This window comes from Arvicola amphibius, chromosome 9, assembly GCF_903992535.2.
Source record: "Arvicola amphibius chromosome 9, mArvAmp1.2, whole genome shotgun sequence".
Classification (NCBI taxonomy): domain Eukaryota; kingdom Metazoa; phylum Chordata; class Mammalia; order Rodentia; family Cricetidae; genus Arvicola; species Arvicola amphibius.
Window position 1 is genome coordinate 37,924,916 of NC_052055.2, and position 121,896 is coordinate 38,046,811.

Sequence of the window (121,896 nt, forward strand, 5' to 3'; positions counted from 1 at the left end):
AGCTTGCCTCTGGACTCCAAGGGCACCTGCACTCAGTCACGTGCACATATACATGCACATACATGTACCTTATCTTTAAAAAACTTGATGAGGGTAGAGAATCATCCATGAGGATAGTGTCATAGCTGGGTGAATCTTCACCCTCCTACTCCCCAGCCAGCATGAACTGTAGGCCCACAGGGCACTTAGCTGGGAACACAGGCCTGCTGGTTTGGAACTAGGGTTTTGACTGGTAGGCACGTGGTGAGAGTGGAGGGCTGGGGGGCTAGCACCCACAGAAAGAAAGGGGCCCCTGGGGCTGTCATGTCACTCTATGAGCCTGAGGGAACACACGGCTGCTTGGGCTGCTGGTCCCCACATTTTGGCACCATGTGATCCGAGAGTGGGGTCTTCGGCATTTCTCAGTGCCCTGAGCAGGCAGCAACCTCGGACAGACTTCAGCACTGTCCTTGGTAAGCATGACCCTCCTGTGGGCTCCATCCGGCAGCACGTTCCATGAACATCTGTTGGTCAGGTGTGGGTACAGTGTCCCTCCCTTTCCTCCCACCCCAACCCAGTGTCCCATCTCCATGTCCAGTCTCTCCCATGCCTCCCCAACAGAGCGGTCCATGCTGCCTGCCTTGGCCACGGGCTGCAGGTCTCTATTCTTGCCTGCATCCCCAAGGGGTCTGAAAAACCTCTCTTCAAACTGCCACGGAGCTCAGTACCCTCTCCCTACCTCTTGTTACCCATTGACCAAGTGCCTAGCCATTCCACTTGACCCCCAGGCTCTGTCTTTGCTGATCCTGGCATTGACCTGGGGTCTCTCCTGTCCCCTCCGGGGATGCTTGTCTTCTCCCATCTGCTGGCAGCTCTGAGAGCTCACATGGTGCCCTGCAGACCCACCTCATCAAACTCTGGAACTAACAGGACGGTATGTTCTGGAACAGCTGAGAGGCAGACCTGGGCTGGCTGTGTCTCCCCTTTTGGCACTGCCAGTAACCTTGACTTTGGGGCCAGCAAGACCAACAGGACTGGCCCAGACTGGCCATGGAGGTGAGGGCTGTGCAAAGCAGGGTGATCAACAGGAGTGTTGGCAGGAAGTGAGGGAGAGGAGTCCAGCCATGCAGGTGGTGCTGGGCCTTCATGGCATTTGCTGTGTGTCACTGACACCTGGCCACCGTCTTGAGAACCGGCCTCACTGTTCCACTTCTGGTAAGCTCTCGGCAGTGGAGTTTTTGTTTTTTTTGAAATAGTGTCATGCGACCAGGTAGTCTCAGACCCACTAGGTAGCTGAGGTTAGCTTTGAACTCCTGATGCTCCTGCTTCTGCCTCCCAAAGTGCTGGAATTGCAGGCATGCACCACTGTGCCTAGCAGTGGAACTCTGCATAGAGCATGCTGGCCTTTAAATCAGAGACCCACCTGCTTCTGTTCTCCCGCATGATGGGATTAAGGCGTGTTGCCACACTGCACCTTTAATTTCAGTACTTAGGCTCTTTTGTAACTCTTATGAATTGCCTTAGCCTGAATCCCTTATAAGCGCCCAGACCTGGGGAGTTGTATGCAGGGGCACATGAACGGGGCGCCAGGTCAGTCCATTTGCCATAAAAAATTCCTCACCTCTCTAGACCCGGTCCCGTTTCACCGAGTCCTTACAAACTGTCCTTGGATAGAGGCCATAAAACCGCCCTTTTGTGGGCAGGGCAATAGTTAATAGCTTCCTTGTTCTTCAACACGCGCCTTGCCCCTGACTCAGTGGCTGTGGTTGTTTTATTGTTGGGGGCTCTTAATGAGTGACTCCCTCATCTCTTGGGGAGGAAGTCTGGTAGATCCCGGCACCATGAGCTGAGAGCAAGCCTACTCTAGGGCCCGATTTCCTGCCTTCTGTGCAGCAGGTGAGCAGTGTCCCAGCTGGTCCCCATTCTTGTTCCTAAAGTTTAGGGCCGCATCCCCAGGGTAAGTGAGGTCAGCAAGTAGGTGAACTCAGATTTGGGCTCAGATTTGGTGGGAGTGGCATGGGCTGAGAGTGACCGTTGTTTGCAAGCCTAATTTGTTGATTTTGAGAAGCTTGCAACATGGATGGTTTTTCCAGTCTTTGTTGACACGTGTGAAGCAGGTGGTAGAGAAACTACATAGAAATGTCATGGTCCCACGGAGCTGTGGTGGTGCACGCCTTTAATCCCAGCACTCAGGAGGCAGAGGCAGGCGGATCTCTGAATTAAAGGTCAGCCTAGTCTACAGAGTGAGTTCTAGGACAGCCAGGGTACACAGAGCAACCCTGCTTTAAAAAAAAAAAAAGTTATCCCTTCTCCCAGTCCAGGTGAGGACCCTATGAGGCAATTCTTCATCACAGATGCTGGCTTATGAGAAGACAACTCCAGAAGGTCCTTAGGCCTGCGGAGGGAGGCAGGGCCCACAGGCACATGCTTTTCAATTGTGTGCCATAGAGGAATAAGTGACAGGAGAAAGGCTGAGTCCCCTGGCCTCAAGAGCTCCCAGAAGAGTCCTGGTGTGTGTGAACCAGTAATGTAAGATGAGATGTGAATGACCTTTGTGTGAAGGTGATGAGGCCTGGTGTTGTGTGGGGTGGGTGGTGTGGGTGTGGTGTGTGTGTTTGTGGTGTGTGTGTGTGTGGTGTGTGGTGTGTGTGTGTGGTGGTGTGTGTGTGGTGTGTTGTGTGGTGTGTGGGTGTGGTGTGGTGTGTGTGGTTTGTGTGTGTGGTGTGTGGTGTGGTGTGTGTGGTGTGGGTGTGGTGTGTGTGTGTGGTGGTGTGTGTGTGTGTGTGTGGTGTGTGTTGTGGTGTGTGTGTGGTGTGTGTGGTGTGTGTTGTGTGTGTGTGGTGTGTGGTGTGTGTGTGTGTGTGTTGTGGTTGTGTGGGTGTGTGGTGTGTGGTGGTGTGGTGTGTGTGTGTGTGTGTGTGTTTGTGTTTTTTGTGGGGTGTGTGTGTGTGTGTGTGGTGTTTTGTGGTGTTGTGTGTGTGTGTGTGTGTGTGGTGTGTGTGTGTGGTGTGTGTTGGGTGTGTGTGTGGTGTGTGTGGTGTGTGGTGTGTGTGTGTGTGTGTGTGTGTGACCACAGTCACTCTAAGGTGGGAGATATGAGGCCTGGACACCTAAGGCAACAGGACAAGAGGTAGCTAGAGCCCAGGATGTTTGGAATGTGTGGGATTTGGTGGTATCTTTTGGCTCTCTAGAAGGAACCTATAGAAAACACCACTAGGTACATGAGGTATCGGTGACAAGGTAGGTGTTGGTGCTGCTCCAGGCAGAGAACCCGACCTACAGAAACCACTAGGTGCATGTGGTGTAGGCGAAGAGGTAGGTGGTTGGCCATGCTCACAGGTGAAGAACCCAGTGAGAGGGGCCTGGGGAGATGACCTCGGTGGGTAAAGCACTTGTGGCACAAGCAAAGGACCTGAGTTTCAAATTCCAGCACCCAGGTAGAAAGCCAGGTGTAGTGCTGTTGCAACTGTGCTCCCAGGACAAGGGAGATGGAGCGAGTAGATCCACGGGGCTGCCGGGCCGTCTGTCTAGGCCAATTGGTGAATCCGCTGGGCTTGCTGGGCGTCTGTGTAGGCCAATCTATGAGCTCGAGATTCGGTGAGACCCTGTCTCAAACACCTAAGGTGGACAGTGATAGCCTCTACGAGGGAGTGTTTAGAGGAGATGGTCTAGTATTGATCGTTTGGAACACCTTGAGAGGGAATTAGGCAGAGGGGCGCAGGGGGAGATTTATGAATGGATTTGAAGCTAAGCCAGTGGCTGATGGCCCAAGCGCTGCGGGAGAACCTTGAAGCCTGGGAGAACCTCCTCAGCTCCGAGATGATATCAGCCATCTTGTGAAGACCACCGGGGATTTAGGCGATTTAGTTCTAGTAGGCTATGGGGAAACTACTATCAAGGGTAGTGTCAGCCCCTTGTCCTCCTTGTCCCGTTCCCAAGCTTACGCCTTCCAGCATTGTGACAGTCGGGTGAAGTGAGGTGCCTCAGACAAGGGGTATTGAAGGTCGCCCGAAATTTGGCCAGAGTGTGGAGCCCTGGTCTGGGGCATGATACGAAGACCCCTCTGCAATCATACAAAATAGTCAGAGACACTAGGTAAAGAGTCACAGGCACCTTTTAATACCCCAGGGTTTCTAAGAAAGTTTTTTTAAGGTTTATTTATTAATTAGCTATACAGTGTTCTGCTCCATGTATGCCCCATGCCAGAAGAAGCACCCTATCTCATTACAGATGGCTGTGAGCCACCATGTGGTTTGCTGAGAATTGAACTCAGGACCTCTGGAAGAGCAGTCAGTGCTCTTAACCTGTGAGCCATCTCTCCAGCCTCTAGAAAAGTTTTTAAGAAAATCCCTGGAGATCAAAACAAAGAGAAAATAAAGCATGCAAGCAGCAGGCAGACGCGCCCTGTGGGCACTCTGTGGGGGTGGCCAGTTGTAGAGACAAGAATTAAGGCAACGATGTTGGCCTCTGAGGGACCTTGGCAGTTAAGAACTTGAACTGTGCCTCTTGTAGGGATGGGGCCAGGAGAGATTCGAACCAGGACGCCTGAGCAGAACTGGCCCAAGTCGAGGGATCCACAATGCTGGTGGCAGAGAGAGGGCAGTACCTGGGGACTCAGCTCATTTCTGGCTGTGGCCAGAACACACAAAAAGAACCATCTCTGGAGAAATGGTAACTCCAAACCTTTCCTGAGCACGAAGTTAAAGTGCGATTTGTATTTCTCACTCAGTCCCAGAACTCTCAAATTGAGAAAATTAAGTTAAAAAAAACCAAAACAAAAACAACCCGGTATGGTGACGGCCATAGAACAAGTGGAATAGCAGACAAAGTCTCTCTGGAATGCTGTGCCCACTGCACAGGCCACATGGGATTCTCTCTGAAGAAAGCCCCCATAGCTATGAGGTCACAAGCCTAAATGACAATACATGGTAAAGGGCACAAAGACAGACACAAAGGGACAGTGGGGTAAAGGGCTTGGGACCTAGTACTTCTGTGTGCAGGGCAGGGCAGGGGGCTCCTGAGAGTCTGGGAAGTGCTCCGTTACTGAGCTACAGCCCTGGCCCAGTTTTGACACAGGGTCTCACAAGATGCCCAGACCAGCCTTGAACTCACTCTGTAATGCTGGTGGGCGTTGACGATGGTACCCTCCCACCTCCTTACCTGAATTTGAGACTATAGAGTCTACACTGCCATGCCTGGCTCCCAACATATTTTTAAGTATTCATGAGTATTTCAAAAATGAGTATGTCTATACCAAACAGAACATAAAGCAAATGCTGTGGGATGATCCTTCTGTACACTGTGAATATGTATTGCTCTCCTTGGTTAATAAAGAAGCTGCTTGGCCCATAGTAAGACAGAATAAGGCCAGGCAGTAAAATCAAACAAACCTGAAAATACAGAGAGGAGAAGGGTGGAGTGAGAGAGAGATGCAATCCAGCCACCAGAGGAACAAGATGTGCTAGAGAACAGGTAAAGCCACGAAGCCATGTGGCAAAATACAGATTAATAGAAACAGGTTAATTTAAGTTGTAAGAGCTAGTTAATAATAAGGCCTGTGGCTATAGGCCAAACATTCTGTAATTGATATAAGCTTTGTTTGGGACTGGGGCGGTTGGAAAAGAAAAGCCTCCACCTTCGTTTAAAAAGCAAAACTTCATAAAATTTTAAGAATTGGCATCACAGATAATATTATTGGATTAAAAGTCAATAGAAATCAGAACCCAGGGCACTGTGGGATAAAGGAGAGCACAGACATAAGTGTTCATTTATAAGGTCAATTACTTGTTTACACGTGTTTTATTTATTGTGTGCCATGGGTGCATGTTTTGCTCAGAGGACAACCTTTGGAAGCCAGTTTCTCTCCTCTGCCATGTGAGCCCTGGGGAACAAACAGGTCTTCAGGCTTGCAAGACAACACCTTTACTTTCTGAGCCACCGGTGAATCCTAGTCAAATGATTTCTTACGAAGGTGCCAAAACAGTCAATGGCAAAAGAGCATTGTTTTCTCCTTCGAGACAGTGCTGGCCTCAAACTTGCTGTAGAGCCAAAGATGACTGTGACCTCCTGCACCCACCCCATCTGGTTTATGTGGTTCTGGGGGATTGGAACCCAAGGCTTCCCACAAGGCAAGTGCTCTGTCAGCTGAGCCACACCCCCAACCTTTTTTTTTTTTTTTTTTTTTTTTTGGTTTTTCGAGACAGAAGGGTTTCTCTGCGGCTTGGACCTGTCCTGGATCTAGCTCTTGTAGACCAGGCTGGTCTCGAACTCACAGAGATCAGCCTGCCTCTGCCTCCCGAGTGCTGGGATTAAACCGCCCGGCCCCAACCTTTTCAATGAATGAAAACCGTGTGTTTGCAAAAGGGATGAAACTGGATTTTTAAGAGTAGTACACATGGTGCAGCAGGAAAGATTTCAGAGGCTCCAGTGGTACAGTCAGCTAGTGCACATGTGTTTAGATGAAATATTTAAAATCCCAGGAGCTATAGAAATGGCTCAGCTTTTAAGTGTACTGGCTGATTTTGAAGAGGACCTAGGTTGGTTCTTAGTACCCCACATGGTGGATCACAACCATCCAGAACTCTAGTTCCAGAGATATGACACCCTCTTCTGGCCGTCCTCTCAGAGCACTGCACACACATGGTTCACAGGCACACTGAAAGTAAAGCACTCTGACACGTGGGCCTAAAAACTTTTTAAGTACTGTTGACAGTAAAATATCAACCCACATATGGGCAATAAAAAGGGGGGGCAAACCAAGTATCTGATAAAAAAATATACCATACCCCAGAACACACAGAAAGTTTCCTTTTTAAAAATAATTCTTTTATTTTTTATTTTATGTGCGTTGGTGTTTTGCCCTCATGGATGTCTGGTGTGAGGGGTGTTGGATCCCCTGGAAACTGGAGTTTCAGATAATTGTGAGCTGCCATGTGAGGATGCTGGGAACTGAACTCAGGACCTCTGGCAAAAGCAGATAGTGCTCTTACTTCTGAGCCATCCCTCCAGCCCCCCAAAACAAAATAATAATAAAATCTTAAATCAAAACTGGTCAAAAGTCAAAGGTATGGTAGGACACCTGTAATCTCACTATTCCAGAGACTGAGGCAGAAGACCTGAGAGTTGCAGGCCAGCCTGTGCTGTTTAGATATATTGGTCTCCCAAAAACAACACAGATGAACAACAAAGTGGGCAAAGGACTTGAGCAGACAGTTCTCCAAAGAGTAAGACTATGCAGAGGTCCATGACTCCCAGGATGGTCTGCATCGGGAGCCATTAGGGGAGACGCCAGTCACACCTGCAGCGGGGGTTGTGCCTGAGGGCTGGGCCCGTGGCTCAGTGGTAGAGTGCTTTTCCCGTATGAACGGCCTGACATTGATCCCAGCACTCGTGGATGGAGGCAGGAGGACCAGACGTTTCAGATCTTTCTAGGTTACCTACCAAGTTCCAGGCCAAGCCTGGGCTACAGAACACTCTGTCGAAAAAGAGAGTATTGTGTTGTGCAGGGGAACCTCACTGAGACAAGTCCCAGAAAACCCACACTTAGGCACTGTGGGGCAGGAATATTCATAGCGCAGTCACTTCGGAAAATGGTATGAAGGATGCTTAAAAAGTTAAACTAGCCCGGTGGTGGTGGCACAGGCTTTAATCTCCAGCACTGAGAGGCAGAGGCAGGCAGCTTCGGGAGTGGAGCCAGCCTGGTCTACAGATGTGAGTTCCAGGACAGCAAGGGCTAACACAGTGAAACCCTTCTCAAAAAAACAAACAAACAAAACTTAAACTAGAATTACCATAGGATCTGCAATCCCACTTCTGATTAACCTAGAGGGTAAGTAGTGTTTCCTCATACCGAGAGTGGCACAAATAGCATAAGGAAAAATGTAGAAGAACCCAGGGGCCATCAGTGGGTGGATGGAAATGTAAAATGTGATGTTATCTGCTACAGTAGACCTGTTCAGCCTTGATAAGGAAGACAATTCTGACAGGAGCTACAAGGATGAACCTTGAGGACCGGTTGCTATGGGATGCAAGCTGGTTTACAGGGCGAAGTCTGTGTGGTTTTTGCTTCTAATGAGATAACTTTTGTAGTGTGGGGCCTGGCAGGCTTCAGGTCAGGGAATGGAGTCAGCATGAGAGGCTCTGACGGTGGTGGTGATATGGCGTTATAAAAGCAGCCGAGTATGGTGGCACACGGCTAGAATCCCAGTAACTGTGGGAGGTAGCGGCAGGAGGATCAGAGTTCAAGGTCAGCCTAGGTCTTCTTAGAGAGTTTCTAGGACACCCTGAGCTACAAGGCCTCTAAGGCCTTGTCCTTAAAGAAACACAAAACAAACCAAACCGGGGCCTGAGGAGTGGCTTAGGCAGAAAGTGGTTGCATTTGAGCTTGAGAATCTGTTTCCACCTTCAGCACCCAGGGTCAGAGCAAATGCAGTGACGGGCACTTGCAACCTCAGCTCTGGGGAGTTGGAGACGGAGGGATCCCCGGAGCTCACCGAAGCCAGTTAGCTAAATCAGTGAGCTTCCGGCTCAGTGGGAGACCTGTCTCAAAAGATATCAGGGAGAGAACAGAGCTGAGAGATACTCAAAAACCGTCCTTCCTGCTCTTCCAGAGGCCCTGAGCTTGGTGTCCAGCCCCCATATCAGGTGGCTTCACACCACTGTGACTCCAACACCGCTTCTGGTCTCCACAGGCACCCATACACCTGTGACACACACTCGCACACTGTTGACAGAGGCTGCTTGTTTGTTTCCCAGCCCACCCAGACATCAAAATAATCACACAGAAACTGTATTAATTAAATCACCACTTGGCCAACAGTGTCTTTCATAGCTAGCTCTTATATCTTAAATTAACCCATTTCTGTTATCTTGTATTTTACCACGAGGCTCATGGTTTACTGGTACTGGTGCACAGGCATCTTTCTCCTCCAGTGGATACGTGGTGTCTCTTTGACTCCACCTACTCTCTCTATGTATCTTTTTCAGCCTGGCTATATTCTGTTACTACACATTGGCCAAAGCAGCTTCTTATTAACCAATGGCAATAAAACATATTTACAGTATACAGAGGGGAACCCCACATCACACACGTAAATAAAACAAAATCTTTTCTAAAGGTTAAATAAGGTGAAGCGCCAGTGAACTGGAGCAGAAGGGAGGCGCTTGCTGGGCAGACCTGACCTCTTCTGAACCGTGTGAAGGGGAAGGAGAGAAAGCCGTCCCTCAGAGTTGCTTCTGACCATGCCGTGGTGCTCAATGGCCCATCATGCATATATCATACACACATACACAAAAGGGGTGAGATATAGTATTTTAAAAATAAAGGTATCTGACCGGGCAATGATGGGGCACAACCTTTGGCTCCAGCCCTCATAAGGCAGAGGCAGGCAGATCCCTGTGAGTTCGAGGCCAGCCTGGTAAAGGCCAGAGCTTGTTACACAGAAAAAACCCTGTCTTGAAAAACAACAACAACAAAAGGTAACAAATCATGAAGAAGATGCCTGGTGTCAACCTCTGGCCTCCACACATGCACACTCTCTAACATGTGTACACATACATAGGACACACAAATGAAAACCCTCACAAAAGTGCTTATGCTGCTGAATGACATTAGCATAATCAACATGGTCAATTTTTTGTTGTGTGTTTCCTACATTGGACCATTGGAAACAAAATCAATTCAAAAAGAGGATTGACAAGCACAGCTTCATCTATGCAGCCAGCCTGTCCCGCTGTCACTCACAGACCTTGCTGCCTCCCCAGGTGTCTGCAAATCTCGGTGGGGCAGTGAGATCTAAGGAGAGCCGTGACAAAAGCCTGCCAGAAGGCAGTCACCCAGGAGGCCCACATCTGATTGAGAGCTGAAGCTGGATGGGACCTGGTCCCCTCCTGTCCCTCAGCTGGAATGGAGCCTTCATTAGAGACGCTTGGGACCAAAGTCTTTTCTGCCCTTTCTAAAGGCTTTCGTGAGCTCAGAGAATGATAAAGGCCCGTGAGGGTCAGCAGTGGCCTTTATGAGTAAGTGGGCCTGGGGTGCCATCTACAAAGCAGGAGGATCGATGGAAGCAGGGAACAGGCTGGGTGGCAGGGGTTCTGTGTTCTGGGAAATAATGACATCCCCTGCCATGTCCTTTGGTCATCCCTTGCTTTAGTGGTCTAAGATGGAGCCATGAGCAACAGCCTTTGGGGCGGACTTGGTGTCCCAGGGCATTCTCTGGTACAGCAGAGGCTCCCGACTGTTTCTCAGGGAGCCAAGGTACACTCTGGAAAAGGCAAGCGAGCCTCTGTCCCTGATGGAGAGTCATATGTTCCCTTGGAGACCTCTGCCACACTGCCTCCTAGACAGTGGTCCCGCCCCAGCAGGCGGCCTGCTGCAGTGAGTGCCTCTCGCTCATCACCACCTGCTTTTTAAGCTCGGGGGCCATGAGAGCCTTGTCCAAAACTCACGTGGCCTGCTGGGAAGCTGCTTGTCACCTTGCACCAGGCCTCGGTGTTCCTTTACCTTGGAGGAAAAACAGGTCGCCCTGTTGTCTGGGAGTGTGTGGGAAGGAAGTAGTGGCTAAAGAGGAGATATCTTCCAGGTCTGTGGTCAGATGTGGCAGCTCCTGGCATCTGGCTCAGTGTCCCAGCTGCTTTGGGACCAGCTAACATGCCCAACACCACCACAAACATCTTGAAGACAGCAAAAAGACAGGCTGGAGTCCTCTGCCCTCAATCAGGCTAGTTACCCAGTCTGGGCTTCGTGCTTCAACCCAGAAAAACAGTGACAAGGCTCATTAAAGCTAGTGAGCATGTGCGGAGTGGGGTCTTTGAGGGGATGGCTCACTATGAACTGGCCGAGCACACAGCTCCTTTAATGCCCAGAGAAGTACCAGGCCCTGCCAGGCAGGTTTCTGAGAGACAGCCCCAAGCCTGGGCCCCAAGCAATCCTGCTAAATGTTCACACCATCTTGGTACAACAGCATCACTGGAGCCAGACTGCATAGCTGTATGGAACCCGTGGAACACTGTTGTGGGTTGTTGTTTTGTTTTGTTTTGTTTGTTTGTTTGTTTGCTAATTACTCTTTGGGAGGCACACCACCCAGCCCCCAAATAAACACACGAAGACTTATTATTACTTATAAATGCCTGGCCTTAGCTTGGCTTATCTCTTGCCCATTTTTCTTAAATTAGGTGATTCCATCTACCTTTTGTCTCTGGGTTTTTACCTTTCTCTATTTCTGTATGTCTTTTTCTTTCCTTCTTAACTGTGTCTTGATGTGTTGCTAGGTGCTGGTCCCCTTGCTTCCTCCTCTCCTTTTCTTGCCCCTCCTTGAGCCTGGATTTTCCTCCCATTCAGTCCTCTCTGCCTGCCAGCCCCACCTATCCCTCTCCTGCCTAATTATTGCCTGTTCAGCTCTTTATTAGACCAATCAGGTGTTTTCGGCAGGCAAAGTACACAACAGCTTCACAGAGTTAAACAAATGCAACATAAAGAATGCAACACATCTGTGCACCATTAAACAAATATTCCACAGCATAAAGGAATGTAATACATCTTATGATATAGATATGAATAATTTGCATTGGTATAGATTTTGCTTTATTGATAGAGACTTAAGGTCAATTTTGTTATATGTATATGTATTTTTGATACTGATTAAGGTATTGTGATTGTGTAGTTCATTTTAAAAAATGTAATGTATAATTAAGAAATATAGGTTGTTAATGGATAATCATCAACAATAGTAAAAACTTAGTCATGTTAGTTAGATTTTCTAGATATATAGAGATATATTTCAGTTAGATAGGCATTCCTAATATCTTTCAAAGACTACAGAATATTCCACTTAAATGTTTCAATAACTTAAGGCTTTTCATGACAATGAGACACGTCAGCTCCTGGCAGCACCAATCTACTTCAAGAGGAAGATGGGCACCGAAGAGGCTCCTTATGGAGTTTGACAGCCATTTGGGCAAGAAACTGCTTTTGCCTGGACTGTTGCATAAACTGAACACAAAGAACCAGCAGAGAGAGGACTGGTGAACTTGCCTAAAGGTGAGATGATTCTTTGGGATTCTTGATTCATGAAAGAGTCTGCAAGACATTCTGCAGGACACAGCAGATACTGACTGAACTGCCTTTGAAATTTCCTGCTTCATGGAAACATCTGCTGGAAACTATGGGCCTGTAGACTGAAGATGGATGCCCCAACAGTACAGAGGAACTTTGGGTGACTGTCCACGCAGCAAGATGTCTCTGTGATTTCTAGAGTTTTGCAAGTTGCTTACTTCTCATTTACTTAGGGCAAGATTTAGATAGGTGGAGCAGACAGAACAGGAAGAAGGAAGTGAGGTAGATGGCTCAGACAATTGCCCTGCCTCTACAACGAGATGCGATGAAGCCAGCCACCAGGTCAGACATGCTGAATCTTTCCCGGTAAGACACCATTCATGTGTTTCATAGATTATTAGATATGGGTTAGTCAAGATGTGAGTAAGAGCCTGAAAATAATGGGCCAGGCAGTATTTAAAAGAATACAATTTGTGTGTTGTTATTTGGGAGCTTATGCTAGCCGGTGGCCAGGAGCCAAGCGGGATGAAAAGCAGGCCTGCCCACAGATCCTCACTACAATCTTAAACTAATATTGCTTCTCCTTTGACTATGCAAACAGCCCATCTCTTGCCTGTCCAGTGCCTTGGTTTCCCTGTCTATATAAAATGGGGAAAGGGGGCTGCAGAGATGGCTCAGAGGTTAAGAGCACTGACTGCTCTTCCAGAGGTCCTGAGTTCAATTCCCAGCAACCACATGCATCCATAATGAAATCACAGGCATCTATAATGAAATCTGGTGCCCTCTTCTGGCATGCAAGCATACATAGAAGGAATGTTGTAGACATAATAAATAAATAAATCTTTAAAAAATGTTATTTATTAAAATGGGGAAAGGGTCTGGAGGGATAGCTCAGTCTATAAAGTGCCTGCCTTGAAAATATGTTGATCCCCACACTCACAAAAAAGCCAGTCATGGTGACACATGACTGTAACCCCAGGGTTGGGCTGGAGCAATGGCAGAGAGAGGCAGGCCCTTGCAGATTATTGGTCAGCCAGCCTAGATGATTTGGCAAGCTCCAGGGTCAGTGAGAGATCCTGTATCAAAAAATAAAAGTGGAGCAAGATTGTCTCAGTGGGTTAAGGCGTGTGCAGTGAACCCTGACTCCCTGAGTTTGATCCCCAGGGGTCTCCTGGCTTGTCCTTTGACTATGCAAACATGAACACGCACAAATAATAGAAGTAACCTAGAAACTGAGAAATAGAAGTGGAGAGTGATTGAGATGCCGACAGATGACATTTGGCCTCCGCATAATACACATACCTGACACGTGTACCACACACGCTAACATGTATACACCCATCCCCACATACAACCAAACAGGAAAGGATAGTGAGGGTCTGTTCTTCACAGGGTTGCTGGGAGACAGCCTCTGACTCTGCATTTGCGTCTTCCAGTAATCCCCAGGGTGCGGCCACTGAAGCCGAGAGAAAAGTGGAGCCACCTGCTCCGGCGACAACATTAGTAAGTTGTACAGCTGGGACTGAAGCCAAGAAACTTGACTTCAGGGTCCTTGCTCTCAAATTCCCCATTCTACCTCATTCACTCCTTAGGTCCCACATTCAAAACATAGCTCCCGACCACATGCAGCCTCCCGAGGCTTTCTGACTCAGCCCCTTTCCCTAGGAAACCCAAATGCTATTCCTGCCTCTGACTCATTCTTTGCCAGCCAGACAGCAGTGTCTGTGACCGAGTGGACCCCTGTACGGAAATGTCACTCTGATCTATCACTTCCTCCGCAACCTGCTGTCCCAGTACAGACCTCGTTGTACCCACTTCAAAGTGTGGACTTGCACAGGGTCAGGGCAAAATGTGTTTACTTCTTATCCCTTGACCTCACGTGGGCACAGAGCTAGGGAGTCGTGCATGAGGCAGGAGGCTAGAGGCCTGGAGTCTTCTTAGGGACAGTTGATGCCACTGTTTCCAAACCCTCCCACGTATCGTATCCTAGGAAGAACTGAGTGCATGGCAGGTGTCGCAGGTGTCAATGCGAATTTGGAAGTGAGAAAGTTGGGGCCAGAGCTCAGGATCTGTCCCAGGTCTGAATCATCTCATGAAGCAGGGATGGGAGCTCCTTTGGGCTCAACCTAGACTCCCAGTGTTTAGGGGTCGGTAAGGAACATGTTTTTCAGGCCCCAGGATGAACCTTGGAGAATGTGGCTGATTTGAGGGCTATTTTTTTTTTTAAGATTGGAGGCTGGAGAGATGACTGAATGGTTAAGAGATTTACTGCTCTTGCAGAGGACCTGGGTTCAGTTCCCAGCACCCTCAGTGTGACTCACAAAGGTCTATACCTCCCACTACGGAGGCTATGGTGCCCTCTTCTGGTCTCCAAGGACACTGCATGCTTGTACTTCATATACATTCACAAAGGCACACATGTATACATAAATAAAGACATTAAAAACTTTTAAATGCTTATTATAGCTGTGTGTATGTGTCATGTGTGGGTCACTGAAGGCTTGTGCATGCCATGGCATGCATGTGGAGGTCAGAGGCCAGCTTTGTGGCATCAGGTTCTCTCCTTCCACTGTGAGCTCTGGGAACCCAGTTCAGGCCATCAGGCTTGTGTGGCAGGCACGTCTACCTGCAGAGCCACCTCTCCGCCCAGTGACAAGAGCCATACTGAAGTATGATCTGAACTGGATGCTCTAGAGGATTGGGGGACCAGGAAAGGGACACATGTTCCCATTGAAGGAACTAAAATTAGATGGATCTGTGTGTATGCACACACACACACACACACACACACAGCCCCCTCTGGAGACCAGTTGTGATGGGAACTCACTGTAAGCAGGCTGCCAGCCAGAGGAAGCTTTGCCCAGCAGGGACTGCTGGCGGCATCCTCTCTGAAGACTCTATAGAAGCACCATAACGAGGAGCCAGCTTCTGGCACCTTCCAGAACATCTAAACTCTGGAGAACCAAGCCAGGTGGGACTCCCCATCTACCCTCCCCCAACCCAAACTCCTATGCTTGAGAATGCAGTGGCATCTGGTGAAGGCAGGGCAGATTGGGTTGTAGTCTTTTTTGCTTGTTTTGCTTTGCTTTGTTTTTCTTTCTTTTTTTTTGGTTTTTTTGAGACAGGGTTTCCCTGCAGTTTCTAGAGCCTGTCCTGGAACTAGCTCTTGTAGACCAGGCTGGCCTCGAACTCAGAGATCCACCTGCCTCTGCCTCCCAAGTGCTGGGATTAAAGGCTTTGCTTTGTTTTTCAAGACAAGGTTTCTCTGTGTACCCCTGGCTGTTCTGGAACTCTCAAAGTAGACCAGGCTGTAGAGCAGCCCTGAGCTCACACAAGACTCTCTCTCTCTCTCTCTCTCTCTCTCTCTCTCTCTGGATCTCTAAACCACACTGGCCTCAAACTCACTATGTAACCAAGGATGACCTAACCTGATACTCCTGCCTCAACCTCCCAAGTGCTTTACAGCCTGGCACCATGCCCGGCTTATTCTGCGCTGGAGACCAAACCCAGTCCTCATGCATGCTAGACGAGTGCTCTACCAAATGAGCTACGCGGCCTGTTTCAGCATCTGAAGATTCCGGTGAAGGAGGCTGGAGAGACATCAGTTGGCAGCATGCCTGCCACACAAGCCTGAAGGCCTGAGTTTGCATTATAAAAACCCAGGAGCGGTTGGGCAGAGACAGGCAGATCCCTGAAACTCATTGGCCAACAAGCCTAGCCAAATCTACGTGTTTCACAGTCAGTGAGAACCTGTCTCAAAAGAAGGTGGGAGGGGAGGGTCGGTCGAGGAAGACACTTTACAGTTGACCTCTGGCCTCTCTGTGGATACATGGACGTACACATGCACCCCCACACACGAGAGAGCCTAGTAAAACCCAGAGGTGACTGAATACTGAGATGACATCAGAGGAGGGAAATATGGGCGAATTGAGTGGCTTAAAGAAGCAGCCACTGGGCAAGAGTGAAGCCTTTGCTGCCTGAAGTGAGCCCCACACAGCTCTTCCTGAGTGTCCATGGACACTCTTGTTTCATCTTGTGTTTTAGAGAAAAGATCTCACTAATAGCTCTGGCTCTCCTGGAACTCACTATGTAGACCAGGCTGGCCTCGAACTCAAAGGGATCCACCTGCCTGTGTCTCCCAAGTGCTGGCATTGAAGGCTTGCACCACTATGCCAGGCTTCTATGGATATTTTTAACAGGCCCTTGAGCCATGTCGTCAGATCTGGCTCCAGGTACTCGACTCAGGAGGACCAGATAAGACACAACGTATCCCAGGAACTTGAGTTTCAGTGTGGGGATTTGAACGTAAACTCTTCAGATTAGCCATCGAGCAACCTGAAGCCCCTTGCTTAAGTTCTCTGTGCTTCGGTATCAATGTCTGCAACACAGGAGTGGCGGTGGCCACACTGGGTCCCCTTGGGACCTCAGAGCAGTGCCTGGTCTGGCAGTGCCATCTCACAAGGGCGTCCCTCCTCGTCACATGCCTCCTCCGGTTAGTCCTGCAGAAGTCCCTTCCCTCCATGATGCTTCCTGTTTTCAAGTTTGAAAAAATAGCATCTGGGTGCAGCTGGCTAGTAGTCACCTGACTCGCTAGCTCAGGGACAGAAGCAGGAAGGGCCTGGCTCACAGGGCTTCTCACCTGCCCTGCCCTCCTGTGCTGTCCCATTTTCCTGCCAGAGAGCTTCCCTAACCTGGCCCCCGCTTTCAGATTCGCCCTGGGTACAGGAGGAACCAGATGGCATTGGGAGCTGCTGCCAGGCACATATGAAGGGCCACGCAGGCCAAGTCCCGGGGCCCTCCCTTACTGTAGCCAAACCAGGACTGTCCAGACCCATTTCACAGACAAGACGGGACGTCCCCAAAGCCCTAGGCTCTAAAGGCAGCATCTGAAGAACCCCCCCCCCTCAAATTCCCTGTGAGTAGAAAGGAGATATACCTGGAGCTGCCCAGGGACAAAAGACCCACATGTGGGAAACCAGCTCCCGGACCTCAAAAGTACATGCAGGGCTCAGTGGTTAAAGATGCCTGCCATGAAGGGAGATGGTCTGGATTCAGTCCCTGAGACCCACTGGTGGGGTGAGAGCCGACTCCTGCATCTTGTTCTCCGCCCCCCACATGTGTGTACACTTCTGTCTCCCTCACCCTTAAATAATGTTAAAAAAAAAATTAAATGTCCACACAAAGCATAGATTAGTGCGAGAGACGCTGCTGTGGGCCGCTAGCAGGAAGGGAGGGGCTTGGGATGAAGGAAGAGCCCTTTCTCAGGACATCCACATAGGACAGGGGTGACAGGGAGTAGAGGGAGACACAGATGACAACTCCCGAACTCAAACACCAGCTTGGGCACCCACTGGCCATGGGACCCCAGGACAAACCCTGAGCCTGAGTTCAGCTTCCCCAGGTGTACCTGCAGCCTGGCCTTGGGTGAGACCCCACGAGGCAAGACTCGGGACGAGGAAGAGCCAGTGTCTGGGGGCTGCCGGGAACCCAGCCTGTCCCTCAGAGCAACAGACGGCAATCTTGCTGGCCTTGGTCCCACTGGCCTTTCTTCTCTGGGCCTGGCCTGGACTCTGCACAACTCAAATGGTCCTGCCAGCAGGATACACTCTTCCTCCTGCACTGGGGCTCCTCCAGAGCCTGCAAGAACAGATGTCCCCTTTCTGCCCAAGCCTGTGGCTGGGTTAGCTTTCTAGATGCTTCCAGGAAGCAGAGAGTCTGGGTGGAAATCTCTTGACTTCCTCAGGAGGCATGCTGTCACCCCACTGGCTTCCATCCGCCTCTCTATTGATTGGGTCTCCTCATCCCAGCACCCACTACAAATGTACAAACATTTTTTGGCCCCAGCAGGGTCTTGCTTCCCTCTGAAGAGGCTGGATTGTGTGGAGCCAAATTTATAAATGAGTTCTGGACTCAAGTCTTAAAGCGGGCAAGAGAGCACCAAGAAAGGAAAGTAACATTGAGCATCTAATCCATGCTTAGGATTAGGAACACACAAGGAAGCAGGGAACTTTTACCAGTCACCTTCTGAATGTCAGGCATTGTCTTGTGCCTTGGAAATTCAGGTAGTGTGGTAAGAAATGGAGCCTGGGAGCTGGAAGATTACTCAGTGGTTTGAGGAGTTTGCTACCAAGCCTGACCTGAGTTCAATATCCAGTAGCCACATGGTAGAGGAAAAAGAGAACCAACTCCTGAAAATTGTCCTCTGATCTCTGTACATGTATGTGTGCATGCATAAACACATGAGATAGATGATAGATAGATAGATAGATAGATAGATAGATAGATAGATAGATAGATAGAATAAAACAGTAAACAGTAAAGAGAAAAGAAATGGTGCCTGCATCTGACCCCCTGACCTCTGCGGGAGAACTCTGTGCAATGTCTTTTACTCCTCATTCATCCTGTCTGTAGGTATCACTGACTCCACAGCTCTGATGAGGGAGGTGAGAGCTCCTGGCAGAGACCAGACAATGCACAGTCCTTACAATGGAAAGGCGACCTCTTTCCCCATGTCCTGGGAGGAAGGGGCTGCTTTGTTCACACCCTCTGAGGGAACATTGGCTCCAGTCACTGGGAGTGTGAGCACCCTGTGTAGCCATGCTGGGATAGGCGATGGAGTTGTGAGAGCTGGTCCCAGCCTGCGTGCAGGAAGAAGGCGCCGTGACGGTGCTGCAAGGTAGGGCACCCAGGGCTGGAGGGAGGGCACCTGGGGCTGAAGGGAGGGCACCAAGATGGACCTTGATGGACCACTTCCTGCCAACATGGAGGGAGTATGGCAGAATGGCTTGGCTTTGGGGACCGAGGGGGTGCCATATTCATGGTTTGTCCAGGGCTGAGAGATTCCCGGGGTTGCAGGACATTCACCGCTAAAACTGGGGAAAAGCTCAGGCCATCTGGTGAGAGTCAGGAGTCCTAAGCCTCACATTCAAATTCTGCCTCTGCTCCGTGCCTGCTGTGGAGACTACTAGTGACCTATCTAGCAACTGTCCGTGTTTAAAATTTATTTATGGAGGGAGCGCTTGTGTGGAGGTCAGAGACAACTTCCCAGAGTCCGTGCTCTCCCTTTATCACATGGGTCCCAGGGATTGAACCCAGACTGCCTGGCTTGGCAGCAAGCACCTGTACCTGCTAGGCCAGCCCTGTATCCTGTGTTTTCAAATCCATGGAATTACATCTCTTGTACCCATTCCATTCTTTCCATGCCCACTCCTTTTAAATTAACCATAGTGTGATTTAAAAAAAACTAATTGAGCAGAACTTTTACTTGTCTATTTATTTACTTTATTGTATTTGCGGCATATGTGTGTACATGTTCATGCATGTGCAGGTGCCCATGTATGTGTATGTTCATATGTGTAGAGGCCAGACGTCAGCATTGGTTTCTTCTCATTTGCTCTCCATCTTTGAGATGGGATCTCTCACTGCTCCCCCCCATTTTGGCTAGGCTAGCAGTGAGCCCTTCGAGCTGCCCAGACCCCATGGCAGACAGGTTCCGCCACGCCTACATTTCTGTGGTTAGATGGGGGGGTCTCACTATGTAACTCTAGCTGACCTGAGACTCACTGCGTAGAGCAGGTTCTTGTGGCACTCACAGAGATTCCCCTGTCTCTGCTTCCCAAGTGCTAGAACTAAAGGTGTTCACTGCCACATCAAAAAAAATTCCTAAAAAAATGTTATTTTAAAAAATTACCAGCCTGGCTCTAAAGCTGCAGAGAAACCCTGTCTCGAAAAACAAAAACAAAAACAAACAAACAAAAAAATCCCTCATCCTAGGAATAGGATGAACATGAAGAAATAAAAGCCATGGCTTTCTGGGGTGTATTCCAGCATAGAGCTCTTGCCTAACATGCACAGGGCCTGCATTCTGTGTCCAGAACTTGAAGAAGAGAAAACGAAAAAGATGTAAGACTTGTGATGGAAAATGGGGTGCTATGACAGAAGGTTCCCCGAGACCCCTGACCATCCCTGCGGGAATTATTTGTTAGGAGAAAGGAAGTGTGTCCCCAGAGGAGACGGGTCCAGCCTCAGCTCCCTGCCCAGAGCAATGGCATTGCATTTAGAGGGGCTACGAAGGCAAGTATTCTTTAAGAAGCAACTGAGCATTGGGGAAGGGGGCTTATGCTGAGTGCCCCAGATAGAGAGGAATGGAGGCAGTGACATTGCAGGCTGGTCTTCCATGGACCAGTGCAGAGATGGTTGACATTGTGGTGCCTGGGGCATTTGCAGTTTGAGATTGTTGCAGGCAGCTGGCACAAGGATGGAAAGCCAAGTTATGTTCAGAGTAGCAAGTCTGTCTGCCTGGCGCTCTCTCTCTCTCTCTCTCTCTCTCTCTCTCTCTCTCTCTCTCTCTCTCTCTCTCTCTCTCTCTCAATAAGCTCTCATGAAGCTCATGATGACCTGGTACCACACCTTGGCTTTATGTGGTACTGGGGCTTCATGCCTACTTGCCAAGCCCTCTGCCAGCTGAACTACATCCCCAGCCCAGTCAGGAAGGTTTTTTTGTATACTCTCACAATTCCTCATTTTATAGAGGGGCGACACAGAGGATGTCAAGAACGGTGAAAGGCCTGAGCTTCACCTCACCTGCAAACTGCAAGTTAGGGCCAGGTGTAATGGTGCTCATCTCTGTGAGTTTGAGGCCAACGTGGTCTATGTAGAGAGTTCCAAGTTAGTAAGGGCTACCTAAAAGACCTTGTCTCAAAAACAAATGAGTGAAATAAATGAGCAAGCTAGCAGGTTTCACGGATGCTGGGGAAGAGTCACGCAGAGAGAGACTCATCACTTGCAGCAGGCAGCATTTGCTGCATGTAGGCAATAACCCCTGTACCTTCATGGAGCAACGTAGGCACCCTACATGGACACACACAGTATGGACACACACAGTAGGCCTACAGTTCAGCCAATACACTGCGAGCTAAGATAGCCTTGGTCTTCTTTTGATGGGCTACAAGCTGGCCCAACCCACTGTGGTCCTGGAGTTGTGAACTGTACTCTGATCAGCAAGCAAACCTGCCCTCTGGTCAGAAGGAAACACTCGCTCTGTTTTTCCCAGATCATTTACCATGTAGACATCCCTGGAAAGATAGTTTCGGACAAGACGTGGGATGCCACTGGTGGGTGTTTAAGCAGAGGGGTGACTCTTACCATTGCCTTAATAGTCATGCTAAGCCATCAATAGACCAGTTTAAACAAGATTCAACACCAGCCCCTGTACTCATCTGTTCGACTGTCTCCAAACTCTTGGGGTGGCTGATGACACCCAGTCACAGGTGACTGTGCCACTCTTCGTAGTGGCTTCCTCTAGGCCTCTCCTGGCTTTCCTTGCATCTGGAAGAACATTTCTTTTTGGTTTTTCGAGACAGGATTTCCCTGTAGTTTCTAGAGCCTGTCCTGGAACTAGTTCTTGTAGACCAGGATGGTCTCGAACCCACAGAGATCCGCCTGCCTCTGCCTCCCGAGTGCTGGGATTAAAGGCATGCGCCACCACCGCCCGGCTGGAAGAACGTTTTCCTCTGGAGAAATTGCCTAACTGTTTGTCTTCATGGACACATTAGATTTGCTGGGGTGTTGTCTTCTGCATCCTGTAAGGCTGCAGAGGGCCCAAACTGTTGCCTTCAGCGATCTGAGGCTAGCTTTCCAGTTGAAGGTGCTTCCTCTAAGCCATGCGACTTGGGCTGATTTTTAGGTTACTAACTTGTATGCACTCATACCCGGCTCTGGGTGTTCACGATGAGCAGGTTCAGCATTGGCTGGGTTCCCATGCTTCTTACCACTCAGGTCTGGACAACAATCCCTGACTCTAGGAGGTGGGTGAGCAGAAGGGACATAATCCACATTAGTGTGGAGGGGAGGGAGTTAGAACACACGCCCATGGACCACCCGTGGGGTGCCAGGAGTCAGGGAGGGACCCCCAGGTTCCTGGGGGCTAATGCCCCCTCAGGAATGTCCTGGTCCCCTCCCAGTCATGTCCACACTGGCAGTTGAGGGGCAGAGACTTTGAGATGGCTTGGTCAAGGCTTGGCTCAGGTCTTAGTGAGCAATTCCCACGAGCCCCAGGCTGCAGCAGAAACCGCCATGGCCTCCCAGAGTTCTTTCAGCACAGAAATCCGCTCCAGACAGAGCCAGCCTGCAGAAGGATGGGGATGGGACTGAACTGGAAAGGGTGTCAAGGATTTTAAAACATTTAATTGCAAAGTTAATTTTCAGCAGAGTGTATATATAGACATTTTAGACACGAGAAAGTAAAACCTACACGCACACACAGCCCACTCCTGCCTGGTCGTGGCGCCCACCAGCCTGCTTTCCACCTGCCACTCTGATGGAGACCGCAGTGAGCTAGGGGCTTCTTTTCTGGGAACCTTGAATCTTGCAGGCCCAACGACTCATAGATGGGGGTGCTTCTGATAGTTCCTGCCATCCCAAAGACGGAGAAAAGTGAACCCTCTTCTGCTAGGAAGTTTGGAGGTGGCAGGTGACACTCAGGTGACCACAGCAGAAACAAATCGCCTCGCCTCCTCACCCCGAGGGCTGTCTCTTTTCTCTCCAACTCCCACGCTACTAGTTTTGACCAGGCAGATGTGGCTGGCCTCAAATGCTGCTCCGAATGGCCCACTAGCTGTGTGACCTTGGGTTACCACCTGGGCTCCAGGGTCTCAGTTTCCTCTTTGTATCAGGAGCTTGTTCACTCTGTGGCTGAACTACAACGGAGCCTGCATCATGCTGAGCCCAGAGCCCTCAGTTTCCTCATTTGTACGGTGAGAATGTTCACGCTGAGTGTTAACTGCAACCGAGTCTGCAGCGTGCAGAGCCCAGAGCCCCGCAGGGGCTCAAATGTCCGCATTCTGGGGGACCCGGAGAAGACCAGAGCCCAGACAGCAGGGTCGCCCTGGAACCCAGCCGCCAGGCGCCGCGTAGCCACCCAGTCACCACCCTCCGCGTGAAATGAAGTCCTGGGCGTGGCGCACACACCCGGGCTCCCGGCACGGAACGGGTGCGGGGCTGGGCCTCGGCCGGCCCCGGGGGAGCGAGTGGGGCGGGGCCGCCGCGCCCGCCTTCTCCTCCTCCCGCCGCGCGGGCTCAGAGCGGCGGCAGCAGCGGCCGCGGCGACATCTCCGGCTCCCGCTCCGGCTCCCGTGCTCCCGGGCCCTGAGCCCCGACCCCGCCGCCGCTCCTGCCGGGGGCCTCGCGCGCCCCCTCCGCGCTTCACGCTGAAGTTCCTGGCCGTGCTGCTGGCCGCGGGCATGCTGGCGTTCCTCGGTGCCGTCATCTGCATCATCGCCAGCGTGCCCCTGGCGGCCAGCCCCGCTCGCGCGCTGCCCGGCGGCACCGACAACGCCTCGGCCGCCGGCGCCCCGGGCCCGCATCGTAGCCTGAGCGCCCTGCACGGCGCTGGCGGCTCGGCCGGGCCCTCGGCGTTGCCCGGGGAGCCTGCTGCCAGCGTCTTCCCGCCGCCGCCCGGGCCGCTGCTCAGCCGCTTCCTCTGCACGCCGTTAGCCGCTGCCTGCCCGTCGGGGGCCGAACAGGGAGACGCGGCGGGCGAGCGCGCGGAGCTGCTGCTACTGCAGAGCACGGCGGAGCAGCTGCGCCAGACGGCGCTGCAGCAGGAGGCGCGCATCCGCGCAGACCGGGACACCATCCGCGAGCTCACCGGCAAGCTGGGCCGCTGCGAGAGCGGCCTGCCGCGCGGCCTCCAGGACTCCGGGCCGCGCCGCGACACCATGGCCGACGGCACTTGGGACTCACCAGCACTGCTCCTGGAGCTGGAGGACGCGGTGCGCGCGCTGCGGGACCGCATCGAGCGCATCGAGGTAAGCGGCGCGCCGTCGGGGACACGGGGTGTGGGGGACGCTGCCCTGTCAGCGACGCGCGGGTCCCGGGTCCCCGGGGCGGTCACCAGGAGCACCACGCTCTTGTCTGGCACCATGGGAGCGTCCTGGTTCGGATCCCAGGTGGGAGCCTGGCACGGTGACCAAGGCACGCGAGTGGGAGAACGGTGTCCACTTGTAGTGGAAATTGATTGAGAGGCAGGTGTGGCATTTTTGGCACATAGGAGGCTCTCCTTAGATGTCCTTCTACCGGAACTCAGAGCAGCACCCGCCCTACACTCACTACCGTTAGAAAGTACGCCCCTCATGCCCAAGAGTGCCCTATTATCCTCCGGCCACGCCCAGCTTTACGTACCTGAAGCTCTGGCCTCCTGGGGAGTCAGCGGGTGACACTCCAATAGGGACCAACTTAGCTCCCTCCTCCTGCTTTTCCAGGTCAGATACAGGAAGTCTGGGCAGTAGGGACCCTACTCTTGAGTTCTGTGTGATGCTAAGCCTATTGATTGATTATACTAATGGTCCCCTTTCTCCCTGTTACAAATTCCCAGCCTGGGGATGTAGAGGTGAAACAAACAGATTGGGCAGTCCAAACAGCCAGGAAGTCTTGGCCATTCCCAGACATGGATGGACTAATTTCCAGACACAATAGGCAGTTAGATCGGGGGCAAATGCATATGGCACCATGCTCAGTCTGGGGGTGCAGGAGGAAAAACCTGTGGGAAAGTTGTAGGCCCTATCCTAAAAGACCACCAGGAAGTCAGCTGCTCACACCCCCACTTCAATGCGTCTGGACCACAGCCTCCCCCACACCACCCCCAAGGCTCCTATTCCCCTTGTGGAAGTGAGAAAATCCAGCTCAAACCTCTTGAGCTGAGTGGTAGAGGAGGAGGCCAACCAGGCCAGCACCTTCTTCCCTGCCCAGGGGTAAAGTTCCAAAAACCAAGAGTAGGAAAAAGACTAAGTAAAAAGCTCCAACTCGGCAGAGAAGGGCAGCCTCAGTCTCCTTACCTGTACAATGGGCATCGTGACATCTATATCCCACCAAAGACTCCAGTTCCAAAGACACAAACATAATTGGGAGCAAACTCTCCCCTTACGAAGATTGTCCTAATTTGAAAATCATTTGTTTGGTTTTTTCCCTTCTGCCCCAGCCCTGGCACCACAGATGGCACAGGTGGCTCCTCCCACGTCTGTGACTGGTAGAGCTGGGATGACCCTGGCCCTGCTCCCTGGCACCTGCCTCTTGGCAAGGTGGGCTTCCCTGTGGTGGGCCTGCTGAGGCAGAGGGATCCTGGCGCTTGGGATTTGGCAGAGGGTCAGCCTTCCAGGCTTGGGGAGCCCCGGCTTTCCCACATTCTCCTTCCCGTGTTTGCTGAGTGCAGCGGACATGGGTCTGGTTTCCGAGCCTGGCAGCAGCTAGAGTCAGTCTCCTGGGGTCCACGCTGCCACTCTCAGTGGGAAGTCATGCGTCCCTAGGCCACAGACATCTGGATTTACAGGGTCTGCCGTCACCAAGGATAGTCCTCCCGAATCCACTCTAGCTAATGTCCCTAGTGGTCATGACCTGAAGGGGCTTTCCAATCTCTGCCTACTGACTCCTTTTAGACGGATGACTCCTTCCCTTTCTGGCTCCTAAATGAATCTCCCTGCCCCCCCCCCCACTGGACCCCAGCATCTCTGTCTGCTTCAAGACTCTCCTTGGCTCTCCTCTCGTGTCCCCTGGGTGGTTGAGCCACACCCAGGGGCTTCCAGTGCTCACTCGGCAGGATCCACAGATCCTGCCTGCATCTATGTATCCACTCCCAGCAGCCTCTTGGCTGGTCCCTTGCATCCAGGCACATCTGGGAGTGTTCCTACCTTGGGGTTCCTTCGTGGGGGGCACACTTCTCAGCCTGAAGCTAGCCACCTGCTTGAATCTGATCTGGCTTCTCAGCCTTGTCTCTCAGGCCTCTCCCGCCTTCTCTTGGGTCAGTCTAACTCCCCCCCCACACACACACACACTACACACACAAGCACCTGCTCTAGACTCCGTCCTCCCAGAGGCCTTCCCTGGCCATACCATAACCATCTCCCTCCCCCATCGCCACCCACCTGTGCACCTCTGGGTCACCCCTGCACCTTCCAGCCAGACCTGACTCCAGTAGGTGGAGACATCAGCCTGACCTCCTCTTAGCCACCTCGGGTGGGGCCAGCCGGGCCTGAGGACTTTGGAAAAAACATGGGTTTGTTGGTTTGTTTTAGTTTTTAATGTTCACTGGAAAAAGTCAACAGGTTTGGGGAGAAATTTCTCAGTCTGACGATTCTCTCCCCTTTTGCAGCTCCCTGATACTAATCCACCAGTAGGCATCCTAACAGGCTGAGACCGAGTTACCGGTTTCTGTTTTCCCACCATCCCTAGCCTCTGTGCCTGGGGAGAAGTGCAAGTTGCCTCAGATTTCCTCCCTTCTGCAAGCTGTGGCAAAGTTGTTTGCTTCCTCTTTAGTTTGTTGAATGGAGCCTTTAGCTGAAGTCTCTGGGGTGCCATTCCCAGATCAGAGGATGTGGCCTTCTCCCGACTATGGCCAAGAACTACTTTTCAATGGAGCTGGTCCACTTAGGTGCCATCCGGCCATGCCGGCGTGTCCCAGAGTTCCATTTTTGTGCTAACGTATGTGTAGTGTGAAGGTTCGGGATTGGTTTAGGCAGAATTTCCTTGACATACGCCCCATCCTCCACTGCCCTGCCCCCATTCTGGAGCAGAGCCATGATGAAGAGCGTCCTGATGAGAGAGAGTCCCAGTGGATGCTGGGTTCAGGGAAGCCACGCTTTCTGATATTCTAACAGTGATCGTCCGTATTACTAAGCACTTACTATGCTTCCGGAACTTCATATCAACCCATTTAACCCTCCCTCCACCTCTATGGAGGAGACCTTATGCCTCTTTCCCAAACAAACCAGACTCAGAGAGGTTAAAACGCTGACCCTAGGTCGCCCAGCATCAGAGCCTGGATGTGCTCTCTCAGTATCTAGCTCCAGGGTCCTGTCTGGTTCTTCATGGAGGCTACGCTCAGGAATCAGACATTCCCCACCTATAAGACAGTGAGAATACAAGGGAGGGCAGTGCTCACCTTCGTCTTGGGTACCAGCAGTGAGATGGTGCTGGCCAAGTCTCAGAGGTTGGCCCTGCCAGTGTGGAGGTTCCCCTGGGCTGCCCCTTTTAGGAACAGCTGGCCCCTTTTAGGTATGTATTATACATCGACTTTCAGCCTCTGTCACGTGATGTAGGCCATGTACATTTCTGTCCTGGGGACAGGGGGCCTAAAGGCTCAGAGTCTGAGGGATGCAACCCGGCAGACCTCTGCCCCTTGCCCCTGTCAGGGTTCCCCTTTGCGAAGACTCTATAGGGAGGGCCTGGTGTGGTGTGCCATTGGTAGAACGCTTGCCAAGCACGCGCAGAGCCCTGGGTGCAATGCCTAGCACAAAATAAGTGGGGCATTACGGTACACACCTGAAATCCTAACTTTTAGAAACAAAAGGGTGAGACTTTGAAAGTCATCCTCAGCTACATGGAGAGTTCAAGGCCAGCCTGGGCTACATGCAACTCCATCTCAAAACACCTAACAAACCTACAGCAGACCAGATGTTTCCTAGCTACCCAACTAGCTCTAAATGGCCCCAGGTGGGCCAATTGCATGGGACTTACTGCTTGGAACGCTTTTTCCAGACCTCAGTTTTCATGTCTGTAAAATGGGTGAGCTGGGCTGTGACAAGTCCTTCACTGAGCCTGTAAGTGGTAGACCTTCATCCTAGCAAGAAACCTGGCTTTGTAAACCCTGGATCTGCTACCATCATGCCATGACCTCAGACCCTCCTGTGTCTGATCCTCAATGATTCCATCTGTTGAATGGGAAGGGACACCCTAAGCCCTTTGAAAAAGTCTCTTGTCCTCCCAGAAAGAGAGGCCCTTTTTTTTATTTCTGTGGTTTACCATACGTCCATGGTCTGTCAGGGTTCACGCCTCATTTATAAAGGGCCCAAATTCCGAGTGGACAGATCTGGTCAGTATATGTGGGCACTCCCAAGATAACAATTAGAGCCTTCTCGGGTCCTGAAGGCTCTCTTGGGACTCCCAAAGTCACTGGAGTCCCCCCATTCTGACTATGGTCACTATTAATGAGGTTTGTATGTGTGTGTGTGTTCTTGTTTTTTTTTTTGAGACAGGGTTTCTCTGTGTAGCCCTGGCTGTCCTAGAACTCGCTTTGTAGATCAGGCTGGCCTCAAACTCAGAGATCCACCTGCCGCTGCTTCTCCAGTGCTGGGATTAATGGTGTGTGCCACCATACCCGACCGGGTAATGAGTTTTGCTTGTATTTGAACCTTGAACGGCTTTGTGCCAGTACCACTAAGTCAGGTGCCTGTGGCGGTGGCCACTTGTCACTGTTTGGAAGCACCATCACACGCTAGCCTGTTCTGAGGCTGGACCTTCGAGTTCTGTTTAATTCTAGCTTGAAGCTGCTGTGAACACTGTATGGTCTCTTCGGGTGACCATCAGCCCTCCTTTCTGCTGGCCCTGTCCCCAGCAGTGGGCTGCCTGGGTGCCGGCAGGGACATATTTTTAGCATATGTAGGTACTGTGACACATTTTCCCAAAGTGGCTGTAAGCATCTCCACACCCACCCAGGAGCAAGCCTCGCCTCCAGGCTTGGTCAACTGCAAGCTTCCCTGAACTGGTGGGTGTAAAGAACTCAGGACTCTCATCGTTTAAATGTGTATGGTTCTGCTAATCCATGGCATCAGGCACTGTGCCACCCCAGAAATCTTTGCCCATGGTGGGATGAGGTCAATGGTTAGGCTGCTCACAAAGGAATGAACTTAACAGGGTGACCCCAGGATGGTTTGAGTGTCTTATCTTTGTTGACTCCGAGGACAACTGTGGAGTTTATGTGTCCTCCATAGCTCTACCTAAGGAGAATAGGATCAGAGAGGTCAAGGCACTTGTTCAAGGCCCACAGCGTGGTGGGGCTGAGCGAAGACTATTGCCGGGATTTCTGAGTAAAATGATGTGGGATGGGGAGTCCCTGTCTTTGCCGAGGACACCAGGGGAGGCTCGGCATCATCAGGACTGTGCACAGGTCCTCAGCTGGCATTTTGATCAAGTCATCCAGCTCCATTTTTCCCTCAGTAAAGATAATAGTAACAGAAACAACTGCCTGAGGGCCACATGGGGCACGCCACCTTAGGTCCCGCCTTATGGCTTGTACCCCGGATGTAGGAAGTATTAACATATGGCCTGACTTTCACAGATGACCACCACGAGGGTCAGAGTGGCCAAGCGTCTTGCTGGAGGTCACAGATCCCGTCCGTGAGGAATCCAACAGCTGTGCAGACCGCTCGGCTAAGAGTTGGTGACTGTCAGGCAGGCACCGCGTTGCCAGGGCACACCGTGGCTGGATGAACGAGTGAATGAGGGCTCAGAAGCCGTGACAGCGCTTGGAACCCCAGTCTCTTCTTAGAGCATCCTGGCTCGGGCTTGAGGGAAGCTGCCATCTGGGAGAGCAGGAGCTCTCTCGGGCGAGGGTGGGGAGGGCCGGGAAGAGTATTCCTGGCAGAAGGAACAGCATGTGCTGGAGTCTCAGGGTGAGATGGATTTAGGGTGTTGGGGCACGGGCACCTCATTCTGAATCAACCATCTCAGCCCTGCCTTCTGCCTAAGCCGCCTCCACCCCCAGGCACCTGACGTCTGGCCGTGCTGACTGCTGACCGCCCTGTGCCTAGCTTTCTCTCAATGTAATAATTTGGATATGGAAAATGTGGATCCTTTCAAGGCATTTATTTACTTATTTTTGAGATTGGTTCCCATGTAACCCAGGATGGCCTTGAACTCGATATATAGCCAAGGATAACCTTAAACTTCTGACCCTCCTGATTTCATCTCCTGAGGGCTGGGGTCACAGGGCGTTCACCACCTCACACGGTTTGTGCAGTGCTGGGGCCCTCTGCCAACTGAGCTGAGTCTCCAGCCCCTTTAAGACATAGTGAGGTAGTGTTGGTGGCAGTGACCGTAGCCAGCACTCCACCCAGCTCCCAGGCCTGCTCCCCTGTGGGCTCAGAGATAATACTGCTCTTGTACCAACAGGGAAACTGAGGCACAGCATCTTTTTTGTTTTTTGAGACAGGTCTTCTCTGTAGCTTTGGAGCCTCGAACTCACAGAGATCCACCTGCCTCTGCCTCCCGAGTGCTGGGATTAAAGGCGTGTGCCACCGCCACCACCTGGTGAGATGCAGCATATTTTGATAACCAGCCACTCAGCTGATGGAGTAGGGGAGTGAGCTGGCAGGACTCACAGGATATTGGCACAGCTGAGTGGAGGGGCCTGCACCACTGTCCCCAGAATCTGGCTGAGCAGGCAGGGGTGGGCTGCAAGGACCCTGAAGTCAGGCCTTTCCTCTACTCCTGTCACAAAGGAAGTAGCCTCTTGCATGAAGCCAAGGCTTCTTTCCCAGTTCTTTCAACACCTCAGGCGTGTCTCACTAGCAGGATTAATCTGTGGGGCCCTCTGTGAGCCTGACTTTCTCATGGCCACTGAGACCATGCCTTTCCTAGCAGCCAGGGCAATGTTACATACCCACTTTGCAGAAGAACAAATGGAGACTCAGAATGTGAGGGTTGGTACCAAGAGTGGGCATAGGAGTGCTGTGTGACATTAGGCAGGCAGCCCACCCTCTCTGAGCCTCAACACCCTGGTCTCTAACTTAATCCCCAGGAGGTAGGAGCAACTGAGAAGTGTTTGTCCCATGTCTGGTATCAGCAATGCTGCTGCCCTTGGCATTCCCTGTGGAGTACTAAGGAGCCTCCCACCCCACCCTCACCCCCATTAGCTCATAATGGCTGAGCTGGGCCTAGAACCCTGGGATTTGGCTCTAGGCCCAGATAGAATAAAGTTTACCACAGACTCTCAGCATCCCACCTGGACTCCAGCCCTCCCTTCGTGCCCTATCAGGCACTGAGTGGGGTATAGTGTGACATCATCTCCGCTTGTCCCCCTACCATCTCAGGCTGGGGCCCACTTGGCACGAGGCCTGGAGCCCACGCCGCACAGCCTGTGCCTGTGGCAGATGGAAGCGGGATGGGGGCGTCGTGTTTCTCTGATTCACATGCTGGGGTGGGAGAGATGCTGCCTCCGAGCCTCTGAGCCCCCTCCTCCCTGGCCTCTTGGTGCCACCAAACAGGAGCTTCAATAGAGGACAGTTTGTATGCTTACCCCAGCCACCTGTGTGTCCTCCTCTAAGGAAACAGCCAAACCTTCCCGGTCACTCAGGAGGGGAAGGAGGAGGGAGGGAGGACACCACCCAGCTAGAGACAGGACAGTGTCTTTCAGAATCCCTTGAGCACCTTCTGGGCACTGGCCCTGCTCCTGAGGACAACTTAGGGACCCTTTCAGCCTAGGTGACCCAGCCCTGGCCTTGGTGGTCATTTGCTTGGTGACATTGAACATGCCTCTTAGCCCTTCCTGTGATAGGGCACAGGCGTGTTCCCTGTGTGGATGTGCTCTGTGGCACAGGAGCTGCTGTTGTAACCAGTGGTGTGACCTCCAGGCTGAGGAGGTGCGGGGCCCCACCCTCACCACAGCTGCTGTCCCTCAGGAACAGAGTAGCAGGACTGTGGTGAACAGGGAGAGAAGCCCATAGCCTGGCTGGGGTGGGTGTCAGCCACAGGGTTTGGGGTGCATTGGGACACAAATCACACCCATCCTGTGGATCTGTCACAGCAGGGAAGCTCGGTGGGAGTCACAGGGAGCCTGCAGTCACCTACGTGGCCATAGTCACAGGGAGCCTGCAGTCACGTGGCCATAGTCACAGGGAGCACCTCAGGTTCAAACAATTGTCCATCCTGCTCCCACCACCTGCCACAGGCTCCTGTCAGCATCTGTCATGAATCCCCCTGGGGAGCCCTAGACCCTCTGTGTCCTGTCTGTCCCCAGCTCTGATGAGTGGATCCCACCTAGGGCATGAGGTTGCCTTGAAGGATTGGAGGTCTTCAGCGAGTTCAAACTTGGCCTTCACCTCTGCTCAGAGGTCATTGGCCAGTCCCGAATGAGGACCTGGTATGCCCCACAAGCACCCACTGTGTGCGTGAGCGCCTACTGTGCGCACCAGAGAGTGAATGCCCTTTTCAGTCCAAACCTGTGGCCTGGCCTGCCTGCTTCAATTCTGCCCACCAGGGTTTGAGACAGGACAAAGAGGGACCGTGAACATTGTCCTCATCCTGAGGCTGGATAGTGTCAGAGCCTGCCTTGGGATAGCCTGAGCGAGATGGACTTTGGTGCCAGCTTTGTTTATTGGCATTGGCCACATAGTCCTCCCCAGAACGGTTCCAAGATGACAGTCCAATTGTCTCATGAGGAAATAAGTCCAGAACAGGCTATAGGTTTTCCCTTCATCATACAGGCGGTTGGTTCCCAAGCTGGGGTTGAGTCCTTAACTGTCACTTGAGTCTGGGATCCTTAGTACAATTCCAAGATGATGATACCAGAGTACCATCCAGAGGGTCAAGCAGCAGGCATGTCCTGGGAAGTCACAAATGCCCTCCCTCTACTGTGTCCCAGCCCTTGGAGGGGGATTCGTGTCATGGGGCCCTACCACAGAGGGCTCTAGAAGCCTCTGATGTGGTCCTTTTCCACTACGAAACTGCACATATTTGAGTTCATTCCTGCTGCCTACCAGCTCTGTGCGAGGCTGCCTGCCTTTGCCTCGCTCTCCCGGCTTTGCCGACCGCAAGCCAGGCTCACCTGTGGTGGCCGGCAGAGCGGTGGCATCTCCGTGTGACATCACCATCCTTTCTTTTCCTCTGGAGCAGCAGGAGCTCCCAGCCCGTGGGAACCTCTCCTCGGCACCGGCCCCAGCCGTGCCCACCTCCCTGCACTCCAAGATGGACGAGCTAGAAGGGCAGCTGCTGGCAAAGGTGCTGGCGCTGGAGAAGGAACGTGCTGCCCTCAGTCACGGCAGCCACCAGCAGCGACAGGAGGTGGAGAAGGAGCTGGATGCCCTGCAGGGCCGCGTGGCAGAGCTGGAGCATGGTAGGTCTCAGAGTGCAGATAACTGAGCTGCGAGGCACTGGTCTCTGGCCGCGACTTCCAGAGGCTGTGGAGCATGAGAGGAAGGGCCCGCTTGGGGGATCGTTGTTGCTCTCAAAGCCACTGCTAACAGCTAATTGTCGTCTTCTGGTTCTGCTGGGCCCAGGAGCTGGCTGTGCAATGGCACGCTGTGCTGTAGTTCGCTACGAACTACAGGGTTTTTCACAGGTAATGACGGTGAGTTTGAGAGAGGTCAAGGGACTTGTCAAAGGTCACACAGCCAGGGAACAGGTGTCTAGACCCATGACTGGATCCTTCAGACTCTTGACCATGTGTTTAGCTGTCCACAATTCACACTTTTTGCTAATCTGCCAGCCTTCTGGCATTCATTTAACCCCCAGGCCTGGCTCTGCCAGGGGTCTGAGAATTATAACGGACAGTGTGTAGGTGCCAGTCACCAGGCCTGGATTCCAAGGCCATCACAGACTTGCTCTGTGACCTTTCAAGGTCATTTTCTTTCCTCGGGCCTCATGGTTTTCACTTGAGAGATGGAGAGTGGGATTAGGGACCTATGAGCCCCCATGAGCCCTTGTGAGGGCAAGTTGGGGAGACAGGGGAAGCTGGGGGTGGCACACATGTCTTCCTGGAAGAGGGGTCTTAAGCCAAGTGGACATGCTGGGTTCAGCTGTAGGGGAACAGTGGGCCGGGGGGGGGGGCGCTCCAGGGAGGCACCCAGTTGGGTACTTCAACTGTGACAGAGGCCTCTGTCCTTACTCAGTCGAGCCCCTGCCACCCCACACACCAGCACCTTGAAGACCAGGGGAAGTGCCTCCTCCCTTAAGTGCCTGCAGGAGAAAGGAGGAAAGTCCTGGTGGCTCCCCTCCCTGACCTCCCCACCCCCGCGGTATGGCTCCCCTCCCTGTCCTCCTCTGACCCACCCCACCCCCCAAACATCACCTCCCACACTGGGGCTCCATCCCTATTTCTCTCTATACTGAGTTGAGTCTTTGACTCTTTGTTCAAATCCTAGCTCTACCACTTTCTTTCTGTATGACCTTGAGAAAATGACCTCTGTGTGCCAAGCTATACCTGAAAAATGAGGACTGTAGCAGCGCCTGCCTAGAGAGCTTGTGAGGAAGTGACATGCAGAAGGTACTTAGACTCTGCCTGCCACAGAGCACCACAGAATGCTTAAGTTAGCAACAACTCTAAATAGCCATTATTATAGCTAGTATTTGATAAGCCTACCATGGGCCCACCAACCCTCACTGTGGAATGAAGAACGTGTCATTAGCCCATTTTACTGAAGAAATGGAGGCCTGAGGAGGTTGCATTTATCTCGTTGAGACTCATAGATCAGAAAGTAGTACAGGTGAGATTTGAACTCAGGACATCTGAAGTCCAGAGCCGCTAGGCCTAATTTAGTCACACCTAAATTTTGCCCAGAGGCAAAGTGGACGAGTTGAAATCCCTTGGCACTCCCACCCCGGTGCGCACACGTGCGCCGTAGTGGCCTGGAGCCATCATTCATTGTCATTGCGCAGTGTCGAGACCTTGCCCTGTCCCTTCCAGGGTCCTCGGCCTACAGTCCCCCAGATGCCTTCAAGGTCAGCATTCCCATCCGCAACAACTACATGTATGCCCGCATTCGCAAGGCGCTCCCGGAACTCTACGCCTTCACTGCCTGCATGTGGCTACGCTCCCGGTCGGGTGGCACCGGCCAGGGCACCCCTTTCTCCTACTCGGTGCCTGGGCAAGCCAATGAGATCGTGCTGCTAGAGGCCGGCTCTGAGCCAATGGAACTGCTGATCAACGACAAGGTGGGCGGAGTCTAGGACATGGGCGGGGCCTAGAGCTCAGGGGCTGGGGACGGTAGTGCCTCCCGCACTACCTCGGTGCTAAATGTGGATTGACACTTTCCTTCTCCTGTTCACCATACTCAGCACACATTAAATACCTACTGTGTGCCAAGTTCGGTTCTGGCAATATAGACAATCCAGCTGTGGGCGGGGCTGACTAACGAAGGGGAAACAGGCTGACTTCCAGGTCACGTGGCTAGAGCCCAGCCTACAGGCATCTGCACACCGAGCCCTGTGCATTCTCCTGAACGGAGAGAGGGGGAAAGAACTATTAAAGGGCTTGTCTGGCGGGAGGCTGCTGGTGATCCCCAAAGCATATACCACAGTCACACTCGCCTGGCACCAGCCCACAAGCTATACATCTGGAAGGTCCACTGGGCGTCCAGGAGACTGGAGATAGTGACCCAGGGGGTCACTGTGTTGCCTTGAGGTCCTGAGATCACAGGGGTGACCAGGCTCCACGTGAGAGGGCTGTCCTGACCCCTTCATCTTGGCCTGCCTCTGCCACTTGGTAGAGGGCAGCACTAGGCTCCCGAGATGGAGAATTCAGCACCGTGGACAGGGCACGGTGCAGTCAGCTTTGTTCTTGGCTGCGGCTCTTCCCCCTCCTGGCCTTTACTCTGCTGGAAGCACTAGATTTGCTGTCCCATAGCCGAGTCCATGTCCTTCCATGGGACTTTTGTCTTGGCCCACAGTTTGGGGTATAGTCCATCTTGGGAAGTCAGGACAGCAGGAGCACCGCTAGATGTGAGGGCTCCAGTGTGAGATGGCTGATCACATTGCATCCACAGTCGGGAAGCAGAGGAAGATGAATGGGGTTCTCTGCTTGCTTCTTCCCTTTTATTCAGTCTGGGAACTGCGGCCCAGCAGCCACATTTGGCCTTCCTCCTACCAGATCCCTCTAGAAACTCTTCCTTATGAGCAGTAATGCCCAGAGGCACGTCTCCTGCTTGATTCCAAATCCAGCCAAGCCGAGTGTGGAGGTGAACAGTCATGGGCAATGTTGTCCCTGAAGCCCAGCTGTCCCGTGCAGGCACGATTTGTTCAAGGCCATGCCCAGATCCACCCTCAGAGTCTGGAATGGGGCCTGGCACCCAGCAGGCACCAGAGAATGCTTTATGAAGTCGTGATCACGGAGCTTTTGTGAGACAAAGCCACAGATAAATGGCGTTCACCTCACAGACCAGCACCAAGCCATCAACAGAGGCTTCCAAAGTACCATGAGCAAGAGACCCAAGGCTGCGTCTAGGCTCATGATTGATGAACCATGTCTGCCTTGGGGGCAGGAAGAGGCAGTAACTGTGTATGCTGTCTTCCACTTTATAGATGAGGCCTTGGAAGAAAAGAACAGCCTCCTCAAGGTCACATAGAGGCTGGTGGCAGATCCAGGGCCAGACACTGGGACCCAGCCTCTGAGTCCAAGGCTCATTCTAGCATAATGAATGGGCCCCACTGTGTGCTAGGCACTGATTTAGGTGTATAAGGGAAATAGGTTTGTGAACACTGTCCCTACCATGTGTGACCCTGAAGCCCTGAAAACCACAAAGATAGTTAGTCCCTGTGACCTGAAGGAAACTGCTTGGCAGGGTCGTTGGAAGAGGGAGAGCCGGGACAAGAAAGACAATGGATAGAATGCAAGTCAAGCCTTGGGTTCTGTCCCTAGAGCAAAGCTGAGGCTAGCTGCAGAGCCATGCCACTTCTCCAGCCTTGGGCCTCTCACCTGGGTTTGCATCCTCTGTCCAGGTGGCCCAGCTGCCTCTGAGCCTGAAGGACAGCAATTGGCACCATATCTGCATTGCCTGGACTACCAGGGATGGCCTGTGGTCTGCATACCAGGATGGTGAACTGCGGGGCTCTGGTGAGAACCTGGCAGCCTGGCACCCCATCAAGCCACATGGCATCCTTATCCTGGGCCAAGAACAGGTAAGGCTCAGGTGGCGTGCACACCCAAGTCTCTACTGCCTCCACTCTGGGGCCCCTGCCAAGGAAACAAGAGGGACTGAAGCAGAAGCTAGCATCTTGTCTGACCCATCAGTTTGCAGATGGACAGCAGATAGCTAAAGAAACAGGCAGAGCTGAAACCTGGGAGGAGGCAGGAACCTTGGAGTGGTGCTAGGGGAGGGCATGAACCTTGGGAATGAGGCTGGAGCCTTGGGAGGTAGCATCCTTGGGTGGGGCTTGAACCTTGGGAACCTAGCTTTGGCAGGTACGGGCCTGGTTGGATTGCCTCTGCCCTTCTCTCATCCCATGTCTCTCTCCTTTCTTTGTTTCTCTCTTGGCCCAGGATACCCTGGGAGGCCGATTTGATGCCACCCAGGCCTTCGTTGGTGACATCACACAGTTCAACCTGTGGGACCATGCCCTGACACCTGTCCAGGTCCTAGGCATGGCCAACTGCACTGGACCACTGATGGGCAATGTCCTCCCCTGGGAGGATAAGCTGGTGGAGGCCTTTGGAGGTGCGAAGAAGGCCTCCTTTGATGTCTGCAAGGGGAGGGCCAAGGCATGAGGGGCCGCCTTGCTCAGGGTCCCTCCCTTGCCTGTTACTTTGGGGACCTCCTCAGCCTGTCCATGTGCTGGCCTTCCCTCCTACCACATTTCTGGCCATACCTCCCACTTCCCACTCCTTCCCACTCCTCCCAAATGCCCTGCCCTGGATGGACGACCCCTCAGCCACCTGGGTAGGGACCAGTATCTCAAGTCATTTGATCCAGCCCAGAGGAGTCGAGGCAGTGCTGCCTCCTGGCAATGTGTTGGCTCAGTCTCAGCTCATACCCTCAGCCTCCCACCAGTCACATCAGACCCCTACTAATTCCAACATTCCCTGGGGGGTTGTGGGTAGAGGTGGCCTTTGACCCTCTCAACTCACGCTTCAGGCCTACACCAGGCCATAGAAGAGATGCCAAGATGTATGAGATCAGACAGACCCTCCTCGTCTGTCTTCCTCAGTTGCCCATGGGGCTATGGGATCATCGCCTCCACAGCCCCTTCCCCCTCCCTCTTTGCACCTGTTCCTTTGTGTGTTGTGGTTTGAATGTTGGTTTCATGTCAGTTCAAACCCCACCTCAATTTCCAGGATGTTCCCTTCCCAGCTCCCACCTAACAGCCAGGGACCAAGACCTTGAAGGCCAAAGGGCTGTAATTACCCCCTGTACCTCCTGGCAACTTTGCCCACCAGCATGGTTGACCACCCCACCCCCATGCCTATGACAGGACCTGGGTCACTCTAGCCTAGCCTGAGAGCATCCAAAGCAGAGGCACTGTAGCCCAGGAGACATTTTCCTGCCAGAGCCCAGTGGCTTAGCCACCATATGAACTCCTTCTGCATGGCCCTGGAAAGACCGGAGGGTACTGAGAGGAGGGACCCTGCTCCTGACTTGCTGTGTGACCTTCTGTAAGAACCTACCCTTTCTGGACCTGGCTTTCCTCTTTGTGAGCTGAGGACATAATGTTGGTCGCATCTTAGAAGGCCGCATTTAGAACATGCGATGAGCCGTGATACCTGGTGGACAGAGCAGACAAGGGCAGCACTGAAGGCCCAGTGGCTTTAGCACAGAAGGTTCTGGCCCTGGGTAGCAGCAGATGGGATTGGACTAGGCAGGGGTTAGGGTCACAGCTGGCTCAGAGAGTCAGGATCAAGGATAAGGTTCAAGGCCGACCAGACACACATAAGCCTTAGCTCCCATTGACTCCTTCATTCTTGCTCTTCTGAGAGCGTCTCAGCTCGTGGCTTCCTGGTCTCTGTCTGTTAGCAATTCCTTCTCAGCTCCCCCAGGAGCACAGAAGAATGTCAGTTCTGAGAAAGGACGCCCAACGTGAGCGCCTGCTTGTGGAAGATGCGGAAGAGCAGAGAGGGCAATGAACTTGTCCATGATCGTACGGCCCAGGACTTCTGAATCCCTCCTCAGTGTTCCTTCCTGTGTACCATACTGCCTGTCCTTAAGGGTCTTTGAGCCCAGCTTATCCCTGTGCAGGGAGGCATTTGAGAGGACACAATGCTTTTCAGAAGGGCACTGGGACATCTCAATGGGCTGGCCATCCAGCCTCAGGAGGTGAAGGAAAGAGCCAGAACAGACAGATGCCTGAGGATACAGTATCCTCCTGGTCTTCTGAGGATACAGTATCCTCCTGGTCTTCTGAGGATACAGTATCCTCCTGGTATTCTGAGGATACAGTATCCTCCTGGTCTTCTTCCAGGTACTGAAGCAGTTGCAGGCTGACTGAATCAGTGGGCACTGGTGCCCCCCACCTCTGCCCCTGCCAACTTTTGTCCCTGTCTGTGCTCCCCATGGCCATTCAGCCTGAGATATGACTCAGGAGTGGGAGGTTGCAGTCTATGCCCGGGAAGTGTGTCTAAGACTTGCCTCTGGCCTGCAGATCTGTTTCCATTTTGAGAGCAACTACATGGCTCAGCACCTCCATCCCCATCCCCTGAAGATAGTTGCAGCTGCTTCACCCAGACCTGCTGAGATCCCCGTTGCCCAGTAACGGCCAATGACATCAGCCCCAGTGCTGGGTCAAGTGTCTGTCATTCAAGTTGTTGCTGGGTGACAGCTGGATTCAGAACTTAGACCTCAGGGACTCTGAGCCTCATCGGGCTTTTGCTATTGTTCTAGAAGAGGTAGCTTTAGAGGAGGCCTTGGGAGGACAGAGTCTTAGGAAGAATGTGACAGAAACTGCCGGGTCATTTGAGCCCACCAGGCACACCATCCTGATCCTTTCTGCTTTGTCACAGTGGCAATGAGAAATGACACCTCAGCCACATCCTGTGCCAGGTCGCCCTGGTTCAACTCCAACCACCTCCCCCCAAGGAGAAAGAAATGGAGGCATTGGGGCATGTCTCTGAGTGTGGACCACTAAGGGAAGGGCTGGCTCTCTATTTCCAGAGCCCCCACCTGCCCTCTTCTATTGTGTTAGAAACATTCCCTGAGCACGTAGACCCCTGTTTGGATGCCTTCTGCTGCTCTGAAAAGACAATTGTGACCTGAACTGCCCCTGGGTCTGATGAAGATGGAGCTGGGCTTGTTAGGTAGCCTTAGACACCGCAACTGCCAATCTAGCGCTGTATATGCACCATCTGGTCTGTCCTCAAAGCACAGTTATAAGGTAAGGCTGGTCTTAGCCTATGATGCAGGAGAGAAGGACGCACTCTGAGAGGGTAAAGTAACTTGCCCAGACTCGGCCAACTGGTAACAGTGCAGTTTCTATTTGGAGGCAGGTTACATGCCCAGAGGATGGTGCCACCTCCTTTAGGGTACAAGAGGAGCAGAGATGGGGTTTGAAGGGTCTCTCACCTAGGCTCAGGCCTCAGCCTCTATCTGGGCTGCAGTTTGCAGGGTGGGAAAGAAAGAAGGCAGGGCGAAGGTGGCTCCTCCTCAGCCTCCTGTTCTGGATAAGGCCTGTGCCAGGTGCTCTAAGCTGATCCCTGCCAGCTTTCCCCACCTCTGAGGCATGTATTGCCATTTCCCACATCCCAAGACATTATCTCACCACAGTTAAACATGATTGGGGAGCACAGACAGGGGCTGAGGATCTGTGGGAGGGAACTCAACCCTTAGCTTGCAGATAGGGAAGCCGAATCCTGGCTGGGGAGCTCACATGACCCTTGACCCCTCTGACTGTGCTTCATCTTCTCCATTTTCCCCCAAAACTGGGTCCCACCTACCCACAAGTCCCAGTACCCTTGACCTGAGAAAACTGGAGAAGTGTCTCCTTCCAGATAAGGGCCTCCTCTCCTCACCCCCTAACTCCAGCTACCTGCCAACCCCAGGTCCCGACTCCCAGTCTATCCCCTACCCCTGCTGGGTGGGGAACTGGCTCCTTCCCAGTCTGAGCAGCCAGCAGTGAGCATGTGAAGTTGTTGTCGTCAGACACTGAGATGAGTGCCCTCCACTGCCCTCCCTCCTCACTCTGCTCTATTTTGTATATAAGTGACATGAGATATTTTATGTGTGTGAGTGTGTGTGTGTGTGTGATTTGTGTCATGGTTTTGTTACCATTTTTGTTTTTGTAAATTTGAATGTTCTAAATAAACATGTGGTTTACTCGGAGGAGGCTCTTCTGTAATGTGGGAGTTGGGGGTACCCTGACCCCCCAAAAGAGCAACAACTGCCCCAAAGCCTCACCCGTCTCTATCTGCCCCACACCGGCCTGGCTAGTTCCGCTGAGCTAGGCTCAGACATACAATTTTCCAGGATTTCCAAGAAAGGCTGCATAGAAGCGAGTCCCACGTGGAAAGTGCCCCAGTTCTAACTCGGCTTTGGCCTCATTCCCAACACCCCTTCCCCACCTGTGCCCCAGTTCCAGAATCCGGGTCCCTGGTGTTGCTTAGGACCCAATCTTTCTGAGTCACATGCCCAGACCACAAGAGACCTGCATCCCTTGGGGACCTTGGGAGGTGGTACAAGAAGAAAAAGACTATGGTGCACAGCCCCTCTGCTTCCCTCCCCAGGTTTTGTCTAGGCACTAGCACTAGGATCCATACCATCTTAGGCAGAACTTACCAGCATGGCATTATTCCCTGATGAACTTGACCTCAGGGTAGAAGGGCAGGGTTGACAGAGCTTCCCAAACTCCCAAGAGTGCATTCAGCCTTGGCAGACACACATCACAGGGGAAAGCCATGTTTGGCACTGCTGAGGCCTCTGAGCATCTGTGAGATTCCAGGTTTGTATTTAAAATACAATCCCGAGGCCGGGCGGTGGTGGCGCACGCCTTTAATCCCAGCACTCGGGAGGCAGAGGCAGGCGGATCTCTGTGAGTTCGAGGCCAGCCTGGTCTACAAGAGCTAGTTCCAGGACAGGCACCAAAGCCACAGAGAAACCCTGTCTCGAAAAAAAAAAACCAAAAAAAAAAAAAAATACAATCCCGGGAGCCGTAAACAGATAAGCCTGAAGACTGAGCTGCTGGCCAACGCGCCTTGTTTATCCCATCTTACACCACTTTCCTTGTGAACACCCTCTTTCCCTTTGTCCCACCACCCAGGAAAATCCCCTTCCACCTGCTCCACACCTGCTCAGGCAAATGTAGCAGGCAAATCTGGGGCTCTATAACCATTAACCACACAAATCCACGGCCAGAAATGGCCCAGGGACACCCATCCATCCCTGCCTGCCTCTGTTGGTGGTCTTGCTTTCCCAAACAGCAATATTATATCCTTTCTGTCCTCAGCCTACAACCCTCTTCCCCAGCCCTGCATGCCGGAGGGTAACCTTTCCCTCCCAGTGCATCAGTATCAGAACGATGGGCCAGTCTTCCCTCGGTACCATCCCAGGCCTGACAATGAACTGTGTCAGCCTTGTTTGTTCTCACTCCCTCCTGCCACTCCAAATGAACTATGTCTGCTTCTCTCAAGATTGGACCCATCATCTGACCTTCCCAAGAACCTGCCTGCTGGATTCTCAACTCCTTCCTCGTCATTGGCTCTGTCGTTCCCGTGGGCATGCAGCTGACCAAGTGTCTCCTCCCTTAAGTAGGCCTTGTTTGGGCTTTTAATTGCTGAGGTTTCCAATCTGTGATCAGCTGGCTTCACCATTTCTGGGTGGTGGTTGAAGCAGAGAATCATGGTAGAAAGGTGTAGAGGAACAAAGTTGCTCCCCCTTGGGGGCCAGGAAGCATGTCAATACATCATTCAAAAAAACTCGTCCCAATGACTAATTCCTCCAAACAGGCCCCACCCCCTAATAGTCCAATAGTTCTAAGTACAGTAAATGGTGGAGTCAGAGTCCTCTGAGCCATTCACCTCTCAAGAGCATCACCTGTGAGAGACCACCCATGAATCTCTCAGGATACTTCAGACACCCACAATATCCGTTTGAGCCAATATTGTCTTTGGATCATTCCTTGTGTTTCTGTTCCTTCTGTTACCAAACTTCCTGGAAAAGCAAGCATGTCAGGCTGGTAAGTTCACTGGAGTGCCTGCCTAGCATTTACAAAGCCCCGGGTTCCATCCCCAACTATAAACCAAAGGTGGTCTTAGATCTGCAGGCCTTGGAGGAGTAGGGAGCTGGCCTCAGCTCTAGGAGCATCATCTGTGGACCCAGGTACGTAGCAGGTATTGGGTGGCACTAGCCCCAGCTGTCTGCTCCCAGTCAACAGGGCTGGTTCAGCCAGCTTAGCTAGTCCAAGGTCAAGGGGCTTGGTGTCAGCCTCAGAGCTGCAGTGAAGGGCAGTGTCCTCTCTTCTGAGAAGCCTGGGACCTCCCATTTCTCATCTGTAGGACAGAACACCTGCCATGCTGCAGGAAAGGGGCAGAAGGCAAAGCTGGAGACAGGGAGGGTTTAGAGGTGTCGGTGTCTGTCTCGGCACAGTCTCCAGGATGCCATGCACAGGTTGTGTTGCTGAAGGTGATGTTTTAGCCTCTGTGTGTGTGTGTGGGGGGGTTATGTTTTAGACAGGGTCTCTCTACGTAGCCCTAGCGGTCCTGGAACTCACTTTGTAGATCAAGTTAGCTTCAAACTCACAGAGATCCACCTGCCTCTGCCTCCCAAGTGCTGGGATTAAAAGAGTGTGCCACCACTGCCTGGCTTGTGTTCCTTTTTAAGAGTCAGTTTCACTATGTAATTCTGGCTGTAACTCACTGTGATTAAAGGCATGTTCCGTGGGGCTCAGCCTCCGCAGTATATTTAGCCTGCAGTCCAGGCCTCCTCCATCTTCCCAGCCCTACAACTTCTCAGCCCTACAACTTCTCAGCCCTCACTCAGTGTCTCCCTTGGCTCATCACACTCTGGACATGCTGGGCATCCCGCTGGGCCCCAACATGTGTCAGACAGGAAATGTGCACATGCATCTCTTTGGGTCTGAACTGCTTCTTCTCCTTGTTTCCCAGCAGACTCACCTTTGCTCACCACTTAAATCTAATTTGTTACACAGCACTCACAGAAATCTTGCTGACCACCTGGGCTGATTGGTTACCTGGCCATTCTGTCGTTGGCCTGCCATTTCATGTGTCAGATCTAGGAACTTTCCACTCAGCCTGGAGCTAAATGTGCACCTGCTAAGGGGTCCTCTTTCCTGGTGGCCTCGTCATGTACCTCTGTTACATATACACCACACTCGATGCAGACTAGGTGCTTACTAACACACATTAACTGGATACCAGCAACTGATAAACGCTGAGTGCTCGCTCTGTGCCAAGTGCTCTCAGCACTTGGCTTATTCTGCCCAACAAGGGAAGTAACGTAAGAGAACTGAGACCCAGGAAGAGGCCTTGCCAGGATCACAAGACTAGGAAATGACAGCACCAGGATGTTTATGTAGCCCGATTCTAGAAGGGACAAGCGCTTTAGTCAGCCTCTGTCACTGGAATCAACCACCTGAGATAATCCACTTCCAAAAAGACAAGGTTTTGTCTTGCGGAAGTCCTAGTCCATGGATTGGCTCTACTGTTTCAAACCTAGCGTGGCACATGATGGCAGGAGTGTGTGAGGAATAAAACCACTCACCTCATGGCCAGGGAAGAAGAGGACAGGCCCCACAGTTCCTTTTAAGGATATGTCACCAATGACCTAAGGGCCTCCTATTAAGACCCTGCCAATCAAAAGTTCAGTCTCCCAATAGTGCCAAGCTGGGATCACATCTTAAACACATGGGCCTCTGGGAGACATTCATCTTCTAAACACACAAACGCTGCATGAGGTAGTGTGTGTGTGTGTGTGTGTGTGTGTGTGTGTGTGTGTGTGTGACTTAAGGCTCCCTTTGTTCCTTTAGGGACATCAAAACACACGTTGAAGAAACCAAGACAGGACGTCCTTTGCAGACTTTCACTAAGAAAACGCAGAGACATCAAACACACATCACCCAGTAAGGCACCAGGCCAAAGTTGATAGACAAAGGTCCCAGAGAAGAGTATTTCAGAGGGCTGCAGCTTTCCTCCAGGGGTACCTGACACTTACAAGAGATGCCTTAGGTGAGCCTCAGGTGAGCAGCGGGATTGTATGTACAAGAAACTAGAGGACAGACAGGAGAGAGCTTCCTGTTAGAAGTGGCAGTTCAGAGTAAGGCACGCTGGGAACTCTTTCAGAGGCCCATAGGTTACACTCTTGAAGTACAGCACATTCGAAAAGGTTTAATTCTCCCACAGAGGAATACCCACACTTGGTCTTTTTGTTTATTAAATTAAAATCCAGCCTTTCAACAATGGCTTGCTAGATGCAAAACCCAACCCTTCCTGGAGGGTGGAAACCTCATCTAAACCCTTACACTGTGTTTTTGTTATATATGGGTCTTTGTTCCAAAGACAATGATCAGATACACCTTTAAAGAGAATGGCTGAGGATCCAGAGGGAGGAGTGGAATTTAAAGTCCAATAGATATGCAAATTCCATAAAATTGCATTAAACTAAATACACACGCACTCACACATACACAAATATGTATACACACATAGCATTCACAGATACACATAACATTCACACATATGCATGCATACATTCACACATATGCTTATGCATGTATACTCATCATACATACACACATACATTCACACATCTGCACACATGCACACAGGAACAAATAAAGGAAGCCACTGTCTTCATCATGATGGCACTGTCCCTTACTTTTGCAGGACACTAGTAAAGAGCATATGGGATTGCTCTATTTTTTAAGGTTTATTTTTATTTTTTATTTATGTATATTTAGGGGTGTAAAGACATGTAGGGGGTGTGTGCATGTGCATGATTCCCTGGAGTTGAAGTTGCAGGCAGTTGTGAGCCACCGTATGGGTACTGGGAATTGAATTTGGGTCCTCTGGGAGAGCAGCCATCTTTCCAGCTTTGCCTTTTTATTTTTTATTTTTTCTGAGACGGGGTTTCTCTGTGTAACTGGCTGTTTTAGAACTCACTTTGAAGACCAGGCTGGCCTCGAACTTGCAGAGATCCACCTGCCTCTGCTTCTGCTGGGATTAAAGGTGTGTACCACCCCTGCCCAACATATTGTTTTTTACAACTGATTGGGAAAAGGAAGAGAAACAGCCTCTCCTGAGACCTAAAAGGAATGCAGCCCTAGGGACACCTTGGTTTTAACCCTGTGAGAACCATTTCAGACTTCCAGAGCTAGCTATGATAGATTTGTGCTCTCAAGTCACCAAACTCGTCATAATTTGTTACAGCGGCAGCAGAAAACTAATTAATACACTAACTCATAACATGCTCAGACAAAAAGCCAGTCTCAAAGATTCCAGAAACTCGTACTGAGAATGAAAGTAGAGATTGTAAATGATTACAAATGCTTATAAATGATGCAATACACTTTTTGATTTTTCTTTCTTTCTTTTTTTTTTTTTTTTTTTTTTTTTTGAGTCAGGGTCTTACTTTGTAGCTGCAGATAGGTTTTCTGTACCCTGATAACAGGAGGTTTCTCTGCCAATGCAGTAAATCAGATCAAGCCAAATTTTAAAATGTGAAAGAACAGGCTTAGTTGAGCAAAGTAACTCCCAGGTGAGTTCTCCAGTCCCAGAGATCAAGGCTGGAGAAGCCACCAGCCTGAACTAAAAGCCAGGAGATTATATAGCCTGTAGGTGAGGGGTGGTGATGTGTCTGCCACAAGCTGTGCCCAAGTGTGGTCAAAATCTGGAATGCTTGGTCAGGGGCGTGGGCTGCTGGTGGTGACAGGGGAGGAACAATCAGGAGCTAGGGCAAGAATGAAGGGAACAGTGGGCGTGGCTAAGAGACCCTCAGACAGTCCTAAAAGAGCACTTCTTAACGTGGCTCACGTCAAGAGCGCTGCTTCCTGGAAGGACATTTTCAGGGCATTGCCCACCTACAATCCTAGTAAGTACTGGAACTCTGCTTGATGTGGAAGCAGTGAGAGAGCATCGATGTGCGATTGTTGTCAGTGTGACAAAATACAGGCAGAAGCAGTTTAAGGAAGGAAGTGCAGCCCAGCATCGTGGCCCAAGTCTTTAATCCCAGCACTTGGGAGGCAGAGGCAGGTGGATCTCTGCGAGTTCGAGGTCAGCCTGGTCTACAGAAGTAGTTCCAGGAAAGGCAGGGCTGTTACATAGAGAAATCCTGTCTCAAATGCCCCCCCCAAAAAAAAGAAAAAAAAGGAAAAAAAAAAAGAAAAACCCTGTCTCAAGAAGAAAGGAAGAAGGGAAGAAGGAGTGTCTCTTCTAGCTCATAATATGACAGAAGCCATAATGGAAGTATAGTCCATTGTGATAGGGAAAAAATGACGACCAGGACATGGCTCCTTTACATCTTGGTGGCTCCTGTAGCTCAGAGGAGAACCAGAAGCAGGGCAGGGCTATAACCCTCAGGCCTGCTCCCCAGCTGCCTGCCAGCTAGGTCTGATGTCCCAAAATTCTACAACCAAACAGTGCTACCAGCTGGAGATCAAGGGCAAAAACCACAAGCCTATGGGGGCATTTCACATCCAAACCGTAACAGCTTGTCAGAAAGCACAGTCAAGTTAAGGAGCAAAACAAGAGCCTAAGACAGAAACCAATTTAATTGGAAACCTGGGGGACACACGAGTGTGAGAGTGGCTCTCACTGTTAGTGTGCACCGGGCACACTAACCCACGCTCCTGCCTCTCCCTATTCCATTGCAGGAGACCCTGGAGCCTGCATTGCAAAGCGATCTTCTGTGGTGGTGAACTGTGTGAGGATTCATGTGGTTGGTGCTGCCAGCAGGGAAGATGGGTCCCTGTGAAACAGAAGACTAAGAGAGTCTACCGGTTCCCGCTTCTCAGAAGGTCACTGCTAACCACAAGAGAGGAAATTTCCGCGGCATTGTGGGAGTGGAAGCCAGATTGCGGTGGGCAGAAGAATGAAAGGGAGGTGAGAGAGAGAAGATGGCAAACACGGACCCCTTTTGGGAGACGTTTGTATGGGAGACAGAAAGAGCATCCTCCCCCTCAAAGGCTGGCCGTCGTCTCAAGGGAAAGCTGGAAAAGAGAATGAAGGAAAGTTGGAGGCTGAGTAAGACTTTCCACAGACCCTCAGAACTTTTCAGGAGGACGAGCTGGGGCTGGCAGGAGCAACAGAATCCACGCTGTCAAGTCTCAAAACAGTCCTGGTGTGTCTGCTCTCAGTCTACACAGTCAGGTTAGGGCTAGTACAAGTGTCCCACATCAAAACTTGTTATCGCCTTCCTGGAAGCCTTCCACCAATGACGGTGCTCCATGCTAACCTCACACCAGGGGGCATTTATGTCTCAAACCCCTCCATCTACCACCCTACCACCCTCTGTGTCTTCACCCCTACCCACACTACATTGGCCCTGCACCCAGGCCTCCTGGAGCCACTGCCTGCTCCCCAGGCAACTTATTGTCCCACTCTCATGAGCCTTCTGGTCATCTTGGGCTCTGCCCACTTAGGTGCCACACTTAGAAGAGCCAGTATCCTGCCCTCTATCTATGCTATAGACGCGTGTAGAATAGAAGGTTCTATATCCATTTCTTCTCGTGGCTCTCTTGCTGCTGGACTGTGGCTTCTCTGTGGCTTCCCAGCTTCTAGCTAGGGCTGAGCCTTCTGTAGATGCCAGGAGACTGGGCCAGTGGAGCTTCACTAATGAGGACGTTAAAGTGTAGAGTAGATGTTTAAATTATGGGGTATCCCACTGACCCTTTGATCCATTCTTCTTCCTTGTCACCTTCCTCTCACCCAGCTGCACTAACACTCTTTGGTCATTTCCTCCCTAGAAGAATCAGAAGCAGGTTCTTCACAGCCGCATCTGATGATACAGACCCTAGGGCAAGGTGACTCTGGAGGGTATGCCCAAGGGAAAGGAAGAGGACCCTGCTATTCCTTGATTCTCTCCTTCCGTTTCTCAAGTTCTACATATCGGTTCAGACAGGATTACGGATGCTGTTACTTGAAACTACTTTGTTGAGCCTCAATGAGACAGTTCCCGTAAAGAATTACATAAATTCTGGTTGATATCAGGTTCTTGTGGTCCTTGTAAAATAGAAGATCAGCGTCACGACACCAATAAACTGCATCTGTCATTTCCAATGACGAAAACTCACAAGGCAATATAGCTTTACGAAGCCCGTTTCTCTCCAAGGACAGCTCCGGCATACTTAAGACGACTATAAGCGAGGCCCCGCCTCCCCGGCCTCTAAGCCACGCCCCTCGAGTGAGCGCCGGCCTCCTAGGGCCCTCCGGAGTTAATTGGCACTTCTCTACACCAATAATAAGTGAAATTACTGTCAACGTCCGGCGAGGGGACGGGACTTCCGTGCTGGTTGCTAAGACACTCTTGTTCGCTCCTTGACAACCCTGGCGGGGGTGCGCTGGCAGCGGCCTCGGCTCCGGCCCCCGCGGGAGCAGGTGAGGCCGCCGGAGTGCGGCGGGCAGCGCGGTGGGGAGGGCTGGCCCGAAGGGATGGAGGGAGGACGCGCCGGGCGAACGAGGCCTGGCCCAGCGCGAGGCCGCACCTTGATCCCCAGTCTGCGGTTCCCGGCCCAGGACCTCCCCTTGTCCCACGTAGAGGACCGCGGAGCTCGATAGTGACATTGTGCCCTCCCACCCTCACTGTGCAGACCGCTTCTGCTCACCCACCCTGGGCCCTGTCTAGCTCCGTGCCCTCGTATCCTTCTTGTTCTGACTCCCGCAGCGCCTTGTCCCCGCGCCACCCCGCTGCTGGCTGGTGGTCACAAACACCTTGTCCTAGACCACTTGGTTTGGAGATTTGGCGACGTCTTGGGACTCTGGGCTGCTCGTTGGTGGGGGGCACTCAGTTTCCCCTTCTATAAAGGCGAAATTAGGTTGAGTCGTCGCAAAGGCCTTTTGGACTCTGACTTCCTAGGATGATGTTCTTGGACTCAGACTGTCAGCTCCCCGGAGGATGTGTTTTCCCCTTTTATGTAATGCAAAGAACTTGGCAAACCGGAGTTGGATTCCCACTTGTACAAATCCTGGCAAGTTACCTGAGATCACTCTGGTCACCAGTCGATGGATCTATAATCTAAAGTCATTATTCCAAAGCCCATCTCCTTTGTACAAAGGGCCCAGTCAATGTAGATTCAGTACTTGCTAGCTTTCTTTTCTTCTGTGTGTATATATGTTCCTGTGTGTACATGTTCATGTGGAGGCCTTACTCAGTCACTCTCCACCTTATATAAGTTTTTTTTTCTTTTTGTTTGTTTGTTTTCGAGACCAGGTTTCCCTGTGTAACAGCTCTGCTGGCTGTCCTGAAACTCACTTTGTAGACCAGGCTGGCCTTGAACTCACAAAGATCCGCCTGCCTCTGTCTCGGCAGTGCTGGAATTAAAGGTGTGAGCCACAGCCACCTGCCTCTCTCCACCTTATTTTTTGAGGCAGGGTCTCTCATTGACGCTCACTGTTGGGCTAGACAGCTAATGGTCCCCAAGGATCCTTCCAGTTGCCTCTCCAATGCTGGGATTATAGGCATGGTTGCCACACGCAGCTTTTACACCGTGCTGGGAAGAGAACCCAGGCATTCCTGTAGCAAGTCTTTTACAAATGGACCAATATCCCTAGCCCCCTAGTTTCCTTCCTTTGTCTCCTACTATCTCACACTTTCCCTCCTGGGAGGAACCCAGAGATTTCCTGTGGAACCACTTAGTACCCACGGTCTGCAGATGTACCTCACACCTCTGCTCTCCAGCTTTGATCTCTTCCCTGCACTTTGTGGCTGGGGATTCTTGGCAGGGGTGGAGAAAACTGGAAGAGGTTGGTGTGGTGACGTGAGAGTTGGACTCATGGCTTCCCTTTTCCAACCATCCTTGATTCTGTCATCTCGTACTCCTGATCAGATGTCTCCATTTGCATTTTGCCAGCTGCTAAAATCAAGCTGGGCTGCTTCTCTGCCTGCCCATCTGGTCTACCTGGCTTTCTCCATGCTGTGCCAGGCCTGTTCAACTTAGGACTGAGTTATCAAATTGTCTTGATTCTGTCTCCATGGGGATTTCACATCCTTTCTGTTCCCGAGACTGCCATCCTGGTCCAGGTCTTTCATGCCTGTCATAGGGGCTATTGCTGTAGCTTCCTAACTGCTGCCCCTAACAACCCAAGTCACCACTGTGCTACCAACATCCAAGAAAGCTCCATGAAGCTAGGCACAGTAGTGCGTCCTGCAGTCCTAGTGTTTGGGAGGTGTCAGCAGTTCAAGGTCATCCTCAGTTGCTCAGTGAGTTCAAGGCCAGCCTGTGTTATGTGAAAGCTCATCTTAAAAAACAAAACCCACACTTTTTATGCCTGGGTTTTAGGGCCCTCTGCACTTCCACAGCCCAGACCAGCCCTTTTGTTCCCTTCTCAACTGTGCTCTGTCACTAGTCCCAGGAAACCTTGAACTTTCTCTTGAAACCTGTGCATTGCCTCTCTGCCTGGAGAAGCCTCCCCATGCCTGCTTGGCCGGATTCCCACTCGCCAGTGCTAACGCCTGTGCTCCCCTTCACTCTGAGCTCCTCTGTGCTCCCCTTCGCTCTGAGCTCCTCTCAACGCCCTCCCATTCCTCTTCCTCCTCTTTCATGTCTTTCTGCCATGGATCATAACTCCTGGGTCAGTTTTCATATGTGCTGGAAACCCATGATGGCCGTGCTGCTTCTTGCTTAGTTGTGGAGGTGTCAAAAGCATAGTCTTGAAGTCGTGTGTACTTAGGGTGGGATCTGGCCCTTATTTCTCAGCTGGGTGGAAAGTCACTTTGCTTTGCTCAGGCCGTATGCTCATTGGTAATGGGGAATAGCACCTGTCTGACAGGGTTTTTTTTGGGGGGGGTATGAATTTTTGAGAACCTGTATGTAGAATTTCTCTCTTGGTCTCTGGCTGAAGATGAGTATTAAGTAAATATATGTTTTTAAAAATGTTGTGCGGGTGTATACATGTTCATGTTTTGGAGTGCCTGTTTGTACATGTATATGGAGGCCAAAGATGGATGACGTGTATTTTTCTCCATCATTCTCCACCTGGCTGACCAACAAGTTCCAGGATTCTCCTGTCTCTGCCTCTCTAGCACCAGGATTGCAGGCACACAGCAGAGCATCCAGCCACCTCTGGGTGTGTGCACTTGTGAGTGAGGGGAAAGAGGGTGTACGCATGCACATGCACCCTCAGTGTGGTGTAGAAGTCAAAGGACAACTTTGGGGAGCTGTGTCTCTTTCCACTCGGGTTCTGAAGATTTTGCTCAGGTTGTCAGGACTGTATAGCAAGCACCCTTTACCCATGGAGCATCCTTCCAGCGCTGCCAGCTTTTCCTGTAGATACTGGGGCTCTGAACTCAAGTCCTCAAGCTGGTGCAGCAGACCACGCTGAGCTGTCCCAGCTCCAGTGTTGAGTATTATTGGATGGCTTTGAAAGGACCTCTCCCCTCCCAAGAGGCAACTGAAACATAATTTAATTCCATTTTGGTTATCTTTTGGCCTTGTGCCATGTGCCTGGCACTAGACTGCTCATTCTGGGACAGCAAAAGAGATTGAAGTCCCTGAGCTCCAGGGTCTCTGGACTCACGACACATGGTGAAGTCGTGATCACTTGTAAGGTGTAAAGGCTGATTAGCAATTGTCAGTGGTTTCCTAGGAGATAAATCAGTGCTGCCTGCTATTCGAGCCCGTGATAATGTCACTTTTAATTCCTTACACTCAAATCTGTTGTGCTGAGTGCGGAAGAAGGGGGCTGGAAGCCTACGTAACCCGTGCTGTGGGCAGCTGTCCTCATGCCGTGGCTACCATGGTTATGACTTTTCATTACTTGTCTCTTAACGAAAATGTTTGGGATCACCTCCAAAATTGGGTGTGTCCATGGGGGTGTACTCTGTGAGTCACTGTTGTTTAGCACGAAGTGTTGGACAAAGAAAATGTTGAGTCGCCTAGCTCAACAAGTCAACAGATGTCTCTCTTAATTCCTCCTCTCCCCTATCCATGATCAAAGCATGAAGAAGTTTTCTCTGGACTTCAGTGTAATTGAGAATAATCAAAGACCTTTTAAACCAAACGAGACAGCTTGTGTACGTGTAGTCCCTTTTCTTAAGGATTACAGTTATCCCAGCTGTCAACCTATCTCTTGTGTATAGCAGATGATGGCCTACTGCCTGCCTGCCTGCTTGCCTTCCTTCCTTCCTTCCTTCCTTCCTTCCTTCCTTCCTTCCTTCCTTCCTTAAGTGAACATTTCTTAAGACAAGGTCTCATGCTAGCCAGTGGTGGTGGCAGTGGCAGCACACACCTTTAATCCTAGAAGGCAGAGGCAGAGGCAGGTGGATCTCTATGAGTTTAAGGCCAGCCTAGTCTACAGAGTGAGTTCCAGGACAGCCAGTGTTACACAGAAAAACCCTGTCTTGGAAAAAACCCAAGGGGGGGGAGGCGGGGAAAGACAAGGTCTCACTCTGTTGCCTTGTTTGGTCTGAAACCCGTGGTGCAGGCCAGACTGGCTTCTGAGTGCTGGGATTGCAGGCATGTGCCACTACACCCAGCAAGATGATGGATTTCTGATGTCCTTACAGTCAAATTGGAGAATGGTAGCCCTGAGTTTGCTTTTACTCTGGCCTGACCAGGGTAACCCAGGCCTTTAGGGCACCCAATCTCACTGCTCATGTCCCTGAACCCTTCTCCTCCTCATCTTGTCAGCTTTGTTGTTTGTTTCCAGAGGCAGCGGGTCAACATGTCAGAAAAAAACAGGGATGTGATGACCAAGGTACACAGTGCATGTCCCATGTCCCTGGTGTGGCTGTGTGTAAAACAACAGTTTTACCAAACAGAGCTACTGTAGGTATTTCTTGTGCAAGCATAAACCTGGTTGCCCACAATTTAAAGCATATGTTGTTTTAATGTGTCAGATTTTCTCACTATCAATGGTCAAATTAATGATCTGCATAAAGAGATAAATAAAATCTCAAGTGACCTTTGAATAGCTGTCCTGGTTAAAATGACTTTCCCCTTCCTTGGTCCTCTGTTAGCTGTTCTTACAGTTCTCTTATGCTTGCTATAATAGACTAGCAATGCAGGCAAGGTGTTCAACCTTGGCCTCTAGTACAGACACGATTTTCTCCTTAAAACCTAAAAGAGGAGGAGATGTGGGAAGCACAGAGGTCTTTGTGTTCACGAATGAGCACAAGGGGAAACTGGGATTTTAAACACACAGGGTTGCTTCTTCAAAGAAAGGGATGCAATCCTAGTATCCCACCCAAAAAGCTGGGAGCAGATGTGGCTAATAGCCTGGGGACGTTCATGCTATCTGTGTGGCTGAGACCACACTGGATCCTTCCCAAGACCCTTATCATGAGCTTGTCAATCTATAGAGCCCGTCTTTATGGAAGACATACCATGTGCTTTGCAGAGAGTTTTGATGTAGTCATGTCTTACATGGGATTGAGTTAAATTATGACCAGGAAAATCTCACCAGTCTGTGCTGTCCACAAATATACCTAAAATATACCACTTCAGGTCAGACTCAAGAAGTCTGAACCAACACCCAGTACTTAGTCATATTGAACCGATCTCCTTTCTTACCGCCCACAGATCATTACTCTGCTGGCTGGGGTGCTTGCAGAGACCCCCGAATGGGTAGAGACAGGAGGCAGGCACAGATAGGTGACTGAGCTGATGCCAGTATTGAAATTATTTCTTCCAAGGAATAAAGCATGATAAAGTCAAGAGGATGGTCTGGACTCAGATCCTGGCTCTACAAATGCTGGCTGTACACTCTTGGGCCAGCTACCAAGCCTTCCTGAGCACGAGGTGCCTGATGCTCCCCCGCCCCCAAGAGTTGGAAGCCAGTTCACTGGGGAGCTCCTTCCTCTAGTGTTGAAATGAGACAACGAATATGAAGGTGAAGGTAGAATGTAGCCACGCCACCCCACCATTGGCCAACCCAGCTTTCGCTCATGTCCTCTTGACTCTTCCTCCAGTGCTGAAGTAGAGACTGACCCGCAGTGCAAATGGGGAAGTGATAGTGTGTGACCCAGATGCTTAAATACATGATTGGCTCTTATGAAGAAAAGATGGCGAAGTTCCTCTTCCTGACACCCCAGAAACGGGTGCTGATCCTTACTGTGACGTAGAGCCTGCTTAGCCCACTTCCAGATTCAAAGTTGAGGCTTAGGGGCAGGAGTACTTGCCAGGATCAGAACAGATATGAATTCAGACCCACCTGCAGAATGTCTTTGGAAACACCATGACACACTCAAAAGGGTCCTGCAGTCTCTGGGTTATGTAATGGGTTATAAGCCTAAGGGCCAAGGATGTTCCAAGTATTAAGTGTCAGCACATAAGCACATACACACAGGTACATGCATGCATGTGTGCTCATTCACGCACACACATGCACAACCCCCCCATACATACATAGGCATGCACATGCACAGTTAGTAGATGCTTTTGGCTTTACTTCCCAGAGACCATGTATTTTCCCCAAACCTCCCCACACTCTAACCCTCTTAAAGATTCTCCTCAAATACTTAAGAAACAAAGTAGCAAAAAAAAGAAACAAAATAACAAACGGTGACTTGTTAACAAGAACCTTCCAGATAGGCACACTGGCTTTGACAAGGCAATGGGGCAGCCCTGTGTGTACCTCTTGAATGGGACTATGAAGAGCACTAAAGGAATCCTAGAGGGAGAGCCAGTTCATGCTGGGCCAGATGCTGACCGTGGCACACTTACATTATTAAAAAGTGTGGTTTGGTCTGATGGAGCCTCTCTCAGGCACATGCTCATTCACATGGGAGATTGGTAAGGTTATTAGAGCCCAGTTGCGCTATTTTAGGTAGCACCCGTTTAGCAGGGTGCGCTAATCATGGCCAAATGAGTGCAGCTGCACCAGAATGATATGGGGTCATAAAACTGCCTTCCCTTTCTGTGTGGAAGCCCGCCATCTGCAACACTTCCTCTTCCTCTGTAAGTCTTCCCTGTTTGGGATTGCCGGGAGAACAGGAGGGAATCAGGAAAGTTCTTGTGTTCATGGATTATGGTCCAGAGCATATGTGGTTGAATAACGTTGGCTGAGTCCTGGCTGGAGGGACAGCGCTCCTAAAGAGCAGAGAACTTCATCGGGAACTACAGGGCACTGGGGCGGGGAGGGAGGGGCACACCACTGAGACAACGCTGTGTTCGTCTGCCGAGAATGAGGAAGCCATCTTCAAGAAGCCCAGGCCTGGCTGTGACCCCTTATTCGTGGCTCCAAAGCCAAGGAAGTAGGCAGAACTCTGTTGTAATGTAGAAAAACAGTGTGCGAGAGAAAGATGTCATGCGACAGAGCTCAGGTGGAGGGGTTTTTTATTGGGGGAAAGTGAGTGGGAAAATGGGGGAGGGGAGAGGGGAGACTGGCCTCTGGGGACAGGAGTGGCAGAAGAAAGAAAGACAGGCAGACAGAGAAGGGGGGGAGATGGGAGTTAGGCAGAGTTCTTTTAAAGGGGAACATGGTGAATGTGCACAGGAGGTGCTCTTGGTGGCTACAGCTGAGGAAGTATACCCCAAGGTCAGGCCAGCACAGATGCCTGAATACTCAGAAATGCCATTCTGTTACCGACCCTGCATCTAGACCTCAATGTTTCATTGATTGTTGACTTATGGATCCATTTTGCAGCTTTAGGGACAGAACTCAAGACCTTGCACCTGCTAAGCAAGTGCTTTTTCCCTTAGTCGCCCCTACAGCCCATCTGACTTGGCATCCTCCACTCCATGCTGCGGCTCCCTGGAACTATCCTAGGCCTTTCTTCCTCTTCATTCCTGAAGAGCAACTCTGGTAGCCTATGAAGTCCTGTGACCTCCCACAGATTCTGTTTTGAGGCCAATATAGATATGATTGCCTTGAGGTTGGTGTGCACCACGGGTTCTGTGTTCCCTCCTGTCCCCTCCTGGCAGCCTTTCTTAGTTCTGCAGATGAGTCATCTTGAGTTGAAACACTTAAGTGGGAGATGCTGGAGCAGCTGCTTCCACACTTAAGTCGTTCCCACTTGGGATTCTCGGAGGTAAACAAAGTGGAAAGCCCTGGCACCCCCTACCATACCGCCTTGGTGAAGGTGGCTGAGGAGGCAATAACATGGTGTTACTAAAGCTAAGAACACAGGATGGGCTGGGCGACAGGCTTTAACACTAGTGAGCAGAGATGAATGGCCCTTTTGATTTTGTGGAACAAGAAACCTGACCAGAAAGTGCAGTGAGACTGTGCTTGGTAAACAGCCAGCACATATGTAGAGACAAACAAAACCTGCTGAAACCCAAGTTGTACAAATGCCCAGACTTAGAAGATAAGTGGAGCCATCTGTCCTCTGGGGAATCAGAAAACACCAGTGTTGTGGGGTGGTGGCGTCCGTGCCAAGCTTTGAGCCTTGCTTGAGGATGCCTACCAATGGTGTGGCCCTGGGAGTGGCAGCAGCATCAGAGAGGGTGTGATCTAAGAGCACAGTACAGCCTGGAAAGAGTACCCAGAAAGCTCAGTGCTCAGCCAAGCCAGATGGCAGTCACCCTAGGACGATGAGCACTAAGAGGGGAGGTGCCACACTTGTGGTCAAGTGTGCAGCAAGGGCCCTTGTGTGTGCATGAAGTGAGGGAGTGGCTCTGGGGCAATGCTGTAGCCGGTGGCTCTCCTCACTGCTGAGCTGAGTGACCTCAGGCCAGAGGTTGCAGCTTTTCTGCCCCCACACCCAGGCTCTAACTGGCCACCACCATAAAGTTCTGCATAAAGACTAAGTGCGGGGACTGGGGGCTGGTGCATGGCAGTTAATCCATAACACCTCCTTTACCACCCGTTGGCCAGGTGCCTTATTCCCAGCTATTTGTAGACTGAAGCAGAAGGATCATTTGAGTCCAGAAATTCCAAACAGGCTTGGGAAACCACTATCTCATAATCTGCATACCTCTTGGTTACTATGCTGGCCATCTTGGGGTTCAGTGGCCATGCAGTGAGATTAAGTTTATTATAGATTTAAGAAATGTGGCTGAACCAGGCAGTGGTAGCACATACCTTTAATCCCAGCACTCAGGAGGCAGAGGCAGACAGATCTCTGTGAGTTCAAGGCCAGCTTGGTCTACAGAGAGAGAGTTCCTGGACAGCCAGAGCGGTTACACAGGGAAACCCTGTCTTGAAAAACAACAAAAAAAAGCAACAGCAACAACAAAATGCTGCTGTGATGTGTGACCTCATTTGTCCGTGTAAATTGCAGAAAGATTGTCATTACAGTGATTTATACTCATGCATGTCAGCGCCTCTGAGAGAAAGCCCTTTGATTTCATTCTTGGGTGCATGAAACTGGGGTGAAAAAGCATCGTGGCTTCCGCTGGGCTGGTGGTCACTTAGGGTGTAGTCCATCTGTTTGTGAAAAGCTCTGCCTATCATTAGATGCCCAGATCTGGTCGGGAGGGGCTTGTGTGTATTTAAGAGTCTAGAAACCCTGTCTCAAAAATAGAGTCCCCTGTGATCCAGAGGAAGGGGGGACAGCCACTGGCCAGGTGACACCCACATGCCTGGCATTGTGTGCTGCTCCACACGCCTTGTTTTATCGAGTTCCCTACCATGGGTGTGGTTCCAGTCACTCATGAGAACTCCTTTGCCCCAGGTCAGTGGCTGAACCAGTGCCTGGACCTTCCAGCTCCTGGACCAGCTAGATAGGATCTGGTGGCTGGGGAGAGTAGGCAGGGGCTATCAAAGCACCCAGTGAGCCATGAAAGCTATCACGCAACATTGTTCCTATTCTGCAGAGCAGGGTCCTGCAGAAGGGACTCCTCCCTTGGTGACAGGCCCAAATTGTCAGTGGTCAGCTGTGCATTTGGCTTCCTTAGTACCAGACAGACTGCCATGGCACTCAGAAACTGTCCTCGCTAATTGGTAGCTGCCGACTCCATCCCTGGCCTGGCCCACAATCAGTATCTGTCTTGACAATGACAGTGTGTTCTTGCAGCATCTCGGGTTGACTCACCCTCCGTCTGCAGACTTGCTGGCCATTTGGGAAAGGAGGCAGAGGCGTTGAGATGGGGAGGTGTCAGATTGTCACTGAGACATTTCTAATTTGTGATGTGTGGTTTTGAAGCCAACTCTTCCCTCCTGCTTTTCCTGTTCTTTGCAGCACCCCTTGGGGAAAGACATTTTCTGCTCCCTCTAAGTTGGCAAGGCCTGCTTCCCGAGCCTCCTGAGCAGCGTGACTGCTGGGCCCAGCGCCTCCTGAACGTCCCACCCTCTCCTCCTGAGGGCACACTGGGAGAATCATGGGAGAGACAGAAGGGAAGAAAGAGGAGGCTGACTATAAGCGGCTGCAGACTTTCCCCCTGGTCAGGGTAAGCCTGGGGAGGGAGGAAAGTGGACACCAGGCCTCACAGTCTGCAAGGGGGCGGAGCTTGCAGTCTGCAGGAAGAGGGCTCTGCTGGCTCCAACCCCAACATCCTACAGTCACAGTGATTCATTCTTTCATCCATTCATTCATTCACCAAGTTAGTTCAGGCCACCTGCTGTCTGCCAAGCATGGTCTAGACACTGTGGGGATGATGGCAAACAAGGCCATGACGGTCCGGCCTGTGCAAAAGGACACAACAGCAGGCTTTAAATGCTGTACAGAAGAGCTGCCACCGAGGCCTGCTCCTGGAAGAAATCAAAATCAGTTCAGTGACCCTCATCAAGTTAGGTGGCAGGCCTTGCAGGAACCCGAAGAAAGACCTGCCCCTCATAGAAGCAGGAGGCACAGGAGACTTAGTGGGACAAGTTTGGCATCATCAACTTGGCTGGCTTGAGCCCCTGAGGAGTGGCAGATCGGGGGTCAGAGCGAGGGTAGGGCTAGTCTGTGCAGGCCTGGCTGGCAGCCGTGAGAGGAGCCTGGTGAGGATGTGGCTTCTGTCCAGAGGTTCAGGGAGCAGGAAGGGGCAGAAGTTGTGGGTGACATTGTCTGTGTCCTTAGCTAATCACTCTCACTGTATTAGAGCCGACCCAGAGGGAGTGCTAAGCCTGCCCTCACCCCGTGGTAGGAGATGCCGTGGTCAAGCCCTGGAGTGGGGGCCAAGCTGCACACTGGGGGGGGATCTGGATGGGCCAGAGTCAGGAAAAAGTCCTTGTTCCCAAGAAGCAAAACTGTAAGCAGAGCAGGTTTGAGGGGAAACTGAGAGATGTTTGAGAAAACCAAGTGCGGTTCACCGGGCAGTGGGACCTGGGGTCTAGAGCCCGAGGAGGGCGAGAAGACGTGGAGCCCTCCCTCCCCTTTGGAAGGCACAGCTGTTGGAAGGACTTGGCTGGAGAGGGAGAGGATGAAGACAGGCCCTAGCCTCCATATGGGAGGAGGAGGAGGAACCTGGCTAACTGCCTGAGAAAAGAACCAAGGAGCAGGAAGGAGTGGGGCCCCCAGGAATGGCCCAGCTCTGAAGGAGAGCCCGCTTCTCATGCTGGGGCTCCTCCCACACATGTTCCTTGGTGGAAACATGGACCCTTGCAGAGGGGCAGGGGCCCCAGACCATGCAGCTCACACACCACACACGCTCCGCCCCCGCTGTAGGCCCCAGTCAGGGATAAAGCACCACCCAGGACTGGGCAAGGGAAGCCACCTAGTGTCTGTGCCTTAAGCTTAAGACCGAGAGGCTGGCCAGAAAGGCCAGGTCGCGGGCTAAGCCTCTCTCTGTTTGTCACCCTGCCCTGTCTCTAGCACTCGGACATGCCAGAGGAGATGCGAGTGGAGACCATGGAGCTTTGTGTCACAGCCTGTGAGAAATTCTCCAACAACAACGAGGTATTGCCATCAGTGCAGGCGGCCCTCGTGCCTTGGTGACCCCGTGTGGTAGAGTGGCTCCAGAGCCCTGTAGCCAGCTCCAGAGTCCTGCCAGGACAAATCAGAGCCTTGCTTGGGAGTGGTCACTGTTCTGGAAGGCCAGTGAGAGAAGAGGTCGGTTCTAGCCAGGGTACCAGGGCCACAGCAGCCCCAAAGGGAGGGGAGCCAGCAGGGCCTCATACCACCTCTGTCCCCAGACTCAAGTGGGTTATTGGCTAGGGCATCTTTCTGGGCTCCATCCCAGCCATGAGCAGAGGTCTGCCAGGCATTCATCCATGAATTCATCCATCCATTCCGAAAGGGTGGAGTCCCAGCTCGGCCACAGGTGTTGCTGCAGGTCTTGGGAATACGGCCCCAGGTATCAGCCCAGCAGTGCCATTCATGAGGCTGTGGTGTGCAAGGAAGCAGTGGTATGGCCATATCCCGTCTGCACCCCTCCCTCGCTGTGTTCTCAAGACAAGCCATTTCTCAGCTCTGAACACGGAGCCCTAGTCTGTAGGCTAGGGGTGGCGGTGCCTCTTTTCTGAGCCACTGAGGTGATGGGGACACGTTGCTCAGTGTCCCTAAACCTCTTCATGCTGAAGGAAGCTTTGGAAAGAGCCTCCATGGGAAGTGGAATGCCATTGCTGTGACTGGGGTCTTCCTGGGACCTGCCACACTTGCTGATCACAGTGTCCCTCAAGGCACCCCTCAGGGCCCATTTTGTACCCTCACACTTTGTATTTTCCTCTGGTCTCTACAACAGCCCTGTGCCCTGTTTTTCTGGTTCACAGCTGAGGATGTTGGTGCTGGTCTGGAACCCAGAGTGATATAGCCAGCCCTCAGCTCAGGCTTCCTCAAGCCTCCATTTCTTCCTGCTGTCTCCAGTTCCTTCCTGATGAGGTGTCCAGGTGCTGTTCCCATGTCATAGCCCTGCAGGAGGTGCTCTCCAGAGCCATCTGTGGTGATGTTACAGGCAGTCTGAAGGCAGGCTGGGGCAGCAGCCATTTTCTGCGTAGAGCTCAGAGCCAGGCTTCTCCTTCCTGGTGTGGGAACTGGCTTGTAACTTTCACTGCCCCTGACTGGCACCTTTCCTTCCAGAGCGCTGCAAAGATGATCAAAGAGACAATGGACAAGAAGTTCGGCTCCTCCTGGCATGTGGTGATCGGCGAGGGCTTTGGGTTCGAGATCACCCATGAGGTGAAGAACCTCCTCTACCTGTACTTCGGGGGAACCCTGGCTGTGTGTGTGTGGAAGTGCTCCTGACAGCACCCGCAGCTCTCCTGCCTCTCCTCTGGGCTGGGGAGCAGCCCTAGGCAGAGCCTGGCTCCTGCAAGGAGAGTTCCAAGTTTTCTTTTGTCCGTGTGTACCAGTTTCCTGAGCCACATCCAGGTGTGAATTTTGTGACATCTCCACTCCCAGGCTCTCCATTGTCTCCCTCTGAGTCCTGAGCTGTGGACAGGCTTCTCTGTGTGCATGAGGGGTGGGATTGTGTGATGGGTGAAGGGGGTGAGGTCATGGGATTTTTCTCCTTGGAATGGACTGGTCCCACCCTCCATCCCAGGAGCCCAAAGCCCTTCTGCCCCCAGGACTGCTGGGAAGTATCTACTCCCTTGTCATTAGTGGCTATGTAGAAGTAGCCTAAGAGGAGGCCTTTCCTCTCATGAGACACAGGACACTTCTCTCCTTGTCACTGGGGAAGGGGTTCCCTCTCCCCTCCCCAGCCTAACCCGGAGCTGAACAGACCACCATTTCTTACTGGACCAGCAGTTCATAGCCCTGGCTTTGGCATGAGGATCATACAGTCTTCCTGTCCCCTTCTCTCTCCCAGCCCGGGCCACACATCATAACACCTCCATCATATCAGCCACATGGCTGAGAGCTAGGGCCAAGGTGCAGAGTGAGTTCTCAAGCTGTTGCTGAACTCCGGTGAGACACCTGGGCCAGGAGTGCGCTCACCGTGAGGCCCCTTTAGCAGGGAACCTGGCCTGCCAGGACTTCATCAGGGACCGCATGCTCTTTGTACTTCTTACCTTGCTGGCTTTTCTAGATTCTTTTTGAGTGTTGGGAGAAGGGTTTTAGTAGAAGGGTGAACCATATTTTACACAGCGGTCTTATTTATATAAACGTCTTGGTTTTTACAATTAAAATGACTAAAAGCTAAACTTAGTCTATGGTGTACTGAAGTATCCTGGAAGAAGGGCTCTGGGCTGCCCTACTCAGCCTGCGTACTCAGCTGTAGCAGATTTCTATCAGATCCCTGGACGGTGATGCAACAAAACCAGTGCTGCTGGAGGGTGAGTGGCGTGCGTGTGTGCGCATGTGCGCACACACGCACAGGCCTGGAGAAGCGGCACCAGAGCCATCTGGGCAGATGTGAGGAGCAGGAACTAGCCCTCCTGGATTGGGTGGGAGAGTTCCTTGGCCCCATTGGGGTTGCTGCCAGAGAGATGGGCAGCCCTGTGCATGGGACTGGAAGGGGTGACCAGGTGCGATGGTGCAGGAGGCGTTGAGGGGGCTCCAGCCTGGAATAGCTGTGACTGATCAGTGCCTGCCTTGCATCTGTTCTCCCCTTAATCTGCCTCACGTGGGTGCTGGCAAGTGAGGCCGGTTTAGCAGTAGCCAAGATAGTGTAGTGGCTGGGATTATGGGCTCCAAGGTCCCCGGATCTGGTTCCTGTTATGTTCTAGGCCACAGCAGTTTTGTCTGTAGAGTGGGCATGACACTCGCCTCCAGAGGCTGTGTGGCCACTGACAGGCAGGTAGATGACAGGGCACTGTAGCTGGGTACTTTCCTGGACAGTCCTCCTCGACTCCTTTTTCCTCCTCACAGTGTGTGGAAAAATAATTACAGCTTAAGGGTAAAAGCTAAAGAGATGTTGTTATGGCTATTAATCAAGTGTCCCCTCCCTGTTTCCCCCACCTGAAATCATAGTTTGCTACTTAATGAGCCCTCTGATGGTTAGCTTTAATTCTCGACACCACCTGGAACCACCTGGGAAGAGTCTCAATGAGGGACTGTCTCCATTGGGATGACCTGTGGCCTGTCTGTGGGAGGCGTCTCAAGTTAACTGATGCAGAAAGACCCAGCCCACTGTGGGTGGCACCAGTCCTAGGAAAGGGGCCCTGAACTGTGTAAAGAGTGGAGAATCCGAGCGAAGCTCAAGCAAGCGAGCCTGTCTGCTCTTGACTGTGACTGTGGATGTGATGTGATTGATGCTTCAAGCTCACTATGAACTCCCCACAGTGACTATAACCTGGAAGTCAGACCCAAAATAAACCCTTTCTTGATGTTTTCCTGTTGGCTTAGTGGTTGCACATGAATCTACTGATATTTTCATTATTGTCTGCTGCCCCGCGGCCACTCAGGCTGTGACCTGGAGGGCCTTCTGGTCTGTGGTACTGGTTCTTGCTGTCCTGGAACTCACTCTGTAGAGCAGGCTCACATCCACCTGCCTCTACCTTCAGAGAGCTGGGATTAAAGGTGTGCGCCACCACCGCCCGGTTTAAGTCTGTTTCTTAAAAGCCTGTTTTGGCCAGCTGACCATGCCCTCCTCTGATAGAAGTCTGGGCCATGAATCTCCAGGATAGGTGCCCAGGGGGTTCTTTTCTTGTTCCCAGGAACTCTGCCTTCCTCTGTGTTCCGAGGTCCATGCTGTCCATGGTCACCCAGGCCTTCCCCTCGGGGTGGCTGCCAGCTAAGAGGAGAGTGGCATAACCACAAAGAGCACAATGTCTTTGCTGCCCAGTGGCCAGGCAAGTGGGACACAGCCCTGGGAACTAAGACTGGCTCACTGAGGAGATCGTTTGCTGGCAAGAGAAGGTGGGGCTTGCGGAAGCGCAGCAGCTCACTGCCTAGGAGAGGATGAAGAAAAGCTGGGACCGGCTGCCTGAAGAGGTTGCAGCCAATGTGGCCTTAGCATTTCTTCCTCTGTGAAAGTCCCCCACTTGACAGCCCTTGGGCTTCCTCCCTTGCTAACATGTCATGTAATCCTCAGCAGACCTTTGAGGAATTGCCATCATTTACAAGTAGAGAAACTAAGACTCGGAGAGTGAGTAGTTAGCCCAAGATCTCGCCAGGAAGTAACTCCAGGCAGGATCAGGCCTAGGCTGCCAGGCTTTTGTCCTCCTGGTGCCTGCTTCCTCCTGGGCTCCACATCCAACTATCTTGGATATCCAACTATCTTGGCACACCTATTGTCTAGCTACTTCTCCCTAGAGAAGGCATATCTACCAGTGTTGTGGCTCTCTGCTGCCATCTGTAGTACGGGGAACACCCTGGTCCCCTCCTCCTGCCCCAGCGTGAGTCCGGGTCTTCAAGGGGAGTGGATAGCCTTCTCACACACAGCTGGAAATCAGGTGCCAAGACGTCACTAGGAGGAGTGATGACTCAGAGCCCAGAGAATGGCATCCTCGTGCCCCCTGGGCACCACAAAAACCAAGAACCACAGGCTCCAAGGAGAGTGGAGGATGCTAAGGTAGAGGGTAAGGACTTGGTCATGGGCTCCATAGCAACCAGGGTGGGCGGGCAGTTGGATGGGCACAGCCTTTGAAGCTCATGGGACCTACAGAGAATCTTCTAGAGAATATTGCATGTTGCCTTGGAAAGGGGGAGAGAAACCCCAGGACCTCACTTAGCCTACTTCCTGCTTTTCAGAGGCCAACCCTACAGCCAGTCAGGAAGTTTCCCCTCCAGTGGTGGAATGCTGGTCCAAACCAGGAGAGTCCTATTGTCCTATCCCAGCAGGCAAGCCTGACTGCGCTGCAAGGCTCTCACAGGCTGCTGGTGGCTTGGGACCCTAGATCCCTCCCCCAAGTTTCAAGGGGGATGGTTGGTGTAGCCACTAACCACCCCCTTGTTCTATTTTCCCTTTGTTCTCCTCCTCTTATATATAAAGCAACCACCTCCCACTGCCAGCTGCTGTCTTCAATCCTTAGAAAGACGTTGGGGGGTGGGGGCAGAGCAAGCCACCAGAGGCCAAAGGCTTGTATTATTAATAAATCTCTAGACTCTTGGGTGTGTGAATGTGCTGAGATCTGTGCTGAGCATGCAGTACATTGGGTCTCCTTTGGCTCTTCTGTCTATTCTGGGATCGCGCTGCCGATGGCCCTCTCAAAGGTGAAGGCCCTCTCACAGGTGATCACCCTCTCACAGGTGATAATGGTCTTCTCACAGGTGATGGCCCTCTCACAGGTGATGGCCCTCTCACAGGTGATCACCCTCTCACAGGTGATGGCCCTCTCCCAGGTGATGGCCTTCTGCCAGGTGATGGCCCTCTCACAGGTGATGGCTCTCTCATAGGTAATGAAGGCCCTCTCACAGGTGATGAAGGCCCTCTCACAGGTGATGAAGGCCCTCTCACAGGTGATGATGGCCTTCTCACAGGTGATGATGGCCTTCTCACAGGTGAAGGCCCTCTCACAGGTGAAGAGTTAGGTCCAGTGATTACAGGACAGAGCAGGATTCAGGTAGGCAGCTGTGACCCCAGACCCAGCTCAAAACTGCTCAGGTAGCTAATGCCCGCTGGAACGAACTCCTCCCATCTCTGTGTCTTCATCTGCAGGATAAGGATCCCCTCCTGCCCCAGGTGAATGGTGAGGCCCAAGAAAAAGAAGTGGCCATGAATCTTCACTGTGAATTGCTAGGGTTCATGGATTTGGGTCAGGCTAGTGTAGAGCCCAGTGCTCCCTTCCTGAGACAAAGCATTGGGGAACTGGAAGGCTGGGCTGAGGGGAGCAAAATGGTTACTATCTCCACTCCTCTTTTAGCCCCTAAGCTCTGCAAAGTTAAATCGGGAAAGGCAGGGTTACCAATGCACACCCTTGACCAGTGACAGAGACACATGCAGCTGGGGCCAGACCCTGAGCATTCATCTCGAGCTGAGGCAGTCCCCTGCAGCATGTGCACCCATGCGGGGGCTTTGCCACTGACCAGGCAGCGTCCCTGCAGTGTGTCCTTCCAACCTCCAAACAACCCAGTGATGTAAGCTGGGAAGATCAAATAAGAACTTTAGCATCATGGAGAAAATAACTCACAGAAGACATCTTTTGACATACCAGAGTGGAGCAGGCTCAAGGTGAGGGTCTCTGATGTGGGATTCCCACATAAAACATGAACATGTTTTATTAGTTATTAAAGAAGCTGTTTTGGCCGGGCGGTGGTGGCGCACGCCTTTAATCCCAGCACTCGGGAGGCAGAGGCAGGCGGATCTCTGTGAGTTTGAGACCAGCCTGGTCTACAAGAGCTAGTTCCAGGACAGGCTCCAAAGCCACAGAGAAACCCTGTCTCGAAAAACCAAAAAAAAAAAAAAAAAAAGAAGCTGTTTTGGCCAAGGGCTTAGTAAAGCCAGGTGGGAAATCCAAACAGATATAAAGAGAAAGTAGGCAGAGTCAGAGAGATGCCATGTTGCTGCCAAAAGAGAGATACCAGATGCTAGCCAGACTCTTACCAGTAGGTCACAGCCTCATGGTGATTCACAGATTAATAGAAATAGATTAATTTAAGATTTAAGAGTTAGCTAGAAATGTGCATAAGCTATTGGCCAAACATTGTTGTAATAAATATTTCTGTGTTATTATTCAGGTCTGGGTGGCCAGGAAACAAACAAGCAGTCTCCGCCTACAGATCTTACTGTGAGCTATAGCTCAGGATAGGGCAAGAGTGGTATAGACCCCACTCTGCCTTCCCCTGCAGTGTTGGTTCCTATCCAGTCATTTTGTGTGCCTCCCCTTCTCATCTTCCACCATGGCATCAGCACCTGCTGCACCTTAGTTACCCCGGAACTGAGGAATGCAGGGGCTGTGTGCTCTGTGCACTCCCAGTGCCTAGCGCAGGGCTTCACACACATGACAATGCACATGCAAGCCACATGTGGTTCTTCACACATGTATTCCCAGCACTTGGCAAACGTATGTAAGAGAGGGCAGTTAGAAGGCCCTGGGGAAGTGAGGAGGGTCCCAGCTTTTCAGTCAAAGATGTGCCGAGTAGGGAGTAGGCAGAGCCATGCTGGGCTGGGTGATACTCCTATGTTATGACAGAGGAAAGGAGCCTGGAGCAGTGGGCAGTATGACTTACAGGGCAGCAAGGCCACAGAATAGGGACTGGGAACAAGCCTCTTCTCTCCAGTTTTGAGGGGTCTGAGGGGGAACACGAGAGCTAGGCCAGTAAGAACTTGACCTGTTGGTCCACAATTGATCTGGCTGCAAGCCATGCTGCTGGTACGGGAGCGCAGTGACCCCTTCACTTACGTCTGCATCACACTGTGAGTCTCCGCTCGTACACTGAGTCTCCACTCATCCACTGAGTCTCCACTCGTACACTGAGTCTCCACTCATCCACTGAGTCTCCGCTCATCCACTGAGTCTCCGCTCGTACACTGAGTCTCCGCTCATCCACTGAGTCTCTGCTCGTACACTGAGTCTCCGCTCGTACAGAGTCTCCACTCATCCACTGAGTCTCCACTTGTACACTGAGTCTCCGCTCGTACACTGAGTCTACCTGATCCGTACTCCCACTGAGTCTCTGCTCGTACACTGAGTCTCCGCTCGTACTCTGAGGCTCCGCTCATCCACTGAGTCTCCACTCATCCACTGAGTCTCCACTTGTACACTGAGTCTCCGCTCATCCACTGAGTCTCCGCTCGTACACTGAGTCTCCGCTCGTACACTGAGTCTCTGCTCAGACATTATACCTGCTGACCCGGATGTAAACCCTGGCCCCAAAGTCCCCCATTGCCCTGGATAACAGCAGCTTTCCACCCTGGCTTGCAAGATCCAGCATGGTTTGGCTCCTTCATCTCTCCCTAGGGACAAGGTTCCTGGGACCAACCCTAGCTCTAGGGCCTGGCGTCCCAGGACTTTCAGGAGGACATAAGCCATATCAAGTTCACGCCCTGGGACATCGGTTTCACCCAGTTAACTCCTTCACATTGTCCATGATGAACTGGACCCAGCTGGGTGCACTGTGACAGAGAGAAGTTCACGATGTCAAGTAAGAGCAGGGCCACCTTGAATGTCCCTCAGAAGCCCTGTAGGATAATTCTTCAGCCCTGTGCCAGCCATCGTGCTCTTCCTGGGAGAAGTCCAGCTGCTCTGCTTTCTGCTGCTGGCGGTGCAGGGTGACCTCTTGTGGCCATACATGGATACAACATGGCTAGCAATGCCTGCTGGAGAATCCTGCGGGGAGTGGGGTACCAGCCACTGGCCACCTCTTCAGGCTTACCAGGATAAAAAAGAAAAAAATATAAAGTGGTTTTGAGACAGCAGCACCCGACTCCTGCTCTTTGTTCACAAACATTTACTGAGCACTTCCTGTCCATTCTACTGACAGGTACCAAGGCGTAAGCAGCCTAGCAGATCGGGCCCATCCTCTCTGGCCAAGCCAGCGGGGCCCCAGAGCTTCCACTTCACGCTCAGAGCCTACAGTACCGGTTAGCACCTTCAGAGGCACGTCAGATCCAGTGACATAGCTGGTCTAGCACCAGCCACCTCCCTCTACCCACTCGGGCATCACACCCCGCTCCCTTTTTCCTGAGGGTCATTACAGGGCCACCAAATCCAATACAGCAGCATCTTCCTCCAGGGTCAACCCCAAGAGGTCATTTGAGTGACAAAGTGACAGTGGCCAGTTGGGAGGCTTCTGGAGGTACAAGGGCCCACCCCCAGGTTCATTGGATCTTTGCTTGGCTTTGCCTAGACTGGGGCTATCCTGGGCTGTCTGGGTAATGCTGTTTCCAACAACCCCACAGGTCACATGGGTCTGAGTGTCTTGGCTAGGGACATAGGCAGCACATTATTATCTTATCTCCCAAGTCCCAGTCATCCTAAAAAGCAGAGAGACACCTGGGCATCTCTCCATCTTGTGGTGGGGGTGACATCTCCAAAGCAGCCCCCAAATCTACAGTTCTCCTGGGAAATGACTGTACTATTTAGTTTTTGTTTGGTTTTTAGTTTTTCAAGACAGGATTTCTTTGTATAGTCCTGACTAGTCCTGGAACTAACGCAAGTGCTGGGATTTAAAGGTATGCACCACCATTGCCCAGAGATTTTTTTTCATTCCTTTTTAAATTTATTTTTACTTCATGTGTACAGTGTCTTGCCTGCATGTATGTATGTGCACCACAAGCTTGCCTGTCAACCGTGGACACCAGAGAAGGCATTGTAATCCCCTAGAACTGGAGTTACAGAGAGTTGTGAACCACTGTGTTGGTGCTAGAAATGGAACCTCCAAGTTCTCTATAAGAACAGTATCTCTCCAGCTCTTGGCTTGGCTACTTTTAACTGTCAACTGTCAGCAAATCTGAAATCACCTGGGAAAACCGTCCTTTAAGATTTTGTTATTACATTTATTAATTGTATGGGGGAGGGCATGCATGTGGTAGACGACAGCTTGCAGGAGTTGGTTCTTCTACCATGTGGGCTCAGGGAACCTAACTCAGATAGTCAAACAGTGACAAGCACCTTTCCTTGCTGAGCCATTTTAGAAGAGTCTTATTTTATTTTTCCTCAAGACAGGTCTCATTATGTAGCTCTGACTGTCCTGGAACTCATTATGTAGACTAGGCTGGTCTCCAACTCCCCGAGAGCTGCCTGCCTCTGCTGGGATTAAAGGCGTGAGTTCCCACCGCCGGGTATGGCAGGGCATTTCTAACGTGATGACTGCAAGAATTGTTCAGCCCTTTTCTGGTTCTTGCCCAAGCTGCCCAGCTGGTGTCTTTCCTGGCCAGGCAGTCTCAGCCCCTGCCCATCAGGGCTAAGCATGGGCCAAGGCCTACTTCTCAAATAGGAGCCTCCTCTGCTCCCTTACAGCCAATGTGAAAGGCTCAGTGTCAAAGGAGACACTAGGAGAGGAGAGCTCCCGCAGCCTTCAAGACAAGCATTTACAAAGGAAATTAGACTTTTTTTAATTTTTATTTTAAGAGTTTTACTTATTTATTATGTATATAGTGTTCTGGCTACATGCATGCCAGAAGAGGGCACCAGAACCCGCTACAGATGGTTGTGGGCCACCATGTGGTTACCGAGAATTGACTCAGAACCTCTGGAAGAGCACCGAGTGCTCTCAACCTCTGGGCCATCTCTCCAGCCCAGCACCTGGCTTCTTTAATTGCTCTAGGAAGGAGCTTAGCTGCTCTAGGAGGTGAGGATGACAACTGATTAGCAGAGTGACAGCCAAACCGGCCTAGAAGAAAACATCAGAGGGAGGTGGACTTGTCAGAGAGGGTTGGGGTGGCCCTGGTAGCTCCAAAGAGCTAGCAGAGCCTGCTGAACTCACCCAGTTAGTGTTCCAGGCCGGGCCGCGGGTGCTCAGACCCATGCTAGTCCAATGTGAACCTCAGGAGCTATAAATACAGTGGTCATTCCTTTGTCAATGCTCACCTCCCAGTCATCACATCCAATTCCAGGAAAAGGAAGGATAGTGGGGCGCTATCCCCATTCTGTAGGTAGAAAAACTGAGGCCAAGTAGCCGCAGCCTGGAGAGTGGGGATGGAAATTTGCTGGGGGTGGGGGATTGGTTTATGCTGGGGCCTCCCAGACCACCAAAGGGATGTCTCAGCAGCAGGGCCAGAATGGGGTGAGTGAGCTTTGGCAAGCTATCTTCAGTGCTCCTTCCACGATTGCCTGTAACTGAGCTGTCCCCTCTTGTCCTTCTTCCCTGGCCACTCCTCCCACATTTGGGGAATCTTTTTGGGCAACTCCTTTGATCCTTCAATTATGGACAGGCCATTGTGACAGAATCTATTAAGTTTAGAAACAACAACTACTACTACTTCTTCTTCCTCTTCCTCCTCCTCCTCCTTCTTTTTCCAGGCTTCTTTGTTTAACAGTCCTGACTGCCCTGGAACTCACTATGTATACCTGGCTAGCCTCAAACTCACAGAAATCCATCTACCTTTGCCTCCTGAGCTCTGGGATTAAAGGTGTGCACCACCATGCCCTGTTCCACCTTATTTTTTGAGACAGTCTCTCATTGAGCCTGGAACACAAGGATTCAGCTTGGTTGACTGAACAGCAAATCCCAGGAGTCCTCCTCTCTCTGCCTCCATCCCAGGGGTCCTCCTCTCTCTGCCTCCCGGTGCTGGACAGTCAGCAAGCTTATGTAGGTGCTGGAGACCTGACCTCAGGTCCTCAGGCTTGCAAAGCAAGTACTTTACCTTTACCGGCTGAGCCATCTCCCTAGCCCTGGAGGGAAGACTCTTTTTGCTATTGAAATGGTTCTGGTTGTGGGGCTCCTTGCGGCCTGGGACTCACCTGGGACTTAATGTCTTGCTGTGATGCACTGACCTGGTCAGGGGATCATCTCGACAGCCTCGTGTCCTCGACACTGCCAGAGCGGGGCTACAGAGTGGGCTGCTGAGTAAGCAGGCGGGTCCTTGAAAAAGGACATAAATCCCATCACTGACAGCTTCCTGGGGATCATACACTACACTAAGCTCATCCACACATCGTTTACATGCTTGTAGTCAGCAGGACACTGAGGCTGGCCAAAGTTAAACAATATGCCCTTACATTGGTCTCCAAGAGTGTCTGAGTCTCGGGCCTGCTTTCTAAATCACTAGCCTGGTAATGCCACTATGGCAACCAGTGCAGCTGGTGTGGAGGTCAGAGAGATGACCTCCCACAGATATGGAGCAAACCCCTGAGATCTGGTTTGCCACGGACCCTAAGCCTGACCCTGCCTTCTTCTCATCCATCCAGCCACTCCTCTGGGGCCCATCCCAGAACAGGGATAAAAGGATTGTAGGCTGCGGGAGCAAGCACAGAAGCTGCTGCTCTATCCTGGGCATTCAGGGACGATCTCTAGAAACCTGCTGCTGAATGATTGACAGGATCTCATCAACAGAGAAAACGGAAGAGAACAAGCCAGGCCCCAGCCCAGCCCAAGGAAGGGCCTGACCTTAGGAAAGGCTCCGGGAAAGGCTCTGGGAGAGCAACTGAGGATTGTAGGGGCTCTGCATCCAAGACTACCTGAAGCCTGGGCCAGGAAGTCAGGTGATTGAAGGTCTGGAAGCCGTGTTTAGTGTGCATTTATTAGAAGCCAGGCACTGTGATAGGCGTGGGGTCAGAGATGATGAAGACATGGTCATTCCATATAGTCTAGGCCAACTGCCGCGTGCCTGGGAGCTTCCACCTCAGTCAGAGACCCACATCCCTGGCCTGTTGTGACGTGGACCCTGTGCTTTCTCCCCTTGGACCAGACTCCTTTCATAAAACAGCTTTACTGGGCTGCTCCCTGCCATCAGGCCTCTTGGAACTGTTGGATGAAAGAGCCCATAGGGTGCCTGGAGCCCCATGGCAGGGCTGGGCGGGTGCAGCAGCATCCCACATCAAATCCCAGGGAGGTGGAGAAGAAGAAACAGCCTCCGCGGACTTGGGGCACCAGGTTTCTCAGGAGTTCCCACTCTCTGATAGCTGCCAAACGTGTTCCTGCAGCTAGGAGGCATGACATGAAAGTCCCCCACCTGCCAGATTGGCCTGTGATGGGGTAAATGACAGACGCCAACACCCTGACTACCGGCTGATGATGACATTGGCAGGGAAAAAGTGGAGGTGGCCTTGGTGGCACAGAAGTGAGGGAGCCTCCCTCAAGAGTACTGAGTGCTTACCACTGGCTGTGGGGTAGGCAGATCCACATAGCTAATTCCACTACCAGGTTGGGTGTGGCAAGGGAAGCCCCCAACCTTGGCTGTAGGTCAAGAGCAAACTGAGGGTCTTGGGCTTTCCCCACAGCGCCTGTGCCTTGAAGTCTTTGCCTGTCCTCTTCTGGTTTGACCTCACAGGGGAGGCAACAGAGTCCAGAAAGGCCTCATTAACTTCTTCAAGGCCACAGAGCACTTGGTGTGGCTAACAGAATGATTGCTATTAGTCATGTTTTATCAAAAGAGAAAAATGGTTCAGAGAGGTTAAGTGACTTGCCCTGGGTCACAGAGTGAGCAAGCAGGATACCTGGCTTAGGTCAGAGTAAGAGAGTCCATATCCCACAGCAGTGGGCTTTCCTTCACTTACCTGGACAAGAAGGGGGCAGTAGCCATGGCCTGTCCTGTGGTCCTGTGTTTGTGGGGGGAGGGTATAATCTTTGGCTCACACCACTGAGCTCTGGTTCTCAGAGCCTCTAGTACAGACAACTTCATCAAGCGCACTGTTAGTTTTGTCAATTTGACAAAAACCTAAACGTATCTGGGAAGAGGGAACATCAGAGGAGGAATTGCCTCTATCGGACTGACCTGTAGGCAAGTCTTTGGGGTCATTTTCTTGACTGATCACTGATGTGGGAGGGCCCACTGTGGGCAGTGCTGCCTCTAGCCAGGCAGTCCTGGCTGATGGAAGAATGCAAACTGAGGGAACACGCCAACAAGCAGTGTTTCTTCGTGGTGCCTGCTGACCTCCTTCATGTGAGCCAAAGAGACCTTTTGCTTCTCGAAACTTGCTTTTGGTCAGTGTATTACCGAGAACCAGACTGGGGACATCAGGGTTACTTGTGGATTTCTTATAAATCAAGAAAACCATTACATATAATAATGAATATCGCCTCTTTATACCCACATGTGTATAAACATAACTTTTTAATTTTTCTAGATCTGGAGATGGACCCCAGGCCCTCATGCATGCTTGTGCTCCACCATGGAACTATAATATGAGGGAAAAAAATGGAGCACAAAAAAAATCAGAACGTGGTCCCTTTCTGATTGTCGGCCCTCTGTGATCCTATTCTACTTGGGGCAAACCCATGTCCCTGCTCCTCCTCAACCCTGGAATGATGAGAGAAAAGATAAAGCAGTGGGGGACAGGGACATGCCCTGTGGCATGGATGGCAGGGAGAAGGGTGGCAGGGAGAAGGCTGCCTTATGAATGACAGGTCTCCCCCAGAAAGGACAGAGGAGTGGCAGAGGCAGAAGAATGATGGTAACACCTAACAGGCAGGTCTGATTGGGGCAGTCATGACAATGGTCAGGAGGCAGGGAGGATCCTTAGCACAGCCATGTGAACCTGGAATACCAAAGCCAAGAATTTCCTAAGACCAGCATTGATTTCCTATGGTTGCAGGGACAAATGGTCATAAACTTGGTGACTTGAAGCAACAGAAATGTATTTTTTTCCCCACAGTTCAGGAAGCTTGAAATCTGTGAGCTGTCACTAGGCCATCCATAATCACGGGTTGTGGCAGGGGCCCACATTGTCTCTTCTGCTCTAGGAAGAGGCCCCATTCCGTGTCCCTTTCTAGTTTCTAGTGAGGAGTGCTCCCCAGCTCTGGGCCTCAGAGGTCATACTGACTCCTTTCACCTAACCTGGCCATTCCTGAAAAGAATTCTTGTCACAAGGCCCCTGATAATCCAGGATCATCTCACTCCAAAAATCCCTAATCACTTCTGAAAGACTGTTCCTATCCTAGAACCCAGGATTAGCACCCAATAAAATGTGGCCTATAACACATGGAGAGATTGCCTGCAGCCAGCCCACGATCATGATGCCTGAATGCCCAAACCTGCAGAGGTAAACAGAACAGGGGGTTGAGAGAGTCCGTCCCCTGCTTAGGAGTTGCTTCTGATCAGTGGCCATCTCTTCCAGTCACGCAGGAGTCAGTTCCTAGCACAGTTATAATATCATAAGGGCAGGCAGCATCCCATTTCCAGACGGTTCAATGAAAGTCTGAAATGGAGTCTGCTTTTATCTGGAGGTGGAATCAAACACACAAGGGTTTTTGTGTTCTCAGTCCCTATTGCCTTCCTATACACGCTTTTGTTATTTTAATCATTTCTTGTCCTATTTTTTTTTTTTTCTTGGCTCTTAAAGTGATGGGCACTGGATCTCATCTTCCTTAGAAGTGTTTTTGTCCCTAGCTGCATCTGCCTGTATCTTTTTTTGGGGTAGGGTGGGGGTGGGGGAAACAGGTCCCTGAAGCCGTGCACTCACTTAGAGGAGGAAGTGGGAGGATGTGTGGAACCAGATGGGCATGGCAGCACATGCCTTTCATCCCCAGCACTCAGGAGCAGAAGCAGGAAGATCTCAGTGAGTTCGAGGCCAGCCTGGTCTACAAAATGGGTTTCCAGGACTGCCAGGGCTATTACACAGATCTTGTCTCGAAAATTACCACCAAAGCAAAAAAAGGAAAGAAACTCTGGACGTTTTGGAAGATGGGTCAGTATACAAAATTCAACCTCAGAATGAAAACAGAATGAAATCTTCTAATCTCAACTTTACCTCTTGGTGGCTCTACAAAAGAAATAGAAACCTCCACCAACCTGTTCCCTAGTCTTTAAAGGGCAGACACAGCTGTCCCCGGCAAGCCATCCACACCTCCCGCACCACTACCCTTCAGCGCGCACCCTTCCCTCGGGTCATTTCCAGGACATCCTGTGGCGCCATCACCTAAAGCCTTTAGGGCCCCTGCGCCGGGCGCGCGTGGGCAGGGGCGCGCGGAGGGCACACTCAAGTCTCAACCTGGAGGACGCACTCCCCTCCCGCTTCCCACGCGCAGATTTCAGGGCCCACGCGGAGGGCGGGCCGAGCCGGAGCCTTTGTGTTCAAATCGGCCAATGGGCGGCGACGGAGGGCGGGGCCGGCCCGAGCTGGGCCCCGGCCAATGGGTTGCAGGCTGTCAGCGTTGACTGACAGGCGCACACCATACACACTTGGCCACGCGCGCGCCGCCCTGCCCCACTCGCGCTACGCGGGCCTCGGTCGACTGCATTGTCCGCCCACCGACCCCGCGCCGTCCCGCGTCTCCGCTCCGCGCGCATCTCAGCCCCCGGCCCGCCTCGGACCAGAGCGCGGCGCCGCCCGCGGGACCCGACGCGGGAAGAAGCCACGCAAGGTAAGAGACGGGGTGGGCCCGCCTCCCGCAGCCCGGCTTCGGCCTGGCCCGACGTCGCCGTCCGACCCGAAGCGGCCGGCCTGCGCCTCCCGGTCCTGCCAGGCCGGACCTACTCCGCCCCTGCGCGGCGCACGCCCCCGGGCCACTCGCGGGCCGGCGCCCTGACGCATCGCGGTCACGGGGAGGGCCGCTGTCCCCAGGCGGGACTTCCCCAGCAGCCCTCCGGGTATGGAGGACAGCCAGAACCCAGCCGCCCCAAACCGGCCCAGGGCAGTGCCACTGACCGATTCCTGGCACTGGAAGTTCTCAGCCTGCGCCACCGTCGCCTGTCACAACTCTGGGGGGAGGAGAGAGAGAGAGAGAGGCCCTTTTTAGCTCAATTCCAAAACAGCCTAACCCAACCAAACCAAAACAAAGCCATCGCGCTCCTCGCCGGGGTGTGACTGAGAGCCAGGACAGGGAGAGAGCGCCGTGGAGCACTTTGCGTGTCTCACGGGGAAGTGGAGTGGAAATGTCACGTGTAGATTCCCCAAGATTAGGGGCCAAAGTCTCTGTTGTAATGAGGGTTCTGAAGTGGGGAAGGATGTTTTATTTGAGGGTTTTGTAACTGATGGTGGGGTAGAGGGAGGGTCTATCCTAGCGACTCCCCCACACTGTAGACCTTTGGTCATCTTGTTGAACCTGGATGGCCGCTGTGGTAAACTATTTTGCGACGACAGGATGCAGCATGAAAGATAAAGATAAGGGCCACACAGCTCTGGGAGTGCTGGGAGGAGGCACCACTGTAAGTGTTCAGTACCCTAACCTCCCACCTCCTCAGAAGGTTTAGATTCTTGCCCAACAGCAGAGTGGGCACTGTCTAAACATGTTGCAATGTTTTTTCCTCCTGGCAAAGGCTTCATCTGCTTCAGCAGGGCAGGGGTTAAGAGGAGGGTGTAGGTATCTGTGTAGCTGTCAGGTGGGGGGTGGCAGCCATGGGTGGAACTACCTTATAAGGACTGGAATACAACCCAGGCCCCAGGCCCAACTTCTGATTTGCTACTACCAGTTTGGTCCCTTTACCAACACCCTCCATAGAGAGTGAAGGATGCCAGATGGGCATCCCACCTGGGAAGATGCCAGTTAGCCCAGACAGGAGGCTACTTGTCTGCTAGTGGATGAAACCTGACCTTCTGTTTTCTATGGTCAGGGTTTAGGTGTGTTTCTCACCATTGGGAGGTCAGTCTCTTGCCAGGAATATCAGGAGTCCTGATATACCCAATATACAAAGTCCCAAACCTGGAACTCTTGTTGGGATACACGTTTGTGTGATCCCTTTCTGGCCCAGGCTCTGAGAAGCCTGTGTTGGTCATCCGAGATTTGAATTCGGGTTCCAGGGCTGAAAGGTTTGTTTACTTCGCTCACGTGGTGGAAGACTGTCTCTGGCCAGGTCTTTTCACCTTGGCCTTCTTATCAATTTCACCCATCCCACGGGATGACTGTGACTGTCCTGCAGGCCAGACTGAGTGCAACACTACACAAGAGCTCCACCTTCTGCATTACTTCCTTAACAAATATTCGTTGTGCAACCACATAGTTTACAGCTCCATTCCCACTGTATGTTATACGAAGCTGTAACGCTTCCCAACTTGTAAACCTTTCGATGGAATGCAGATGTCTAGGCCCTGCCGTCTCTCAGGTCTGAGCAGAAAGAGACTTGGCTCTCACCTACAGGCTAGTGTCCCAGGTTTCTCCCTGTAGAAGGTGTGGTGATGGCCACCTTGCTAGGCCAGGGTTGTCATTAATGAGTAGGAAAGGAACCAGACAGCCAGTAATCCTGTATCATGGTCATTGTCACATCAAGATGTCACATTCAACAGTGTGCTGGGAGGCTGCAGATTATGAGCCTGTGATAATGCAGGTGGGAAGGGCTTCTGTAATTGGGATGTGGCTGGGGCCCTGAAAGGAAGGAACAGAGAGCATGCCCGGAGGAAGGGGAGCAATGGGTGTGGGGCTGGACGTCGTGGGGAGAGAATAAAGCCCTGGTGTGGGAAGGGCTTGACTGTTCGCCTCGGAAGCAGTGATCAAAGACCCTGTCGAGTGTGTGTTAGTCTCCGCTGCCCTCAGTGGTTGAGCAAGGCCCAGTTCTGGCTCCCACAGAGCTCAGTGCCAAGGAGGATAAAGACGAGCAGCCTATAAACTGGGAAGCCTTGTGAAAAGGGCCACAGGAGAGGCTCCCTGAGTCCTAAGTAAATCCCAAGGCAGGCAGCGGTCTGGGGTGAGCAGAGAGAGCTTCACGTCACAGGGCTGCTCCGCCTTAGATGTGCAGGACATCTGTCCTCTGCAGTGAGGTAGCCCCCGTGTCTCCCCTCGGGGGAGCCCTACACCTTACGTGTTGTCCTGTCTCCCCCAAGTCTTCCTTCAGGAGACGGGTCCCTACCCTGCCTCATCATGTCAAGACGAAGCCAACGCCTCACGCGCTACTCCCAGGATGACAACGATTGGCAGCAGCAGCCAGTGGCGCGAGCTCCGTGGCGGGAAGCCAGAGCAGGCCTCTTTAAAGACAGTCCTCTCAGGTAGGGACGGGGCGGGCGACTCTGCCTTGCCGCTGTTGCGGATGGAGAGGAGATACCTGTGTTGGTCCAGAGGCTTCTGCCTTTCTTCAACCTACAGGGGTGGCAGGACCCAGGATGCTGCCTTCTCCACCCACTGTGAGCAGGGGCCACCCAGCCTCGGGTTTAGTGAACAGGAAGTGGGGAGAGGCAGCTTCCCTACAAAAGCCAGGCAGGAAACACCACAAACTGAGCTCAACAGAAGCAAGTCTGCTGTGGACGGGTGTGGCAGTGCAGCCGCCTTCCCCAGGCCCACACCTCACGTTTCCCCACCTGCAGGGTCTCAGGAGCTGGCCCTTGACTCAGGGCAACAGCGCCTTGGCATCTTGCCTCCTTGCAGCCTTGAGGCCCCTGAGGCTCTGGTTAAGTCTGGGAGGCCAGGTCAGGTTTGTCCAGATTGTCAGTAGGGTGTGGAAGCTCCTAGTCCTAGTAGGAAGCATGGGAAAACACTTGGCTTTGAAGTGAGAAACCCGAATTGAATGATGACCCACTCTGTCTCTAACTGATGAACTTGCCCATCTCGGGTGAGATTCGGCGAGAGGTACTAGAAGCAGAGAAGAACCTGTGCTGGGAGAAGTCAGAAGTAGATGGGTTGCTGCTCGCCTGGCAACAAGGCCTACCCATACAAGTGAGCCTGCCAGGGCTGTTGGCTTCCCCTGCCTGGCTGGGCTCACTTCCCTGCTTCTCCCATCATGGTTGTCCCTACAGGAGTTTGAAGAGGAAATCGAGCAGCATGAAGCGCCTGTCCCCAGCTCCACAGCTGGGCCCCTCCTCTGACTCTCACACCTCCTACTACAGCGAGTCTGTGGTTCGGGAGTCCTATATAGGCAGCCCCCGGGCCGCGTCCCTCGCCAGGAGTGCCCTCCTGGAATGACCGTCTACACAGTGAGCGTCTACACAGTGAGCCATACTGGAGTAAGTACCCCAAACCCCCTCCTGAAATTTGGTCTCCAAGTTCCTTCCCTCTCAGTGTTCCCAAGAGGCCCTTCTCGGGATGCTTCTCAGAGCACCCCTCAGCCCCAGGTGGAGGCTGTGGGAGCTCAACAGAGCCCCGTCCCCTGCCAGGTGGGGACCTGCGGGGAAGGAGGAGGAGAGGCACAGGCGGCTCGGAAAGCAGCAAAGCCAACGGGCTCACCACTGAGAACAAGGTCTCAGAGGACTTTTTCGGCTCTTCCTCAGGCTACTCTTCAGAGGATGACTTTGCAGGTAGGTGCTGCCTCATGTGAGTGGATTCTAGGGCTATGGGGAACCAAGGACAAGGGGCACGGTGACAGCATGAGATGACCTCACCATAGCTTCCCTGAGAGTTGGGGACAGAGCATCAGGTTAGAGAATTTGCCTAACAAAACATTCAACCTTAGGCAGCGTGCTCTCTCTCTCTCTCTCTCTCTCTCTCCTCTCTCCATCTCTCTCCTCTCTTCCTCTCTCTCTCTCTCTCTCTCGTCTCTCTCCCTCCGTCTCTCTCTCTCTCTCTCTCTCGTGTGTGTGTGTGAGTGTGTGGTTCACACATGTACACACCTTACTGGGTGTCTGCACCACACTCTCCATCCTTCCCCAAGCAGTCCCTCACCTAGGACTTTGTGTGTCTGTAGAATCCTCCTCCACTAGTCTGTGTGTGACCCAGAATCACACCACTGTGTTTTTGGGCCGTTTAAACCTGGGACGCAAGCATGGTCAATACTCCAGTAATCTGTTACATGTAGGATGATCCCTTGTCTGGTTCTAAGCAACTGCCTAGAGAGTGTAAGCAAGGAGGGGTGCAACAGGGAAATAAAACATCAGGGCCTGGGGACATGATTCAAGGCATAGTGCTCTAGCAAGCACAGGTCCTAGGTTCAGTCCCCAGCACCAGGAAGATGTTGGAGAGTCCCCATCTATCAGTTCACTCATGTGCCTTGAGCCACTGTGTGCCGGGCCAGTCTGGTACTCTGGTGGAGGATGAGAGACTCCAGCTCAAGCAGAAGTCAGATTCCAAATCCGAGGGTTCACAGTGATGGGGAGGAGGTTGAAGTTTGTCTCCTTCCCTTCCCTGCAGGTTCACGGACTCCAGCCAGCACGGCTCAGGGTCAGGGTTAAGGAGTGCAGCATCTCGGGCAGGCCTCATTTGTCTGACCCTGGTCACTTTCCCAGGTGGGTACTTGCTGTGTGCCAGGCCACTTCCATGCTTCTTATCGTGTCTGCTTGGGCACCTAGGCTGCAGAGTCAGGAGGACTTGTCGTAGATAATACTGAGAACCTAAGAGCTGTGGGAAAGGCCCTACCAGGCTTGAGCAGGAGCCACTGCAGAACAGATTGGGGGTATAGGAAGACTGGGCTGGTGACTTGGATGGGGTCACTATGAGCGGGACAAACGGAGCCTGGCAGAGGGGTGGGCAGGGGAGCGCAAAGATGGGGAAAGCATAGTGTGGCTAAATATGGCTAAGCTTAGGCTTAAATGGCCACTTTTCAGGCCGGCTCTTCGGTCTTCTCTACTGGTGGGGTTGGCACCACCTGGTACCGCCTGACGACTGCTGCCTCCCTCCTGGACGTCTTCGTCTTAACCAGGGTGAGTGACACTCCAGACTTGATGATGAATCAGAAAGACCTGGCACCACAGGGCCTGATAGAGCATTCCGAGCCTGAAGTGCACCACCGTTCCCTGGAGATTCCCAGTCTAGGGTAGCTTCTGGCGTAGCAGGTTTCCCTTCCTAGTTAATAACTCTCAAGGTTTGTACTCACCTGGGTCCCTTCCTGAGAACCAAGGGCCACCAGCCCAGCCACTTTCCATCCTCAGAGAAAGGGTGGCTTTGCTCCCAGTGGCAAAACTCTGAGGCACTAATTCAAAAATGGGGGTAGAAAGTCCTGACTCCTTAGGCCTGTGACAGGCTACATTCCAGAGGTTCCTGCCATGAAGAGGATGCTGTGGGGTTGGTTATTCCCCAAATTCTCGAACCAGCAGAACAGAGGCTTAGGGCCGTGTCCTTTGGGTGGAGAAGAAAGGCTAGACCAGGAGGTCAGGGCACTTCTAGCCAAGTCCAGGTCATGGAGTATGGCTCAAGTGCTGCTGGAAAGAGGGATGGTCACCAAAGAACCTGAGAGAATCAAGAATCAGTCAGGAGAACTGAGAGTTCTAAAGCCAGCCTGAGCTACATGGGGAGTCCAGGTCAGCCTGGGCTACCTATCAAGACCCTGTCTCAAAAATACATGTGTGGTGGGGGTGGGGAGGCTAGAGAGGTGGCTCAGTGGTTAAGAGCACTGGCTGCTCTTCCAGAGAACTGATTCGATTTCTTAGCACCCACATGGTAGCTGACAACAGCCTGTAACTTAGTTCCAGGGGATACAATATCCTCTTCTGGACTCCGAGGGCACCTACACTCACCTGCACATACCTGCACATATGTCTACACACACACACATACACACACACACACGGAATTGAAAATAAGTTTTAAAATTTATAGAGCCAAAATTTCCCTACTCTTAGGACTTACAGGTACAGTTCTAATAAACTAGTTTGGCCCTAATCCCATGGGAAGCTCAAGGGTACTTGTTTTAAGTCTACTTTAGAATTCTAGAAAAGTCCCAAGGGACTGAGTGGAGCATGGAGACCCAGATCCCACATGCTGATTGTCTGCCTTCTTCTGCCCTCCCGAGGTCCAGGCACTTCTCGCTGAACCTGAAGACCTTTCTGTGGTTCCTCCTGCTCCTGCTGCTCCTGACTGGTCTGACCTATGGTGAGCAGAGGTGGAAGAAGGGAAGATAGAGGCAGGTGTAGGTGTGACAGTCGCTGGGCTACAGTGCTCCAGGGGGTAGGTGTGACAGTCGCTGGGCTAACAGTGATCCAGGGGTAGGGTGTGACAGTCGCCGGGCTAACATGATTCAGGGGTAGGTGTGGCAGTGCTGTGCTAACAGGAATCCAGTGGGTTAGATCATTGGCAGAGCCCTGCCTGACTTTGTCCACTCTCCCCAACCCCACCCTACTGTCCCAGGCTGTCCTATCTGAGAGGTCCCAGAGCTGAGGGGATCTGTCTCATCTGACCTTGCTCTTGCTGTGGTGCAGGGTGTCTCTGGGAGGAACACGCCCCTGGACAGCCACTCTGTGGGTAGCAAGCAGGAACTCTGAGCTATTATTAGGAGCAGCTATTTTCCCTCTATTCCAAATCAGGACAGAGTCTGTGCAAGGGGAATGTTTTTACAAGATCAAGTGAAACCTTTGGCTGCTTGAACCAGAAGCCGTGAAACAGCGAAAAAAGAACTGGCTGGGATACGAAGAGCTGCTTCCCCACAGCTCTGCCCCATTCTGCCTGTCACAGGACCTTCTTGTCATCCTTGCCTTGTGTATTCCACTCTCATTGGACAGCTCATTGAGTTTCCGGTTTCATGTGACTAGCTGTGTAGTCCCAGGCTCACTTTCAATGACTGCAGGAGCTTGTAGAGAGTTGGTTTTATCTGTGTAGCCCTGCAGTCCTGTAACTCTCTGAAGAACTCCCGAGTGCTGGGATTAAAGGAGGGCTTCTACCATCACCACCAATTCCCCAGCATACTTTTATTAATAAGAAGGCATTTTTCCAAATGTTGGTTTCCTTTTTGTTTCCTGTTACAAGAACAACTTGTTCATACCTAGTGGAAACTGGGCATTCACCCTTAAAATAATAACCATTTTATTACTCACGACAGCATGGTGCTTGTCCCACTGGCACTTTCCCAGGTGCTTGAGCACAGTTCCATCTGAGCTTCTCCATTTCCTCGTGGGGTTGACAGAACTGGTGTCATAGTCAGGGCTCGTGGAGGGTGCCAGGGGAGTGTGTTGTGGTGTCTGCACAACCTAATGATTGTGGGTGCTCCTTCCCCTCCCTGCTCAAGGCTATAACTAAGTGGCAAACATGACATTTTTCAGGCTCTCTGTTTCTCTGTGGCTGCAGCCTTGGGCCCTGATCTTGGGATGCTGTGTTCTCTCGTGTGATGCTCAGTGTCAGCAACCTATTGGAGCTGGGGAGCTGCTAAGAGCCACTCACAAGTGGCCAACTTGAGCCATTTAACCCTTCTTCTGGACAGGGAAACCAGTGTAGTTGTTGCACGGCTCCCCAGAAGACTGCGCACTGAGACAGCCAGGGCTACCTCAGGGCTGGGCTCCACCCCTAGAAATCTGGAGCTGCTAAAGGAAGGTGCTTTCACACGAGTTCACTGTCTGCAGAATGAGTGAAGGAACCCGGGGAGTGGGGTGGTGTGAGGCATCGAGTGCGCTGTGAGGTCATGAGGTGTCATTTCCACGCCTGGGAGAGCTGGATTCACAGTGAGTGACACAGGCCACATGACAGACTCTAAGCAGCACTCTCTCCCTGTGTCTAGGTGCTTGGTATTTTTTACCCCTTCGGGCTGCATACACTGCAGCCCACCTTGGCCTCCTGGTGGGCAGCAAAGGAGAGTAGAGGCAACCAGAGGTGTGGGAATCCAGAGATGCCTCCCTGCACTCCCAGGTGAGTCCACGGGGCTGAGGGTGGTGAGCGAACTCCAGCCTGCCTTTGCATGGGGGCACCTCAGCTCACACAAAGCCACAGAACTACAAAACCCTTTCCCCTAAACACAACTCAAGGTATGTGTATGCTCAGAAAGCAGAAGGAAGGGGGTGGCAAACGGTTTTGTTGCCTTTCAATGTGATTTCTCCATATTGCCACGGCTTCTGTGTGTAACAATCCTCATAAGGTACCTCCTACTCCTCTCCAACTGAAACTTGTGACTTAAGACTCCAAGTTTGTAGTAGCTGTGGGTCTGGAGGTCCCTTCTTGGCTGAACCAGGGACAGGTGGTGCTGGTGGGACAGCATGCCTAGGCCTTCACGGGAATACCTGCCCCAGGTTCTCTGTTTGCCTATCAGGCTAGCCTGGGCTTCCTCCCATGACAGCTCAGCTGTGTTCTAGGAGGGGGGGAAACAAGCCAGATGAGATGGGACCTGGAGAAGCAAGTATCAAGGACAGACCGAGATGGGGGCAAGGAGAGGGAAGCCCCTCCAGCAGGCGGCCCTGCTGGGCCACTCTGCAGAGGTTGCAGACACTGAAGTGAGAGACGGTAGTCAGTTTATAATCTGTTCGTGTCTTAAGATGGGGCAGGCCCAGGCCTGTGCTCTTCAGGGGCCTGCAGTCAGTTGTGGTAACAAGTGAACCAGGTAGGCATATAACCAGAGTAGTAGAAATACAGGGCACTCAAAACTCTGTCCCAGGGCTAGGGAGGCTGGCTCAGGTGCACAGCATATTTGCTGTGTGAGTATCAGACCTGAGTTCAGATCCCCAATATGACTAGTACACACCTATAACCCTGGTGCTGGGGGTGGTGGTGGAGTCAGGTGGATCTCAAAGGCTTGTTGGCCAATCAGACCAGCTTGAAATGACATATGTAATATCAACTTCTGACCTCCCCTGGTGCACAAGCCAGTACACTTCACATACATGTGCACACACATGCATACACACATGAGCGTGGCACACACACACACGCATGCACAAATCTCTTTGTCTCAGCTGGGCATAGTGGCTCACAGCTGTAGTCCTGGCACTTGGGAGGCTAAGGCAGGAGAATCACCGTGAATTTGCAGTTATCCTAGGCTACATGGTAAACTACAGGACAGTCTAGACTAAGAGTAAAACCCTTTCCCAAGAAAACAAACACTGGGTGGTGGGTGGCGCACGCCTTTAATCTCAGCACTCGGGAGGCAGGGGCAGGTGGGATCTCTGTGAGTTCGAAGCCAGCCTGGTCTACAGAGCGAGTTCCAGGACAGACTCCAAAGCTATGGAGAAACCCTGTCTCAAAAAAGCAAACAAACAAGCAAACAAAACAAACAAACAAAAAACAGAAAAGAAAACACACCCCCTCCCCAAAAAAAAAACCCTCTTTGTCCTCTAGTGATCTGACCTTTGCTTGTACTGCTGAGTAAAGCTTGCCACATAGTCCAGCATGGACTTTTTCATGAATATGATCTTATTTCTTAAAATGATGGCGTTTCCTGTTGACGTTAATCTTTGAAGCGACAAGGAGCGGCTCAGTCTTGGGCCACTTTGCATGTGGAAAGGGGAAGTAAAGGCAGGCAGAGCTTGGCCTGGCTTCCGCCAGTGTGAAGACAGCGGGTTTGGATAGGGGAGGGCAGGGGCAGGGGAGGGCAGGCTGGGAATGGCATTCTGTGCTTGCTACCTTTTGAGTCATGCGAGCATATGTTTAAAACAGAATTTCTAAGACCAGAGACCTCTGCCCCAAAGTCCTTTACCCTTTAAGAGTTGGTTGTCAGATTGCATTTTGTAATTTCTCTTGGCAAAGATTTCGTTGTTTGGCGAACAACAGTTTTCAAATTCATGACACAGTATCAGAAGTCACCCTTGATCCAAATGGCTGCTTACTACATCTCCGTAGGACATTCATTTAATGAGGACAATGCAGAGCTTTCAAACCATTCCTTCTTGATGTAGTTATCTATGGAAGAGCAAAAGCACTGGAAAGCCAAAGGCTACCCCTCTCAACCTTATACAGCTCACACACACACACACACTCACACATACAGTTCACAGGCTGCTCAGCTCAGTCCCTGTGACCATCCTGCAACTTCATGCTTCATGACGTTTTCCTGGCTAGTCCCTGTGTTCAGACCCCCCTTCCAGTCACCTTTCCCTCCACATTGGACATTGGGATCTGATGAGGAATATGTTTAGGGAGCTTTGGGCCTGACTCCTGCAGTGTTTGTCCTGTATCTCCTGGTGCGTGCTGCAGTTACTAGCCATGCCCCAGCTGTTTTTGCTTTTTTGTTTGTTTTTGTTTTTTTTAAGCAAGAATCTCACTAGATATCTCTGGCCGTCCTGGAACTCACTCTGTAGACCAGGCTGCCTTGAACCCACAGATATCCCCTGCCTCTCTCTGCCTACAAGTGCTGGGATTAAGGTGTGCATTACTATTCCCTCATTTGGCCAATGTCCCAACTGGGCTGAGTCAGGAGCCCCTTGAATTCTCCTCTTTCTGCTAGCTGTCTCTCAGTGGCCATTCCCAGGAAGCCTTGTGGTAGGCTCCCTGGGCCCCCCCAACCTCTGTTCTTTCCCTCTGGCCCCACCAGGCTGAGCAGCGGATCTCTCCCGGGTGCACTCCCTGGAGCGGCGCCTGGAAGCTCTTGCCCTCCGAGTTTTCCTCCAACTGGCAGAAGGAAGCCGTGCGGCTGGAACGCCTGGAGCTGCGGCAAGGGGGCTACTGGCCACGGAGGCAGCAGTGGCCTGAGCCATGAGGATACCCTGGTCTCTCCTGGAGGGGTTGGTGGAACCGCCGTGAGGCTGCCTTGAAAGAGGACTGCGTAGGGAGACAGTGGCTCCTATTCAGGTGAGGGGAACAGCATTGCCGGGGTGTGGGGCTGCCACATCCCCTGAGGGCGATGCCATAGAAAAACCCTGGTAGTGCACATGTTGGGTGTAGGAAGCCCCACAGCGCATGAGGAAGACAGTTGTGTGTAATATAGCATCACTTACCAGGTAGGGTACCCTGTCAAGATGGGATGATCCACCTTCCAGTGGTGGGAGTGCCCAGCATAGTGCCTGACACCAGTGAAGTGTTAAACCCAGGTGGTGCCCCTTGTGTTTCATAGAGCCTTGTAGCATAAGGCCAGGAGCTGAAACCTGGGAGTTGAAAAGTCCCAGGTAACAGAATGAGCTCAGTTAGCTTCCAGTCACAAGTGTTCCTCCAAGGGCAGCTGTCAAACCTTAGTCTCTCAGGCATGATGGAGCATGCCTTTAATTCCATCACTCAGGAGGCAGAGGCAGGTGGAATCTCTGTGTTTGAGACCAGCCTGGTCTACATACTGGAGTTCCAGGAGAGCCAGGCTACGTGAGAGAGATCCCCTGTCTAAACAAAGTAAATACAAAAGCCAGTTTCATTCCCGTATCGGTCGAGGAAGAACTGGCAGCCCTGAGGGCAGAGCATCACCACGACTCAGAAGACCTCTTCAAGAAGATTGTCCAGGCCTCTCAGGTCAGTGGGCTAGGCATGTAGGCCTGCGCTGAGGATCTCACCACCACTCAGGTCTGTCCTTGGTCCCTTCACGGATACTGCTGGGATGTTGCACAGAAGGGGAGTGGTCTCATGGCTTCTCTAGGACTGAACTTGTCTTGCATGGAGCTCCACGTGGACCCCTGGGGATATGTGCATGGGGGCAAGGTGGTAGCTGTTCCTGTGTGTCTGTGCTCAGTGAAACATGAACATACCTAGGTGGAAATGAGTCTGTGAGGTCACAGAACTACAGCTGGTTTGATCTCTGCTGAAAGGGCTGGGAGGCCCTGAGGCAGGGATGGGATTAAGCAAAGACCCCCCCATACAGGACGGGTCCTCAGAAATGAAGAATCCGTGTATTCTACATGCTAGGCGATCGCCAACTGAGCTATGTCCACAGCTGAACTCTTCATTTCTTTCTTGTCTTTGTTCTTCTTCCTGCTCCCAGGAGTCTGAGGCGCGTGTCCAGAAGCTGAAGGACAGAGTGGCAAGGTAACTAACAGCTGCCCATGGCCAAGGCCTGTTCTGTCACCATTAGGGCTCTGCCTGGTCCCTTGGAGAAGGCTGGCAGGAAACTTAGCTTAGGACCCTGCTGGCAGCCTCTAAGGTCCAGGGAAGATTGGTAAGGACCAGGGGTGGCAGGGCCAGGCACTGCAGAGAAATTGGAGCTTGTGGGCTGGAATCTTCCATGTGCCTTATGTTCTTATGGCCAAGCCCTGAAGGCAGGGGAGGCCGCCGCACTGTGAATTGTGTACTCCAAGCTTAAAGGAAATCAGAACAGAATTAGCTCTGAGACAGGCAAGCTAGTTCCCAAGCTCCTGTGCTGTGTTCTCCTGCCAGACTACAAGGGCAGTCCTGCTCCTTCACACACTCAGTGAGTGACAGGCACACTTTATGACAGGAGTCAGTCAGGGGGGTCCTCTTCCTTCCTCAACATGGCCTTACCTTACTTGCCTCCCTCTGGGGTTAGGATGACTCAGGAGGCCTTCCAGGAGAGCTCTGAGAAGGAGCTGGGACGGTTGGAAGCCCAGCTGGCCAGCCTGCGGCAAGAGCTGGCTGCTCTGACTCTGAGGCAGAACTCGGTGGCAGATGAAGTGGGACTGCTGCCACAGAAGATCCAGGCTGCCAGGGCTGATGTGAGTTGGAATTACCCAGAGCTCTGTGGAACATCCTCCCCTCTGAGACCACCCCACCGTAGGGCGGGGTCTGTCAGACAAGGCAGTATCCCTAGCCTCTTGTCTGAGACCACCCACCGGGGGGCGGGGTTCTTAGCCTGTTGTCTGCAACCACCCGCCTGGGGGCAGAAGTAGGGGCAGTATCCTTGGCCTGTCCTGGAAGCACAAGCACACCTGGACTGATGCAGGACCTGGACACTGGGGAAAATGTTTCCCCTTTCTTACCAGGTCTTCCCTAGAAGGTAGTACCTGACCTCTATAACCTCTCTCCCAGGGTCTCCTTCCCCTCCAGCTCTGCTGCCTCTCCTGCCCACCAGCCCTGCCATAGCAGCCCCTGCCATTCCTGCCAAACTTCTCAGTGACACTGCCTTTGTCCCTAGGTGGAATCCCAGTTCCCTGACTGGGTCAGTCAGTTCCTTCTCCAAGACAGGGGTGCCCGTAGCGGACTCCTGCAGAGAGACGAGCTGCATGCTCAGCTGCAGGAGCTGGAGAGCAAGATCCTTGCCAGCATGGCTGAGATGCAGGGCAAGTCAGCCAGGGAGGCTGCAGCTTCTCTGGGACGGACACTGCAGAAGAAGGCGTGGTCGGGGGTGACAGAGGAGGTAAGGACAACTACCCTCCCTGCACACTGCTTTCTTCCCCTGTAGACCTCAACAGTCCTACGCTGCCAGCTCCTCATATGTTCTAGGACATAAGTGATGGACCCTCTGGTTAGAGGTTTGGGTGTATGTTCTGGGCCAGGTGGTGGGTGGTGGAGGTGTACAAGACCTGTTTGGGTACCTCTGTGCCCCTCTAGCAGGGCCAGTCATGGGTATGTATGTAGTGTCTGTGCCCCATTCACATCACACCTGTCTCCTGGGGACATGTTTCAGCAAGTGCACCGGATCGTCAAGCAGGCCCTGCAGCGCTACAGTGAGGACCGTATTGGAATGGTAGACTACGCCCTGGAATCAGGAGGTGTGTCCTGCCTTCTCCACTTTGCCTTACCTTGGTTCTTACAATGGCTAGGCCTCAAGTCTGCCAGGCAGCACAGTGCTAAGCAGACAGGGGCTCGAGGCCGTACCGGACACCCAACCGGGACTTCCCATCAAGGCCAGGGATGGCTGAGGGAAGCCATGAGGCACTGAGTGGCATCCCTAGCTGGAAGAGGCCATGTGAATTTAGGTTTAGAGCTAAGGGCTGGGTTTAAGGTCCTTATCCCCATGTTCTGTGAGGAGACAGGCAATAGCTCTTCAACCCCGGAACCCAGGAGCTTATTGGGTCTTCCCACTGAGAGTTTAAAGAAACTTTCTCTCCTGGGACAGGAGCCAGTGTTATCAGTACCCGGTGTTCCGAGACTTATGAGACAAAGACGGCCCTCCTCAGCCTCTTCGGCATCCCCTTGTGGTACCACTCGCAGTCACCCCGAGTCATCCTCCAGGTGGGCACTCAGTGAGGACCCAGTACACTCTGAACACAGTGGGGGATGCCCCTCAGTCAGCCAGACCTGGTTTAAAGCCCCTATCTGACATGCCTTTCACCTCATCCAGCCAGATGTGCACCCAGGCAACTGCTGGGCCTTCCAGGGGCCTCAGGGCTTTGCTGTGGTCCGCCTCTCTGCTCGCATCCGCCCCACAGCTGTCACCTTAGAACATGTGCCCAAGGCCTTGTCACCCAACAGTACTATCTCCAGTGCTCCCAAGGACTTTGCCATCTTTGTGAGTACCTGGTCTGTGTGGGGGCAGAGGGGGGTGTCTTTGCTGAGAATCACCTAAGGTGGCTCTGGCAGTGAGGGGGTTAGTGCATTTGAAAGAAGAGCCAGGGTGAGACCTAGCCCTTCGGCTCAGCTGTCTGAGGCTGCAGTGAAGACACCAGGTGTGAGACTGGAGTGGCCCCAACCCCTCCCCACTCCTATTTGCTTTGCTACAGGGCTTTGACGAAGACCTGCAGCAGGAAAGGGACACTTCTTGGCACGTTTGCCTATGACCAGGATGGGGACCCCATCCAGACCTTCTATTTCCAGGTACAGGATTGTGTGCTCATGGGGTGGACCCTCACCTCCCACCCCACCCCATCAACAGCAGCCATCTCCCTCGCGCTGCCGGGCACAGGGCTCAGAGACCTCTTCCCATCCTGCCTCAGTTCAGGGTGTAGGGAAGAGACTGACTCTCCTGTCAATGACACAGAGATGGCAGCATTCAGGGCTTCCTGAACAGGGGCTCTGCGGAAGTGAGTTTTACTAAAGAAGGGTCGTGACAAGGATGTGTAGTCAGCTAGAGTCTTAGGCAGGGCATGCGGCCTACAGTAAGTGGGCATCCAATCTTCTACGCTTGATAGAGGCAGATTCCGGTGCTAGGGATGGAACTCAGTTCATTTTAATTTCTTAGTTGTTTGTTTTTGTTGGTTTTGTTTTTTTCTGTATGTGTGTATAAGTATTTTACATATATATATAGCTGTATGTATGTATGTATGTATGTATGTATCTGTGCACCATCTGTTTGCTTGGTGCCATAGGAGGTCAGAAGAGGGCGTTGGATACCCTATAACCAGAGTTACAATTAGAGCTGCCATATGTGTGCTGAGAATTGAACCTGGATCATATGGAAGAGTAGCCAGTGCTCTTAACTGCTGGGCTAGCTCTTCAGCCCTATAACACTATGGCTTTTAAGCTAGACACACAGGAGCAAAAAGCAAACCCTGTCCACAAGCCTCCTATGAGAGTTCTATGCATGATAATGCTAACCGTGACTGGGAATGAATTCGTCAGTCTCAGAAGACCTGTGCTGGTCCTTGGTACTCAGACTGCTTACATACAGCCCAAGGGCTGGCTCATGGGTAGTGGCCCCTAGAACCCTGAAGTCCCCCAGGGCCTTTGGCCTGGAAACTTTGTTCCAGGAAATACAAACTTTAGAAATGTAGGTGTTTTTTTTCTTTGAGCTCCCTGAGGGAGACATCTGGCCCCCCTAACCCCTTCTGTTGGTGATGTGTCAAGGGACCCAGTGACATTGAACCCTTCTTCTCCACTTAGGCCTCTAAGATGGCCACATACCAAGTCGTTGGAGCTTCGGATCCTGACCAACTGGGGCCACCCTGAGTACACGTGCATCTACCGCTTCCGGGTGCATGGAGAGCCTGCCCACTAGCCCTTTAAGACCTTGTGCCTGCTGTTAGCCGCCTGGGAGGCCCACCCTTCCCAGCATCTACCCCTGCTCTGAGAGTAGGTGTACAGCACCCCACCACTGGCCCGCACATGCTTGATAGCGCTGACTTCAGGAGCAAGAAGGAAGAGGCAGCATGTGTAGGATTCCCTGCATAACCAAGCAGCTTGAGGTTGCCAACAGGCTCCCATGCCTCTTAGTCCTCCCCCTAGAGCTAGACGCCTGCCAGGGTGTATATACGTAGCATACTTGGAGGCCTGGGAGTCAGGAAGTGAGACTATTTGGTGGAGGGACTGGCAGCAGGGAGCTCCTGGTAGGTGCCAAAGCCATGGGCACACTAAGCCAGAGCCCCAGGGAGGTGAGCTGGGGGGTCTTGTGGCCTTTTAGGACAGTGCTCAGCACTATACAGCGGGAATTGTCTCTGGCAGGTACCCTGGCCCACAGGGCCCCTGGGGTTTCTTATATCCTGGAGGGTACCAGCTCCTGTGTGCCTCTGAGGACTGCTGTCTGTGCCAACCTAGATCCCCAGTGCTGGGGACCATTGCTTTTTCCCTGATGTGGGGTGAGAGTCTACTTTGTACTTCATTCCTGCTATATCCTGCCTGTGCTTCAGAGCAAGGTTTCCATTCCCCCAGGGGAGGACCTAGGCGGTCTTTGGGGCCATTCCATCAGGGTAGCCTAGAAGAGAGGGAAAATGACCTTGGGGGTTCTCCTGGTCTAGTGTCAATGGCCACGTTGTGGTTCAAGGTTTCAGGTGGAGAGGCCACACTAGCCCACTCCCAGCGAGGGCCCTGCCCACTCTAAGCAGCTCCCTTGGGCTTTCAGCTCTTGCTTAGATTCCTTCTCTGTGGGGGCAATTGGGTAGGGGCTGGGAGGGAGGCTGGCAGAAGTTACCTTGTGTGGGGAGGAGGAAGAGGCTTTTAGACTGAATGGCCCTGCTGTATTATATATAGAATTCTCAAGGTCTGTTTTTATTTTTTGTTTTGTTTTTTTAAACTGAAAAGCTACAGGCTTGATTCCTAGCCCCATTCTGCGGGGCACCAGCTGTTACTCAGTTCCCAGTTCCTGGCCTCTTAGAGGGGCTTGGTCCTGGCCTATGGGAAGGGCCAAGGGGAGCTGCCAGGCAGGGGCAAGCAGAAGCCCTCTTAGGTGTTCTGGTGAAGCCACAACCTGCACATCCCTGCCCTCAGGGCTTGTTTTGCGCTCTTTTGTCACAAATGCTGCACTGTTGGTTCTTTTTTTTAAAACAAACAAAACAAAAAAACCTCTCCAGACTGTAATTTATGCCTATGCAAAAAAATAAAGGATGCCCAGGATCAGTGGATTATGTCTTTTGTTTTTTGTTTTTTTTTTTTTTTTTTTGTAATCACACAGCAACTCAGCTGCTCTTAGACAAGGGACTGAATTCTTAGCTAAACCACTGTACCCAGACTTAGTCCTAATGCCCAGAAACTCAGGCCTTTGGTTAAAAACCACTGGGATGAACTTGGAACCCCAGCTAAGGTCCACTACAGTGTTTCTGGATTCGAGGGCTGGCAGGAGGGAGTGAGATGACTTTGGGAGCTGTCATCAAGAGTACCATGAAGGAGGAGGACTTCCCAGTCTCTGCTTAAACACAGGCAGAGGTGTCTCCTGAAAGGGCCTGGGGGACTGCCGAGATTCAGCTCAGGGCTGAGGTGCCTCCTACTGACCATGGCATCTTGCCCAGAGCTGGTTCTTGCCATGGCTGAGAAAATAAAAGCAGGAACTGGTCAGCAGGCAGGAGAGGGTACTGGCTGGAGTACAAGTTGGCCCAGAGCCCAGGGGCACGCTATGTACTCATTCTCTTCCACAAAACAGATATTACTGGGCAGGAAGAGCCCTAACAAATAGTTCCATAATTGCTACACACCATCAGGGCTCAGTGCCTCTGCCACCTGAACACTCAATTCCTCTGGGCCTCTCATGGTCTGACCCTCACAAACTGTCTCCCTAACTCCCCAACTCCAGCCAAATGCACCCCTGCACTGTGGCACATTCCTGTTACATCATCTCAGTGCCAGGCACCAGTGAGCATGAATAGCTTCTGCAGGTGCTAGGAGGACCTGGCCACCTCCATCCCACCCACCTTACTGCCTCAGTCCTAGAAAAGATGCTGCACACGCAAATTGCACATACAGAAGGCTACGTCTTGCTCTTATGAGACTCACAGATTAGCAACTTTATTGACTACAAATGGGCTGGTATTTTCTCTGAATGGAGAGCTGAGATGGCTGAGTTCTGCAGAGACCTTTGCAGTCCCCATTAATGACCATTCAACACTGAATTCAGTCAGCTCCCCTGGCCATACCCACACCTACCTCCCTGAAGGCCTGAGGCCAGAATGGTAGCTGTGGTTCCTGAACACAGTAGTTCTAGTGACCACCACTGCTTAAAGGGGCATAATTAGGATGAAATGAAGCTCTGCTGTGGCCCACTGCTGTGCCATGTGTCACCATGCTGAAGTCCCATTATTACAAAGGCACCAGCCTGAGCCAGAATTACACAGATGAAAATAGCCAGATTCAGAGGAGTGGGCTCCAGCTGGCTGGGAAAAGCTGTAGGGTGAGCCGGAACTAATCCACTGGCGACGGCTCTTCCCTTTCCTGAGCTCCAGTCTTGTCAGCCTCAGAGATGGCAGCAGTGACCGTCCGTTCAGCTGTGGAGTGAGCAAGCCCACTCATAGCAGCACCACACTGCATTCAGCCTGAACAGAACACCTGCCTCCCTTACTCTCAATGAATCCACACAACCTGGAATGTGGGGTTCAAAGATAGCTAGTGGAGCATTTACACCTGCAGAAGTGGGGCTCCTGGAGGCCCTACTCCCTTAAGCTGCCACCAGGTGCACAAGGCAGGCAGAACCAGTGTCCCCATGGCAGCACCTCTACCTGGAGGGCTGGGTAGGGAACATGACACTGTCAACTTAAAACAAACTTTTATTGTGAATGCTGGTTTGGTCAGTCCATGGCCATGGGGCAGTGGTAACTAGAAACAGTTGGGAGGAAGGGCAGGGAGGAAAGAGCAGTCAGGACCAATCGAAAAAAAGAGAGTTTGGGAGGGGAGGTGGGGCTGAAGAGGGACCCAGCCAGCTGGGTGTGTCCTGGCTGAGAAGGAGCACCCCAGCCTGAGGCCAGGGTGCAGGGCTTGCCCACTCTACCCCAGCAGAAGTGCTTTAGATGGCCTAGAAGAATCTCCACTGCCACCTGCCCTTACACACCCCAGTCAGGGCATCTGAGCTCAGGCTTCTCACCACTGTGATGCCACTGCTGTAGCAGCTATGCTGGGCTGATGTGGGGAAGGAGGGTTTCTAGTCCTGGCTCAACTCAGAGGAGTACCTACCCTCCCCCACCAAAGGAGAGGCTATAAAACAATTCCAGGAAGGCCCGGACTCAGTCTAGTACCCTGTGCTCTGAGGCTCAGTCAGAGGAACAGGAAAAGCCTCCAGTGGGTACAGAAGTCAGAGCAGCCAGGGCCAGCCAGGCAAGCCCAGGATTGTCTCCAAGGGTAAGCCCACTCAGTTCTTTGGATCCATGGCAAGGGTCAAGAGTCGGGGTGGGCAGCCAGGTGGTGGGGGTGCACGCTTTTAATCCCAGCACTTGGGAGGCAGAGGCAGGCGGATCTCTGAGTTCCAGGACAGCCAGAGCTACACAGAGAAACCCTGTCTCAGAAAACAAGTCAGGGTGGGCAGTCCTGTAATGCAGTCACCATGCTCTCGCACATCACAGGTGCCACTGGAGAGCTTTGACCTTACCTGTCTGGAAGCTTAGGAGGGAAAAGGAGAGACAGGGGAAGCCACCATTTTCCATTAAACTCCCCAAATCTTAGATTGGGGGATCCCTGCTCTGGCAGAAGCTACTAAACTAAAGAGGAGCTTCCAGCTAAGAGGGGCAATTGGCCTGGGAAGACAGGTGCCTTGGGCTCCTGAGGTTCCCTAAAGGATCTGAGGATCTCATTGAGACAGATACAGATGGAAGGACAGGTGGCAGCTCTCAAAAGTGAGTGGCCAGCCAGGACTGAAACAGAGACTGACAGGGTCAGCTGCATTCCTGCACACACCCCCTACACACACACACACACACACACACACACGACAGATATATAATAAAAAGAATAGAAATAAGGGCCCAGATGTACAAAAGATGTGTAAGGGAGGAGGCAGTGGGAGATGGTCAGTCCTTGGACATCTAGTCCATCCTCATCTTATAAATTACAATGCCCCCCCTGGAAAATGGGGGTTGTGGCAACAAGGATGCTCTGGCTGTGGGCTGGAGTGGGCGGGTGGCGGTCAAAGATGCTCTGCCCAGCTGGTGAGCAGTAGCCAGAGTAAGGATCCCATGGGTGGTCAAGTGCACCAGGGGAATATTCAGCAGCCGCTGGCAGGAGTCACGCAGGCCCCCTGGGACTTCACCTTGTGGCGCTGGCCCCCTCGTCGCCGGCCCCCACTGCTGGGCTTGGGCTAAAAGAAAGAAAGCAGGCACTTGAGAAATGGTGGTCCTCTAAAGTAGGGCCAGGCAATAACCATGTTGTAGCCCTAACCTAGTCACGAGTTTACATGGGGAAACGGAGTCAACATACATCAGTAACTGGGAGAGGGGTTCAGGAACCACGGAATGGGACGGGGTTACAAGGAGAGGGAAGAGGAGAGAGCTGGGAAGGAGACAGAAGAGAACGAGCACCAGTACTGTGTGACAGGAAGGCTCAGACGCCTACTCCAACAAGGCTAGAGAGAAACAACATAGGGCAGGCATGGGGTGGGGGGATACCAGGCCTCTGTGAGATCAGCAAAGACCCGAAGAACAGGCAGGTGGCACAACGACCCAGCAAAGACCACCTCCCTCATGCTCGGAGAAGGAGCTCTAAGGCAGTGTCTCTCAGGTGTGCTGGATCTCAGGCACACACAACACTAGAAACCAAATATATTCATGTTATCAAAGGGAAGCCTTGGCTGGGTGTGGTGACTTACACCTGTGATCTCAGCACCAGAAAAGCTGAGGAAAGCTGCCTTAAGTTTAAGGCTAGTCTAACATACAGAGTAAATCTCAGGCCAGTCTGTCCTACAGAGTGAGATCCTATCCCCTGCCCCTCACTTTTTTTATTTAAAAAAAAAAACCTTACTTTTTATTTTACATACCAACCCCAGTTCCTCCTCCCTCCCCGAGATCCTGTCTTTAAAAAAAAGAAAGGAAAAAACAAAAACAAAATCAAAATAACAAAAAGGGGAACCTTGACATTTTTCTATTCTTTATTTCATTAAAAACAAATGCCAATCAGGACCACTTAGATTATCAGTCCTGCCCCTCCCAGCACCTTGCTGGAGGCCGTAAGAGGCCCTACTTACCTGTGGCTGGAGACCACTGGATGTAGCAGCCTGTGTAGTTCCTAGAGAGGAAGCTTCCTCTCCAGCTGAGGGGCCCCCTGCTGCTGGCATGCCAGATGGACCTCCTTCTTCTCTTTTGCTCAGGGGACCCTTTTTTGTGGACTGCATTTTAATCTGCTGGGGCTTGGAGTTCATGGGGGAGTTATTGGTCGTCTGGAGGAGCTGTGGAGGCCAAGTGGGTAACATGATGTCAGAGTTGCCTACCCAGCTCTGAGTGAAGCAGATGACAGGAAGGCCACCTCAGGACGCAGAGCAAAGAGGCCTTCCCATTCCCATTCTGAGGCTACGGCCACACAGCACTGGAACAGATGCCTCACTTCCTGCCTCTCCCTGCCTAGAAAGGCTCCAGCCCTTTCTGGGTCCAGCTGCTATTCCCACAGAGAGCTCTCTGAACTTCTGCCACCCTACTCTGAGGTAGGGTAGTGTCTGGACTGCCCAGAGCCTGTTTTGGACCATGCTTTAACTTCAGGCCCCCTGAAGAAACAAAATAAATACCTGTCAGATATCATAAAAGCTACCACCCAGGAGCAAGTGTCTCAGAATCTTCCTTGTCGCCCAAGTTCAATCAATCTCAAACACAGCAGGAAAGAAGGTTGGCTGGGTTTCACAGGACACTACAGCGCGGGCTACAGCCTCTAGCAAACTATCAACAGGACAGGGACACTTCTCAGGAAGAAAAAGCAGCCTGAAGTTCATTCCCGTCTCAGACATGGAAACCACATCTTCTTCTATATGGGCAGGGGTCAAATCCTCTACCAAATGTCCTACCCAAGACCCTGGGTGAGCTCTATAGCAGGCAAAAGGTGGGCTCCAGGAAAACAACCCAAGCATCATAGGACCTTCCAACCATGTCCCCATGATACCCAGCACTCACTCCAAAGGAATCTACCATGCTGTGGGAAACCCTCAGGCAAAGTCCCAAGCATGCCTCAGGACCCAGAGGTAGCACCTCAGGTCAGCCTTGGCTCTCCAGACACTGTCTCCTATGGAGGAGCACCATACCCCAATGCCACTTTCTCTCCTTCAAAATAGCTTCCAAAGCTGGGAGGTGGTAGCGCAGCCTTTAATCCCAGTGCTCAGGAGGCGGAGGCAGGTGGATCTCTGTGAGCTCGAGGCCAGTCTGGTCTACCAGAGCTAGTTCCAGAACAGGCTCCAAAGCTACAGAGAAACCCTGTACGAAACGAAAACAACAAAACAAACAAAACAAAAACAAACAGACAAGTTTCCAAAGCCCAAGACAGGAGGCTTAAGGGACAGCTCCTGGGGATACGTCACTGAAGCCACGCCCAGTACTGGCTCAGCTCTGCCAGGGCAGGGACCACGCCTCTGTCCCAGAATGAAGACAGCTCCTGGGTTCTCAAGAGGAGCTTGTGGTGCTTGTGGTTACTGGACTAGAGCACACTGAAGTTTCCTTGAGCAGGTGAGGTTACCCCAATCATACCTTGGTGATAGTGCCAACAGCCTTGGTACGACCTTCCCGAAACACCAACCGCTGGTCTATGTGCAGGTACTCAGGGGTCTTGATGAAGCGGAAGTGAACAGTAGCCTTGTCTCCTGTGCGTAGACAATCTTTATCCATACTCAAGATGGTAGCTGTCTGCCGGATGCTCCCACAGTGTACTGTCAAGAGAACCAGAGCCAGGGCATGCATGACCTACCCTGTGGCCTCAGGCTGGAGCCGTGTCTCTATGACAGGGCAAGAACTCTGAGAGCCAGATACATCAGTGCAGTCCACTCTCAGATTTGATCCTGCCTCCTTCCGTCTCTCCCCTACCCAGTCCCATGTGGCAGAGCGAGTGCCTCTGTGTGTACATATGCCTTCCCAAAGGGCTCATCTAGCACCCTGATGATGCCACCGGGCACAAACAGCTATGCTCAACACTCTTGGCTGAATAAATCCTGAGGACTGGTTTTGGTCTCAGAGCCTCTGCAGGACTGAACAACTAGTGCTGCTCAGGGGCTGAACTAAGGAATGGCTTGGCTGAACAGGAGAGAGAACTGCCTTGCCTGAAGCTGGAAGCCTTGGGCTTAGATTACCGGAGCTCCCTTGGGAAGGCGCAAGTACAGAATTTCTGAGGCTGGCAGGATCTTGGACACCTACCCATGGCTTGGTAGCGTGGACTAATTGTGGTGGGATGGTGGAGGACGAGAATCTCAGCCTCAAATTCCCAGGAAGCTTGGGGATTCAGGCGTGGAGAAACCATCACCATGCCTTTCCGGATGGATGAGCGCTTTATCTGAAGAGGAAAAGGAGAATACAGGGCTCAAGGACCATGGTGTCCTTCAGGTTTGCCCAGTCCGGTCCCAGAGATGAAAATGTCTCTCTAGGAGTGGGAACCACTCCTACAGCTCTACTCCTCACCACCTAATGCAGATAGCACAAGGCAGCCTCCGTGCTGTGCAGCAAGCTAAACATTGCTACTAGGAAGCAGGGAAGACTGCATGGGAGCTCAGCTTTCCAGCCACTGGATCCTGGAGGGTGAGCCAGGAGCACAGGCGGGTGCAAGAAATCAGTAAACCTGACCATGGAGAAGACAAAGGATAACCCACTTTTCCTAGTAGCTTACAGGAAGGTGGGTAACCCTAGAGCTAGTACTCACCCCAAACCCCAGGAAACGGAAGACTGAATGATGGTAAGAGTATGTGGTGCAGATCCCACCCATCCTAAGCTTAGGAGGGTGGCACTGTGCACAGGAGGGACACTCCTATCCGACTGCACTTTGAACAAGTGACAACTGCTCAGGCTACGAGGGAGGAGCAGAGCTCAGGGGGGAAACAGTCCTGGCTTGGAAAGGTTATGACTCTATGAACCTCAGTCTCCTCCTCTGTGAAAAGGGTCAGTGACCCCCGCCTTGCAATGCAGTCACAAGAACTGAAGACAGCAAAGTGCTTGGCTCAGACTTAGTAGAATTCAAGAAGAGTTTCTGGAATTATCCTTACTCACCTTCTTTAGTGCAAAGGAGGCTGTCTGGCCTCCCCGCACCTCCTTGACAGGCATGCGCTTGCGATGGATTGACTTGACAGCAATAGACAGGAAGTTACCCAAGGGGTCTGGGCCCAGTAGCAGGGTGTCATTCAGCTTGATCAGGCCCCTCAGCGTGGTCCCGGACACCACTGTCCCCACACCCTGCCAAGGAGAAGAACCCAGCCTATTAAGCCTATTCCCACCACAGACTCCTTCGCTGAGGACGGAGCAGGAAGTGTCCACCCACCCTGTACAGCCCCACCCAGAGGCACTCACGGGAACAGAGTAGGTGTCATCTATTTGGAACTCAGCAGGTTCTTCCTCCCTGTAGCTGGTGCGGGGGGACAGGAGATTGAGGAACATCTTGAGCAGGTCGAGGTTCTCCCCTGTGACATTGGAGATCTGGAATATCGGGCACATCCTAAATAGAGGAGAAGAAATAAGGGAGGGGCACTTAGGGAGCTAAGACCTCCTGTCAGGTCACTCTGGCCCTCCTCCTCATTGTCTTACCTCGACAGCAGGAGTTGCATGCTCTCCTGAGTACCTCACAGACTAGGGACTCTAAGGAACTGGAGCATGGCTGTACCCCTGAAATATAGACCCTTGTTGGACAACTGGTAGCACTGAAGACAGCACGAGGCTAGAGAAACAGGCCAAATGCCAGGTTGCTCTGAAGCACAGACCAAGTCAGGGGACGGGTGGCTCCAAGGAAGCCCTGGCTCAGGGCAAAGAAAAGGAACTGTTATCAAAAGATGACTTTTGTACCAAGGAGCTAAAGAGCCTAGCACTGTGCTCAAGTCAACACATAGAATCTAGATGCATTAATATCTGGAGGAAGAGCCTGGTAGAACAAACATCCAATAAACATGTATGCAATGAACAGACTCACTAAATAAATGCCAAACCAGCCTGTGATTAGAGAGCTTTTGAGAAACAGTATAAAGTCAGTGAGTCAGCCTAGAGAAATGGCTCAGAGGTTAAGAGCATTGCCTGCTCTTCCAAAGGTCCTGAGTTCAATTCCCAGCAACCACATGGTGGCTCACAACCATCTGTAATGGAATGGGGTCTGGTGCTCTCTTCTGGCCTATAGGCATACACACAGACAGAATACCGCATACTAAATAAATAAATAAATAATTTTTAAAAAAGGTCAGTGAGTCATAAAAAGACAGCGTTCCGCTGGCCAGGCACAGGCTGGTGCCTTCTATGCTCATGATTTCCACTCCAGCACTCAAGCACCCTCTCTGGGGGAGCATGAGGGCTAATCTTTGTTGCCAGCTTGATTGGATCTAGAAGCAACTAAGAGGCTATTTGTGGGAAGAACAGTCGAGTAAGCAAGCCCCTTCCCAGGGTAGGCAGAGTTGTATCTGTGGAGAAGAACACTGGGAGGCCCCTGGTAACGTTTGGTGAGTGGTCAGTTCAGAGCACTGGGCCAAGATACAAAAAAGTCCAAGAGAAGCCGGGCGGTGGTGGCGCACGCCTTTAATCCCAGCACTCGGGAGGCAGAGGCAGGCGGATCTCTGTGAGTTCGAGACCAGCCTGGTCTACAAGAGCTAGTTCCAGGATAGGCTCCAAAGCTACAGAGAAACCCTGTCTCAAAAAACCAAAAAAAAGTCCAAGAGAGGCTTGGTGAAACATGGAGCATGGTGGTACAAGCTTTTAATTCTAGCACCCTGGAGGCAAAGACAGGCAGATCTCTCTGATTTCTAGGCCAGCCTGGTCTACAAAGTGAGTTCCAGGACAGTCAGGGTTATGTAGAGAGACCTTGTCTCCAAAAACAAACAAAAAAATAAATTAAAAATAAAGAGGTCCAAGGAAGAAGCAGCTCTACCTTCGCCTGCCCACCTTCACTCCTTACAGGTGAGTGCACCTCTGTTATTGCTGCTGTGGCTGCCTGTTTTTACTGGTATCACAGCCCAGTTTCTTTGGCCTTATAACATAGACTAAAGACCAGCAGCTCCAGGGTCCTTGAAGACTTCAGCTCCAGACTGGAACTAATGATGAAACAGCTATGGAGTTCTCAGCCTCTCCATCAAGCAGAGAGCCACTGCTGGACTACTCAGCCTGCACTGCATAAGCCAATCTAATATATCCCCTGTGTGGTATATTCATCACATCGGTTCTGTGCTTCTAGAGAACCCTGACTAATTCAGAAAGTTAATAATATCCCCATTTCCCAGGTAAGGATGAGATGTCCCAGCGGGACTTCAACCTCAGAGAGATCAGTAATTCAGAACGGGAACCGCCTGAACAACCTGTTGACCTAGGAGACTTGTACAAAGACAGACCCTTCTATTTCCTCCAGCCATGTCCAGGAGACCTCATGCGTGACTAGCTGGTTTAGGCCTATGGCTTGCTGGGCCCTGCTGGCAAGGGCACTTGCTTAGAAGCATGTGCTTTCCCACCATTTAGCCTTGCCCCCATTACCTCTCAGAGCTGAAGTTGGAGGCTGTGACAATCACATCATCTTTGCTCTGCACCAAGACAGGGATCTTCCGGCAGCCTGGTGACTTCAGCAGGCGCTGTAGCAGCTTCAGGGTTTCTTAAAGGGTGAAATGGAACAGAATTAGGGGACACAGACTTCTCTCTGGCCAGACTTCCAGGGTATTGTACTCAATACTGATGCAAGCAGGAGACAGACAGACAGACGGACCAGTGTTAAATGTCACAATGCCTGGAGAAGCAAAAAAGGAAGATCAAAGCTGGGTGGGTACATGCTGCTAGTGTACAGAGAGCACACAGATGGGTCTCTTTTCTAAGGCCATGAGTCTGAACACACAGTGCTTTGGGTTCCCAAGGATGATGTTCTTTCCACAATGCTCTTGCTGTCTGGAAGGTCTCATCTCAGGAATATTCTGGGCATTTACAAATCTGCAGGGACCCTTCTTCTTCTTCTTTTTTTTTTTTTTTTTTTTTTTTTTTTTTTTTTTTTTTTTTTTTTGAGGCAGGGTTTCTCTGTAGCTTTGGAGCCTGTCCTGGAACTAGCTCTTGTAGACCAGGCTGGCTTCGAACTCATAGAGATCCACCTGTCTCTGCCTCCTGAGTGCTAGAATTAAAGGTGTGTACCACCACCGTCCAGTGCAGGGATCCTTCTAATGAGGACAGTGCTCCATTCAACTTGCAACACCAAAGAGGAGGTGCAGAGGCCTACTCCCAAGGTCTGTGTGGAAACTCTGGTGGCTAAAGGCCAAAAGATCTCTGCCCAAACTTCTCCATACACATCTGCTTCAATGGTACAGCATAATGCCAGCTGTTGGGGACACTGGAAGAAAATGGCAGACTAGACTGGGGGGAGGGGGGCGGGGGAAGAATGGCAGACGAGACTCAGGGAAAAATGACAGACTAGGGATTTCATAGATCCTATACTTGGAACCAGGAAGAAAAAAAAACAGAAGGAAATTCTGGACTTCTCTTAAATCAAGAACTAAACAGGAGAGGAAGAAGTAGCAGACTCCAGCTGATGGAAGCTGAGGCCAAGGTCTAGCACAGACAAGGATGCAGAAGGGCAGAGCGCCCTGCATCGGCATCAACAACCCCACAGGCTGCTGCAGCTGGAGGCTTCACTTACCTTGAAGGATATTGGCAGGACACATGTCAATCTTGGTGACAACCACAAAGACAGGTACATTGAGTGCCAATGCCAAGCCCAAGTGCTCCTTGGTCATCCCCACGATGCCAGCATTACTGCCCACCTGCCCCAACAGAAAGGAACTGTCAGGACAAGGAGACAGAGACTGCTGCTAGGGAAGTGGGGACTGCAGCCTGCTGGGGAAAGCTGGGCTGGTGAAGTTCACTTAACTGAGCTCTGGAGGAGGGGACTTACACCTGAAAAGCAGGCCCCAGCGACAAAGCCTTCAACCCCAGCCACTCAGAAGCCTGAGCTTGAGGCCTGCCTGGACTACAGAGAACTTTTAGAGCCAGCTTGAAAAACTCAGTGACACCCTGTATGAAAAAAAAAAGTAAACAAAGGACTGGGCTGGGGATGTAACTTCGAGACAGACTCTGCCTAGCACCACCAGACCCAAGGTTCAGTTCTCAGCATTGTAAAAAAATAGACACAACAAACAAAAACTCAAATCAAACCAACAACAAAAAACCAGAGGAATCTTGTAAACAATGGGGCAATTCAAAGAGTCTGGGATGCACAGCCATCCATACTCCCCAAAGTGTGTTCACTTTAACATCTTTGGTCTTCAGTTAACACACCTTTAAAACAGGGCCAGACACATGTACTTTAGAGGGTCATCTGATGTTTGACATCATAATGGACACTTGCTATATGAGCACATAGTATCTCTGGGACTGGAGAAATGACTCAGGGGTTAAGACCACTGGCTGCTCTTCCAGAGGACCTGGTCCAGTTCCCAGTAACTACATGGTGGCTCACAACTGTCCAAACTTCCAGTTCCAAGGGATCCAATGCCCTCTTTTGACTCAAGGATACCACAGACAGTGCAAATACATACATACACACAGGAAAAATGTTCATAAACATAAAATGAAAAATACACTTTTTTAAAAAGTATCTCTGGTAGGAACACAAAAAACTGAAGACACTAGCTGCCTCTGGAACAAAGGAAGAAGGGAAACTTTACTACGTGCTCTCTGCTGTCTTTTAAAAAATATATCCATGCTGGGTGCAGTGGCACACACCTTTAATCCCAGCACTTGGGAGACAGAGGTAGGGATCTCCATGAGTTTGAGGCCAGCCTGGTCTACATAGCAAGTTTCAGGCCAGCAAGGACAACATAGTGGGACAGTCTTAAAAGAAAAAAAATTTTTTAAAAAAAGTCAATTGTGTGTATGTTACTGTGTGTATGGGGAGGGAGTTGTGCCACTGTAGTGTCTGGAGACTGGAGGACAACCTGTGGGAGTTGGCTCTTCCAGGGATCCAATTTAGGTTGTCAGGCTTGGCAACATACACCTTTACCCACTGAGTCATCAAACTGGCCCTCTTCATTTTGTACCACATGAGGGAATGCCTACTAGGATAGAATTAAGAGAGAAACTGCCATCCTGTGCCTGTGTGGAGCTTTGAACACGCTGCAACATCTTCACTGTGCAGTTTTATTTGCTGGCAGCCTCCAGCCCTACTGCTGCCCCCATTTGTCTGCTGCCCCTAGCTGCCCCCATCTGTCTGCTGCCCCTAACTGGCTGCTGCCTGTCTGAGTTACATCTCCAGTCCTCCAGCTATTTCTTCCCATTCTTTTTCAATACAAATGCGGCTCACTTTGTTGTTCCCACACTGAACCTGAGAATGGTCTATTGGTTTCTATATGTTACTTTTTTCCCCCTTGAAAATTCATTACTGTGGAACATTAACAAGATAGTTAATTGTTTTTGTTATTTATTTACTTAAAAAAGAAAAAGATGCCAGGAAATGGTGGCACACATCTTTAATTCTAGCACTTGGAAGGCAAAGGCAGGTGGTTCTCTGAGTTTGAGGCCAGCATGGTCAACAGAACGAGTTCCAGGCCAGCCAGGGCTGTCAGAGAAACCCTGTCTTGAGAAAAAAGAAAAAGGAAAAAAAAAGGCAATAAACTTTAGCCAGGTGGTAGTGGTGCATTCCTTTAATCCCAGTACTCCAGAGGCAGAGGTAGGAGGATCTCTGTGAGTTCGAGGCCAGCCTGGTCTACAGAGCAAGTTCCACAACACATACACACAAAAAAAAAGAAAAAGAAAAACAAAAAAGGGGGGATGTGCCTAGTATATAACTCAGGCTGGCCTCAAAGTCATGATCCTCTTACCTCCACCTCCTGAGGGTTGGGATTCTAGGCAGGCAGAAGTAAAAATACTTAAGGTATTTTTTTCTGTTGTCTATAGAAGTTTAATAAATGGATGATGGCCTAAAAGTCAGACAGGATAATTTTGTTTGGGGTGAAGATTATCCCATCATTGTCCTTCCTCATTACAGTTTTTTTTAAAATGTTCATTTATTTATTATGTATACAATGTTCAGTCCGTGTGTATGCCTGCAGGCCAGAAGAGGGCATCAGACCTCATTACAGAGGGTTGTGAGCCACCATGTGGTTGCTGGGAATTGAACTCAGGACCTTTGGAAGAGCAGGCAATGCTCTTAACCTCTGAGCCATCTCTCCAGCCCTCCTCATTACAGTTTTAACTGAATGAAGAACTTGAGTCTCTAAAGACAAGACATGATAAGAAGGACATGCATTAGGGCTATGGTACAAGAATAGCATGTCTCTCCAGGAGATGCTAACTGATGTGGTTCATACATACTGTATACATGCACTGAAATATTCTGAACTTCATAAGACAATTATTACACGTTAGTTAACACAAACAGAAAAAAAGAAAGAAAAATGTTTATGTTAAGTTAGTTCCCAAACCTTTCATGTTTAAAAAATATATATAGGGTAAGAATTTTTTTTTAATTTTTTAAAAAAATATTATTAGGGGCTTGAGAGATGGTTTAGCAATAAAAAGTACTGGCTGCTCTTCCAGAATACCCAGGTTCTATTCCCAGCATGCACAAAGCAGCTCACATCTGTCTATAATTCTAGACTCTGGGGAATCTCACACCCTCTGTTGTGAAATATTTAACTGGGCAAATATGTATTACATTTGTTTACGCTGCATTTGTTTAATTGTGTAGAGGTGTGATGCTGTTTCACTTTGCCTGCCTAGGGTGGTCTAATAAAAAGCTGACCAGCCAACTGCTAGGAAGTAGAGGGATAGGCAGGACTGTCAGGCAGAGAGAATAAATAGGAGTAATCAAGTAGAAAGAGGAAGATGCCTAGGGCCAGTCAGCCAGCCAGCAAGTAGAACATACAGAAGGAAAGAAAGGTAAAAAGGCCCGAGGCAAAATGTAGATGAAGAGAGAGAGGTTAGGTTATAAGAGCTAGTGGTACAAACACAAGATAAGGCCAAGCACTCATAACTAATATGAAGTCTCCGTGTCACGATTTGGGAGCTGACTGATAGTCCGAGAAAGCCTGCTACAACTCTCTTCTGACCTCTGTGAGCACTGGGCACACATGTGGTCCATAGACATACATGCAGGCAAATCACACAAACACCTAAGATTCAATAAAATTAAATTTTAAAAATTAGTGTGTGTGTGCATGCATCTAACGGTCAAAAGACGTCTAGATGGGGTTAGTTTTCTCCTACCTTTATGTGGGCACTGGGGATCAAACTTAGGTCACAAGGCTTGCTTCCCACTAAGTCGTCTTCCTTACCCCTAAACCCTTCTTAATGGCCACAGGCCCAGTGGCCCATATGAACTTCCACAGAGATGCCTTCTGGTATGGCAGCTTTCCTTAGTCAAGAGAGTCAGTGACAGCCTTTGCAAGGATTCAAAAATAAGAGCAACTACTGCCCAAAGAGTGCAAGCAGAGAGGGATGGGCATCCCTGTAGCACATACTGCTCTTCCCTTCTCCAGTTTGAAGGCTGGCCTGAGAACCTGTTTGTGGGGTAACTTGAGCACGTTTTGTAGCAACAGATGCCTGTGTTTACCACACTTATTAGCATAGGCAGCTGAAGAACCAGGAGGGTGGAGGGGCTTTGGAAGGACTTGAAAACTCACTCACTAAGCACGTGTGCGCACTGCACTCTCTTCCTCCCTCCCTCTCCCCTTGAAGCTATGCGTAAAGTACAGGAAGCTCAGCAGAACACACATGCACACACATGAGCAGAGCTGAGCCCTCTGCCCTTCTCCTTTTTGGTGATGCTACATGATGAGCTGCCCTCTGGAAGCCCTAGGACCAGGAAGGCCTACTTCCCACTGTGCAAGCTACCAGGCGAGAAAAAGGCCAGGCCCCTATAGCTTCCCCAAAAGGGCTGTACAATGGCTGCTACATTTCCCTCCTAGGCACTAAAGACACCACCTAAGGCCCTGCTGATTGCTTGGCTCCAGATGTGAGGTGCTTTTCTTCTTTCTTCTGATCTCAGAGGGTGCCATCTAGGGCTACTCTCTCAAAGTACCCTCAGGCACTAGAGAAAACATTCCTGAAGGCATTAAACCCCTTTGCCTTCCCAAAAATGAAATCTGCGAGTAATATCTTGCTTTATACCAGGAGGTCTCCTCCCTGATCTAAATGCAGGAGAAAGGTTAAGATTCACCTGTGGAGAAGATCACAGAGCTCAGAGGGCTGAGCTCCCCGAGATCCCAACTTGCCATCCTTATTCCAGCTAACAGTCTCAGAAAGACCCTGAACCTTCTCCTAGCACCCCCAGGTCCCCTCCTGAAGGAAGCATCACACTTACCATGAGCATGCAGAAGTCAGGCAAATGGCCAGTCATGCCAAAAACAGTGGTCTTCAGGTACTTCTCGTGGCCAGCCAGGTCGATGAAAGTAATCACCTTAGTGGACTTCTCACAGATCTTTGTCCATTCGAGGCTGCCACCATGGCTGTCGGGCTTGTTCACTACATTGCCTTCACTGTCAAAGCCCAGAATGTCATTGCCCACGCTGCTGGTTCGACCAGATTCAATCTCATGTTTGTGGCGGAATAGTTTTTGGCGGGCAAAGCCACGACCATTGTCCAGTTCCCCATGTGTTAGGACTCCTAGGAGTGTGCTTTTGCCAGCATCCACGTTGCCTACCACTGCCACCCTGTATGGACATGAAACCAGTATGAGAGCTAGTTCCTGGAAAGACTACTCAGCCAGAGCCTGGGTCTCCAAGGGAGGGGTCACCCCAGCCCTGTGGCTCACGATGTCCCAATTCCTGGATGAGCACAGAGGGGGTGGGTGTTCCTGAAGCTGTACCCAAGGAGCACAGAGTTAGTCAGAAGTCTTGGCTCTTTCAATGCCTGTAGTCCTAACCCCACTGCTGGGAAGACCCCCTAAGTTATAAAAGGTACAAAGTATCTCCCTAGCCCCCATTTTCTAGCCTCTCAGGTTGATGATAAACTGAATACAGCCACAGGCTGGCCCCAGAATGCATGGCTGGGTCTCTCCTACACGTTCCAGATGGAATACTGAGGGATGGAACACAGAAACAAAGAGCACACTGCCAAGACCACAAGCCCCATACTCTCCCACCTTGGGAGAAGGGAAATGCAGAGGAGAGACAGTGCTGACTCAGCAAGGACCACAGGCTCCACCACACGCTCTGTGAAGCCCCTCCAAGTGTTCTGTGGCCTCCTCACCTGACCTCCAGGAAGTCATTGTCTCCAACTCGTTTCCTGACTAAGTAATCACGCACACGGCCACCAGCTTCTTGACGCTCACGCAACAGGATGACATCAGCCTCTATCTGTTCTGCCATGCTCTTCACTGTGGCGTAGGAGGCCTCCATGTCAGCTTCACTCAGCCCGTACTCAGTCCCATCTGGAGACAAGAGCCCAGACATCAACAGGAGAGGGGTTCAGACCAAGCAGCCTGCCAATAAGCCAGTCAGTCGACTCTATCTAGACAGACTCCCTCCTGGCACTGCAGAAAAACAGTGGCAACGCAGGCACACACAGAGTTAATGTATAATAGTGCCGCAGCTTCCCCTCCTAGCAAGGCACTGGGTAATTCATTCACAAGCCACTGAGATTCTCCTTGAACTTATGCCAAGCTTCATACTGGGTGCTGGGAATATAAGTGCCCTCAGTGAGCTCACAGCCTCAAGGGAGAGACACAAGAAATTAATTAATGTCAATACGGATCTGAGCACTACCCTGTAGAGATGAAGGAAGAAAACACAAAGTACAGTCTAGGGATGTGGAGGGTAGCTTTGAGGGTGCTGACCCCAAACTGGGTCTTCAGAAGTTGAGTAAAGACATCATAGCAGAGAAGCAAAACCGAAAGCACCGCAGACAGTGACCAGGCAGGGACAAGAAGAGGCACTGTGTGTGGGGGAGCATCAGGGAACAGAGGGAAATGGAAGCTGGTATGACACCAGACAACAGCAAATGTTTTGTACCAGAGCTGGGGGTCAGGCAGGGCAATAACATGGTCATAGCAAGGTAGGCTGGAAGACATTCTAGGCAATAATCAAGAGGCCAGAAGCAGGAGCCAGACAAGGAAGAAATTCCAATGCCCTAGGTAAGCAATGAGGGCAAGAAGAGGGAGGTTGTGGGAGGTGGGTGTCCAGGTTATCTTAAAGACAGTTTGTAACTAGGATGGCTCAGGTACAGTATCTAGCCAACACCTGGAAAAAGAATATGAGCCTAGGATGTGGAGGTGGGCAGGAAAAGGCTGAACAACTAGTTTCCTAGAGTCTACGAACAGCAACGCATCTCTATAGCATGGGGTTCGGTGTCCACACTCCCTCAGCCTCTCTCTCGGTCCCTCCTAACACACCCTGTAGCAGGGTGCTCTCTTCTTTTTCACCACCCAGAAACTTTGCCAGACCAAGCATGTTCTTCTACCTCCACTTCTTCAAGTTCCCTAAAGCAAGCTCACTAACTCCAAGGGAGAACCCCTTCCCTCTTTGTCTCTGCTCACCTGACCTACTAACCGTCTCTTCGATTCTGGAAACCAAGGAACGAGATTAGCCAACCCTTGCTGACACTCATCCCCAGAGCTAAAAGAGCTGCCATCACCAAACATCACCAGTGCCCCCCATCACTGTAACCAGCTACAGCCCTGCCACACCCCCTGAATGCCAGCCTCTGCTAGTCCACCCACCAAAGGCCCCCTTTTTCCTCCAAACTTTCCCCTTAGTTATTGTTCTAAGGTCTCAACTGTCACTGTCAAGACTTTGAAGACAGGCCAGGCCTTTAATCCCAGCACTTGGGAGGCAGAGGCAGGTAGATCTCTGTGAGTTAGAGGCCAGCCTGGTCTACAAGAGCTAGTTACATAGTTACAGGACAGACAAAGCTGTTACACAGAGAAACCCTGTCTCAAAAAAAAAAAAAAAAAAGGCCTTAAAGATATTCTTGTCTAGCACTGGCCACCTCGCCAAGCTCCACATGGGATCCAGTGTCCTACATGAAAACTCCTACCTAGAAGTCTGATATTCAGACCCACTCACCCTGTAAGCAGCAGCACACAAATGGTCAGAATCAATAAAGCACTGGACACTCCCTGTAACCCTACAATACAGGCAGTACTTTCGCCTTTTAATAGTGAAGTAAATAACTTGACAATTCCAGCACTCAAGAGGATGAGGCAGGAGGATCATAAATGTAAAGCTCCTCTCAAAAAGAAAAAAAGGGGGAAGGAAGAACATGGTAAACAGAAACCAGATACTTGAGAACTAGGGGGCTGCAGAGGGGTCAGTGTAAACTGGAGTCTTTTGATTCCAAATGTAGATGTTTTTCCTTCCCTGCTGTCCCTCTCACTGTCTGGCTGCTCCCTCTCTTGTTGTCCCTGTTCTAATAAAGACAATACTTTGCTTCTAGTCACCTAAGCATGACCCTTCATCAGCCCAGTCCTGCTGATTCCAGTTCTTTATGGTGCTCTTTTGCTGCCTGATTTGGGACCATTTTCTACTGAATAACTGGTCTCAGTGAATCTAGTCTGTGTGTCTTGCCCCTGCAACACCCCTGACAGTCCACCTAGCACAGTCCCCATACATTTAAACTCCCAAAGAAACCATGGTTCTAACATTGCCACTTTCACATCAAAATCTCTGAATGACTTTCCAGAACCAACAGTATTCCTTTCTGCTCCAAGTCTTTTAAGTGACGCCGTCCCCTCCCCTAGTCTTAGCTCAACCCTTACTTCTCACCCCAGACAGCCAATCAGCATGTACCCTCTTGGCAAGATCCTCTAGGTTCTGCTCTGAGGCCTTCTTTACAGCATCTGCCACACCCTGACCTTGTGCACGTGCTCCCCTGACTACACAGAAATCTTTTGTTTTTTTCTAGACAGTAGCTACGGAGCCTGTCCTGGAACTTGCTCTGTAGACCAGGCTGGCTTCGAACTCATAGAGGTCTACCTGTCTCCTCCTGAGTGCTGGAATTAAAGGCGTATGCCACCACTGCTCAGCTACACAGAACACCTTGAGGATGAGGACCATATCTTAGCTATTTTGCGGTGAATAGCTTTTCTACCTTAAGTCCTCAGACGTTTGGAAAGTGTAAAACAACTGAATCAAGGGAGAGCAACGGGGCAGAGGGTTCTAAATGAACCACTGAATGAGCTTTGGTCCCTTGAGTTGGGGATGGATGGCTGTCGTCCTTACTAGACAGACTATCTACCTCCCTTGCTGGTTTTTAATAGGGCCAGAACCAATGTAACCTTCACCATCAGAACATTCAGGTGGGCACATTACCCTTGTCTAAATGTACCACCTTCATCGTGTTGGGAGGAGAAAAGCCAGTGTCCAGTTACTAAAGACCATACCAGATCTCATCAGATTCTGTACTGCCAGCTCACTTTCCTTCCCACAAACATTCCACTACTCAAGGTGCTATGGCAGCTTCCCAGGCTTTGGGGACACAAGTCTCAGCTCTTGGGCATGGCATTCAAGGACCATAAAAGGACCCTGCCTACCTGTCCAGACCCCCCCTACCTCACATTCTCCTCTCCTCACTGAAGTATATCTGGCCCTCCAAATGCGCATCTCCAATGTCTCTGTGCCTCTGTGCATGCGGTTTCCTCTGCCCACCACCACCACTCACAGATGAGCAGTTCCTCTGTGTGGCTGTTTCTGACTCCTACAAATACAACACAGTGTCCCCTGCTGTGCCATCTGTCACTCCCCTCATCGCTATGGTGATTAGGCTGACCTGGCTGGCTAGGCAGGTATTCCCTCCCTCTCTCAATGTTCCATTTGCTCAGTTGAAGATGATGACCTTCCTTTACAGAGAATCTTTCTTCAGGGATGAGTGTATGACACAACTGTGTTCCCTGCTGGGAACCCTCCAAATGAGCACTCAAGTCACGGCTTAGTATTAAGAAACTTTTGAGGTTCTTTTTGCAAAGCAATCCCATAATAAATCAACTACAACCTAGGACCCTGAAAACCTGCTACTACTAACACTAACATTTCTATGCCAAATGCACTCTCTGAGCTCATGGAATGCGCCCGGACACTATGAGATGGTGTATTAGTACTCTATTTTCTTACTACTGATTTATTCTTAAGATTTTATTGATTTATTGATTTATTTTTGGTTTTTCAAGACAGGGTTTCTCTTGTACTCCTGGCTGTCCTGAAACTTGCTCTGTAGACCAGTCAGGCCTCGAACTCAGAGATTCACCTGCCTCTGCTGGATTAAAGGTGTACACCACCACTGCTTGGCTGAAAGATTTTATTTTTAATTATATGTATATATGTGGGAATGTGCACCTGAGTGTAGATGTTCAAAGAGGTCAGAATATGGTGTCAGATCCCCAGGAGTTGGAGTTATACATGGCTATGAGCTTCCTAACATGCATGAGAACCAAACCCAATTCCTGTGAAGAGCAGTACACACTCTCCAGCCCGATATTAACCTGCATTCTAAGACAAGAAAACAAGACATAAGTAAACGTGGACTTTCCAGGCTCCAGACCCCAAATTACTAAACAATCACTGACTTGCTTTCTAAAATATCAAGCTTAAATGAAGAACACACAGGTATAAAAAAGTGTCCCTCTGGATGATATACAAGGTTTTAATGTATTTATTCACATAACACTTCTCTGAGGGACAGGCGGTGGTGGTGCACACCTTTAATCCCAGTATTTGGGAAGCAGAGGCAGGTGGATCTCTGTGAGTTGGAGGCCAGCCTGGTCTACAGAGTGAGTTCCAGGACAGCTAGGGCTACACAGAGTAACCCTGTCTCAAAACAAAACAAAACAAAAAACCCAAACACAAAAAATAATTTCTCTGAGGCAGGTCTCCATGTCTGCATTCTCTATGCTACAGGGGCAGGCTTTGGACCCAGGAGAAGCTAGAGAGGAAGCTGACCTCTGGGAGCCTTGCAATTGATTCAGCATTGTCTGATGTTCAACTTGTTTAACCAGTTCAGATGGCTTCTGCTTCCAAAGAATCCAGCAGACGGAGTCACCAAGATGATGTGTGGCTACTGCTGGGTGTGTGGGAGATGGGCAAATGAGTATTACATCTTACCTTCCAAAGGAGAGTTAATTAGTTGTGAGTTGCTGAGCTATGGCAAAATTTAGACTGCATTAAAGCAGGAGAAAAAAGGGGAGTCTGAGTCTATGGGAAAGGCCAAGACAGGAGGATAAAATCCAAAGCCGGCCTGGATCACAAAGCAAGATCCCATTAAAGTAAATAAATAAACAGAGTCCAGATCATTAAAGACTAGTACTACCCCTTGTCAAAACTGACCTTTTTGTGGTTTCCTACAAAGTAGGAAGTGACCTATAAATGGTTTGTCTTAAGGCAGGACAGAGACATACTCGGTGAACTCGCACAAGGAATCAATGATTTATCACCAAGCAGAATGGCCTTTTCTGAACCCGCTGCCTAGCAGCACTTGGCAACACTGACGGACTCCCTCCCTTCCTTGACAGGTGACCTCTAAGTCTGCCTATCTCTCTGACCAGGTCTTCTCTCAGGCGATAGGCACCACAGCTGAGGGGTGGCAGGAGTGGAAAGGACCAGGGAGATAGGGGAGCCGTTTCAAAGGCGGGCATGATGGGATTTAGAGACCTAGTCGTTGTCCCTAGTTGTCATCTTCAGGCATTTTCAAACATTGTTTTGTTTATGTGCCATCTTTTCTCCTTGTGGGCAAGGACCAGCTTTATTCTGTTTTGTTTGACTTTCTATTGCTGGTAACAGAGCACAGGGCCTTGAACATTCTAGGTGAGCATTCTACTGCTAAGCTACAAGCCCATCCTTGGGTAACAAATTTTAAGTATCCAAAAGAGCTTTGAAAAGTATCAAGATCTAGAAGATCTTTAACATATGTATCAAGTAGCTGAAGAACAATTCTTTTTCCAGTACTGAGGATTCAGCCAGGCCTTGCATAAGTCAGGCAATAAAGCACTGCCCCTGAGCTACATCCCTGGACTTTTTTATATTTTTTATTTTGAGACAGTGTCTTAGGATGGTTTGGAATTGGCCATCCTCCTGCCTCAATCTCCTGAGTGCTAGAATCACAGGTGAGCACTCCCAGGCCTGGTAGAAGGCCTGTGAGAGCTCCTGAACTCAGACTCTGACTGCCAAAGAACTATTATGTGCCTGTCTCAAGTCCACTGAGAAAGAAAACTGCCCCTAATGATGCACACAGGCCCAGCCTGGGCTCCTTGCAAGTGATCCTCAATAATTTCGGCTTTCATTTCAGCAAAGACAATGTCGCAGTGAAGATGAAGGTAGTGAGCTGGCCATGGCACTAAGGGTAGAAACAAGGAATGACTGGAGGGGGGAGCGGACAAAACCAATTCCATGATCTCATCTGGGGCTCTGACGTGGGGTCTGCCTTTCTCTAAAACTGCAGACTCTACTACGATGAGTAGGTAGGTTGGAGGACAATAACCAGACTGGTCACATGGCTACAAGCCTGCCGAGATCGAGAAGGGGCCAGGAGGGACCTCTGTTATCACAACTATCCACACTGAGTGGTCAGCGTGGTCTGGGCCAAAGCATCTTGATGGAAGAAGAGAGAAATCCTGAGTGTCTACTTCTTGGTGGCTTCAAGAAGAACCACAGAGATTATCAGCTAAGCAGGAAACAGAACGTAATGGGATCCACAAACAGGGCCTATAGGGAAAGACCTAAATTACCCAAAGCAGGGTTAATTCTAGACCTAGCTAGGACTTGCTGGCTTACTTTGGACGAGGTTTCCTTGCCTAAAGTTCCAATTCCCTGTACGTAAATAAGAAGTCCTGAGGTGGAGAGGAAGCATCTGTAGGGCCCCCTAGACAAGGAACCTTGACCCCAAACTTGTCTTGACCACTAAGGTAAGAGTTAACATTCAGTTGCTTGTCCCCCTCCAGACAGTTCTGCAGGTACTACAGAGTTGCACAGGAGACATGGAAGTCAAAAAGGTGGCGGCGGGGAAATGTGCTCTAATAATTGTTTAAAATAAAGGAAAGGAAAACTATGCTCACCTGATCCCTGCCCAATGACATATATGGTCTCTCCGCATCCCTCGTCCATCCTCTCCCACATCTGCCGAAGTAGGCTGTCATACTGCTCTGATGTAGGGCTCACTAGAACCAGCTAGAAGAGAAACCAACAGCCTTAAGACCACACTCACTAGAGAATGCCACAGCCAAAGCTGATCAAAGCCTGACCAGAGACCCTGGGCAAACCTCAGAGCACTCTAATTCAACACAGCTGTGCAGCCCCCACATGCGCTTTCTGCCTCTCCTGAAACAGCTTTATACGACCCAGATGATATATTAAAATGAGTTATGTCTGCACCACAACCCACAGGAGGAGCGGTGTGCAAAGCCTGCCTCCAGCTGCTTCACAAGGGGGTTGTCCCAAACAGGGGAGAACCCAGCCTGACAGAGTGGAAAAGCTGCAGAGCAGTGCTTTGCACCTCCGCACCATCTTCTGCCTACAGTGCACCGGGAGTTCAAGAACAGACTGCTCACTTATAGCTACGCCCTCCACCCACAATAACAAAAGGATTCTGTTCTACCTTGTCTAAGCTATCTTGATTAGTACAGTGAAAACTGCCTGCAAAAGGCCATCTTTGTCAACAACTTCTATGGCCACTAAGGTTAGTATTATTAGGACTATGGGCTGTGTAAATGCCGTCAATAACAAAGTATCAACCACTTATTTGGGGAGGTCTTTGCCATCAGGCATGCCACTCCTATGTGACCTTGGACAAAGAACTTAACCTCTCTAAGCCTCAATTTCCTAGTCTATAGAATAACATAAAGCATTTGAGCTGGCTCCTGTCTGTGATACCAGCATTGGGGTAGCGGAGGCAAGGAAATTGCTAAGAGTTTGACAGCCTGGGCTATAGAATGAGATCCTGTTTCAAAATGAAACAAAAACAAAAGCTCCTAGGCCAAGCTCAATTAACACTCAGTACAAAGTTATCTTCACCCAATCATTTCTATAAAAACTGTATGTATCTCGCCACCATTAATCATTAAATGTTTTTCTTGCTGGAAGTTCTCATAGCTTTAGCTACCCACATTTTTTAACAATAGTGAGGTATAAAATCTAGAGTCTACTCTTTCCAGGGCTTAAATCTATTCAATCCACCCCTTCTTTCCTCCACGATCAGCTTTTCTTTCACACACACACACACACACACACACACACACACACACACACACACACACTTGCAATTTCCAAGTTCCAAGGACTTCCCAGCTACGTGATGAAGTAACAGTTCCTTACTCATGGCAATTAAATAAAATAGTAACGAAGGTACCACCCTCTCACAACTCTGTCCCAACTCCCCCACTGTGTTTCCGGGCTTCTTCAGTTCCCTGACCATGTAATGTACTGCCATCCAGCCAGCCCACTTCTAACATGCCTATTTAACTCATCGCAACCCGGATGCTGCCAGGGTTACACTGTCTCCTACATTTTGGAGGTCTTCTTGAGTTTGGCCATCCTCATTATGGTATTAGAGGAACTAGACAGGACTACCATGACAAAAAGAAGCTAGCTGGCTTCCAAGTGCTCAGCAGAGACTAGATGGAGAAAGAATAGTTGGGAATCATTTACTTAGGTTGCAGGGAAAGGTTCTTTCCAGTTTTATGTAGCTGTGCCACCATGAGATGTCACAAACATTTTCAGAGCTCCATAAAATCTCCCATCCAAGTAGTAACCAGACCAGACCCTGCTTAGCTTCCTAGATGGGAAGAGACTCGTTCAGCATAGTATGGCCACAGACATCAAAGGGCCATAAAAATCTCTCTTATAATTATCTTACAAAGGGCAAGAGGTGGGGTTGGTCTATCTTTCATCAGCAGCTTTTTAATCCCCATAGGGAATTATCATCTATCTAGTCCAAATACTTCCTGAGTCTCTGATATGGATCTGGTACTATAATGGGTGTCTTAACATACACTTCTAATTTTTGCAATACAGCCATAGTTTCTTTATGGAATAACTGGAGAATTGAGAGGTTAAGATACTTTCCCAAGGTCACAAAACCTCTTTAATGGCAAGAGTTGGAAGGGAAACCCAGCCAGCCTTCCCAGTCTCTCCAAGTGGGCATTAGTGTCTTTAGTGACGCTAAACACTTTCTAAACACCAGTTACTTCTTAGACTAACATTTTTATTTTTCACGAAGCCAAGTAGATGGTGAGATCTAATTTCTGCCTACCGTCTCAACAACTCAGAAGGCACTATTTAACACCCCTTCCTTACCCTATGACTACTAAGAGATGGCTCAACTCCTGGGTAGCAAGACTGTGTGGGTCATGCCCACTGCACATCTAGTTTTTAAATTTTATTACATGGGGGTGGAAGCGTGCCACGCGTTCGTGTGGACATCAGAGGATAACCTGTGGGAGTCAGTTTTTTAAGTAGGTAGGTCCAGGGGATCAAATTGAGGTTGTCAAACTCAGGAGACAAGCGCCTTTACTAGCTGAGCCATCTCGTTACTCCCATCTTTTTAAACTGTTTGGGTGGACACGGAAAGTGGACACTCCTCGGACATCATTCTCGCCGACGGAGCAACTACTTTCTGTTTCCTTTCCAGGGACCAGGAAGAGAAGCAGCTGCCACCCTACATCCACCTCGGAAAGGCTACCTGTCTTCGCGAGCAACCCGCCCCCTGCCCAAGCCACCTTGACCCTCGGTCGTCCCGGACGCTCCAGAAAGAGAAAACCCAGTGTCTCGGGGACCCCTCCTGAGGAGGGCGGGGTGGCCCACATAGGGACAGGGATGCAGAGCGCGCGGCCGGTGTTGAGAGCCCAGTTCCACGTGGCGGAGCCAAGGGGCAGCGATCGAGGCGGGAGCGGAGAGCGCGGGAGGCCGTGGACACTGCCCGATGCCGAGAGTGGGCCCGGGCCCCGCACGTCCGGGAGCGCGGCAGGTGGGCGGGCTGCGTCTTTCCCGCGTACCAGTGAGCCGCGCCACTGGATGGCCGGCTGCCCGCCGTCGCCTCGGTGACCGTCCGACCCGCTCGGGTACCCCTGGCCCCACCGCCGCCACCTCCGGGCCTACCTTGCTGGTGAGGTCCAGCTCCGGCTCGCCGTTGAGCGCCTCGCCGTCCTCGCTGCAGTCCGAGTCGAAGCCGCCGTGGAGTCGTGCCGCAGCCGCCGCGGCCCGGGCCGCTCCCGGAGAGCTGGGCTCGGGGGCGAACATCGAGGCCGGCACCGGCGACTCCACCGGGGAGCGACTCCGCTCCGCCGCCATCTTTAAGAACTTAGGCTAATTCGCAGCCGGCCGCCCGCCCTCCCTCCCTGCCTTATTTAACTAATTTATGCCTGGCCCCGCCCTCCTCGTTGGAATAATTTATGCTCAGCTTCTCCCGCCTCGCGAGGGTGACACGTATCTCCAGCGGAGACACAGGCGACTCGGTATCTCAGCCACCAATCGCTGCAGTCGTCTCAAGTGTCTTAATGAATAATTAATGAAGCCCAAACCCCAACAACAAATGTCGGAGACGTCGGGAGCCGTGATCCCACCTCGGGAGGGGCCAACACGGCGTGCACGCTACCTGCCTGGAGTCCTCTCGCCAACGGGAACAAAGCAGAGGTTTGACTGACTTGACACCAATCCAATGAAAAGAGAGACTTATGCTTTTCCCCGCCTCCGTACCGCCCCTCCACTTTCCAGAGGTGGGGCCAGTTTCCAAATCACACTGCAAAACAGTCCCGCCTGGAGCCTCAGGATGATGGACAAGAGAGGGACCCAATCTTGTGCTCCCTAGGTCCTGCACATCTGGCCACTGCTCACCCAAATAGTAAACTGCTTAATGAACCTGGCACTCCAAATGACTTAACAGTCGCTGGAATACGATGTCCGGCGTGCTGGCAAGCTTAAAGCAAATTTTATAGTAGAATCGATGCTATTTATTCCAAAGTTGTAATACTATAACAGCCAGACCAAGGCAATTAATTAAACACTGACCTTCGGGAGCGCCATTCATTGACTCCTCAGAGATCTACTAAGTGAACAAAAAGGAGAAGATGGCAGCCCAAATACCAGCGTAAAACACCTCACCACATTTGTGGTTACAGCTGAGCCAACGGTCTAGGATCTGTGAAGGTAGTTTCCTATGGATTATTTTTTCAGTGACGTCGCTTGTGGAAAGTCCCAGTCCAAAACGCTGTCCGTGTCCCTAAAATTCCTGTTTTGAATGTCTGAAAAACCTAGACTTTGTCAGGTGAGTTTTGGTTTTTACCAAGGTCTTACAATGCTGTCTGGCCCTATCCACTCTTCCTAGATAGTAGATAAAAAATAGCAGCCAGCTGAGAAAGTGCAGAAGATTTAGGGTTCAGACCACAAGGTATAGTGAGCAAGAGAAAGGGTTTAAAATAGCCATTAACTAAATTCGGGGAGCCTGATACAGCAGAATCTTATCATTTTCAACCAAGTACCACCAAGCCTCTGTACTGACGCTGCTGGAAACGTGGTCTAAGGTTTGTTGTTGGTGGTTGAGATTTATTATTTTTATTTTGTGGGTATGAGTGTTTGCTTGCAGGTATGTCTATGCACAACCTATGTGCAGTGCCTGTGGAGTCCAGATGGGGGCGCTAGAATCCTTTGAGACTAGAGTTATATGGTTGATAGCCTCGGTTTGGGTGCTGGGAATTGAACCTAGGTCTTCTGGAAAAGCAATCAGTGCTCTTAACCTTTGAGCCCCTTTTTTTGTTGTTGTTGGTGGTGGTTTGGGGGGGTTGGGCTTTTTGTTTGTTTGTTTGTTTGTTTTTTGTTTTTCGAGACAGGGTTTCTCTGTAGTTTGGAGCATGTCCTGGAACTAGCTCTTGTAGACCAGGCTAGCCTCGAACTCACAGAGATCTGCCTGCCTCTGCCTCCCAAGTGCTGGGATTAAAGGTGTGCGCCACCACTGCCTGGTGCCCTTATTGTTTTTGAAAGAATCTCAAGCAATCCAGACTGGTCTTAAAGATCATTATGTCGAGGAAGATGTCCATGAACCCCCGATTTTCCTATTTCCATCTTGCAGGTGTGGGAAAGCAGGTGCGCCCCTGCAGCAGTGCTGGAGATGGAACCCCACAGCTCAGTAGGCGAGCACTCCACTAACTGAACTACATCTCCTGCCTGATAAGTTATTTTGATGCCCCCCCCTTTTTCCTGGGTAAATTGCTCGTTACTCAACCTATATACTCTTTTATCTGATCCCACAGTGTAGTTAAAACATTAAAATTCTGGCCGGGCGGCGGTGGCGCGCGCCTTTAATCCCAGCACTCGGGAGGCAGAGGCAGGCGGATCTCTGTGAGTTCGAGACCAGCCTGGTCTACAAGAGCTAGTTCCAGGACAAGCTCCAAAGCTACAGAGAAACCCTGTCTCGAAAAACCAAAAAAAAAAAAAAAATTAAAATTCTGTTGGGCAGTGGTGGTGCTTGCCTTTAATCTCAGCACTCGAGAGTCAGAGGCATATGGATCTGAGTTGGAGGCCAGCCTGGTGTACAGAGTGAGTTCCAGGGTAGTCAAGGCTACACAGAGAAACCCAAATAATCCAAAACTCCAGATAAACTCCAAAAAAAA

General features: G+C 51.3%; 4 protein-coding genes across 4 annotated transcripts; 3 read left to right on the forward strand and 1 right to left on the reverse strand.

Moving 5' to 3' along the window:
- The first annotated feature begins 18,803 nt into the window (after window positions 1-18,803).
- On the forward strand, window positions 18,804-37,349 carry Nptxr (neuronal pentraxin receptor). Its single transcript, XM_042055723.1, has 9 exons — window positions 18,804-18,851; window positions 20,562-20,698; window positions 21,190-21,300; window positions 22,647-22,785; window positions 23,245-23,838; window positions 32,693-32,912; window positions 34,482-34,729; window positions 36,512-36,691; window positions 37,053-37,349. Exons 1-9 carry the CDS (start codon window positions 18,804-18,806, stop codon window positions 37,275-37,277), a joined length of 1,902 nt encoding a protein of 633 aa, XP_041911657.1. The 3' UTR covers window positions 37,278-37,349.
- Window positions 37,350-48,938: 11,589 nt separating this feature from the next.
- Dnal4 (dynein axonemal light chain 4) lies at window positions 48,939-63,679 on the forward strand. The gene is made up of 4 exons (XM_038342477.1): window positions 48,939-49,040; window positions 58,726-58,933; window positions 60,283-60,366; window positions 61,486-63,679. Exons 2-4 carry the CDS (start codon window positions 58,865-58,867, stop codon window positions 61,648-61,650), a joined length of 318 nt encoding a protein of 105 aa, XP_038198405.1. The 5' UTR covers window positions 48,939-49,040; window positions 58,726-58,864; the 3' UTR covers window positions 61,651-63,679.
- A 14,945-nt stretch (window positions 63,680-78,624) lies between these two features.
- On the forward strand, window positions 78,625-93,407 carry Sun2 (Sad1 and UNC84 domain containing 2). Its single transcript, XM_038343279.2, is given in 29 exon segments — window positions 78,625-78,673; window positions 78,676-78,725; window positions 78,727-78,749; window positions 79,494-79,656; window positions 79,658-79,700; window positions 79,851-79,995; window positions 80,821-80,915; window positions 81,234-81,262; window positions 81,264-81,329; window positions 82,419-82,497; window positions 84,113-84,123; window positions 84,125-84,191; window positions 84,194-84,240; window positions 86,852-86,861; window positions 86,864-86,910; window positions 86,912-86,974; window positions 86,976-87,026; window positions 87,028-87,108; window positions 87,676-87,753; window positions 88,220-88,263; window positions 88,742-88,907; window positions 89,327-89,548; window positions 89,819-89,903; window positions 90,251-90,366; window positions 90,476-90,643; window positions 90,855-90,881; window positions 90,883-90,948; window positions 91,954-91,983; window positions 91,985-93,407. Coding segments are annotated over 29 exon segments (2,205 nt in total). The 3' UTR covers window positions 92,069-93,407.
- A 1,614-nt stretch (window positions 93,408-95,021) lies between these two features.
- On the reverse strand, window positions 95,022-119,599 carry Gtpbp1 (GTP binding protein 1). The gene is made up of 12 exons (XM_038343622.1): window positions 119,390-119,599; window positions 116,353-116,464; window positions 109,563-109,743; window positions 108,676-109,024; window positions 104,014-104,137; window positions 102,873-102,987; window positions 100,722-100,866; window positions 100,425-100,607; window positions 99,582-99,717; window positions 98,922-99,100; window positions 97,442-97,642; window positions 95,022-96,559 (listed from the first exon to the last, which is right to left on the reverse strand). Exons 1-12 carry the CDS (start codon window positions 119,579-119,581, stop codon window positions 96,467-96,469), a joined length of 2,010 nt encoding a protein of 669 aa, XP_038199550.1. The 5' UTR covers window positions 119,582-119,599; the 3' UTR covers window positions 95,022-96,466.
- Between the last annotated feature and the right edge of the window lie 2,297 nt (window positions 119,600-121,896).

Bases quoted from the DNA above. Each gene is read 5' to 3' on its own strand.
- Nptxr (XM_042055723.1), top strand. From the start codon at position 18,804: ATGGCAGAATGGCTTGGCTTTGGGGACCGAGGGGGTGCCATATTCATG. The intron at 20,699-21,189 runs GTTAGTAAGGGC...TTGCCTTAATAG, and splicing joins GTCTATGTAGAGAGTTCCAA to TCATGCTAAGCCATCAATAG. The intron at 36,692-37,052 runs GTAAGGCTCAGG...CTCTTGGCCCAG, and splicing joins TTATCCTGGGCCAAGAACAG to GATACCCTGGGAGGCCGATT.
- Dnal4 (XM_038342477.1), top strand. From the start codon at position 58,865: ATGGGAGAGACAGAAGGGAAGAAAGAGGAGGCTGACTATAAGCGGCTG. The intron at 58,934-60,282 runs GTAAGCCTGGGG...CCCTGTCTCTAG, and splicing joins AGACTTTCCCCCTGGTCAGG to CACTCGGACATGCCAGAGGA. The intron at 60,367-61,485 runs GTATTGCCATCA...CTTTCCTTCCAG, and splicing joins AATTCTCCAACAACAACGAG to AGCGCTGCAAAGATGATCAA.
- Gtpbp1 (XM_038343622.1), bottom strand. From the start codon at position 119,581: ATGGCGGCGGAGCGGAGTCGCTCCCCGGTGGAGTCGCCGGTGCCGGCC. The intron at 116,465-119,389 runs GTAGGCCCGGAG...TTTCTCTTCTAG, and splicing joins AGCTGGACCTCACCAGCAAG to CTGGTTCTAGTGAGCCCTAC. The intron at 99,101-99,581 runs GTAGGTGTCCAA...TTCTCTTGACAG, and splicing joins TCCACGCTACCAAGCCATGG to TACACTGTGGGAGCATCCGG.